A 144,179-nucleotide genomic window follows, 5' to 3' on the forward strand; every position below is an offset into this window, starting at 1 on the left:
CACACAGTACTCACTACACACACACTACTGCATATACACACACAGTACACCAACACACACCACCACATATACACACATACAGTACACACACACACTACTGCTGCTGCTTATATACACACACACCACCACATATATATACACACACACAGTAGAGTACACACTACACACATACAGTACACACACCACTGCAGAATATACACTCAGTACAACACACACACACACAGTACACACTACTTATACCTTCAGTACCAGGCTTCCTGCAGCAGCTGCAGCAGCTGCAGCTCCTCGTGTGGTCTGGGGGCGGAGCTTGTGACAGGCTCAGTCAGGACCCCGGAGAAGGAGAGACTGGAGGGGAGAGGTGGCCCCCACACTGCCTGCACGGCTCTCTGTGGCTGATCTCAGAGAGTGCTGGAGCTGAAGGAGGCAAGGTAGGGGAGAGAGGACAGCCGCTGGCAGTGTGTGACAGGAAAAAGGTTTTTTTTCCAGTCAACGCTGTTAGTGAGTCTCCTGTGGGCCTATTTTTAATGGGAGGCCTGGAGCTGCAGCTCCATCCACCCCATTGTTAATCCGGCCCTGGATACAGGAACGACACTACACCATCACAGAGGGCTGACATTACAATGATTCAAAGCCTACAGTATTTAAGGCATAGTTACCTACATTTTCTTTCTCCTCTCTGGAGAAATACTGCTAATGCCTTGTTGCTTCTGAAACACTACTGTGCTGCTTTGATTATTTGATAATGTGCCAGAGTGTTTCTTTAAACCTGTGTGACACCAGGACTGCCTGCATCAGCCTGCTGTTGATTCACAGACTGGTGCAGCTCTACAGGTAGTGGCCCTCATTCCGAGTTGTTCACTCGCTAGCTGCTTTTAGCAGCATTGCAAACGCTAGGCCGCCGCCCTCTGGGAGTGTATCTTAGCTTAGCAGAATAGCGAACGAAAGATTAGCAGAACTGCTACTAAATAATTCTTTGCAGTTTCTGAGTAGCTCCAGACCTACTCACAGATTGCGATCAGCTCAGTCCGTCTAGTTCCTGGTTTGACGTCACAAACACGCCCTGTGTTCGGCCAGCCACTCCCCCGTTTCTCCCGACACTCCCGCGTTTTTCCCTGACACGCCTGCGTTTTTTAGCACACTCCCGGAAAACGCTCAGTTACCACCCAGAAACGCCCCTGTTCTGTCAATCACTCACCAATCAGCAGTGCGACTGAAAAGCGCCGCACGAGCAACAGCAAAACTGCTACGTATTTAGTTAAATAACTAAGCGCATGCGCACTGCGTACCATGCGCATTTAGCAACAAATCGCAGCATAGCGAAAATCGGCAACGAGCGAACAACTCGGAATGACCACCATTAGCGGTTGTGAGGAAATGAGATCTCTGACAATTAATATAGCTATGCCTCATTTTCCATGTCAAATATGTACTGTTTATACCCATATCTATATACATTCAATTCGCCTGTTTGTTCATTCTCCATAACATGTCCATTGCTGCTCACCCAATACTGTGTCTAAATCAAACTTAACATTGTTAATATATGCAATTGTGTTATGTTATCTGTTACCCTTTAGATAATGTATTCATGTTAAGGGGGGTACACACAGAGATCCGTGCTTAAAACTAAGGGAGATGTGTGCTGAGCGGTCTGTGATAGATCGCTGTATTATCCCCTTTCAACCTAGTTTCCTATTGTTTACTCACACCACAGTGGACACTCAAAGGATGAGTCATATAAGGTACCATTGTCCCTTTTTGTTTACTCCCTATTGTCCAAAAGTGAGTTGACCAGACAGGGTGGCTCACTGAGTGATGTAATCACCTTGATTAGAATATGTCTTGTATTCCAATGCTGTAAGATCCTAAGACAAAGAAGTCAAACACACCCCTTCAATATGAAGCTTCTGGGGGTATAAGTAGAGCTACCCAGAGAGCTGAGGGGAGATTCTCTGCTCCTTGACTAAGAAGTGTGCTAAACTGTTTTTCTCTAACGTCCTAGTGGATGCTGGGAACTCCGTAAGGACCATGCTGGGAACTCCGTAAGGACCATGGGGAATAGCGGGCTCCGAAGGAGGCTGGGCACTCTAGAAAGATCTTAGACTACCTGGTGTGCACTGGCTCCTCCCACTATGGCCCTCCTCCAAGCCTCAGTTAGATTTCGTGCCCGGCCAAGGTTGGATGCACACTAGGGGCTCTCCTGAGCTCTTAGAAAGTAATAGTCTTAGATTTTTTTATTTTCAGTGAGACCTGCTGGCAACAGGCTCACTGCAGCGAGGGACTAAGGGGAGAAGAAGCGAACTCGCCTGCTTGCAGCCGGATTGGGCTTCTTAGGCTACTGGACACCATTAGCTCCAGAGGGATCGACCGCAGGCCCAGCCTTGATGTTCGGTCCCGAAGCCGCGCCGCCGTCCCCCTTACAGAGCCAGAAGCAAGAAGATGGTCCGGAAAATCGGCGGCATGAAGACTCTGTCTTCACCAAGGTAGCGCACAGCACTGCAGCTGTGCGCCATTGCTCCTCTCACACACTTCACACTTCGGTCACTGAGGGTGCAGGGCGCTGGGGGGGGCGCCCTGAGGCAGCAATAAAAACACCTTGGCTGGCTAAAATACCTCAATATATGGCCCCAGGGGCTATATATGAGGTAAATACCCCTGCCAGAATTCCATAAAAAACGGGAGAATAGGCCGCGAAAAAGGGGCGGAGCCTATCTCCTCAGCACACTGGCGCCATTTTCCCTCACAGCTCCGCTGGAAGGAAGCTCCCTAGCTCTCCCCTGCAGTCTACAAAGGGTTAATAAAGAGAGGGGGGGCACTAAATTTAGGCGCAGTATACATTATATATAAAAACAGCAGCTATAGGGGACATAACTCAGTTAGTCCCTGCATTATATAGCGCTCTGGTGTGTGCTGGCATACTCTCACTCTGTCCCCCCAAAGGGCTTTTGTGGGTCCTGTCCTCGTTTAGAGCATTCCCTGTGTGTCTGCGGTGTGTCGGTACGGCTGTGTCGACATGTTGAATGAGGAGGCTTATATGGTGACGGAACAGAGGCCGATATATGTGATGTCGCCCCCTGTGGGGCCGACACCAGAGTGGATAGATAGGTAAAAGGTATTAACCGACAGTGTCAACTCCTTACATAAAAGGGTGGATGACGTAACAGCTGTGGGACAGCCGGCTTCGCAGCCCGCGCCTGCCCAGGCGTCTCAAAGGCCATCAGGGGCTCAAAAACGCCCGCTCTCTCAGATGGCAGACACAGATGTCGACACGGAGTCTGACTCCAGTGTCGACAAGGTGGAGACATATACACAATCCACTAGGAACATCCGTGACTTGATCCCGGCAATAAAAAATGTGTTATACATTTCTGACTTTAACCCAAGCACCTCTATAAATGGGTTTTAGGTTTGGGGAGAAAAAACAGGCAGTGTTTTGTTCCCCCATCAGATGAATAAATGAAGTGTGTGAAAAGCGTGGGTTCCCCCGTTAAGAAACTTGTAATTTATAAAAAGTTACTGATGGCGTACCCTTTCCCGCCAGGAGGATAAGTTACGCTGGGAGATATCCCCTAGGGTGGATAAGGCGCTCACACGTTTGTCAAAAAAAGGTGGCACTGCCGTCTTAGGATACGGCCACTTTAATAGGTACCTGTTGATAAAAAACAGGAGGCTATCCTGAAGTCTGTATTTACACACTCAGGTACTAGACTGAGACCTGCAGATAGTGCTGCTGCAGCGTGGTCGGTGACCCTGTCAAACAGGGATACTAGTTGGCAAACATAAAAACATATTAAAGATGTTGTCTTATATATGGGGGATGCACAGAGGGATATTTTGCCGGCTGGCATCCAAAATAAATGTAATGTCCATTCTGTCAGGAGGGTATTAGAGACCTGTCACTGGACAGGTGATGCTGACTTAAAAAGCGCATAGAGAGCCTTATAAGGGTGAGGAATTATTTGGGGATGGTCTCTGGGACCTCGTATCCACAGCAACTGCTGGGAAGAAATAATTTTACCTCAGGTTTCCTCACAGACAAAGGTACAGTCCTTTCGGCTTCAGAAAAGCAAGCGGGTCAAATGGCGCTTCCTTTCTGTACAGAGACAAGGGTAGAGGGAAAAAGCTGCACCAGTCAGCCTGTTCCCAGAATCAAGATTCTTCCCCCGCCTCCTGTGAGTACACACCATGACGCGGGTGCTCCACAGGTGTAGCCAGGTACGGTGGGGGGCCGTCTCAAAAATTTCAGCAATTAGTGGGCTCGCTCACAGGTGGATCCCTGTTTCTTTCAAGTAGTATTTCAGGGGTACAAGCTGGAATTCGAGATGTCTCCCCCCAGCCGTTTCCTAAAATATGCCTTGCTGACAACTCCCTCAGGCAGGGAGGCTGTGCTAGAGGCAATTAATAAGCGGTATTCCCAGCAGGTAATACTCAAGGTGCCCCTACTTCAACAAGGACGGGGTTACTATTCCACACGGGTTGGGGTACCGAAACCGCATGGTTCGGTGTGACCCATTTTATATTTAAAATCCTTGAACATAAAAAAATTCAAGTTCAAGATTGAATCGCTCAGGGCGGTTATTGCAAGCCTGGACGAGGGGGATTACATGGTATCCCGGGACATCAAGGATGCTTACCTGCATGTCCCCATTTACCATCCTCGCCAGGAGTACCTCAGATTTGTGGTACAGGATTACCATTACCAAGTCCAGACACTGCCGTTTGGACTGTACATGGCACCGAGGGTGTTTTATCAAGGTAATGGCCGAAATGATGATACTCCTTCGAAAAAAGGGAGTTGTAATTATCCCGTACTTGGACAATCTCGTTATAAGGGCGAGGTCCAAGGAGCAGTTGGTAGTCGGGGTAGCACTATTTTGTAAAGTGCTACAACAGCATAGTTGGATTCTAAACAGTCCAAAGTCACAGCTGGTTCCTATGACACGTCTACTGTTCCTGGGGATGGTTCTGGACATAAACCAGAAATAGTGTTTCTCCCGGAGGAGAAAGCCAAGGAGTTGTCATCTCTAGTCAGAGACCTCCTGAAACCAAAATAGGTAGCGGTGCATCATTGCACGCGAGTCCTGGGAAAAATGGTAGCTTCCTACGAAGCAATCCCATTAGGCAGGTTCCATACAAGAACTTTTCAGAGGGACCTGTTGGACAAGTGGTCCGGATCGCATCTTCCGATGCATAGGCTGATAACCCTGTCTCCAAGGACCAGGGTATCTCTACTGTGGTGGCTGCAGAGTGCCCATCTTCAAGAGGGCCGCAGGTTCGGCATACAGGACTAGGTCCTAGTGACCATGGATTCCAGCCTTTGAGGCTGGGGGGCAGTCACACAGGGAAGAAACTTCCAGGGACTTTGGTCAAGTCAGGTTATTTCCCTACACATAAATATTCTGGATCTGAGGGCCATTTACAATGCCCTGAGGCCAGCAAGGCCTCTGCTTCAAAACCAGCCGGTACTGATCCAATCAGACAACATCACGGCAGTCGCCCATGTAAACCAACAGGGCGGCACAAGAAGCAGGATGGCGATGGCAGAAGCCACAAGGATTCTCCGATAGGCGGAAAATCATGTGTTAGCACTGTCAGCAGTGTTCATTCCCGGAGTGGACAACTGGGAAGCAGATCTTCTCAACAGACACGACCTCCACCCGGGAGAATGGGGACTTCCTCCAGAAGTCTTCCAATAGGATTGTACACCATTGGGAAAGGCCACAGGTGGACATGATGGCGTCCCGCCTCAACAAAAAGCTATAAAAGATATTGCACCAGGTCAAGGGACCCTCAGGCGATAGCTATGGACGCTCTGGTAACACCGTGGGTGTACCAGTCGGTTTATGTGTTCTCCCCTCTGCCTCTCATACCAAAGGTACTGAGAATAATAAGAAGGCGAGGAGTAAGAACGATACTCGTGGATGGCCAAGAAGAGCTTGGTACCCAGAACTTCAAGAATTTATATCAGAGGACCCATGGCCTCTGCCACTCAGACAGGACCTGCGGCAGCAGGGGCCCTGTCTGTTCCAAGACTTACCGCGGCTGCGTTTGACGGCATGGCGGTTGAACGCCGGATCCTGAAGGAAAAGGGCATTCCGGAGGAAGTCATTCCTACGCTTACTAAAGCCAGGAAAGAGGTTACAGCAACTCATTATCACCGCATATGGCGAAAATATGTTGCATGGTGTGAGGCCGAAAGGGCCCCAACAGAGGAATTTCAACTAGGTCGATTTCTGCATTTCCTGCAAGCAGGAGTTAATATGGGCCTAAAACTAGGCTCCATTAAAGTACAGATCTCGGCTCTGTCGATTTTCTTTCAAAAAGAACTAGCTTCAGTACCTGAAGTTCAGATATTTATAAAAGGAGTGCTGCATAGTCAGCCCCCGTTTGTGCCTCCTGTGGCACCTTGGGATCTCAACGTGGTGTTGAGTTTCTTAAAATCACATTGGTTTGAACCACTAAAAACCGTGGATCTGAAATATCTCACGTGGAAGGTGGTTATGTTATTGGCCTTGGCTTCTGCCAGGCGAGTATCAGAATTGGCGGCTTTGTCTTGTAAAAGCCCTTATTTGATTTTCCATATGGATAGGGCAGAATTGAGGACTCGTCCCCAGTTTCTCCCAAAGGTGGTGTCAGCGTTTCACCTGAACCAGCCTATTGTGGTGCCTGCGGCTACTAGGGACTTGGAGGACTCCAAGTTGCTAGACGTTGTCAGGGCACTGAAAATATGTTTCCAGAACGGCTAGAGTCAGAAAATCTGACTCGCTGTTTATCCTATATGCACCTAACAAGCTGGGTGCTCCTGCTTCTAAGCAGACTATTGCTCGTTGGATTTGTAGTACAATTCAGCTTGCACATACTGTGGCAGGCCTGCCACAGCCAAAATCTGTCAATGCCCATTCCACAAGGGAGGTGGGCTCATCTTGGGCGGCTGCCCGAGGGGTCTCGGCTTTACAACTTTGCCGAGCAGCTACTTGGTCAGGGGCAAACACGTTTGCAAAATTCTACAAATTTGATACCCTGGCTGAGGAGGACCTGGAGTTCTCTCATTCGGTGCTGCAGAGTCATCCGCACTCTCCCGCCCGTTTGGGAGCTTTGGTATAATCCCCATGGTCCTTACGGAGTTCCCAGCATCCACTAGGACGTTAGAGAAAATAAGAATTTACTCACCGGTAATTCTATTTCTCTATCGTCCTAGTGGATGCTGGGGTTCCTGAAAGGACCATGGGAATAGCGGCTCCGCAGGAGACAGGGCACAAAAAGTAAAGCTTTTCCAGATCAGGTGGTGTGCACTGGCTCCTCCCCCTATGACCCTCCTCCAGACTCCAGTTAGATTTTTGTGCCCGGCCGAGAAGGGTGCAATCTAGGTGGCTCTCCTAAAGAGCTGCTTAGAAAAAGTTTAGCTAGGTTTTTTATTTTACAGTGATTCCTGCTGGCAACAGGATCACTGCAGCGAGGGACTGAGGGGAGAAGGAGTCAACTCACCTGCGTGCAGGATGGATTGGCTTCTTGGCTACTGGACATCAAGCTCCAGAGGGACGATCACAGGTACAGCCTGGATGGTCACCGGAGCCGCGCCGCCGGCCCCCTTGCAGATGCTGAAGTCAGAAGAGGTCCAGAATCGGCGGCTGAAGACTCCTGCAGTCTTCTAAAGGTAGCGCACAGCACTGCAGCTGTGCGCCATTTTCCTCTCAGCACACTTCACACGCGGTCACTGAGGGTGCAGGGCGCTGGGGGGGGGCGCCCTGGGAGGCAAATGTAACCTATATAAAGGCTAAAAATACCTCACATATAGCCCCCAGAGGCTATATGGAGATATTTAACCCCTGCCTGATTTCTCTAAATAGCGGGAGACGAGCCCGCCAGAAAAGGGGCGGGGCCTATCTCCTCAGCACACGGCGCCATTTCCTCTCACAGCTCCGCTGGTCAGGACGGCTCCCAGGTCTCTCCCCTGCACTGCACTACAGAAACAGGGTAAAACAGAGAGGGGGGGCAAATTTATGGCGATATTTTGATATAACAAAGCAGCTATAAGGGAGCACTTATTATAAGGCTATCCCTGATATATATATATAGCGCTTTTGGTGTGTGCTGGCAAACTCTCCCTCTGTCTCCCCAAAGGGCTAGTGGGTCCTGTCTTCGTTAGGAGCATTCCCTGTGTGTCTGCTGTGTGTCGGTACGTGTGTGTCGACATGTATGAGGACGATATTGGCGTGGAGGCGGAGCAATTGCCAAATATGAGGATGTCACCCCCTAGGGAGTCGACACCAGAATGGATGCCTTTATTTATGGAACTACGGGATAGTGTCAACACGCTAAAGCAGTCGTTTGACGACATGAGACGGCCGGACAATCAATTAGTGCCTGTCCAGGCGACTCAAACACCGTCAGGAGCTGTGAAACGCCCTTTGCCTCAGTCGGTCGACACAGACCCAGACACAGGCGATGACTCCAGTGGTGACGGTGACGAATCAACCGTATTTTCCAGTAGGGCCACACGTTATATGATTTTGGCAATGAAGGAGGCGTTACATTTAGCTGATACTACAGGTACCACTAAACAGGGTATTATGTGGGGTGTGAAAAAACTACCTATAGTTTTTCCTGAATCAGAAGAATTAAATGACGTGTGTAATGAAGCGTGGGTTGCCCCTGATAAAAAGCTGATAATTTCAAAGAAATTATTGGCATTATACCCTTTCCCGCCAGAGGTTAGGGCGCGCTGGGAAACACCTCCTAGGGTGGACAAGGCGCTAACACGCTTATCTAAACAAGTGGCGTTACCCTCTCCTGAGACGGCCGCACTTAAAGATCCATCAGATAGGAGGATGGAAAATATCCAAAAAAGTATATACACACATGCAGGTGTTATACTACGACCAGCTATAGCGACTGCCTGGATGTGCAGTGCTGGGGTAGTTTGGTCAGAGTCCCTGATTGAAAATATTGATACCCTGGACAGGGACAATATTTTACTGTCGTTAGAACAAATAAAGGATGCATTTCTTTATATGCGTGATGCACAGAGGGATATCTGCACACTGGCATCACGGGTAAGTGCTATGTCCATTTCGGCCAGAAGAACTTTATGGACGCGACAGTGGACAGGCGATGCGGATTCAAAACGGCATATGGAAGTTTTGCAGTATAAAGGGGAGGAGTTATTTGGAGTCGGTCTATCAGATTTGGTGGCCACGGCTACAGCCGGGAAATCCACCTTTCTACCTCAAGTCACTCCCCAACAGAAAAAGGCACCGACCTTTCAACCGCAGCCCTTTCGTTACTTTAAAAATAAGAGAGCAAAGGGCTATTCATATCTGCCACGAGGCAGAGGTCGAGGGAAGAGACAGCAACAGGCAGCTCCTTCCCAGGAACAGAAGCCCTCCCCGGCTTCTACAAAAGCCTCAGCATGACGCTGGGGCTTCTCAAGCGGACTCGGGGACGGTGGGGGGTCGTCTCAAAAATTACAGCGCGCAGTGGGCTCACTCGCAAGTAGATCCCTGGATCCTGCAGATAATATCTCAGGGGTACAGGTTGGAATTAGAGACAGATCCACCTCGCCGTTTCCTGAAGTCTGCTTTACCAACGTCCCCCTCCGAAAGGGAGACGGTTTTGGAAGCCATTCACAAGCTGTACTCTCAGCAGGTGATAGTCAAGGTACCTCTTCTACAACAAGGGAAGGGGTATTATTCCACTCTTTTTGTGGTACCGAAGCCGGATGGCTCGGTAAGGCCTATTCTAAATCTGAAGTCCTTGAACCTGTACATAAAGAAGTTCAAGTTCAAGATGGAGTCACTCAGAGCAGTGATAGCGAACCTGGAAGAGGGGGACTTTATGGTATCCTTGGACATCAAGGATGCGTATCTCCACGTTCCAATTTACCCCTCACACCAGGGGTACCTCAGGTTCGTTGTACAAAACTGTCACTATCAGTTTCAGACGCTGCCGTTCGGATTGTCCACGGCACCTCGGGTCTTTACAAAGGTAATGGCCGAGATGATGATTCTTCTTCGAAGAAAAGGCGTATTAATTATCCCATACTTGGACGATCTCCTAATAAGGGCAAGGTCCAGAGAACAGCTAGAGATGGGATTAGCACTGTCTCAAGAAGTGCTAAAACAGCACGGGTGGATTCTGAATATTCCAAAATCCCAGTTAATGCCGACAACTCGTCTGCTGTTCCTAGGGATGATTCTGGACACGGTTCAGAAAAAGGTTTTTCTCCCGGAGGAAAAAGCCAAGGAGTTATCCGAGCTTGTCAGGAACCTCCTAAAACCAGGAAAGGTGTCTGTACATCAATGCACAAGAGTCCTGGGAAAAATGGTGGCTTCTTACGAAGCAATTCCATTCGGCAGATTCCACGCAAGAATTTTCCAAAGGGATCTGTTGGACAAATGGTCAGGGTCGCATCTTCAGATGCACCTACGGATAACCCTGTCTCCAAGGACAAGGGTGTCTCTTCTGTGGTGGTTGCAGAGTCCTCATCTATTGGAGGGCCGCAGATTCGGCATACAGGATTGGATCCTGGTGACCACGGACGCCAGCCTGAGAGGCTGGGGAGCAGTCACACAAGGAAGAAACTTCCAGGGAGTATGGACGAGCCTGGAAACGTCTCTTCACATAAACATTCTGGAACTAAGAGCAATATACAATGCTCTAAGCCAGGCAGAACCTCTGCTTCAAGGAAAACCGGTGTTGATCCAGTCGGACAACATCACGGCAGTCGCCCATGTGAACAGACAGGGCGGCACAAGAAGCAGGAGTGCAATGGCAGAAGCTGCAAGGATTCTTCGCTGGGCAGAGAATCATGTGATAGCACTGTCAGCAGTGTTCATCCCGGGAGTGGACAACTGGGAAGCAGACTTCCTCAGCAGACACGATCTTCACCCGGGAGAGTGGGGACTTCATCCAGAAGTCTTCCACATGCTGGTAACCCGTTGGGAAAGACCAATGGTGGACATGATGGCGTCTCGCCTCAACAAAAAACTGGACAGGTATTGCGCCAGGTCAAGAGATCCGCAGGCAATAGCTGTGGACGCGCTGGTAACGCCTTGGGTGTACCAGTCGGTGTATGTGTTTCCTCCTCTGCCTCTCATACCAAAAGTATTGAGAATTATACGGCAAAGAGGCGTGAGAACGATACTAGTGGTTCCGGATTGGCCAAGAAGGACTTGGTACCCGGAACTTCAAGAGATGATCACGGAAGATCCGTGGCCTCTACCTCTAAGGAGGGACTTGCTTCAGCAGGGTCCCTGTCTGTTTCAAGACTTACCGCGGCTGCGTTTGACGGCATGGCGGTTGAACGCCGGATCCTAAAGGAAAAAGGCATGCCGGAAGAAGTCATTCCTACTTTGATTAAAGCAAGGAAGGAAGTAACCGTGCAACATTATCACCGAATTTGGCGAAAATATGTTGCGTGGTGCGAAGATCGGAGTGCTCCGACGGAGGAATTTCAACTGGGTCGATTCCTACATTTCCTGCAATCAGGATTGTCTATGGGTCTCAAATTGGGATCTATTAAGGTTCAAATTTCGGCCCTGTCGATTTTCTTTCAAAAAGAATTGGCTTCAGTCCCTGAAGTCCAGACCTTTGTTAAGGGAGTGCTGCATATACAGCCTCCTGTGGTGCCTCCAGAGGCACCGTGGGATCTCAATGTGGTTTTGGACTTTCTAAAATCTCATTGGTTTGAACCACTAAAAAAGGTGGATTTGAAATATCTCACATGGAAAGTGACCATGCTTCTAGCCCTGGCTTCGGCCAGGAGAGTGTCAGAACTGGCAGCTTTATCTTACAAAAGCCCATATCTGATTTTCCATTCGGACAGGGCAGAACTGCGGACTCGTCCGCATTTTCTCCCTAAGGTGGTGTCAGCATTTCATCTGAACCAGCCTATTGTAGTGCCTGCGGCTACAAGTGACTTGGAGGACTCCAAGTTACTGGACGTTGTCAGAGCATTAAAAATATATATTGCAAGGACAGCTGGAGTCAGAAAATCTGACTCGTTGTTTATATTGTATGCACCCAACAAGATGGGTGCTCCTGCGTCTAAGCAGACGATTGCTCGTTGGATCTGTAGCACAATCCAACTTGCACATTCTGTGGCAGGCCTGCCACAGCCTAAATCTGTAAAGGCCCACTCCACAAGGAAGGTGGGCTCATCTTGGGCGGCTGCCCGAGGGGTCTCGGCATTACAACTCTGCCGAGCAGCTACGTGGTCAGGGGAGAACACGTTTGTAAAATTTTACAAATTTGATACTCTGGCTAAGGAGGACCTGGAGTTCTCTCATTCGGTGCTGCAGAGTCATCCGCACTCTCCCGCCCGTTTGGGAGCTTTGGTATAATCCCCATGGTCCTTTCAGGAACCCCAGCATCCACTAGGACGATAGAGAAAATAAGATTTTACTTACCGATAAATCTATTTCTCGGAGTCCGTAGTGGATGCTGGGCGCCCATCCCAAGTGCGGATTATCTGCAATAATTGTACATAGTTATTGTTAACTAATTCGGGTTATTGTTGAAGGAAGCCATCTTTCAGAGGCTCCGCTGTTATCATACTGTTAACTGGGTTTAGATCACAAGTTGTACGGTGTGATTGGTGTGGCTGGTATGAGTCTTACCCGGGATTCAAAATCCTCCCTTATTGTGTACGCTCGTCCGGGCACAGTACCTAACTGGAGTCTGGAGGAGGGTCATAGGGGGAGGAGCCAGTGCACACCACCTGATCTGGAAAAGCTTTACTTTTTGTGCCCTGTCTCCTGCGGAGCCGCTATTCCCATGGTCCTTTCAGGAACCCCAGCATCCACTACGGACTCCGAGAAATAGATTTATCGGTAAGTAAAATCTTATTTTCTCGTAGTCCGTAGTGGATGCTGGGCGCCCATCCCAAGTGCGGTTTATCTGCATTACTTGTACATAGTTATTGTTAACTAAATCGGGTTATTGTTGAGCCATCTGTTGAGAGGCTCTATTGTTTCATACTGTTAACTGTGTTTCATATCACGAGTTGTACGGTGTGATTGGTGTGGCTGGTATGAGTCTTACCCGGGATTCAAAATCCTTCCTTATTGTGTACGCTCGTCTGGGCACAGTACCTAACTGAGGCTTGGAGGAGGGTCATAGTGGGAGGAGCCAGTGCACACCAGGTAGTCTAAGATCTTTCTAGAGTGCCCAGCCTCCTTCGGAGCCCGCTATTCCCCATGGTCCTTACGGAGTTCCCAGCATGGTCCTTACGGAGTTCCCAGCATCCACTACGGACTACGAGAAATAGAATTACCGGTGAGTAAATTCTTATTATAACCCATTTTGTTCAATAAACCACTGTTGGTTTTTCATCTACCACCGTGCCTGAGTGATTTGGAGCCGGTATCTTCACATATGGTGGCAAGCAGAGGGATCACTCGGGTTACAAGGATGGATGTAAGATATTACAGCAGAATGGAAGCAGCAGCACAATCCTACAAACACAACAAGAAGGGAATCCTGCAAGAACTGTGTCATACAAGAAAAATTGTAATCAATGCAGTGGATACCAAGGAGTCCCTAATTGGAAAATTGGCACAATGGGACTTGGAGCACCCTTGTGATGAGGAAGAAGAGGAGCATATGGACCAGGACCCAGTAGAGGGGACCAGTAATGGAACTAGGGCAGTGGAGCTTGTAGATGGATGTTCGTCAGCGTATCAGCAGGCTGGGAAGAAAAGACTTACTGGATTGTCCCAACAGCCTCGCTTGGACATTAAGAACTGTACCTACAACTTGCCAGGACATTGGGTCTAAAAAGTGGGAGAGGAATGTGAGGAAATTAGGTCTTTGACAATTAATATAGCTATGCCGTATTTCCCATGTCATATATGTACTTTTTATACCCATATCTATATACATTCAATTCGCCTGTTTGTTCATTCTCATGTTCATTGCTGCTCACCCAATACTGTGTTTAAATCAATCTTAATATTGTTAATATATGCAATTGTGTTATGTTATCTGTTGCCCTTTAGATAATGTATTCATGTTAGACCTAGTTTCCTATTGTTTACTAACACCACAGTGGACATGCAAAGGGTGAGTCTTATAAGGTACCATTGTCCCTTTTTGTTTACTACCTATTGTCCAACAGTGAGTTGACCAGACAGGGTGGCTCACTGACTGATGTAATCACCTTGATTATAATATGTATTGTATTCCAATGCTGTAAGAGCCTAAGACAAAGAAATCACACCCCCCCCTGCAATATGAAGCTTCTGGGGGTATAAGTAGAGCTACCCAGAGAGCTGAGGGGAGATTCTCTGCTCCTTGACTAAGTAGTAATGTTCTGTCAGTAGTTTGTGGTGGGAATTGACGTGTGGAATTGGATTACAGAAGTGTGCTGAGCTGTTTATAACCCATTTTGTTCAATAAACCACTGTTGGTTTTTCATCTACCACCGTGCCTGAGTGATTTGGAACCCGGTATCTTCACAGCGGTAGAAGCCACGGGTGGGCCCCTCTCTCTGTAAGGGCCTGGGACACCAATCCCCACAGTCCCCCCTTGATGGTTGCCCTGTGTGACACTATCAATATTCTATTTGAAACTACCCCTCTATAAGCATCATGCACACATGGGTTAAATATTGTTTGTTACTGAATGTTTCACCAAAATGAATACACTGTAATGATGATGCAGCAATTATGGGTATGGGTTGATGGGTCGACCCAACTTAGGTTGACACTCATTAGGGTGACCACTGAAGGTTGACATTGCCATTAGGTCGACATGCATTAGGTCGACATGGGCGTTAGGTCGACAGGTCCAAAGGACGACCTGAGGTCTTTGACTGTTTTTGGTGTCATTTTCTCCGTAAGTGACGTGGGAACCCAAATTAGTGCACCGAGGGGGTCATTCCGAGTTGTTCGCTCGTTGTCGATTTTCGCAACGGAGCGATTAAGGCAAAAATGCGCATGGTACACAGTGTGCATGCGCTAAGTATTTAAGCACAAAACTTAGTAGATTTACTCACGTCCGAACAACGAATTTTCATCGTTAAAGTGATCGGAGTGTGATTGACAGAAAGTGGGTGTTTCTGGGCGGAAACTGACCGTTGTCTGGGAGTGTGTGGAAAAACGCAGGCGTGCCAGAGTGTCTGGAGAAACGGGGGAGTGGCTGGCCGAACGTAGGGCGTGTTTGTGACGTCAAACCAGGAACAAAACGGGCTGTGCTGATCGCAGTGTAGGAGTAAGTCTGGAGCTACTCAGAAACTGCTAAGAATTTTCTATTTGCAATTCTGCTAATCTTTCGTTCGCTATTCTGCTATGCTAAGATACACTCCCAGAGGGCGGCGGCCTAGCGTGTGCACTGCTGCTAAATTCTGCTAGCGAGCAAACAACTCGGAATGGTCCCCCATGTCTGCTACCACTTCGCTCCAATCGTAGTTCACGTGGATCGTTAAGTATGAAAAAATCCAAAAAATTGAAAAAAAAATGTGAAAAACTCATGTCAACCTTTTGACCTGTCGATCTAGTACATGTTGACCTAACGGCCATGTCAACCTAATGCATGTCGACCGAATGGCATTGTCGACCTTTAGTGACGACCTAATGAGTGTCGACCTAAATTGTGTCGACCTAACGACCGTAACCCGCAATTATGTAGCTGATATTAAGGGGTCTATTTATAAAAGAATACATGAAATGCATCTCAGATTTCTGAGAAATCCAACTGTTTTCAATCACAATACCAGCCCCAATAGGTTTTTATGGGAGTTGTTTAAATACTGAATTTACCAAGTTTTACAGAGCTTGACACTAGTAGATAATGCCATTTTCAGATGGCTTCAGCTGCAGTAGCACATGGGCTGTGGATCACAATAGTTAGCAGGGGAGCGATCCATAACTTACGTATTATTGCTGTTATAAAAAATTGTAATTATCAGGTGACTAGGAGAGAATACTGTGGCCGGTGTAATCACAAATGTTCAGTGTTTATTTCACGGGAAGCGGTTAAAATATAGCCAGTCTTGATCCTGGCGGTCACAATACCGCCGCCAGAATCCCGACAGTGGGTGAAATACCGCCACCAAAATACCGGCGACACAGGCTATTCTACCTCTGTGGGTGTCCACGACACCCATAGAAGGAGAATATAATCTGTAGCAAATGAAGTGAGCCACCGTGCCCGCAGCATGGCGAGAGCAGCGAGCCCGCAAGGGGCTTTCTAGCACCCACACCGCCGCTGGCCTTCTGGCGGACGGGATCCCGCTGCCGGGATCATGACAGCTAGGATCCCGTCCGCCTGCAAATAGTACATATCCCTATTTCACTACTCTTCCCTTAGTTGTCAGTGCAGATATAGAAGTGGAGGAGACTCCCACATTCCTATGAAATACTGAGATCTCACGTGGGGAGCAAAGCTTGTGGCACAGGTTGCAGACCCCGTTTCATATAAATGTATATGTGAGTGACGGCAGATAACAGATTAAGGGGGATATTTACTAAGCAGTGATAAGAGCGGAGAAGTGAGTCAGTGGAGAAGTTGCCCGAGCAACCAATCAGCACTGAAGTAACATCTATAATTTGCATACTATAAAATTATACAGAGCTGCTGATTGCTTGATGGGGATATATCTCCACTGGCTCACTTCTCCGCTCTTATCACTGCTTAGTAAATGTCCCCCTATATTCAATCAAAAGCAGCTGCCTGAATCGACTGATATCATGATCAGGAAGGATTATACATTTTTATCTACATTTGCTGAAGTTCTTTGTATTGTATGTCCTGCACTGAGTCAGGATATTCTGGGAGGATCTTGTCTCCACAGGAAAACCTCCTTAATGAGTAATTTTTTAGTTTCACTTCTGTTACAGATAAAGGATTTGTGCCGTGTGAACAGGAAACATTCCAGATCAGAAGGCGGCTGAGCAGTAATGGATGTGGATGAGCTAAAGGAATACATTCAGGCCTACAACCTCAACAACTGCGCTCTGGGCAGCCAGGGTTACAACAGAATCCTCCTGCAGCTGTTTGGGTTTCTGGGACATGGCAAGTCCTCCTTGATCAATTCCTGTAAATATGCCCTGTATGATAAGCCGTTCACCATACACGCTGAGTCTGCCCCGGCGGATGGTGGCCTCACCATGGAGAGGAAATCATACCCCCTGACCAACTGCATCACGATGGTGGACAACCGAGGATGTTCCACTATGAACAGCTTTGAGACCGGGGAGATTTACGCCCAGCTGTGTGAGTAAGCTTCTGAGCTTAGAAATAATGATTTACAAATGTATTTTTTTGCAAGTCAGGGCCCCTGGATACACGCATGCATTTTGTGCATTTTGCTTAATGTTAAGACTCACATGTAGATAACTTTTCTTTTACAGATATAAGACATGGAGCACATGATATAGGAGAGCCAGGGCCGGTGCTAGGGTGTTCGGCGCCCCCCTGCAAACTATAAATTTGCGCCCTCCCATATTCAACAAAGGGTCAGCGCGCGCCTTTGGTGCATGCTGGGAAAAGGGATGTGGTCTCACAAGTAAGGGGAATGGCCACACAATAGTACCTCCATTTAAAATTACGCCACACAGTAGCACAATCTTATTCATCTTAAGGCCCGTACACACTGGTCGATATATCGGCCGTTCTCTTGAACGGCCGATATATCGTGGGACCGTCGGCCAGTGTGTACGGCCGATACGTCTGTGAACTCCGTCGCTCACAGACGTATCGCGTCGGCCGCGCAGCACAGCCGACGGCCAATATATCTACCGATATATTGGCGCGTCGCTGTGTGTGTACGGGGCGGTCAGCCGACCGCCCGTACACATGCTGCGGCGGCCGGCGGTGATTGACAGCTGAACTGGGCGGGCGTGTGTACACGCCCGCCCAGTTCATGACGTCAGTCCCCGACGGATCGGGCAGTGTGTATGCTGAACACACTGCTCGATCCGTCCATAGATATATCTGCAGATCAATTGATCTGCAGATATATCTATTAGTGTGTACCCACCTTTATACGTAATGTCCCACCCGTAATAGTAGCGTCCTTATATGTAATGCACCCCAGTAGTAGTAGTAGTAGCATCTTATACATAATGCACCCACAGTAGTAGTAGCGTCCTTAAACGTAGTGCACCCCCGTAGTAGTTGTGTCCTTATACGTAATCCCCCCCAGTAGTAGTAGCTTCTTATACGTAATGCCCCCCCAGTAATAGTAGCCTCCTTATACATAATGCTCCCCCAGTAGAAGTAGCGTCCTTATACGTAATGCCCTCCAGTAGTAGTAGTAGCGTCCTTATACATAATGCACCCACAGTAGTAGTAGCGTCCTTATACGTAATCCCCCCCAGTAGTAGTAGCTTCCTTATATGTAATGCCCACCAGTAGTAGCGTCCTTATACATAATGCCCCCCCAGTAGTAGTAGCTTCCTTATATGTAATGCCCACCAGTAGTAGCGTCCTTATACATAGTGCACCCCCAATAGCAGAAGCGTCCTTATAAGTAATTCCCCCCTAGTATAGTAGCGTCCTTATACGTAATGCCCCCCCAGTAATAGTAGCGTCCTTATACGTAATGCCCCCCAGTAATAGTAGCTTCCTTATACGTAATGCCCCCCCAGTAACAGTAGCGTCCTCATACGTAATGCCCACCAGTAGTAGTAGCTTCTTTATACGTAATGCCCCCTCCCAGTAGTAGTAGCATCGTTATATGTAATGCCCCCCCGAGCAGTAGTAGCGTACTTATACGTAATGCCCCCCCAGTAGTAGTAGCGTACTTACATGTAATGGCCCCCCCAGTAGTAGCGTCATTATACGTAATGCCCCCCCAGTAGTAGTAGCGTACTTACATGTAATGCCCCCCCCAGTAGTAGCGTCATTATACGTAATGCTCCCTTCCTGTAGTAGTAGCGTCCTTACATGAAATGCCCCCCCCAAGTAGTAGTAGCGTCCTTATATGTAATGGCCACCCCTGTAGTAGCATCCATAATGCGTGCGCACACAGACATACCTCACACACACAATTTACACATATATACACACATACACCCCCACCATATACACACATACATTTCTCTCTCACCCTCCACTTACCTAAGTCTGGCTGTCCCTCTCTCTACAGCAAATAAGGTCTGTGTAGCTCCGCCCCCTTCTGGCCCATGTAGCTCCGCCCCCTTCCATACCATGTAGCTCCGCCCCCCTCCTCTGATCCTACACAGCCGCTGTCACAGGTGATTGGGAGGGGGGGAGGAGGCTTTTCATGCTGCCAGCGCTGCTACCTGTCATACAGTGATGGGCACAGCAGCTGGCAGCAGGGGGGACAGGACGGCGCAGCAGCAGGGAAGGGATGCAGAGCAGGGAGAGCGCCTCTCTGTCCCAGCGCCTCCCTGCACTGCATCCCTTCGCTGAGCGGGTAGCTCCGGGCCTGAGGAGAGCGGCTCTCTTGAAGAATGTAGTAAGCTGAGAAACTTTTTAGATATTAACCCTAAACACATTGGTAATGTGTGGGTTAAATACATGGGGATGCAGTGAATGTGCCGCCTAAATACCAATGCCAGAATCCCGACACCCATTGGAATCCCAGCGTCAGGACTCCAAAAGGGGCAAGAGACCAACGCTGGGATCCCGACAGCTGGCATTCTGACCATTACAACAGCTAGCGGGTTAGGTTTAGGGTGCACCCTGGGGGTTAGGGTTAGGCTGTGGGGGAGGGGGGTTAGGATGCGGGTAGGGAGGCTTAGGCGCCCCTGGTGGAGGTTGGGGTCAGGCTGCGGGGGAGGGAGGGTTAGGTTTAGGCAGTGGGGACGGGGGGTTAGGTTTAGGCAGCTTCGGGGGGTGGTTAGGGTCAGGCACTAAGGGGGAGATTAGGTTTAGGCTACAGGACCAGAGGATTAGGGGTTATAGGAGAGAGGGAAATCTCCTGTATAATAGCCCAGATCTGTCACTCTGTGACTGTGTGGCTAACGCTGGGCGTGGCTAGGAGCTCTCAATGGGTTAGCAGCAGGTCTATCACACCCAGTGCACAGCTGATTGGGCGAGAAACGCTCTCCCACACAGGTTGCATCCAATGGGAGGCTCTGCCTTTTGGCTGCTGTGTGTTCCCAGAGCAGGATTAACAATGGGGCTGATGGAGCTGCAGCTCCAGGTCCACACCCCAAAATAGGCCCACTGCATCTGCAGCAACATACCCTCCATCAATTTACACATTAAAATCGGCACACACGCGAAAAGGGGGCGTGGCCACGGGTAAAGTGGTGTGGCCACGCCCCTTTTCCTATACTTTCAATGGAAGTTTGGAGAGCCAAAAATCGGTACAGACCATAAAAAAAAGGTGCCAGCGTCTTCTGCGCATGCGCGGACTCCAAAACATGGCGCCCGCTATGTTCTGGAGTCTAAATCTCAACTATGCATGCACGGTGGCCATATTGGTGGCCATTTTTTGCACCGCTGTTGCAGCTCCAACGCGGGACTCTGGAAAGGTAAGTAATAAAAACATGGGTGCAATGTGTGTGGTGTGGGCCCCTCCTGGACCCAGGGGCCCATGTGCACCGCACACATTGCACCCGTTATAGAAGTGCCAATGGCTCTTCCCTTGTGTGCATCCATGCGTATGAATGTGCTATGAGATGCCCAGTTTGAGCAATACCTGCCTGGTGTGATTATTGAAATAGGCTTCTTGCTGGTATTCCCCGAAATGATCTTTAACACCTACAATCACTTTGTGTGCAGCGTCTAGACTGAAAAATGTTCTTCTACTGCTGCTCAGTCCTTACAGTCGCTGCCTGTGTTATACAGAATTCAATATGAAATACTTCTATTAACATCTCTCTCTCTGGTATTTTTCCATCATTATTCCAGCATGCACTAATTACCTTTATTCTGATAAAAATTAATTCTGATCCTATCCTTACAGTATCTCATATTACCATCCCATCTCTCAGAACCCATGCTGCTCCAAGCTATTTGAGAGACTTGCTCACACTCGCCTCCAGTGCCGTAACTAGGTGTGTGCCGATGGTGCCTTGCCCACAGCGCACATGCACTGAAGGCGCACCATCGGCAGCACACCCCCACACTCCTCCCCCCCCCCCCCCCCGCTCAGCCAGCTCCAGGGATCGTGCATCTGACAGCGAAAGGGGAAGTGCTTGCTGCCACAGGCGGTCAGCTGGAGGCGGGGTCTCCTCTTCTAACCGGCCTCTACATGCACCTGCTCCGGATCCCAGAGACACTGCTGTCGCTCCACCCTAGCGAGACCCGCCGGCCCCAGCCCGTCTGTCAGCAATGAGGGGAGAGCAGGAACGGGCGCAGCGGGAGGAGAGGGAGCGGAAGAACTGGCTGCAGCTCTACGTCTTCAAGCAGCCCACCGACATGACACGGAGGCAGCAAAAGGTGAGCGGGCACCGGCGGCGGGATGCTCTATGCACGGGCGGCAACTTCTCACCACTTGCACATCCAGCGGCTCGAACGTGTCCCTGCCTGGTGTGCTGTGGCAGTGAGGGCATCATATCGGTACAGTAGCTGTGGGCATGTAATATATAAGCTGTGCTGTGGGCATGTAATATATAAGGTGTGCTGTGGGCATGTTATATATAAGGTGTGCTGTGGGCATGTAATACTGTATATAAGGTGTGCTGTGGACCTGTAATATATAAGATGTGCTGTGGGCATGTTATATATAAGGTGTGCTGTGGGCATGTGATATATAAGGTGTGCTGTGGGCATGTAATACTGTATATAAGGTGTGCTGTGGGCCTGTAATATATAAGATGTGCTGTGGGCATGTTATATATAAGGTGTGCTGTGGGCATGTTATATATAAGGTGTGCTGTGTGCATGTTATAAGGTGTGCTGTGGGCATGTAATATATAAGGTGTGCTGTGGGCATGTAATACTGTATATAAGGTGTGCTGTGGCCCTGTAATATATAAGATGTGCTGTGGGCATGTTATATATAAGGTGTGCTGTGGGCATGTAATATATAAGGTGTGCTGTGGGCATGTAATACTGTATATAAGGTGTGCTGTGGGCCTGTAATATATAAGATGTGCTGTGGGCATGTTATATATAAGGTGTGCTGTGGGCATGTAATATATAAGTTGTGCTGTGGGCATGTAATACTGTATATAAGGTGTGCTGTGGGCCTGTAATATATAAGATGTGCTGTGGGCATGTTCTATATAAGGTGTGCTGTGGGCATGTTATATATAAGGTGTGCTGTGGGCATGTTATAAGGTGTGCTGTGGGCATGTAATATATAAGGTGTGCTGTGGGCATGTAATACTGTATATAAGGTGTGCTGTGGGCCTGTAATATATAAGATGTGCTGTGGGCATGTTATATATAAGGTGTGCTGTGGGCATGTTATATATAAGGTGTGCTGTGGGCATGTTATATATAAGGTGTGCTGTGTGCATGTTATAAGGTGTGCTGTGGGCATGTAATATATAAGGTGTGCTGTGGGCATGTAATACTGTATATAAGGTGTGCTGTGGGCATGTTATATATAAGGTGTGCTGTGGGCATGTAATATATAAGGGTGCTGTGGGCATGTAATACTGTATATAAGATGTGCTGTGGGCCTGTAATATATAAGATGTGCTGTGGGCATGTTATATATAAGGTGTGCTGTGGGCATGTAATATATAAGTTGTGCTGTGGGCATGTAATACTGTATATAAGGTGTGCTGTGGGCCTGTAATATATAAGATGTGCTGTGGGCATGTTATATATAAGGTGTGCTGTGGGCATGTAATATATAAGTTGTGCTGTGGGCATGTAATACTGTATATAAGGTGTGCTGTGGGCCTGTAATATATAAGATGTGCTGTGGGCATGTTCTATATAAGGTGTGCTGTGGGCATGTTATATATAAGGTGTGCTGTGTGCATGTTATAAGGTGTGCTGTGGGCATGTAATATATAAGGTGTGCTACTGTGCATGGTGCTGTGGCAGTGAGGGCAGCCCCGTCTGGGTTGTGTCATTATACAGGTAGCTGTGGGCATGTAATATGTAACGCAGGTGAATAGGTCCCAGAAGGAAGCAGCTCATGTGCTGTAGGACGCAACGTGTAAAAAGAGGGACTGGCTGCCGTAATGTGTAAAAAGGGGACGCTGTCTGCCGTAATGTGTAAAAAGGGGGACGCTGTCTGCCGTAATGTGTAAAAAGGGGGATGCTGTCTGCCGTAATGTGTAAAAGGGGCTCTACCTGGTGTAGTGGCGCTACTGTGCACCGTAGTATGAATTGGTATTATTTTGTGGCCACACCCTTCCCCATGAAGCCACACCCCTATATATTTTTCGCGCGCCTGCGGCGCGCACTGCCCCTGCGGCGCGCACTGCCCCTGTCTTGCATAGGGGGGGGGGGGGCGCCAATGCCATTTCTTGCACACAGCGCTAAAATGCCTAGTTACGGCACTGCTCGCCTCACACACTTTCTTCACCCACACAACTTTGTTTTTTTCCCAACACTCCACAGAGACAGCACTGACTACAGTAGTGAATGATCTGGTCACTGTGGAGCCTAAAGGCCATTACTTTCTTCTTATTCTTCTAGATATCTCTGCTACATGTAACACTGTGACCGCTCTCTCCTCATACAAATACTATGGGGTGTGTTTCAGGGTCTAAATCACACACTTACTAACATGATTTTCTCTGACGTCCTAGTGGATGCTGGGAACTCCGTAAGGACCATGGGGAATAGCGGCTCCGCAGGAGACTGGACACATCTAAAGAAAGCTTTAGGACTATCTGGTGTGCACTGGCTCCTCCCCCTATGACCCTCCTCCAAGCCTCAGTTAGATTTTTGTGCCCGACCGAGCAGGGTGCAATCTAGGAGCTCTCCTGAGCTTCTTAGAAAAAGTTAGTTTTAGGTTTTTTATTTTCAGTGAGACCTGCTGGCAACAGGCTCACTGCATCGAGGGACTAAGGGGAGAAGAAGCGAACCTGCCTGCTTGCAGCCAGCTTGGGCTTCTTAGGCTACTGGACACCATTAGCTCCAGAGGGACCGAACACAGGCCCAGCCTCGGAGTCCGGTCCCAGAGCCGCGCCGCCGGCCCCCTTACGGAGCCAGAAGCAAGAAGAGGTCCGGAAAATCGGCGGCAGAAGACATCAGTCTTCACCAAGGTAGCGCACAGCACTGCAGCTGTGCGCCATTGCTCCTCATGCACACCACACACTCCGGTCACTGAGGGTGCAGGGCGCTGGGGGGGGCGCCCTGAGCAGCAATATAAACACCTAGGCTGGCAAAAATACATCACATATAACCCCCCAGGGCTATATGGATGTATATTAACCCCTGCCAGATTCCATAAAAATGCAGGAGAAAAGTCTGCGAAAAAGGGGCGGAGCCTATCTCCTCAGCACACTGGCGCCATTTTTCCCTCACAGCTCCGTTGGAGGGAAGCTCCATGGCTCTCCCCTGCAGTTAATACACTACAGAAAGGGTTAAAAAGAGAGGGGGGGGGCACAATTTAGGCGCAGTATACAACATATAGGCAGCTATAAGGGAAAACACTTTTTTATAGGTGCTATCCCTGTGATATATAGCGCCCTGGTGTGTGCTGGCATACTCTCCCTCTGTCTCCCCAAAGGGCTTTGTGGGGTCCTGTCCTCTATCAGAGCATTCCCTGTGTGTGTGCTGTGTGTCGGTACGGCTGTGTCGACAGGTATGTGGAGGATAATGAGGTGGAGGCGGAGCGAATGCCTGTAAATATGTTGTCACCCCCTGCGGGGTCGACACCGGTGTGGTTGAACTTATGGAAGGATTACGTGAAAGTGTCAACTCCTTACATAAAAGGCCGACGACATGGAACAGCCGGCTACTCAGCTTGTGCCTGTTCCAGCGTCTCAAATGTCATGGGGGGCTCTAAAATCGCCCGCTACCTCAGATAACAGACACAGATGTCGACACGGATACTGACTCCAGTGTCGACATCGATGAGACTGGTGTACCCTCCAAATAGGTCCACCCGTTACAGGATTGAGACAATGAAAAATGTATTACACATTTATGATTATACCCCAGGTACCACATAAAAGGGTATTGTGTTTGGTGAGAGAAAACTATTAGTAGTTTTTCCTGCATCTGAGAAATTAAATGAGGTGTGTGAGGAAGAGTGGTCTTCCCCCGGTAAGAAATTGATAATTTCTACAACAGTTATTGGCAGCGTACCCTTTCCCGCCAGAGGATAGGTCACGCGGGGAAACACCCCATAGGGTAGATACAGCGCTTACACGCTTATCAGAAAAGGTGGCACTACCGTCTTCGGGTACGGCCGCCCTGAAGGAACCTGCTGATAGAAAGCAGGAGGTTACCCTATAAGATATGGTCACACACTAGGGCATTATATTGCGACCAGCCGTTGCTTCGGCATGGATGGGCAGTGCTCCCGCTGCGTGGTCAGATTCCCTGTCGGAAAATAACTATGGATAGGGGCAATATTTTGCTGAAAATAGAGCATATAAAAGACGTGGTCTTATACATGCGTGATGCACAGAGGGATATTTGCCGGCTGGCATCAAAAATAAGCGCTAGGTCCATTGCCGCCAGACGGGGGTTATGGACTTGGCAATGGTCAGGCGATGCCGACTCGAATCGGCACATGGAAGTTGCCCTATAAGGGGGTAAAACTGTTTGGGGATAGTTTTTCAGACCTCGTTTCCACAGCTACTGCTGGGAAATTATTATTTTTTTGCCACAGGCTACCCCACAACAAAAGAAAGCACCGTATCATCAAGTACAGTCCTTTCGGCCCCAGAAAAACAAGTGGGCTAGAGGCTCATCCTTTCTGCCGAGAGGCAAAGGTAGAGGAAAAAAGCTGCAACACACAGCTAGTTCCCAAGAGCAGAAGTCCTCCCTGCGTCCGGTAGGTCCACAGCATGGTGCTGGGGCTGCTCAGGCGGACCCGGGTACGGTGGGGGCCCGTCTCAGATATTTCAGCGGACAGTGGGCTCTCTCACATAGATCCCTGGGTCCTTCAAGTAGTATCTCAGGGGTACAGGCTGGAGTTCGAGACGTTCTTCCCCCCGCCGTTTCCTAAAATCTGCCTTACCGGCACCTCCCTCTGCCAGGGAGACGGTGTTGGTGGATATTCAACACTATAATCACAACAAGTGATTGTCAAGGTGCCCCTCCTTCAGCAAGGAAGGGGTTACTATTCCACAGTGGTTGTGGTACCACAACGGTTCGGTGAGACCCATCTTGAAATTAAAATACTTGAACTTTTATATCAGAAGATTCAAGTTCAAGATGGAATCGCTCAGGGCGCTTATTACGAGCCTGGACGAGGGGGATTACCGGGTACGCATCCTTGATGTCCCTGGACATCAAGGATGCGTACCTGCATGTCCCCATTCCCCCCCCCCTCACCAGGAGTACCTCAGATATGTGGTACAGGACTGTCACTATCAGTTCCAGACGCGGCCGTTGGAGTTGTCCACGGCACCGAAGGTCTTTACCTAGGTAATGGCCGAAGTGATGATACTCCTTCACAAGAAGGAAGTTTTTATTATCCCGTACTTGGACGATCTCCTGATAAAGGCGAGGTCCAAAGAACAGTTGGTAGTGGGGGTAGCACTCTCTCGGGAAGTGCTACAACAGCACGACTGGATTCTCAATATTCCAAAGTCACAGCTGGTCCCGACGACACGTCTTCTGTTCCTGGGAATGTTTCTGAATGCAGACCAGAAAAGAGTGTTTCTTCCAGTGGAAAAAGCCGAGGAGTTGTCATCTCTAGTCAGAGACATCCTAAAACCAGGACAGGTGTCGGTACATCAATGCACACGAGTCCTGGGAAAAATGGTAGCTTCGTACGAAGCATAATTCCATTCGGAAGACTCCACGCAAGGACGTTCCAGTGGGACCTGTGGGACTAATGGTCCGGGTCCCATGTACAGATACAACAGCGGATAACCCTGTCAGCAAGAAACAGGGTGTCGCTGCTGTGGTGGATGCAGAGGGCTCATCTACTAGTGGGCCGCAGATTCGGAATACAGGACTGGGTCCTGGTGACCACGGATGCCAGCCTTCGGGGCTGGGGTGCAGTCACACAGGGAAGAAATTTCCAAGGAGATTTCGCTTCACATAAATATTCTGCAGCTAAGGGCCATTTACAATGCCCTAAGACAAGCAAGGCCCCTGCTTCAGAACCAGCCGGTACTGATCCAATCAGACGACATCACGGCGGTCGCCCATGTACACAGACAGGGCGGCACAAGAAGCAGGATGGCGATGGCAGAAGCCACAAGGATTCTCCGATGGGCGACCTACACCCAGGAGAATGGGGACTTCATCCAGAAGTTTTCCAAATGCGGGTAAACCGTTGGGAATGACCACGGGTGGACATGATGGCGTCCCGCCTCAACAAGAAGTTGAAAAGATATTGCGCCAGGTCAAGGGACCCTCAAGCGATCGCTGGGGACGCTCTAGTGACACCGTGGGTGTACCTGTCGGTTTATGTGTCTCCTCCTCTACCTCTCATACCCAAGGTACTGAGAATAATAAGAAGGCGAGGAGTGAAAACCATACTCGGGGTTCCGGATTGGCCATGAAGAGCTTGGTACCCGGAACTTCAAAAGATGCTGGCAGAGGACCCTTGGCCTCTGCCGCTCAGACAAGACCTGCTGCAGCAGGGACCCTGTCTGTTCCAAGACTTACCGCGGCTGCGTTTGACGGCATGGCGGTAGAACACCGGATCCTAAAGGAAAAGGGTATTCCGAAGGAAGTCATCCCTACCCTGATCATAGCCAGGAAGGATGTCACCGCAAGACATTATCGCCGCGCTTGGCGAAAATTTGTTGCTTGGTGGGAGGCCATGAAGGCCCCGACGGAGGAATTTCAACTATGTCGATTCCTGCACTTCCTGCAAGCAGGGGTGACGTTTGGGCCTCAAATTGGGGTCCATCAAGGTCCAGATTTCGGCTCTGTCGATTTTCTTCCAGAAAAAACTGGCTTCACTGCCTGAAGTTCAGACTTTGGTTAAAGGAGTACTACATATTCAGCCTCCTTTTGTGCCTCCTGTGGCACTTTTTGGATCTCAACGTGGTGTTGGATTTCCTAATGTCGCATTGGTTGAGCCACTTAAAACCATGGAGCTAAAGTATCTCGCGTGGAAAGTGGTCATGCTGTTGGCCTTGGCCTTGGCCAGGCGTGTGTCAGAATTGGCGGCTTTGTCATGTAAAAGGCCTTATCTGATTTTCTGTATGGATAGGGCAGAGTTGAGGACTCGTCCTCAGTTTCTCCCGAAGGTGGTCTCAGGTTTTCACTTGAACCAACCTATTGTGGTACCTGCGGCTACTGGGGACTTGGAGGATTCCAAGTTGCTGGACGTAGTCAGAGCCCTGTAAATTTTATTTTTCCAGGACGGCTGGAGTCAGGAAAACTGACTCGCTGTTTATCCTGATGGCACCCAACAAGCTGGGTGCTCCTGCTTCTAGGCAGTCTATTGCGCGCTGGTTTTGTAGCACTATTCAGCTGGCGCATTCTGCGGTAGGATTACCGCAGCCTAAATCAATAAAAGCCCATTCCACAAGGACGGTGGGCTCATCTTGGGCGGCTGCCCGAGGGGTCTCGGCTTTACAACTTTGCCGAGCAGCTACTTGGTCAGGGGCAAACACGTTTGCAAAATTCTACGAATTGATACCCTGGCTGAGGAGGACCTGGAGTTCTCTCATTCGGTGCTGCAGAGTCATCCGCACTCTCCCGCCCGTTTGGGAGCTTTGGTATAATCCCCATGGTCCTTACGGAGTTCCCAGCATCCACTAGGACGTCAGAGAAAATAAGAATTTACTTACCGATAATTCTATTTCTCGTAGTCCGTAGTGGATGCTGGGCGCCCATCCCAAGTGCGGATTGTCTGCAATACTTGTACATAGTTATTGTTAACTAATCGGGTTCTTGTTGTGAGCCATCTATTCAGAGGCTCCTCTGTTATCATGCTGTTAACTGGGTTTCATATCACAAGTTGTACGGTGTGATTGGTGTGGCTGGTATGAGTCTTACCCGGGATTCAAAATCCTTCCTTATTGTGTACGCTCGTCCGGGCACAGTATCCTAACTGAGGCTTGGAGGAGGGTCATAGGGGGAGGAGCCAGTGCACACCAGATAGTCCTAAAGCTTTCTTTAGATGTGCCCAGTCTCCTGCGGAGCCGCTATTCCCCATGGTCCTTACGGAGTTTCCAGCATCCACTACGGACTACGAGAAATAGAATTATCGGTAAGTAAATTCTTATTTTTTCCATCTTTTAAAAAAAAAATGTAGACGAGCATCTGTTAGTAAATGTGTGATGTAGATCCTGAAACACAAAATTGATTAAAAATCGACCAAACATCGATCAAAATTGACCCAAATCGTCTTTTAGCAAATATACCTCCAGATCCATAGGTCCTCAGGGCACTGACCTATCCTTGGTCTCATCCTACTTATCTAATTGCTCTCTCTGTGTTCCCCCCTCTGGGTCTCTGCTGCATGTGACACTGTGACCTCTCCTCATACAGACACTACATCCCTAGGTCCTCAGGACACTGACCTATCCTGGGTCTCATCCTACTTATCTAATTGCTCTCTCAGTGTTCCGCTCTCTGGGTCTCTGCTGCATGTGACACTGTGACCTCTCCTCATACAGACACTACATCCCTAGGTCCTCAGGACACTGACCTATCCTGGGTCTCATCCTACTTATCTAATTGCTCTCTCAGTGTTCCGCTCTCTGGGTCTCTGCTGCATGTGACACTGTGACCTCTCCTCATACAGACACTACATCCCTAGGTCCTCAGGACACTGACCTATCCTGGGTCTCATCCTACTTATCTAATTGCTCTCTCAGTGTTCCGCTCTCTGGGTCTCTACTGCATGTGACACTGTGACCTCTCCTCATACAGACACTACATCCCTAGGTCCTCAGGACACTGACCTATCCTGGGTCTCATCCTACTTATCTAATTGCTCTCTCAGTGTTCCGCTCTCTGGGTCTCTGCTGCATGTGACACTGTGACCTCTCCTCATACAGACACTACATCCCTAGGTCCTCAGGGCACTGTCCTATCCTGGGTCTCATCTTACTTATCTAATCACTGTCTCAGTGTTCCCCTCTCTGGGTCTCTGCTGCATATGACACTGTGACCACTCTCTCCTCTGACAGACACTACATCCCTAGGTCCTCAGGGCACTGACCTATACTGGGTCTCATCCCACTTACCTAATCGCTCTCTCAGTGTTCCCCTCTCTGGGTCTCTGCTGCATATGACACTGTGATCTCTCCTCATACAGACACTACATCCCTAGGTTCTCAGGGCACTGACATATCCTGGGTCTCATCTTACTTATCTAATCGATCTCTCTGTGTTCCCCTCTCTGGGTCTCTGCTGCATATGACACAGTGACTTCTCTCCTCATATATACACTACATCCCTAGGTCCTCAGGACACTGACCTATCCTGGGTCTCATCTTACTTATCTAATCGATCTCTCAGTGTTCCGCTCTCTGGGTCTCTGCTGTATGTGACACTGTGACCTCTCTCCTCATACAGACACTAGATCCCTAGGTCCTCAGGACACTGACCTATCCTGGGTCTCATCCTACTTATCTAATTGCTCTCTCAGTATTTCCCTCTCTGGGTCTCTGCTGCATGTGACACTATGACCTCTCCTCATACAGACACTAGATCCCTAGGTTCTCAGGGCACTGACCTATCCTGGGTCTCATCCTACTAATCTAATCGCTCTCTCAGTGTTCCCCTCTCTGGGTCTCTGCTGTATGTGACACTGTGACCGCTCTCTTCTCATTCAAACACCACCATCACTAGGTCTGCAGGACTTAGCCATTTCTTGGTTCTCATCCCACCTATCTTTTCACTTTTTCAGTGTTCCCATCTCTACATGCAAAATATCACCAGAGAATCATGGCAGTATAGCACGAGAGGACTGGGCACTGACTGTGGTCAGTCAGGGGGGTTTCTAGGTACTCAGATACCCCACATACTTGCACCACTAAGGGGGTTATTTCAAATAGAGATCTACTGTACACTAAAATACAATTACTTTTTTTTTAGGTAATTTTTTCCCTTTGGACCAAAGAGTTGAATGGACCAAAGAGTATGAGGAGATGCTTGGTCGCCTGGAGGATGGAGATGTGGAGCCAAACTTCACTAATATCATTGTGCCGATATTTGTTTACAGGTGAGAGGGAGACTGGAGAAGTGGGTGACAAATACTAACCCACCAGCCACATAGGGCCTGATTAATAGTTGTATGCTTTGCTGATGTTTTCTCAGGTGAGCAATTATCAGCCGACTGTGCATGCATGTTAGTGCAAGTGCCCAAGCCTCACAGGCCATTACCATAATTGCTCCCAGTGGGGATTCATTTCCAAAGTTATTGACAGGAAGGAACCATTTGGCGGCGGTAAAGGGAAGTGGCGGCAAAACCGCAGTTTCTCTTACGTCCTAGAGGATGCTGGGGTCCACATTAGTACCATGGGGTATAGACGGGTCCACTAGGAGCCATTGGCACTTTAAGAGTTTGAGAGTGTGGGCTGGCTCCTCCCTCTATGCCTCTCCTACCAGACTCAGTTTAGAAAATGTGCCCGGAGGAGCCGGTGACAGCTAGGGGAGCTCTCCAGAGTTTCTCTAGTAAAAGTTATTTTTAGAGTTTATTATTTTACAGGGAGGCTGCTAGCAACAGCCTCCCTGCTTCGAGGGACTAAGGGGGGAGTAGTGTCCGCCCTGCAGGGTCTGAGTCACTATCTCCGCTGACAGGACACTGAGCTCCTGAGGGGATCGAACGTTCGCCGCCACAGAGGATCGCTCACCCCAGCTGCATGCCACCATCCCCTTACAGAGCCAGAAGACTTCAATGGCGAGTTAATCACCGGCCGCCCTGGCAAGCAGGGAGCCAGTGTGAAGACTGTGGCAACAGGGTAGGGAGCGCAGTACTAACTGCGCTCCAGGGCTCAGCGATACATGGTATGGTACGGTGAGGGGCGCCCCGAGCCAGCGCCTACACCCTACACTGTCCAACAAGCCTGTCAGGGTCCCAGGATCGCTGCCAGCACAATTCCTCAGGCCAGTATAAACTACAGAAGAGCGGGAAGCAGCGCCATGAAAGGGGGCGGTGCTTCTCCTCAGAGCAGACCCAGCAGCTTTCAGCGCCATCTTCCTGCTTGACAGGGAGAGCTGTCCCTCCAAGTCAACTCCAGCTATCTTGTACGGTACCAGGGGGTTGTAGAAGGGAGGGGGAGGCTGTGTAAAGTCTGTGTAGCCTATTAAGGTACACAGACAGCGCTGGTAGTGTCATTAGTTCTACCTTAAAAAGCGCTGGGTGTGGGTTGGCTCCAATCTCTGTGTCTCTCTGTGGCATGCTTGGGGGGGAAACTGTGTCTGACATGTGTGTGTGTGTATGTGTGTGTGTGTGTGTGTGTGTGTGTGTGTGTGTGTGTGTGTGTGTGTGTGTGTGTGACTATCTCACATAGCCATGTCTAGGGACTCTGTGTCATATGCTGCAGAAGATGTTTCCTCTCAGAAGCGCTTCATTCCATGTACACAGGATTGTAATGTTTTGTCTCAGATCTCCAACTCAGGTGTTGAAGAAGTCTTTGGCATTTTGGTCAGGCTCTGTCCCTATTCCTGCAAAATCCCCTAGCATGTTCCCACAGAAACGTGCACTTGTCCAAATTATGCAAGATTTCACGGATACCGATTCTGATACTGCAGACGGTGATGGGGATGTGCTGAGGGGGGCGGCATCCCTTGCTAAGGGGGTGCAGCTCATGATTGAGGCCATTAGAGTTGTGTTAAATAATAATGACACTACACCTGAGCAGGTTGAGGAGGCTTACTTCACTGACAATAAGAAAGCCTCGCTAACCTTCCCTGTGTCTAAAGAATTAAACGCTATATTTGAAAAATCCTGGGAAAACACTGAGAAAAAATTCCACATCCCAAAAGGGGTTCTGGTTGCTTTTCCCTTCCCTGAGGAAGACAGGAAAAATTGGGAAAACCCACCCATAGTGGACGCAACTGTCTCCAGACTGTCTAAAAAGGTGGTTTTACCTGTTCCTGGATCTACCGTGTTAAAAGAACCGGCTGATCGTAAAATTGACACTATGCTCAAATCCATTTACATTGCTTCAGGAGTGGCGTTAAGGCCCACTATTGCCTGTGCATGGATTTCTAAAGCTATAGTAAAGTGGTCACATTACTAGAGGATTTTTATACAATGGATAGAAGTGACATTGAATTGTTTTTACGTAACATACAGGATTCTGCGGGGTTCATGGTGGAATCCATGAAGGACCTGGAGACGCTGACTGCACGGATATCTTCCATGTCGGTCTCAGCCCGCAGAGGACTCTGGCTACGCCAATGGTCTGCAGACGCGGAATCCAGGAAAAGTGCGGAGAACCTACCCTACACAGGTCAGGCTCTATTTGGGGAAGCATTGGATGCGTTGATTTCCACGGCAACCGCGGGTAAGTCACCGTTCCTTCCCTCTGCTTCACCTTCTATGAAGAAAACATTTTCTTCAGCTGTGCCGCAGTCCTTTCGGACCGCTAAGGCAAAAAAGTCCAAGCCTCCTACCACTTTCTAGTTTCTTTAGAGGTGGTCGGGCAAAATCCAAAAAAGCCTGCTCCCACAGGCTCCCAGGACCAGAGACCTGCTTCTGGTTCCTCAAAATCCTCAGCATGACGGTGGACATTGAAGCCTGGAGGACGAGCTGGTGGGTGCGAGATTCAGACGTTTCAGACACGTCTGGGTGTCGTCTGGCCTGGATTCCTGAGAACAGGATATTGTGTCCCAGGGGTACAAACTGGAGTTTCGAGATCTCACCGATTATTCAAATCAGGCTTGCCAGCTTTGCTGACGATCAGGTGAACAAGCTCCTCCCAGCGAAACGCGCGTCACTTCCAATCCGGCGCCCCACTTCCGGGATCTCCGTTACGGGGCTACGTCAGGCTGACTCCTCTCCATAGCGCACTACAGGTATGACACACCGCTTCTCAGCTGCTCCATACAGCTTTTTACACAGGTCCCCTTCCCCAGCTCCCACCAACGATATACAGCGGCAGCGGGGATACCGCCCACCCCACTCTGTGGTATACACAGACAGGGTTCTTACAAGAGAACAGCCACCCGGGATATTGTATAAACACATTACACTCCACATAAAGGATAATACAAGAGAGTGTAACCCGCTGCTGATCCTTGTAACAATTGGGACATTTACAGAATTCTGATTACAGCAATGTGGCATACTTAAAACCACATCACTACACTTATTTCTCATACAAGGAGTGTGTGTCATCTGCATGCATATGCTTAATAAATGTGATGTACTTTAAGCCACATCATTACACCTATTCCTATATAAGGAGTGTGTGCTTATAGCTCAGGATAACCACTGAACCTTGATGCGATTTATGAGAAAACTGTACAGGAATGTATCTATATTAATGAGTACTTGTATGAGACAGATTCAGAACTCTGATTACAGCAAAGCGGTATATTCAAATTGTGTGCATTCATATGCTTAAAGATATAGCCCATGGTGGCCAACTTTGAGCACTTTTCTGTATTTGAGATAGATTCAGAACTCTGATTAAATGTGATGTACTCAAAGCCACCTATTCCTATATAAGGAGTGTTAGATACTTAACGATATGATAACCAATTTGTCCATGATAATCAATTTTAAAGTATCCTCCCACATTCTGTACTTTTTTGATTGCGATTTTGGAGAAAACTGTACAAAAATGTATTTACATTAATGAGCACTTGTATGGGACAGATTCAGAACTCTAATTATAGTAAAACAGTACATTCAAATTTTGTGCGTGTATATGCTTAAGGATATAGCTCATGGTAGGCAATTATGAGTACTTTTCTGTATTTTGCCCTTGTAGGAGTGCTTTTATGAGAAAACCTGTATAAGAATACATCTACATTGAATAATGGGCACCTATATGTGGATTTACACCTAATATCATCCACTATTATTACTATTTTTTGCCTTTATTCTGTTTCTTCTCCATTTTCCTTTTTTGAAATCTGTCTGTGGATTTGACCTGATTACCTTGAACAATCCAATATATAGGTCTAACAGATTCAGAGATATCAAATTCCCTTTGTCTCACTTCCTTCTTTTCATGCGCTCTCTCACCCATGAATAAAGGATTGTCCTTTGCAATGCATGTTATAGTAACAGAGACTCCCTAGTGGACAGCAGAAGCGCAGCACTTACCTCACTTTCCAATCCTGATTTACCCTTAAAAACGTCATACTTCATACTTACCTTGAATTTCTAAATTAATCTTCTCAAACACTCTCTCATCCAATTGGGTACCCCTGTATGCCAATAGATGTTCCCCTAACCATCTACAGTCCTACCACACTGGACATGCCGATCTCATCTGATCTTGGAAGCCAAGCAGCGTTGGGCCTGGTCAGTACCAGAAAGGGAGACCCTCTGGGAATACCGGGTACTGTAGTATCAAGGGACATTACAACCCATTGATGTACCCAGGAAAGCAGAAGTGTACTTTACTTCCTTCATAACCAGAATATCTAGGCGTCAACACTCTCTCATTGCCCATTCGATGGTCACAGATGGGCAAAAGCAGAAGTGACTGGTTCTGTAACACCTTTTATCTTTCTCTGAATAATAGTGGGGCAATACACAATTGCAACAATCCTCTACTGTCTTGAATACTGATATCATATCATGTGAAATGTCTACTCAATTGGCCACCCTGTAGGATTTTGGAGTCAGAAAGCCGGTTTTTCTGGTTCCTCTCTTGTGAGTATATATATATATATATATATATATATATATATATAAATCTCACAAGTTGATAGAGAGAACTAGAAAATAGAAACTTTCGCTTAGATAAACGTCATACATTGATATTCACCTAGAATACAGTGGGTGTGCATAGAGGCAATTTGCCACCTAACTGATCATGAGTGAGTAACATATTTTTCTGATTTGATTATTTTTTAACAAATTGTCGCCTATTAAAGTTTTTGTAATGTTATCGTCTGTTTAGAACATTAAAAGTTAATTGCAATATATTTACATTAATTGATTTAAAGTGTGTCCCAGAGAGACATAAAACAGTCTTTTTTGCTCCTTCGCAACCCCCCCCCCCCCCCCCCCTCTCCCCCATAGTTTGCTCTGAACTAATTTCTGGGAGCACCACCAACCTAGTTCTACTACAAATACTCTTCAGGTAGAGTCAGTAGCCATATGTTGGTTAATATAGATATCTCTTAAAATTTAAAATAAATTTGACCAACGCCAATTTACAATCCGATCCAGTGTAGATTCCAAAACCCCAACCTAGCTTTGCTGACAGACAGGGCTATCCTACAGGAAGCCATCCTACAATTGGAAAAGTCGCAGGTCATTGTCCCAGTTCCACCTCATAGGTAAAACATGGGTTATTATTCAGACCTTTTTGTGGTACCGAAACCGGATGGTTCGGTCAGACCAATTTGAACTTGAAATCATTGAAACCTTACCTGAGGGTGTTCAAATTCAAAATGGAGTCTCTCAGAGCAGTGACTGCAGGTCTGGAGGAGTGAGAGTTTCTGGTATCCCTGGATATCAAGGATGCGTACCTCCACATTCTGATTTGGCAGTTTTCAACAGGCTTATCTCAGATTTGTACTGTTAGACAGTCACTATCAATTCCAGGCACTGCCATGCGGCCTCTACACAGGACCGAGGGTGTTCACCTTGATGGCAGAGATGATGGTTCTCCTACGCAGGCAGGGGGTGAACATAATCCCATATCTGGACGATCTGATGCTAAAGGCATCTGCTTAGGGAACACGGTTGGATTCTAAATCTTCCAAAATCACATTTGGAGCTGACCAGGAGGTTGTCTTTTCTGGGAATGATCCTCGACACGGAATTGCAGAGGGTGTTTCTCCCAGAGGAGAAAGCGTTAGTGTTACAAACAATGATCCAGGATATCCTGAAGCCAGCCCGGGTTTCGGTTCATCAGTGCATTCGCCTTCTGAGGAAGATGGTGGCCTCTTACGAGGCTCTACAGTACGGAAGGTTTCATGCACGGCCCTTCCAACTGGATCTCAAGTGGTCGGGATCTCATCTACACATGCACCAGAGAATACGTCTGTCACAGAAAGCCAGAATTTCACTCCTCTGGTGGCTGCAACTACCTCACCTTCTGGAGGGCCGCAGGTTCAGGATTCAGGACTGGGTCCTTCTAACCATGGATACAAGTCTCCGGGGCTGGGGCGCAGTCACTCAGGGGGAAACTTCCAAGGACAGTGGTCAAGCCTGGAATCCAGACTGCCAATAAACATTCTGGAACTAAGTGCCGTATGCAACGGTCTTCTCCAAGCGGCCCATCTTCTGCGAGATCGAGCCATTCAAGTGCAGTCGGACAATGTAACGACAGTGGCTTACATGAACCGACAGGGCGGAATGAAGAGCAGAGCTGCAATGTCAGAGGTAACAAGAATCATCCTCTGGGCAGAAAAACACGTGTTGGCGCTGTCAGCAATCTTCATTGCAGGAGTAGACAACTGGGAAGCGGACTTCCTCAGCAGACACGATCTCCATCCAGGAGAGTGGGTACTCCATCCGGAGGTGTTCACGGAGGTAACAGATCTTTGGGGTGTACCTCAAATAGACATGATGGCCTCTCATCTCAACAAGAAGCTTCGGCGGTATTGTTCCAGGTTGAGGGACCCACAAGCCATGGCGGTGGATGCCCTAGTGACTCCGTAGGTGTTCCAGTCGGTGTACGTGTTTCCTCCACTTCCACTCATTCCAATAATTTTGAAACTCATAAGGAGAACAAAAGTTCAGGCAATCCTCATTGCTCTGGACTGGCCAAGAAGGGCTTGGTACGCGGTATTCTGGATCTACTGCTAGAAGAGCCGAGGCCTCTTCCTCTTCAGGAGGACCTGCTGCAGCAGGGTCCGTTCACTTATCAAGACTTACCGCGGCTACGTTTGATGGCATGGAGGTTGAACGCCAGTTATTAGCTCGGAAGGGCATTCCGAACAAGGTTATTCCTACCCTGATACTGTTATGCACACCAGTGCCTGCAGGAAAGTACTGGTGTCAGAACTGTTATGCACTCCAGTGCCTGCAGGAATGTACTGGTGTTTGAACTGTTATGCAAAACAAATGGATTCACAGACAGACTGGGGAATATGACATAACGTACACAGAAGGTGATAGGGTAACAAAATACACACAAAGTGAACAGAGAAGCCCAGAGGCTAAGGAACTGGGTATCTCCCTTGTATTAGAACTGCTCAGATGGGAAAAGCAAGATGTTGTGTTTTAATACGTAGAGAACCCGAAATGCTGTTGCTAAGGGCAACAGCAAAACCCTAAAGGGTTACCAACGGGTGTGGCAGTAAACTCCTTGGTCAGAGATGGAATGATAGACACAAGGAGAGTCTCCACAATCCTAATTCTCACTTGCAGTGCACAGGTTCAGCTTACTGCCACTAAACTGACCCCTGACACCTAGCACAGTGAGAAAGGATTAGACAGGCAAGTCTTAGAATACAGCCGCAAACTTGCTAAGTTCACAGAGTAGTAACAGAACCCCAGCAAGCTAAACGACTGACTCCAGTCTTACTGCTAGGTCTGGATTGGCAGAGTGTAATACCAAATCCCCAGGCCTATTTGCAGTAAGCAACAAACAAATACAAAGCTACACAGTACTGGCTAACTTTCATGAACTGACTAACCAACAAAGATTCAGCAGCATCTGCTTACCCTGAGAAGAGGCCTTATAAAGCAGGTGCTGTCCACGCCCCACTCAGACCTCACAGACTGTGAGCACAAAAACCAGCACCGGATCCCCTGCCGTGCACAGAGCCTATAACCACTGCACAGCAAAAGACCCGAACCGGAGTATCAGCTGCGCTCAGGTTACTCCGCTAGCACTTGTCTCCCGGTTGCCATGACGACGTGGCAGCACAGGGCAGGAGACCCTAACAGATACAGGCTAGGAAAGGAGTAATGTCTAAACATTACCATCGTATTTGGAAAAATATGTATCTTGGTGTGAGTCCAAGAAGTTTCCTACGGTGGAGTTTCAACTGGGATGGTTTCTCCTCTTCCTGCAAGCAGGTGTGAATATGGGCCTAAGGTTGGGATCCGTAAAGGTCCAGATTTCGGCCTTATCCATTTTCTTGCAGAAACAATTGGCTTCCCTCCCTGAGGTTCAGACTTTTCTGAAAGGGGTTCTGCACATCCAGCCTCCCTTTGTGCAGCCTACGGCGCCCTGGGATCTTAACATGGTGTTACAGTTCCTCCAATCGGATTGGTTCGAGCCTCTACCAGAGGTTGAGGTCAAGTTTCTCACGTGGAAGGCTGTCACTTTGTTGGCCTTAGCTTCTGCTAGACGTGTGTCGGAGTTGGGGGCTTTGTCTTGTAAGAGCCCCTACTTGATCTTCCATAAAGATAGAGCTGAGCTCCGGACACGTCAGCAGTTCCTTCTGAAGGTTGTGTCGGCATTTCATATCAACCAACCTATTGTGGTGCCAGTTGCTACTCACTCCTCAATTTCATCAAAGTCCTTGGATGTTGCAAGGGCTCTGAAAACCTATGTGAAGAGGACTGCTCGTCACAGAAAAACTGACTCTCTTTTTGTCCTGTATGATCCCAAGAAACTTGGGTGTCCTGCTTCTAAGCAGACGATCTCTCGCTGGAATAGGTTCACCATCCAGCATGCGTATTCTACGGCAGGATTGCCGTGTCCTACGTCTGTTAAGGCCCATTCTACTCGTAAGGTGGGTTCTTCCTGGGCGGCTGCCTGGGGTGTCTCGGCTTTACAGCTTTGCCGAGCGGCTACTTGGTCTGGGTCGAACACATTTGCAAAGTTCTACAAGTTCGATACTTTGGCCGCTGAGGACCTGAAGTTTGGTCAGTCAGTTCTGCAGGAGCCTCCACACTCTCCCTCCTGTTCTGGGAGCTTTGGTACATCCCCATGGTACTAATGTGGACCCCAGCATCCTCTAGGACGTAAGAGAAAATAGGATTTTAATTACTTACCAGTAAATCCTTTTCTCGTAGTCCGTAGAGGATGTTGGGCGCCCGCCCAGCGCTTCGTGATCCTGCAGTGGTTACTTAGTTCAGTACTGCTTAGTTCTTGGGTAAGTACTGTTTTGTTACTTGGTTAAGTAATATTGTTCAGCCGTTGCTGATTTTTCAAGCTGGTTAGCTTGGTTTGCCTTGTATGTGTGAGCTGGTGTGAATCTCGCCACTATCTGTGTAAAATCCTTCTCTCAAAGTTGTCTGTCTCCTCGGGCACAGTTTCTAGACTGAGTCTGGTAGGAGAGGCATAGAGGGAGGAGCCAGCCCACACTCTCAAACTCTTAAAGTGCCAGTGGCTCCTAGTGGACCCGTCTATACCACATGGTACTATTGTGGACCCCAGCATCTTCTACGGACTACGAGAAAAGGATTTACCGGTAGGTAATTAAAATCCTATTTTTAGTTCCCAATCTGCCCCTGGTCTCAGACACAACTGCAGCAAAAGACACAAATGTGACACCCAGGTAAGTATGGGCGCGGGATTGTAGTGGTTCTCTTCCGATGATAGGGATTACTCTGGTTATCTTCAAAGAAGTTCTGTTTATTAATATACTCCAAACAAATTTAAGTACATGTGATTATATCAGCAACGTTTTTCACAATAAGAATTAGTACTATTCATAACATTTCCAGATAATTGGCATACAGAACACACAAAGATATAATAATGTATTTCACAGAAATAGGGCGAGATCTATTGACTCCTCAGTACTTGGTAAGTATTCATACGTCAACGTTTTCACATTTTCCAATTTCAATATTATAACAATTATGATCCAAGCTAACATATTAATTCAAGTTTACAACATTAGCTATATTTGTCTCATGGACAATATTCTATTAAGTCCGTTAAATATAACTATGGGTTAAAATAGTTTTTATTTCAGCTTTCTTATATCAAGTCTGATAAATAAATTAGTACTTCAAAAGCGTAGCTGGCTGGCTAAATCTGTACAGGTGGTGCACATACAACTGAGTTAAAGTTTTCTTCTGATTTCATCAGCAAAACCAGAAGACAATAGCTTTCAGCCTTACAATTGAGCCAAGCAACTTGTGGAAATATTCCATTTAGTAAACGAACAGCTTGTTATTTGAATTCATTAGTATCTTAAGGGCCCTACACATATAAAGATCCGCCGCCGAGCTGCCGGATGGCGGATACGGCCGACGGGCGATCCGGCGGCGGGGGGGCAGTGATGGGGGGAGTGAAGTTTCTTCACTCCCCCCGTCACCCAGCTCCATTGAAGTGCAGGCAAATATGGACGAGATCGTCCATATTGGCCTGCATGTACAGCCGACGGGGCACCAGCGATGAACGAGCGCGGGGCCGCGCATCGTTCATCGCTGGAGCCTCCACACTGAAAGATATGAACGAGTTCTCGTTCAAAAATGAATGAGATCGTTCATATCTTTGAGGAATATCTGCCAGTGTGTAGGGCCTATTAGCCACAGTTGCACTTTCTGCAGTTTAATGGTCGTTTTAGCAACAATGTTTATTGGTTAGGTAACTTTTACAGTGTAGCGTCTCCTATAGCTGTTGTAAAGACCAGGAGTATTAGAGCATAAACTCAGAGTGTACTCCAGGACTTCTGGGTCAGGTCACGCAGACAGGAGACAGATAAAGATATAACAATATATTTATTAGGTGTTTACTTAGTACAAGCTCTCTAACTCAACTATAAGATAAACACAGTTGAAATTAACCCCAGAACAACAGGTCCCAATAAACAGCAATTTACCGTCAGACTTCCCAGCACTTTCCCACATGCTCTTGTCCGGATGTAGTATAATTGTGGAGGATCACAGGAGTTTCAAGCAGTGTTCATACAGCAGAGCCAACAAGTCTGCAAATCCAGAGAAAAGTGGGTAATCCAGTAGCCACAATGCTCCCAGGCCAAATCCTCAGCACACTAGCAGGAGCTGAGACTCCAGGACTAGTAGCTTTTAGAAGCCAAACTCACACACACCTGGTGATCTCTTGCCTTCCCTTTTTAAACAACATTCTAATTTCCACCACCAAAAGTCCCTCCTGATTGGAAGAGTTCCATGAAGGTCTGTAAAAGAGATGAGTCATGAGGAGATCCCCCCTGCTGTTCGCATACCCCAGTGACTGACTCAGTCCTAGGGGAGAACAATGGGATCTTGACACAATTAATCCCTTGGTGATGGGGGAAGATAGCCAGTCACTCCCTGTTTTATCCTTTTATAGTCATACCAGGGCCGAAACTAGGATTTTTGTCACCCGGGGCAAGGTAGTCATTTGACACCCCCCCCCCCCCCCCCCCCCCCCCGGCAAAAAAAAATAATTCTTTTACAATAAATAAATAAAAATAATGATAAAAAAAATTAAAATAAATAAATACATGAATAAAAATATTATATATATATATATATATATATCTCTTTCAGAACTTTTTTACCTGAAAATTGCCTTTTCTAACATGAATTCCATATCCAGGAAAAAGTGTCCCCATTTTACACATTGCTGCAGGAAAAAGTGTCCCCATTTTACACATTGCGGCAGACAGGTGGCCCCATTTTACACATTGCGGCAGACAGGTGTCCCCATTTTACACATTGCGGCAGGAAAAAGTGTCCCCATTTTACACATTGCGGCAGGCACGTGTCCCCATTTTACACAGTACGCTGGCAAGTGTCCCCATTTTACACATTGCGGCAGGAAAGTGTCCCCATTTTACACATTGCGGCAGGAAAAAGTGTCCCCATTTTACACATTGCGGCAGGCACAGGTCCCCATTTTACACATTGTGGCAGGAAAAAGTGTCCCCATTTTACACATTGCGGCAGGCACAGGTCCCCATTTCACACAGTACGCTGGCAAGTGTCCCCATTTTACACATTGCGGCAGGCACAGGTCCCCATTTTACACAGTACGCTGGCAAGTGTCCCCATTTTACACATTGCGGCAGGCACAGGTCCCCATTTCACACAGTACGCTGGCAAGTGTCCCCATTTTACACATTGCGGCAGGCACAGGTCCCCATTTTACACAGTACGCTGGCAAGTGTCCCCATTTTACACATTGTGGCAGGAAAAAGTGTCCCCATTTTACACATTGAGGCAGGCACAGGTCCCCATTTTACACATTGCGGCAGGCACAGGTCCCCATTTTACACATTGCGGCAGGACGGTGGTGGAGGGAGAGAGAGAGAGAGGAAGGGAGAGGGGCTGACTTACATTTGAAGCGGTTCTCGACGCTCTTCAGCCGCCTCTCCCTCCTCGTCCGGTCTGCGCGGCTCCCCCTTCTCCCTCCTCCGGCGGGGTTTCGTGGAATGACGCGTTTGCGCCGTGACGTCACGACGCAATCGCGTCATTCCGCGAAACCCCGCCCCCCGAGCTGGGCACTCGGGAGAAGGGGGTTTCAACGTTATAAAAGTGCCGCGGCGGGTGTTAGTGGGTCTCGGCGCCCCCTCCAATCCGGCGCCCAGGTCGCCTGCCCCCCTAGCCCCCCCCCTAGTTTTGGCCCTGGTCATACAGTATGTGACCTCAGAGGGCTCCAACTGCTCCCAGCTTTCTGCTATAGGTGTCTAGTGACTGGGCCAGCATAACACATCACACCTGGCCCTGTTTAAGAATAATAGCTACTACAACATAGTCAGAATGGACCTTGGACAGTATATTCTGTCACAGCTGTCATGTTTCATTTGAAGTGTCAAAGACGTTGATATGCTGAATGCATACAGTAGATTTTAGTCTCTGGAAGTTGATGCTCTTTACTTAAAATAAAGCTGGGTGGGCCTCGTGAATAGTTATAGGGCACTGTATCAGTTATTATTATAATTCACTGTAGACTGAGGTAATTCCTATGTACTAAATAAGGTCCACGACTAAATAGTCACTCACTGACAGCTGCACTTACTGTATCCTCACTAAGGGGCCTATTTATTGACATTATTTTTACTAAAATAATGTGAAAAAGGGTGTTTTCACACCCTTTTCACATTATTTTAGTTTCACCTAAATGTATTAAAGGGGAATATTGTTAGGAACTGGCCGATATCAGCCGCATCCTATGCAATATTCTATAGTGTGTACGCAGCCTAATAGAACAGAACTGGGTAAAAACAGACAGACATAGAGGTAGGAAGGCCCTGCTCGCAGGCTTACAATCTACAGGAATACAGTATATATGTATGTGTCTGTACACACTGTATACGTACAGATATAGACATATATAGACAGTTGGATGGCTCTGGTTTAGTAAATGAACAAAAGTAGGCTAGCATGGTTGGCGTGGTAGTTAGCATTAGTGCCTCACAGCACTAGGTCCTAGGTTTAATTCCCACCAAGGCCCTATAGGTATGAAGTTAGTCTGTACACCTTGGCCAGTATTTACTAAAAATCCGAGTTTGTCCGATTTGTGTTTTTTTTTCTAAGTCCCAATCCGGGAATTCACTAAGCACCAATCTCGGCAGTGTTTGGACTATTCGTAATGGTTTGAATGACAACGTTCAGAAATACGAATGAATAGACCATCGGTCAAACGCGGCTGTTATTTCATAGAATACGGGAATTCACTATTTTTTCGTATTTGGGTGTTAGTTTCTGAGTGCTCAACTGCGGGTCCGTTTTTTTCGATTCGTTAAAAATAGCAGCAAAAAAATAGACCTGCTTTTTCCAGTCGAGTTTGGATAACCATGCACGGATCAGTGAGATCTGTGCATGGTTGTCTATGGGAAAGGGTCTGTTTAGTGTAAAATCTGGAAAAAAAAATTGCGTGGGGTCCCCCCTCCTAAGCATAACCAGCCTCGGGCTCTTTGAGCCGGTCCTGGTTGAAAAAATATGGGGGGGGGAATGACAGGGGTTCCCCCATATTTAATTAACCAGCACCGGGCTCTGCGCCTGGTCCTGGTTCCAAAAATAAGGGGGACAAAAAGCGTAGGAGTCCCCCATATTTTTGAAACCAGCACCGGGCTCCACTAGCCAGGTACATAATGCCACAGCCGGGGGACACTTTTATACTGGTCCCTGCGGCCCTGGCATTACATTATTTTGCCAAGTACGTGTATTATACAAAGGTCTGATTCTACACTGGATTATGTGAGTATAATTTTTGTCACAGGTACCCCGAGGATTCTACATGGAGAAGAGGACCGAGCCTCGTGGGAACATACGTAAGTATGTGTGTATGGAGGTGTGCATGTATGTAATAAACTTATACTGTCACGGTGTGTGTGTCCTGTTTATTTTGGGGTATTTTTTTAGTAGTAGTACTACAGGTACCAGCGGGCCCGGTTTTCCACCGCATGCTGGTACTTGTGGTTCTCCAAGTACCAGCTTGCGGGGGAGGCTTGCTGGGACTTGTAGTACTGCTACTAAAAACAATATTCACATTTTTTCAAAAGGCCATCAGCCCCCCATCCGCCGCCCTTGGATGGGGGGGACAGCCTCGGGCTTCACCCCTGGCCCTTGGGTGGCTGGAGGGGGGGGACCCCTTGATTTAAGGGGTTCCCACTCCTCCAGGGTATCCCGGCCAGGGGTGACTAGTTGGGTATGTAATGCCAGGGCCGCAGGGACCAGTATAAAAGTGTCCCCCGGCTGTGGCATTATGTACCTGGCTAGTGGAGCCCGGTGCTGGTTTAAAAAATACGGGGGACCCCTACGCTTTTTGTCCCCCGTATTTTTGGAACCAGGACCAGGCGCAGAGCCCGGTGCTGGTTGATTAAATATGGGGGAACCCCTGTCATTTTTCCCTCCATATTTTTTCAACCAGGACCGGCTCAAAGAGCCAGAGGCTGGTTGTGCTTAGGAGGGGGGACCCCACGGAATTTTTTTCAGAATTTCTAAGACTTTAATCAACTTTTTAAGGTACACAATGAAGCCCTGCATGGATCTCACAGATCCGGCCGGGATTCCTTGTGTTTTGTCAGGCAGTGTTTTACTCATCACTCCCGTAAAACACTGCCTGATATTACGAATCACATCGACATCGGAAAAAACGATTGTGCAAAACTCGGCAGCTTAGTGAATGATCGTATCAGGATTCAAAAAGTTGCAGTAAAATGCACCCGATACCATTCGAGTTCAAACACCCTTCAAAACGGCCAAAACACGAATCTTTGTAAATATACCCCCTTGTGTTTGCTTGGTTTTCCTCCGGGTGACTGATACACTCTGTAGTGTGTGTGTGTGTGTGTGTGTGTGTGTGTGTGTACATGTGACAGGGAATATAGGGGGTCATTCCGACCTGTTCGCACGCAGCGGTTCATCGCTGTTGTGCGAATGGGTCGGAAATGCGCATGCGGGGTGCCTGCAATGCGCATGGGCAACGACCAGAAGAAAGAAGAAAGTGATCGCTAGCGCGATCGCAAAGAAGATTGAAAGCGGGGAGGCGTTCCAGGGCGGATACTCACCATTTTCTGGGCGTGGACATCCAAATGCAGGCGTGTCCAGGCATTTGGAGGGCAGTTGTCTGACGTCAATTCTGGGACCTTCATCGCTAGATCCATCGCGTAGGGCTAGTCTTGTTCTGCACAAAACTTTTTTAGCAAAGCAGTGCTGCACAAGTGATCACAGCCCTGCTATGCTAAAATACACTCCCCCATAGGCGGCGTTTAGTTGATCGCACGAGCAGCAAAAAGTTGCTACGTGCAATCAACTCGGAATGACCCCCAAAGGGCCTAATTCAGAGCTGATCGCAGCAGCAAATTTGTTAGCAGTTGGGCAAAACCATGGTGGTTATTCCGAGTTATTCGCTCGGTAATTTTCTTTGCATCGCAGCGATTTTACGCTAATTGCGCATGCGCAATGTTCGCACTGCGACTTACGCCATTACGAGGTTTTTTTCTTCGTTCTGGTGATCGTAATGTGATTGACAGGAAGTGGGTGTTTCTGGGCGGAAACTGGCCGTTTTATGGGAGTGTGTGAAAAAACGCTGCCGTTTCTGGGAAAAACGCGGGAGTGGCTGGAGAAACGGGGGAGTGTCTGGGCGAACGCTGGGTGTGTTTGTGACGTCAAACCAGGAACGAAACTGACTGAACTGATCGCAGTTGCCGAGTAAGTGTGGAGCTACTCAGAAACTGCTAAGAAGTGTCTATTCGCAATTCTGCTAATCTTTCGTTCGCAATTTTACTATGCTAAGATTCACTCCCATAGGCGGCGGCTTAGCGTGTGCAAAGCTGCTAAAAGCAGCTTGCGAGCGAACAACTCGGAATGAGGGCCCATGTGCACTGCAGGGGGGGCAGACATAACATGTGCAGAGAGAGTTAGATTTGGGTGGGGTGTGTTCAAACTGAAATGTAAATTGCAGTGTAAAAATAAAGCAGCCAGTATTTACCCTGCACAGAAACAATATAACACACCCAAATCTAACTCTCTCTGCAAATGTTATCTCTGCCACACCTGCAGTGAACATGATTTTGCCCAACTGCTAACAAATTTGCTGCTACGTTCAGGTCTGAATTACCCCGACAGAGTGTAAGCTCCACTAGGGCAGGAGCTGTTGTGACTGATACACTCTCTGTAATGTGTGTGTACATGTGACAGGGAATATAAGGGGTAATTCAGATCTGATCGCTGGGCTGCGTTTTTTGCTGTCCTGCGATCAGATAGTCGCCGCCTACAGGGGGAGTGTATTTTCGCTGTGCAAGTGTGTGTTCCTATGTGTAGCAGAGCTGCTAAAAATCAGTTTGTGCAGTCTCTGTGCACCAGGGCCAGATCTAGGTGTGGGCGGATGGTGCTTTGCACACAGCACAATTGTGCTGTGGGCGCACCATCTGCATCAACCCCGAGTAGCCTCCGGTGCTCCCAGCTGTAATGTATTATAGTAGTGTTGCGACCGGCTCATTCTCTGCCGGGCACACTGCTGCTAATATACATTACAGCCAGTAGTGACGGGCAGTCGAGTCTGTCTCTCCGCAGTCTAATCCACAGCCGCCGCCCACCCTCCCTGCAGTGTGTTTGTAAAGGTGGCAGTGACACAGCCAGGGGCATGACGAGGCTGTGTGTGTGTGACTGCTGCTGCTGAGCTGTATCGGCGGCCGTCACTTCCTCCATGGTGAGTGGTGCCATCACACTGTACACTGCAAGCGGAGGAGAGAAAGGAACTTAAGAGAGGGCGGCATCAGGGGATGCCCGGGTGAGAGGCAGCAGCAGTGCCGGGCACCTCAGCCCGAGTCACACAGGAGGGAGGGAGGAAGTGTGGCAGTAATACTGCGGCTGGGGAGTCCGGGGGGGGGGGCAGGACTAAATTGCCCAGTACGTGGACTTCTGCAAGTAGTCCTTTCAATTAGTTATTTTTTTTTAAACCGAGCAGTCAGCATACAGTACCTACCTATAACCATGTACCTGCGGCCATGCATTGATCATATTTTACCAGTGCCTATTTTATTTTATATACTGTAGCAGTGCTCGAAGTGGGCTGGTATACATCAGTATGGCATACCGGCACTTCGAGCACTGACAGTGAAGAGCCCTGCCGCCGCATCTTTGCCAATTCGGCGCTATTCAGTCTGGCAGTCAATCGCTCCTGATTGGCTGCCGGTCCGCGGCAGATTTGGAATAGTTGCGGTCATTGGAGCTGTACAGAAGGTCCTGCCCACAGCCTCCTCACCCACGCCGCCACCCACAGTCTTCTCTGCCCTGCTGTCCTCAGCCTTCTCTGCGCCGACGCCCACAGCCTTCTCTGCGCTGCAGACACCCACAGCTGCCTCCTCTGCACCGCTGTGGCCCAGGGCCTCCTCATCCACCGCACCGCAGACCAGAGCCTCCTCCGCACCACCGCAGATGCCCACAGCCTCCACATCCTCCGCACCACCGACCACAGCCTCCTCCGCACTGCCGCTGCTCATTAGGTAATCTCCTACCTTGCCGCCTTTCTCTCTCCCTAGCCCCTACTGTATGTCCTTTGTGTCCCTCTCTCTGTCATTCTCCCTGTCCCTGTTGTCACTCTACTTGTCCCTATGTACCTGTTGTCACTCTCCCTGTCCCTGTTGTCACTCTCCCTGTCCCTGCTGTCACTCTCCCTGTCTCTATGTCACTGCTCTCACTCTCCCTGTCCCTGCTGTCACTCTCCCTGCTGTCACTTTCCCTGTCTCTATGTCCCTGCTGTCACTCTTCCTGTCTCTGAATTTTGTCTCATTCAGTGTGGCATAATGTGAATTTTGTCTCATGCGGTGTGAATTGTGGCTCATACTGTGTGGCATAATGTGACTTGTGGCTCATACTGTGTGGCATAATGTGACTTGTGGCTCATACTGTGTGGCATAATGTGACTTGTGGCTCATACTGTGTGGCATAATGTGACTTGTGGCTCATACTGTGTGGCATAATGTGACTTGTGGCTCATACTGTGTGGCATAATGTGACTTGTGACTCATACTGTGTGGCATAATGTGACTTGTGGCTCATACTGTGTGTCATAATGTGACTTGTGGCTCATACTGTGTGGCATAATGTGACTTATGGCTCATACTGTGTGGCATAATGTGACTTGTGGCTCATACTGTGTGACTTAATGTGAATTTCTGCTCATTCCATGTGGCATAATGTGAAAGTTGCACCAGTACTAGATAGTATAAGGGGTTATACTATTGTGGTGTATATGGTGTATAAGGGATATATGGTGTGGAAACTACACTTAAGGACCCGCTCCCTTTTGAGTGGCTGCACCCCTTTTTTCCATAGTTGCAGCCTTCACTTTTCCATACCCCCACTTCCTAATTTCCACTTTGAATACTGTACTGTATTAATAATTTGCAGTTTAATTCTCTATCCTCTGTAGAGACCCTGTTCTAAATGAAAAGTTCTGATAACCACAAAGAAGTAGCAGATAGAAGAAATACATCAAAAAGGGGGGGGGGGGTGCAATGAACCCCCTTGCAGGCTCACTGCACTCGCCACAGGTCTATTCCCACTCTATGGACACCCACGAGTGGGGAGAATCCCTGTTAGTCAGCATGCCGACTGCAGGGATTGTGGGTGCGCGGGATGTAGGTGTAGGTATTGTGACCGGCGGTTTCCTGACCGCAGGTCACATAACTACATCCCCATCAAAACACCCTGTCCACAGACTTACATATTGTATGCCCTATGGGGATAATTCCAAGTTGATCGCAGCAGGACATTTTTTAGCAGTTGGGCAAAACCATGTGCACTGCAGGGGAGGCAGATATAACATGTGCAGAGAGAGTTAGATTTGGGTGGGGTGTGTTCAATCTGCAATCTAATTTGCAGTGTAAAAATAAAGCAGCCAGTATTTACCCTGCACAGAAACAAAATAACCCACCCAAATCTAACTCTCTCTGCAAATGTTATATCTGCCCCCCTGCAGTGCACATGGTTTTGCCCAGCTGCTAAAAAATTTCCTGCTGCGATCAACTTGGAATTACCACCCAAATCTGAAATGTTCTGCATTGCTATATTACTGTGAACTCCCATGTAATACCACACTGAGAATAGATTCACACTGAGAATAGATCCACAGCGTGGCAAGCACAGCGAGCCCGCAAGGGGCTTTCTAGTGCTTGCCCCGCTGCCGGCATACTGGTGGCCGGGATCCCGCTGTCGTATGTATTCCGTCACCAGCACAGTTACATCCCCCCCGCCGCTGCCATAGCTGCCTGCACTCCAGCTATCATCACATAAGTACCACTGTGTGTGTGTCTCTCCCCTCTCTCTCTCTCTCTCTCTCTCTCCTCACTCCCACTCCCACCACTCTCTGTCTCTCTTACTGCCACCTTTCTTTATTTCTCCCTCCCAGCCCTATCTTTCTCTTCCTCCCTCTCTCTCGTAACTCTGCCTGCCGTAATGTGTAAAAGGAGGACTCTACCTGTCATACTGTGTAAAAGCGGACTCTACCTGGCGTAATGTGTGATAGGGGCTCTACCTGGCGTAATGTGTAAAATGGGGCTCTACCTGGCGTAATGTGTAAAAGGGGGCTCTACCTGGAATTATGTGTGACAGGGGCTCTACCTGTCGTAATGTGTAAAATGGGGCTCTACCTGGCGTAATGTGTAAAATGGGGCTCTACCTGGCGTAATGTGTAAAAGGGGGCTCTACCTGGAATTATGTGTGACAGGGGCTCTACCTGTCGTAATGTGTAAAATGGGGCTCTACCTGGCGTAATGTGTAAAAGGGGGCTCTACCTGGAATTATGTGTGACAGGGGCTTTACCTGGTATAATGTGTAAAATGGGGCTCTACCTGGTGTAATGTGGAAAAGGGGCTCTACCTGGTGTAATGTGTGTAAGTGGCGCTACTGTGCGACGTAATTTGACTAATGGAGATAAAATAAATTGGTATTATTTTGTGGCCATACCCCTTCCCCATGAAGCCAAGACTCTATATTTTTGTCACGTGGCTACAGCGCACGCTGGCCCTGTTTTGAATATAGGGGTGGGGGGAGGGGGTGCCGATGCTGTTTCTTGCACACAGCGCTAAAATGTCTAGTTACGGCACTGCTGTGCACCCCAGGACTTACTCTTCCAGTGCGATTGAATCCTGCTGATCGGGGCTGGATCTGACGTCAGACACCCTCCCTCAAAACGTTTGGGCACACCTGCATTTTTCCTGACACTCCCTGTAAATGCTCAGTTGCCACCCACAAGCCGCTTCCTCCTGTCAATCACCTTACGAACGCCCGTGCAAATGGACCCTTTGCACCATCTTGTCGCTGACCGGCGATGCCCCGTCGTAGCTGTCCAACGCGCTGCGCATTACGTTGCATACACATGCGCAGTTTGGACTTGATCGCCTGCTGTGCGGAAACGCACAGCAGCGATCGGATCTGAATTTCCCCCATAGAGGGTAAGCTCCAGTGGTGCAGGGACTGATGTGACTGATACACTCTCTGTAATGTGTGTGTGTACATGTGACAGGAAATATAGAGTGCAAGCTCTACTGGTGCAGGGACTGATGTGAATGACTCACATATTCTCTGTAAAACATTACAGAATATGTGTGCACTATATAAATAACTGGTAATAAAATATCAGACTGGCTTTTATGGGCAATTACAAAATGTCCTTTCATGTAAGTTATGAAACATTTTACGATGTAGGAATCACAGACAATCACCAGTAACGCATCTGCCCATTACTTATGTTACAGTGCAAAAAAGGAAATTGCCGACAAAGAAGTGGATGAAATGAAGACCTTTTTGAAAAACTGCCGGGATCTGACAGGTACATGTATTTGTAGGAAAACCAACTGAGAAGGAAAGAACAACACAACAATGACGTTAGGATGATATTTTACATGTCTGTGTGTGAAAGGCTATAAAACAAGGGGGGTCATTCCGAGTTGTTCGCTCGTTGCCGATTTTCGCAACGGAGCAATTAAGGCAAAAATGCATGCGCTAAGTAATTTAGCACAAAACTTAGTAGATTTACTCACGTCCAAACGAAGAATTTTCATCGTTGAAGTGATCGGAGTGTGATTGCCAGGAAGTGGGTGTTTCTTGGCGGAAACTGACCGTTTTCTGGGAGTGTGCGGAAAAACGTAGGCGTGCCAGGATAAAACGCAGGAGTGTCTGGAGAAACGGGGGAGTGGCTGGCCAAACGCAGGGCGTGTTTGTGATGTCAAACCAGGAACGAAACGGGCTGAGCTGATCGCAGTGTAGGAGTAAGTCTGGAGCTACTCAGAAACTGCTAAGAATTATTTATTCGCAATTCTGCTAATCTTTCGTCCGCAATTCTGCTAAGCGAAGATACACTCCCAGAGCGCGGCGGCCTAAGCAGCTAGCGAGCAAACAATTCGGAATGACCCCAATGGCCCTCATTCCGAGTTGTTCGCTCGCTAGCAGATTTTAGCAGCATTGCACACGCTAAGCCGCCGCCCTCTGGGAGTGTATCTTAGCTTAGCAGAATTGCGAATAGAAAATTCTTAGCAGTTTCTGAGTTGCTCGAGACTTACTCCTACACTGCGATCAGCTCAGCCCGTTTCGTTCCTGGTTTGACGTCACACACACGTCCAGCGTTCGGACAGCCACTCCCCCGTTTCTCCAGACACTCCCGCGTTTTATCCTGGCACGCCTGCGTTTTTCCGCACACTCCCAGAAAACGGCCAGTTTCCGCCCAGAAACACCCACTTCCTGTCAATCACACTCCGATCACTTCAACGATGAAAATTCTTCATTCGGACGTGAGTAAATCTACTAAGTTTTGTGCTAAAATACTTAGCGCATGCACACTGCGTACCATGCGCATGCGCATTTTTGCCTTAATCGCTCCGTTGCGAAAATCGGCAACGAGCGGACAACTCGGAATGACCCCCAATGGTCCTAATTCAGACCTGATCGTAGATGTGCTAAATTTAGCACAGCTATGATCACTGACACAGACATGCGAGGGGACGCCCAGCAGTCCACCCCACATGTCAGGTCCAAACCCCCCGCACAAGTACAAAAGCATCGCACAGCGGCGATGCTTTTGTACTTGAAGAGTAGCTCCCTACCATCGCAGCTCCTGCGCGCTGGCAGGGAGCTACTCGTCACTGTGGTGGTCACAGTGGCTGCGCGTGACATCACACAGCTGCCGTGGCCTGCCCCCCGCAAGGCCCGGACACTCCTGCGTTGCCCGGACCGTGCCCCGAAAACGGCAGCCAAACGCCGCCAGCCCGCCCAGCGACCGCCTCAGCCTGTCAATCAGGCAGAGGTGATCGCAGGGCTGAGACGGCCGTTGGCGTCTGGCATACGCCAGCGCACTGCAGCACCGGCGCATGCGCACTTCAGACCTGATCGGCTGCTGTGCGAAAACGCACAACACCGATCTGGTCTGAATTAGGCCCAATAAGTGGAGGAAAGAGATGATATTTAATGGTGCAAAATAAAAATATAAAGCATGCAATGATAACCATGCCCTAATAGTTACTAAGCCCTGATGTCCTGTGTGCCTGTTAGAGGGTCCTTCTGTGTGGATGGGGGATGTGTTTATCGGTCCCCTCTAGTAATGTACAGATCTATGTGAGCTGAGCTTCAGGTAACAGGACTGTGGCATGTCCCTGCGATCTGAGCTAGGTGTGAGCAGGGGTGTAGCGAGGGTGGCTCTGGTGGAGCGTGAGCTTCAGGCGCCGGAAAAATTAGAGGGTGCGCCGCAGAGCAAGAGGAGAAGGAGCAGAGGAGGTGCACACTGACTCAGACTCTGAGACTAGAGCAGGCAGAGGCATCAGCAGGAGGCACTGACAGCCAGCATATGCCCCTCAAGATGCTGCGGAGCAGCTATTTCTGCCCCTCAGGCAATTCTGGGACATTATTTTCATTGAGAAATTGGGAGATTATCAGTTCTGGGGAGGTTGTCAGCTTGGGGCATTATTTTCACTAAGAGATTGGGGGGATTATCAGGTCTGTGTGAGGTCACATTTAGGGCATTATTTCAATTAAGGGATTGGGGAGTTGTGAGGTCAGGTCAGTCAAGGGGCATACATAGTGTTTTTAATTTATTTGAATTAAAAAAGTAAATAATTGAATACAGCTACTTCCATAGTGGCTCTACTGTTGTGTAACGTGTATGAGGGGCTTTACCATGGCACAACATGTATAAGGGGCTTTACCATGGTATAACATGTATAAGGGGCTCTACTATGGCATAATATGTATAAGGAGCTCTACTGTGGCATAATCTGTTTAAGCGGCTCTACTGTGTGGCGTAACGTGTATAAGCAGCTCTACTGTGTGGTGTAATGTGAATAACGGACACTACTGTGTGGTGTAATGTGAATAACGGACACTACTGTGCGGTGTAATGTGAATTGGTACTATTATGTGGCCACGCCCAATATTTTAGTTACTCGCCTTCAGCGTGCACTGTCCATATTTTATACATGGGGGCACCCAAAGGAAACTTTCGCTATGAGCTCTACAAGGTCTAGAACCGACAGTCACCAATTTAAATATTGTTTCACTTCAAATGTAACATGCTAGCACATGTTAGCCAGGCACCCAATTCAGTATAGGGGAGAGGGGCGCCAAAACATACCCTTGCTCCAGGCACCTTGGCATCTAGCTACACCTCTGGGTGTGAGGTCCAACATATAGAGCTGGTTCTCTACATAAGAAGCAGATTGTATAGTATCTGTTATATCAGTACAGTAGGCACAGATTGTAGGACATTTCACAGTAAAACCCCTTTCAGACTGCCAGCACTAACCCGAGTTATTGCACGTGAACCCAGGTTGCTGTGTGGTCTGAAAGGGTCCAGTTGAAATAATCTGGGTTAACCGGGTATTTCAATTCGGGTCGTGACCAGGGTTGAACACGTATTCAACCCTGGTCTCAGGGGCAGATGTATTAAGCCTGGAGAAGTGATAAAGCAGTGATAAGTGCAAGGTGATAACGCACCAGCCAATCAGTTCCAATATGTAAATTTACAGTTAGGAGCTGATTGGCTTGTGTGTAATCACCTTGCACTTATCACTGCTTTATCACTTCTCCAGGTTTAATAAATCTGCCCCTCAGTGCGGTGTGATTGGGTTGGTGGGTCGACGCGACCCTGTACCCGTTAACTGTATACAAGGACGGATTAAGGCAGGTGGGGGCCCCAGGCAACAAACATGTGGGGGCCCCCACTACTGAAATTGCTGGCAAACACCCCCCGCCCCATGGGTAAACACACATAATTTGCTGCCAAAGATACAACCCCCCCCCCCCCCCCCCAGCGCAAACACACATGCGCACACACACTCACTCACCCTGGACGCCCAGCACATGAAGACGACTCAGTCAGTGTCTCGTGGGATAGTGAAGGGAAATCCCGAGACACTGACTGAGCCGCTGGCGTGTGCTGTATACGGAGCTACTCTGCGCCGCGGGAGTCTTTCAATTTAAAAAGCAGGGGTCTGTGGGGGCCCCTAATGTGTGGGGGCCCCGGGACGGCTGCCCCTCCCATAATCTGGCTCTGACTATATAGGAACAGGCGGTGCTTGGAGATCCTCATCTCTAATCGCCGCCTCCTGGACACTTTGCCTGTCTAAAAGGGGTCTCAAGCGGGTCGCACCCAATATGGAGCCGTGTACAAGTCCTGGGTGCGAACCGCTTTATGTGTTCTGAAAGGGGTATTACTAACATTAATTCATGCTGTACAAGCATGCTCATGGGTGTATACACAAATGCAGGACATGCTTGGCCCTTTCCAAAGTAGTAGTAGTAGTAGTAGTAGTAGCAGCAGGGGTGTATCTAGGGGTCTGAGCTCCCCAGGCATAGTAAGGCACCCCCCTATATTTTAAATAGTAATGTTGCAGTGCCAAAAAAAGGGTTGTGACCTCAGGGGGGTTGGGTGTGGCCACACAGTACCAATTCAAATTACGGCACATAGTAGTGCAACCTTATTCATATTACACCACACAGTAGTCCACATTATTCACATTGCACCACACAGTGGCCGTTATTCACATTACACCACACAGTCCCCATTATTCATATTACACCACACAGTCCCCGTTATTCACATTATACCATACAGTCCCCGTTATTCACATTACACCACACAGTCCCGGTTATTCACTTTACACCACACAGTAGTCCCCATTATTCACATTACACCACACAGTCCCGGTTATTCACTTTACACCACACAGTAGTCCCCATTATTCACATTACACCACACAGTCCCCATTATTTACATTACACCACACAGTCCCCATTATTCACATTACACTGCACAGTAGTCCCTGTTATTCACATTACACCACACAGTCAATCCCCGTTATTCACATTATACCACACAGGCCCTGTTATTCACATTACACCACACAGTCCCCATTATTCACATTACGCTACACAGTTGTTCCAGTTATTTATATTACACCACACAATAGTTCCAGTTATTTACGTTACACCACACAGTAGTTCCCTTATTCACCTTACATGACACAGTAGTCCCTGTTATTCACATTACACTACAGAGTAGTCCCCTTATTTACATTACACTGAACACTAGTCCCATTATTCAAATTTTACCAAACAGTAGTCCCCATAATCACGTTATGACACACAGTAGCAGTGACGTGCTATGAGGTGAGGCAGAGCCTTCCCTTTCATACTCCAGTATGCACCAGAGTTTTGACTATGTAAAGCAGTGGTCTCCAACCTTAACTGGGGTGTGAGGTACTTGAGAAAAATTAAAACTCCTGAGGAGCTACTAAAGTTTTTTTGGGGAAAAAAGCCGTACTTGAATGGTTGCTGGCGCACTCTCAGTGTTAAGACTGGACTCATGGGCAGTGGCGTAGCTATACATTTTGCACCCTCCTGCCAAAAAAGTTTCTGGCACCCCTCCTATTACTATACTAAAAGTAAAGAATTAGCACGTGGGCGCACATGCTCCAAAAAGAGGGTGTGGCCTCACTGCAAGGGGCGTGGTATTGCAGGAAAAAACTACCTTATACCCCACTGCACGCTCAGACATTGCCCACCACAGGAAAAAAATCCTGATTCATGCCCTTTACATTATTAGTCATTTTTCCTCCTTATAGTAATGCCCCTTACACATTATGCCACACATTTAATGCCCGTGACACCATACACAGTAATGCCACTTACACAATATGCCACATACCGTAATGCCTGTTACACATTATACCACGCACCGCAATGCCCGTGATACATTATGCCCCACACCGTAATGCCTGACACATTATGCCACCTACTGCAGTGCCCATGATACATTATGCCACACACTATAATGCCCATTACACATTATACCCCACAGTAAGGCTTCTAATTAATTTTAAATGACATGCTCATTGCCAGGGGTTTCATGCTCGTTGCCAGGGGTTTTATCCTTTGGGTATCCTACTTGTTGCCAGGGGTGTAATGCTCTGCGTGTCATGCTCGCTGTCAGGGGTCTAGTTGCCAGGGCTGTAATGCTCGTTACAGTAACAGGTAGAGTAACAATATAGAGCTGCATTAAGGCTGGGGGGCGTGGAGTACTTAAGACAAAGGGACCCTGAGGTCTAAAATTAAAATTATATATATATATATATGAGACTTAACTTCAAATTGAATTGATAACATAAATATACACATACAGTACATACTCATATAAAGATATGTACATGCACATATATATATATATATATATATATATATATACACATATATTGTGTGTACATTATATATGTCCCATAGCCTGTCTTACTTTTCTTCTGTTTCTTCTGTTGCTGGCAAAGTCAGGCTGTGTCACACATTACTGAAGGAGGACAAGGAGGTCTGCTTTGCATGTCCCTGCTCTGAGCACGAAGCCACGAACCAGGCAGAGCTCCACATGTGGCAAGTCAGGATCCCGCCTCCTCTTCTCTGCAGCCTGCGCGCCAGCTAGTCGCTGAGCCACAGGCTGCAGCTGCACATACTATGGAGGTGCCCGGAGTGCCAGCGCTGAGCGCTCCCAGCACTTCCGGGTATGTATAGCGCTGTGCTGCATGACAGACACTAGAGGTCAAGTATGACCTCTAGCCTCTGTCTCCTCAGGCTCCGCAATGGAGGAGTGCTAGGGACCGGCCGTGGTAAGTCAATTGCGAACTCCCCCCCCCCCCCCCGAAGTTGGGCAGCAGCCAGCACGGGTCGAGCGACATAGATTGCAGCTGCGAGCTACCTGTCGCTCGCGAGCAATGGGTTGGCGACCGCTGATATAAAGTATATGAATAATACAAAGAATATAATATAAATTTCTTCTCTGTATTATTCTAATCGTTTTTATAGGCAAAACTCTGGAGTAAAAAGTCTATGGCAGGGGAGGCAGTGCCCCCCCCTCCCCCCTTCCTGCCTACCTTTTCCACACATCTCTGATCAAAACTCACCAAATTTCCAGCAGTAAATACTGGTGCACCTGTGTATAATGCCCACATGAACCCTTGGGCTCATATGTTGTGTGTAAATCTGGCCCTGATACTAGCCAGTTCCTCCTCAGCCATTTACCTCCCTGTGCGTCACTGCACAGTAGTCCCCTTAGTCACATTATGCCACACAGTAGTGCCCCTTATTCACAATAAGCCAGAGAGTAGTCCCTTTAATCACGTTACACCATACAGTAGTACCCCTTATTCACATCACGCCATACAGTAGTACCCCTTATTCACATTATGCCACCCAGTAGTACCCCTTATTCACATTACACCACACAGTAGTACCCCTTATTCACGTTACGCCACACAGTAGTACCCCTTATTCACATTACACCACACAGTAGTACCCCTTATTCACATTACGCCACACAGTAGTACCCCTTATTCACACTACGCCACACAGTAGTACCCCTTATTCACATTATGCCACACAGTAGTGTCCCTTATTCACATTACACTACACAGTAGTACCCCTTATTCACATTACACCACACAGTAATACCCTTTATTCAAATTATGCCACAGTAGTACCCCTTATTCACATTACGCCACACAGTAGTACCCCTTATTCACATTACACCATAGTAGTGCCTCTTATTCACGTTACACCACACAGTAGTACCCCTTATTCACATTACGCCACACAGTAGTACCCCTTATTCACATTACACCATAGTAGTGCCTCTTATTCACGTTACACCACACAGTAGTACCCCTTATTCATGTTATGCCACACAGTAGTACCTCCTAATTATGTATGAAACACATCAGTGCCCCTTATTCAGGTTACACCACACAGTAATACACTTTATAGAACCATTCACCTCCCAATGCATGGGAGCAGCTAGGAGTGGGTGGTTAGGTAGATATAACACAATACCTGGCTGCACCCCTGCTACAATGGCCAAAGATGTGTATTGGGGCAGCCTTTTTTAGTAGAATTATATCCACCTATATAGCTAAGTAGTTTATTGTGCTAGACTACAGATGCCACACAATACTAAACTACACATTAGTACAGCAGTATATACAGAACATGTGTCTGTGTGCATGGATAGCTCGCTGTATGTAAGGGGGGCCATTAGCAGATGATAGAACAAAAACATCTCACTGCTGAGTAATGTGCTGATGCTGCATGTGACGCCCAGGTGAGGGTGCGGAGATGCAGCTGTGACACCCATGCTGCTTTATACCACAGACACCACCCACTTACCTGTACACAGAGGCCAAAAGCAAGAATGTGCAGCAGGAGCCGGGAACAGACGCTCTCTTACTCTCTCATTGGCCATGCCCCCATAGATAATCAATCACACAGTAGCCAATCAGTGCCTGAGGCCATGTGCGTTACATGCCTCGCTTCTGCCGGGACATGCCCACCCTGCACTCTCCCAGTCTGATAGCGGAGATGTAGTCAGAGCAGAATGCTGGACGCTCATTCTGCTTGGCACTCACGGCAGCTGTCGTAGCAGCAGCTTGTTGACGGCACTCTCCTCACTGAAAGGGGTGCCGGCAGGTTCACTACCCCATGCCCACGGGTGTCACCACTGGGCAGCACCCCTCCCGCAGCTGGCACCCCTGGTGAGTGCCATCCTGGCCAATGGATAGATACACCCTTGAGTAGTGGTAGTAATAATAATAATACAGTAGTAAAATACATAATGACACACAAAAGCATAAGTACCAAACATCACTATAACACCACAGGCCATACTTACCTACCCTCCTGAAACCTCTGGGTGACTCACAAAGTTTCAGGGAGTGTGCCATTCTCCCAAAGATGTTGGTTGGTCCTACTGCATCCTGCACACTTCCTAGTGATATTCTCCACATATCCAGAGCCGGAATGCCCATCTAGCACTTCTGGCAAAAGCCAGAAGGGCCGATGGGTTGATGGGCTGGTCCGGCGCAGCCTCCCGGCACTCTGCTCAGTTCACAAGGACAGGGGCTGGCCAACCTGCTCCATCTTCCGGTGCTCTGCTCGGCCACCTGGCATAGAGACACTAGGTGTCCATGAGGCCACACCCCCACGAGCTGTGACCACACCGTTTTTATGCACGAGCGTGACTGTGATACATGCACACAATAAAATGCCAGGGCTGTATGGGATGTGGTTAATATACCAGCTGTCAGGATCCCGGCGTTTAGGACCCCGACCCCGGTAAAATGCCGGCGGTTGGAATTCTGACGCCTCCTCTGTATTCCCTCTAGGGTGGTCGGTCCATGCCACCACCCGAGGGAAAATGGTACCCGTGGCAAACGTAGCAAAGCTCGCCACCGGGCCCAAACTGTGGCGATTGCAGCAAGTTCGCGAGGGGACTCGCTGCCGGTATTCTGGCTGACGGGATGCAGCTATCGGGATCCTGACAGCCAGCAGCCGGAATATCATACTGAATGCGGCTGTGTAACAGCCCCAGTCCGTCCCTGCACACACCCGTTAGGTTAAACAGTGGATGTGATAGGAGCTAGGTATAGAAAGGCACCAATGTGAGGTCGGATCTATGAAGGCAACATGTTAATAATGCGATTTAAAGCATTTTCACAGTGTCGGCTTTACAACTTCAAACATGATGCTTTACCATCATGTTTGCAGTTAGAAAGCTGACACTACAAATGATTAAAGTCACGTTTTTAAAATGTTGCCATCCCGGGTTCAACTTCACACTGTTCCTGTTCTCATTGTTGTGAATAAGCTCCTTTTGATTACAGGTCATTGGGGGTCATTCCGAGTTGTTCGCTCGTTGCCGATTTTCGCAACGGAGCGATTAAGGCAAAAATGCGCATGTGCATGGTTCGCAGTGCGCATGCGGTAAGTATTTTAACACAAAACTTAGTAGATTTACTCACGCCCGAACGAAGATTTTTCATCGTTGAAGTTTTCGGAGTGTGATTGACAGGAAGTGGGTGTTTCTGGGCGGAAACTGGCTGTTTTCTGGGAGTGTGCGGAAAAACGCAGGCGTGTCAGGGAAAAACGCGGGAGTGTCTGGAGAAACGGGGGAGTGGCTGGCCGAACGCTGGGCGTGTGTGTGACGTCAAACCAGGAACGAAACGGCCTGAGCTGATCGCTACTTGTGAGTAAGTCTCGAGCTACTCAGAAACTGCTAAGAAATTTCTATTCGCAATTCTGCTAATCTTTCGTTCGCAATTCTGCTAAGCTAAGATACACTCCCAGAGGGCGGCGGCTTAGCGTGTGCAATGCTGCTAAAAGCAGCTAGCGAGCGAACAACTCGGAATCACCCCCATAGCCCAATCCTCCACTGTCTATGCACTAAGGTACCAGTGTGGCCTTGTACGTGCGCATAATCACATGGTGCGAGGCTACAGTGGTGCACAGTTCCTAATTAAATTCACCCCTACTGTACATGTATTTGTTTTTTAGAAATCATACATCCAATGTCCTCTAACCTCAATACGCCATGCAGCGCGAGATGTCTGCTGTGAGCGAGCTGTCAGGTCCCATGAAACTCTGCTAAAGTTTAGCGTCTTTTTTTGCTGAAAAGGCATCTTCATCATAACACAGTGTGACTGTGATGCACAAGGAGACTGTGGCCCTCATTCAGCATGGATCGCATTTGTAAAGCCGCTCATAGGCAGCTTTGCAATTGCGATCCATACTGATGCACATGCAGTAGGAGGTGTTAAACACCTCCTTGCTGCATTTGCGATCCCAGTTCTGCAACCGCGTCGCAGCCTGGGATCAACATTGCGACTCATGGTCCCGATGTTCCCCACAGACTGCCAGCTGAGTAAGCCTCAGCTTACTCAGGCTGGCCGTCGCAGGGAGCCTTGCGAGACCAAGAAATCTGCATCTGAGACGCAGACCTTGGCCTTGCCACTCCCGGAAAATGTGGGTGACACACCTCCATTTCCAGAAACGCTGGCCATCTCTGCCTCTGCCCCCCGAATGCCACTGCCTGTCAATTGAGAGTCACATGCAGGACCTGGTCTGCACATGTGCAGTACGAATCCTGCATAGTTTCAGCCATGCTGAATGAGGGCCTGTGCTCAGAAATTTGATATAGGGCCTAATTCAGTAAGGATAGCAAATTCTGCTAATTAGCAAAATTTGCTGTCCTTTGGATCGTATGTTGGGGGGCGCCCATCGCAGGGCAAGGCCGCCCAGCATGCTGCCAGCCGCCTCCCCGCTTCAACAAGCAGAATTGCTTGTTACCAGAAATAGAGGAAGCCTCCTGCCGGCGCAGCTTAGCTTCCCGATCATGGCAGCTGCGTGTGACGTCACGCAGCCGCCGCGATCAAGCACGCCGTTCACGCTGCACTGCCCCCCTCGTTCATCCGGCTCTGCCCCCGCAATGCTCCATATCCTCCCTTGAAACGAAGTGTTGCTCGCCCCGCGACCGCCTCTGCCTGATTAGCAGGCAGTGGCAATCGCATTTTCTGCGCCCCCCCCCCACGCAGGAAATGCGGGCGCTTGCACAGGATGGGCGCTGCATATGCACCCGCATCTTTTTCTCAATAATTCTGCGATCCCACACTGCGATCCAACCTGAATTAGGCCTATAATTATGACACTTGTATATTGTGTGTAACTGAGTCTGTATACACAGCAGAACAGAACTTTTATTGGAAAAATGCTGCGGCTGCTACATTGTAGCACTTTGGGGTCATTCCGACCTGATCGCACGCTAGCTATTTTTTGCAGCGCTGCGATCAGATAGTCGCCGCCTATGGGGGAGTGTATTTTCGCTTTGCAAGTGTGCGATCGCTTATGCAGCCGAGCGGTACAAAAAAGTTTTGTGCAGTTTCTGAGTAGGTCTGAACTTACTCAGCCGCTGCGATCACTTCAGCCTGTCAGATACCCACCCTGCAAACGCTTGGACACTCCTGCGTTTTTCCAAACACTCCCTGAAAACGGTCAGTTGCCACCCATAAACGCCTTCTTCCTGTCAATCTTCTTGCGATCGGCTGTGCGAATGGATTCTTCGTTAAATCCATCGGCCAGCACCGATCTGCTTTGTACCCGTATGACGCGCCTGCGCATTGCGGTGCATACGCATGCGCAGTTTTGACGAGTTTTGACCTGATCGCAGCGCTGCAAAAAATAGCTAGCGTGCGATCAGGTCGGAATGACCCCCTTTGTGTACAGATACAGAGACTCAGCTGAACACAGATGTACAAGTCTCATATATCACATTAATCAGCACAGTCTCCTTGTGCATCCTACTCTAGTTGTATTGAAATGTGACTAAGATGCAGTTTCAGAAAAAAAAGATGCCTGACGCTAGAAGATTCTCAAATGACCTGGTGTGCTAAGAGGGACTGTTTGGCGGGACTGCAGCAAAGATGTATGAAGACATATCTGTTTGTTGTAACCATGGCCCTCATTCCGAGTTGATCGGTCGCAAGGCGATTTTAGCAGAGTTGCTCACGCTAAGCCTACGCCTACTGGGAGTGTATCTTAGCTTCTTAAAATTGCGACCGATGTATTCGCATTATTGCGATTACAAACTACTTAGCAGTTTCTGAGTAGCTTCAGACTTACTCGGCATCTGCGATCAGTTCAGTGCTTGTCGTTCCTGTTTTGACGTCACAAACACACCCAGCGTTCGCCCAGACACTCCCCCGTTTCCCCGGCCACTCCTGCGTTTTTTCCGGAAACGGTAGCGTTTTTCCCCGCACGCCCATAAAACGGCCTGTTTCCGCCCAGTAACACCCATTTCCTGTCAATCACATTACGATCGCCGGAGCGATGAAAAAGCCGTGAGTAAAATTACTTTCTTCATAGCAAAGTTACTTGGCGCAGTCGCAGTGCGAACATTGCGCATGCGTACTAAGCGGATTTTCATTGCGATGCGATGAAAAATACCGAGCGAACAACTCGGAATGAGGGCCCATGTTTTTCCTTATCTTGGATGTTCACCACAAACACATTAATTTCTCCCACAGGAATCTTCCCCATCGTTGTCCTCACCCACAAGACGAGCGGCCCTTTCTCCAAATTGCGTGACATGTTCGAGGGGATGGGGGCAGAGGAGATATTTGCGCTGGAGAATTACACAGCCGAGGACAACCTGAAGACCCGTGGGAGACACTTACAGTTCCTACACCTGATCCACAATGTATTGCTCAATGTCAACTTTAAGCTGAAAGAGGAACGTAACCCAAGGAAAGAACGCACTGAACGCAAGAAATTTATATACCGTTTTTTTCATGAAAGAGAATTAAAGAAGTAGTAATTAATAATTACCCCATAAAAATAAGTTCAGTACAGAGGAGAAAAACCTTTATGTTACAGCTTTGCAATTTGCAGTCACCAAATCCCTTTATGAGGGTGACAAAAAAAGTGTTTATAAATTAAAAAAATTAAAAAAATTAAGTGAAACCAGTTATACTGCATATTTGTGATTTAGGGGTCTATTTACTAGGGTGGTATTCATGTGACCGGCGGTCTGCTGACCGACAGTCACATGACCTCCTCCACCATCCCGCCGGCTCAGTATCCTGATGGTCGGCATGCCGACCAACAGGGACTATTTCCACTCGTGGGAGTCCACGACACCCATAGAGTGGGAATAGAACCCGTGGCGACCGCAAGTCACCACCGAGCCCGCAAGGGGCTTGCTGCACTCGCCCCTCCCCGCCGGGATCCCGGCGTCGGTATGCTGCAGGGATCCCGGCGTCGGTAAGCTGACCGGCGGTCAGGAGACCGCCGGTCAGCCATACTACACCCATTTACTAAGCCTTGGATGGAAATAAAGTGGTTGGAGATAAAGTACCAGCCAATCAGCTCCTGTCATTTTTCAAACCCAGCCTGTGACATGGCAGTTAGGAGCTGATTGGCTGGTACTTTATCTTCAATGACTTTATCTCCATCCAAAGCTTAGTAAATAGACACCTTAATTTGATGAGAATCAGACTACGGACACGAAGAAAGTTGAAGCGTTACATACAAGACCATTTTGCAAATGGATCTTGCGGTATTCCGTTGCATTTGCTCTGCAGCCGAGGGCACGCATCTGGTATGTTCTTCTAGTATGTTTTATTCGGTATACTTTCCGATGGTCGACATCAATGACACCAAAAACAGTCCAAAAATCCATGTCGACCTTTCACGTGTCGACCATTTTCACGTGTCGACCATTTATCCATGTCAATGTCGACCATTAGTGGTCGACCTAATGAGTGTGGACTTTAACACTGTCGACCATTCATACCAGAACCGTTTTATTCACCTTGAGCGGTGGGTGCTGGGTTAGTAAAGGATTAATATAAGAATTAATATAGGTCTTTACTTGTTTACTGGTACACTACAGGTTCCAACTAGCCCTTTCATGAACAGTTTTAAGGGTTGCCAAGGAATGCTCGCACTTGAAGAAACACAAGTGCCAGCGTGCCTTGGGAACATTGCCAGCTGGTACCTGTACCCATGGCCGTAACTAGAGGGGGGGGGGGCTAGGGGGCATGTGACCCGGGCGCAGGATTTAGAGGGCACTGAGAAAGACCCAGGGACAGTCCCAGACAGCAGCTGCGATACAAGCGCCTGTCAGTGAAGCCGGAGAACACGGAGCTGTGAGAGATGGACCCAGGGTGGATCTGTGACAGAGAAGCCAGGCTCTCCTTGGAGCACTCATTGAAGCCGCACCTCCCGAATTTGCCTCTCACAGCTGCCACTCACCCTCACCTGCCTGCCAAAGCCGCCGGTCCACGCTGGTCTCTCCCTGCACGCTGTCCCAGCTCTAGGGCAGCGAGCCTGCAGTCCGGATGGAGGAGAGAAGTGAATCCTCCAATCTGCTGTGCCCTGCCTCCTCCCTCCACTGATCTGTATGTGTAGTGCAGAGGTTCTCAAACTCGGCCCTCAGGAGCCCACACAGTGCATGTTTTGCAGGTAACCCAGCAGGTGCACAGGTGTATTAATTACTCACTGACACATTTTAAAAGGTCCACAGGTGGACCTAATTATTTCACTTGCGATTCTGTGAGGAGACCTGCAAAACATGCACTGTGTGGGCCCCCGAGGACCGAGTTTGAGAACCTCTGGTGTAGTGCATTGTATAGAGGCATGTATTGCAGTGATGAAGTGTAGTGTATAGGGGGATATTGTGTAGTAATGTAGTACAACATATATGGGCATGTACGTTGTGTAATGATGTAGTGCATTGTATATGGGTATGTTGTTTAGTGGTGTAGTGCAGCGTAAAAGGGCACTTAGTGTAGTGATGTAGTACTGTATGTTGTGCAGTGATGTGGTGCAATGTGTGGGGGGACACACGGGGCATGTGGAGAATACGCTGTTGGGGGGCCATGTGACAGATGCTTTGCAGCACATGGCGTGCAATATTGTCCAATGATATCCCCTTTTTTTCTAAGTATTTGGTAATATGATACTTTTTGGTGTAAGATGGCGCGAAATTGCTTCCATGCCCCGGGTGATGAAAAGTGTAGTTTTGGCCTTGCCTGTACCACAGCTGTATAAAAAAAATATTTAAAACTAGGAGCCAGACACTGAATGGGGTAATGCTTTATTTAAAAAAAACAAAAAAACAAACCCACATCCCCAGACCCCTCCTTCACCATTTCATTACTTACACATGCCATAGGAAAGGTCCTCTTCAGACTATACTGGCATTCTGCTAGTTGCCAGAAAAAAAAAATCACTGAAGCCATAGCTGAAGTACTTTCATGCGAATCCTGTCCAGTGGTCGAAGTGGCAATTTAGAAGTGGGGGTACGGAAAATGTAATAGAATGGCCATGGATCTAGGGTACACCTACAACTTTAGAAGCTTTAGGGATTTTGATAATGTGAAATCAATTTAGATACTTTTTAACATTATGGGGAACAGGCCCGGCGCTACCCGCTCAGCAAAGGGATGCAGTGCAGGTAGGCGCCAGGCAGGAGAGGCGCCTTCACTGCTCTGCATCCCTGCTGAAGCGCCGTCCTGTCCCCCCTGCTGCTGCTGCTGCTGCTCCTGCCTTGTCACACTGACAGGCATCCGCAGCAGCGCCGGCAGCATGACTCCTTCTCCTCTGTCCCCTGTGACAGTGAGAGGAGTGTCAGTTTTCGTTCTGACGAAAGGGGGCGGAGCTACATGGACCAGGCTAGCAGACTGTGGAAGATCTGGACAGCAAGATTGTGGTAAGAGGATGCAAAAAGAGTGTGAGAGAGAAAGTGTGTGTGTGTGTGTGTGTGTGTGTGTGTGTGTGTGTGTGTGTGTGTGTGTGTGTGTGTGTATGTGTGTGTTTGTATGTATTTAAAAAGGGGGATGCTGTCCGCCGTAATGTGTAAAAAGGGGACGCTGTCCGCGGTATTGTGTAAAAAGGGGATGCTGTCCGCCGTAATGTGTAAAAAGGGGACGCTGTCCGCCGTAATGTGTAAAAAGGGGATGATGTCTGCCGTAATGTGTAAAAAGGGGATGCTGTCCGCCGTAATGTGTAAAAAGTGGATGATGTCTGCCGTAATGTGTAAAAAGGGGACGCTGTCTGCCGTAATGTGTAAAAAGGGGATGCTGTCCGCCGTAATGTGTAAAAAGGGGACGCTGTCTGCCGCAATGTGTATAAAGGGGATGATGTCTGCCGTAATGTGTAAAAAGGGGGACGCTGTCTGCCGTAATGTGTAAAAAGGGGACGCTGTCTGCCGTAATGTGTAAAAAGGGGATGCTGTCCGCCGTAATGTGTAAAAAGGGGACGCTGTCTGCCGCAATGTGTATAAAGGGGATGATGTCTGCCGTAATGTGTAAAAAGGGGGACGCTGTCTGCCGTAATGTGTAAAAAGGGGAATCTGTCAGCCGTAATGTGTAAAAGGGGACGCTGTCTGCAGTAATGTGTAAAAAGGGGAATCTGTCGGCCGTAATGTGTAAGAGGGGCTCTACCTGGTGTAGTGGCACTACTGTGCGGCGTAGTTTGAATAATGGAGACTACTATAATATGTAATATGAATTGGTATTATTTTGTGGTCACACCCCTTCCCCACGAAGCCACGCCCCTATATTTTTTGCACGCGCCTGCGGCGCGCACTACCCCTATTTTCCATACAGGGAGGCGGGGGCGATGCCCTCTTTTGCACACAGCGGTAAAATGTCTAGTTACGGCACTGTCTGTGTGCAGAGCCGCAACTAGCGCTGCACAGAGTGTGTGTGGGCAGAGAGTTCACATCCATAGGCTTACACGGATCTCCTGCAGCTCAGGGGCCCAAGAGGCCATGGTAACCCCCCGGCCCTGCATGTAAAGTATGGGAGGGCGCAAATTTATATTTTGCAGGAGGGCGCCGAACACCCTAGCACCGGCCCTGATGAGGTCTATTCAATGCCTATCGGATCCTCTCTGACGGGCATTTCCGACAGGTTTTGCCTGTTTTCGACAATGCTGATCAAACTTTTTTTGAAGTTGAATCAGCATTGTCGAAAATGGGCCAAAAACCTGTTGGAAATGCCCACAAATTCAACAAAATACGTGGATCCGCGGCTAATCCGTCGATCCATGTATTTTCCGACAAGTTGGAAAAATGGCAAGTCAGCTTAATAGGTCAAATCCTGATTCGACACTAAAAAAGTTGGAAACTGCCGTCTTTCCGACTTGACGGCAATTTAGACTGGAATTGAATACATCCCTTAATAGTAAAGAATAAACCATATTATCTATATATATAAATGCAAAAGCCCTCACTCACTCACTGACTGACTGACTCATCACTATGGGGTACATTTACTAAGCAGTGATAAGAGCGGAGAAGTGAGCCAGTGGAGAAGTTGCCCAACCAATCAGCACTGAAGTAACATCTATAATTTGCATACTATAAAATGATACAGAGCTGCTGATTGGTTAATGGGAAAATTTCTCCACTGGCTCACTTCTCCGCTCTTATCACTGCTTAGTAAATGTTCCCCTAAGTCTCTTACTTCCCGATATGTTAGTAAGCTGAAATGTAACATAGGTATTCTTCAGGTGGGAAATAGGAAAACGACGTAATTAGAATTTTAATAAATCTTCCCTAAGGAGATGAAAAGGGGGTTGACATAATGACATCATTACCGATCCGTGGCTTGCGTTGCAGGAACGATAACGCCCAGACGGACAATCAGATCAAAATTTGGATTGCCCCTCCTGTGGGTAGAATTTTAAAAACTACAAAAATGGTCCTGTCACTTTTTACCGTATCTGTTAAGGGTGCTCCTTAATGCCAAGAACCATGGATTACTATTTACTCACATTAAGATGTCTCAAATTTACAGCTCTATAGATTTACCAAATTTTTAACACTCATTTAAATTTACAGCCATGAAAATCTGAAACTCCTGTGTGAAGAACGGGTAGAACAGCTAGTATGATATAAAGTTATCCAACGTGTGTTCCCTACCTCTCATGTTCATCCACCTCTTCCACATGTCTGTTTTATTTCCTCTTTTCTTAAATGTCACCCCTGCTTCTCTTAATTCCTCCATCTCTTGCTTACCCCATGCTCTTCTCATACTCTCTATCCCTCTTTAAAACTGCAATTTTCAATCCCTCCTTCCATCTCTAACCCCCCCTTTCACATTGTCCTTACCTCTATCACACCTGCACCTCTCACTGCCTCCTTCCCTCTATCACCCTTGCACGTCTCACTCCCTCCTTTACTACACTTCTTCTTCCCTCTATTACCCCTGCACCTCTCACTCCCTCCTTCCCTATGCCTCTCCTTCCCTCTATCACTCCTGTACCTCTCCTTCCCTACACTTATCCTTCCCTCTATCACCTATGCACCTCTCGCTCTCTCCTTCCCTACACCTCTCCTTTCCTCTATCACCCCTGCACCCATGTGACCAGTCTGTGAAGTTTTCATCCAAATCCATCCAGTAGAAGGCTCAGAACAGTCTCCCTGTGTTAATGTTCTGTCTGACCAGGACCTCAACCCCATAGTATGTCTTCTGGGATCCAGTGGTACCACCTTGAAATTTTATCCAAATCTATCCAATAGAAGGCTCAGACCGGGCTCCATGGGTCAAAGTTCTGTCTTGCGAAAACCAACGGTCCGACCGAGACCTCAACCCTCTAGTATGTCTTATGGGATCCAATATTACCACTCTGTGAAGTTTTCATCCAAATACATCCAGTGGAAGGCTCAGGACAGGCTGACCGAGTCAAAGTTCTGCCCAGTGTACACCAACGGGAGGTCCAACTGGGACCCTAACCCCCCTAAAACCTGGCCAAGATCCAACTGGACCACCTCAAGTTGGTTTCATCTAGAGATGAGCGGCTCCAGTTCTCTGAGAACCGGACCCACCAAAACTATACAATCTGGGCCGGGATCAGAGTCTAGCTCGGGTTTTCCCAACTGACTCAGATCCCAAAATGAGGCAAAACATCATCTGCCCGCTGTTAAATTCTCTCGGATTTTGGATGATATAAAATGACTCCAGTGATCTGCGTTATTTCACTCTGGCTGTGGAGCTTGTAGTGAGTGAACGAGTCCATGCTGGGTCCATCCAGGAGTGCTGTGTTGTACATCCAGGGATCCTGCAGTGTTGTCCATCAAGGGGCTGGGGCTGCTTTGTCCATGCTGTGTCCGTCCAAGGGAGCTGTATTGTCCATACAGGGGTGCTCTGTCCATCAAGGGGCTGGGGCTGCTTTGTCCTTCAGGGGAGCTCTGTCCATGCTGTGTCCATCCAGGGGTGCTGCAGTGTTGTCCATCAAGGGCCTGGGGCTGCTTTGTCCTCCAAGGGTACTCTGTCCGTGCTGTGACCATCCAGGGGTGCTCTGTCAATCTAGGGGTGCTCTTCCCCGGGTAAAAAAAAATAAAAGCAAAAAATATAATGTCAAAAAATATATATCTATTTATTTTTGTGCAATACTCCAGTGTACTAAACTATTATTTTCTGTGGCACAGGCCGGTCACGCCACAGTGTATAATCATACACATACTGTGACACTGTAGGTGGTACCCCAACTGCATGTGGTCCGTCCCCAGGGGTGCTTTGTATATATATATATATATATATATATATAAACATAGAATTTGACGGCAGATAAGAACCACTTGGCCCATGTAGTCTGCCCCTTTTTTTTAATCCTTTAGGTAATCTCAACCCTTTTTGAACCTTAATTCTTTGTAAGGATATTCATATGCCTATACCAAGCATGTTTAAATTGCTCTACAGTCTTAGCCTCTACCACCTCTGATGGTAGTCTATTCCACTTATCCACGACCCTTTCTGTGAAGTAACTTTTCCTTAAATTTCCCCTGAACCTGCCTCCCTCCAGTTTCAGTGTATGTCCTCGAGTTCTAATACTTCTCTTCCTTTGAAGAATGTTTCCCTCCGGAACTTTAAGACCCTTGGTATATTTGAAAGTTTCTATCATGTCCCCCCTTTCCCTTCTCTCCTCCAAACTATACATGTTAAGATCTTTTAGCCTTTCCAGGTAAGTTTTGTGATGTAGGCCATGCACCATTTTAGTTGCCCTTCTTTGTACAGTCTCTAATGTATTTATATCCTTCTGGAGATATGGGCTCCAGAACTAGACACAGCATTCCAGATGGGGCCATACCAATGACCTGTACAGTGGCATTATCACTTCTTTTTTCCTGCTACTGATTCCTCTCCCTATGCAACCATGCATCTGACTTGCCTTTCTCATTGCTTTGTTGCATTGCTTTCCTGCCTTTAAGTCACTTGAAATAGTGACTCCTAAATCCCTTTCCTCCTCAATAGTTTCCATTATAGTACCGGTGCTAGGGTGTTCGGCGCCCCTCTGCAAACTATATATTTGCGCCCTTTGGCGTGCGCTGGGAAAAGGGGTGTGGTCTCACAAGTAAGGGGCATGGCCACACAATAGTACCCCCATTTAAAATTACGCCACAATGTGGCACAATCTTATTCATCTTATACGTAATGCCCCACCCGTAGTAGTAGCGTCCTTATATGTAATGCACCCCAGTAGTAATAGCATCCTTATACATAATGCACCCACAGTATAAGTAGCGTCCTTATACGTAGTGCACCCCCAGTAGTAGTAGAGTCCTTATACGTAGTGCACCCCCAGTAGTAGTAGTAGCGTCCTTATACATAATGCCCCCCAGTAGTAGCATCCTTATACGTAATGCCCTCACCCCAGTAGTAGTAGCATTGTTATATGTAATGCCCCCCCAGTAATAGTAGCGTCATTATACATAATGCCCCCAAGTAGTAGTATCGTCCTTATACGTAATGCCCCCCCAGTAGTAGTAGCATTGTTATATGTAATGCCCCCCCAGTAATAGTAGCGTCATTATACATAATGCCCCCCAGTAGTAGTAGCGTCCTTATACGTAGTGCACCCTCAGTAGTAGAAGCGTCCTTATACGTAATGCCCCCCCTGTAGTAGTATCGTCCTTATACGTAATGCGTCCCCAGTAGTAGTAGCGTCCTTATACATAATGCCCCCCCAGTAGTAGTATCGTCCTTATTTACGTAATGCGCCCCCAGTAGTAGTAGTAGCGTCCTTATACATAATGCCCCCCCAGTAGTAGCATCCTTATACGTAATGCCCTCCCCCAGTAGTAGTAGCATTGTTATACGTAATGCCCCCCCAGTAATAGTAGCATCCTTATACATAATGCCCCCCAGTAGTAGTAGCATCCTTATACGTAATGCCCCCCCCCCAGTAGTAGTAGCGTCCTTACATGTAATGACCCCCCAGTAGTAGCGTCGTTATACGTAATGCACCCACCATATACACACACACAACCACACACACTTCTCTCTCACCCTCCACTTACCTAAGCCAGTCTCCCTCAGTACAGCAACCTGGTCCGTGTAGCTCCGCCCCCTTCTGGGCCGTTTAGCCCCGACCCCTTCCATTCCGTGTAGCTCCGCCCCCTTCTGTCCCATACACAGTGCTGTCACACAGGTGAGGGGAGGGGTGGGAGGACACTTTTCATGCTGCAGGCGCCACTGCCAGTACCTGTCATCATAGGCGTGCGCACAGGGGGTGCCTGGTGTGCACAGGCACCCCCTAATGTCCGGCACCCCAGCACTGCACGCCTGCGATCCGAACATTGATGTCTGCTATAGTACCCGATGGTTGGCGCCGCGTGCGGCTCTTCACTCGCACATCTGAGCAGAGCCGCCTGCGGTAGCGCCGGTATGGGTGTAATGCAGGATGCGGCACCAGCACAGCTGATGGAGCAGTCAGTTTATGATGCTGGCATCAGATGCCCCTAACAAATATGGCGGCCGCTCCGGGAGGAGGGCTGCTGCGCCAGGGCCGAAACTAGGGTTTCTGTCACCCGGGGCAAGCTGTACCTATAGCCTGAGGACGGCGTAAAATCCGAAACTTCGCTATCAGACCTACTGTAGGTGTCTTGGCTCATTTACAAGTCCGTTAGGAGTGCCGCTGTTCGCTGCTTCTGTATCCAATTGTTAGCTGTGCACCACGGCAGTTATCTGGGAATACTGATTTGGAGTGCCTACTGATTTGGAGGATATATATATATATATATATATACATATATATATATTTATTATGTGTGTGCAGCCTTTGGTGGTGCGGCACTACTATTTCAAATCTGCCCCGGACCGGTAGCCAATCAGTATATATATATATATATATATATATATACAATATATATATATATATATATATATATTGGCTACCGGTCCATGGCAGATTTGAAATAGTAGTTGTGGGTCATAGGAGCCAATGCAGTGCCGCACCACCAAAGGCTGCCGACCACAGCCTCCTCCGTCCTCCTCCGTTGCACTGCCACCGCCCTCTGCCTCCTCCACCGCTGCACCACCGCCGCCCTCAGGATCCTCTGCCACCCTCAATCCTTCTCTGCACCATCTCCGAGGCCCAAAGCCTCCTCCACGCCAACCACAGCCTCCTCATGCACCGCAGAACACAGCATCCTCAGCACCACGCTGCTAAATAGGTAATCTTACCCTGCTGCCTTTCTCTCTCCCTAGTCCCTACTGTATGCCCTTGCTGTCCCTCTCTCTGTCACTATCCCTGTCTCTTTGTCCCTGCTGTCACTTTCCCTGAATTTTGTCTCATTCCATGAGGCATAATATGAATTTCGGCTCATTCTGTGTGCTATAATGTGAATTTCGGCTCATACCGTGTGCTATAATGTGAATTTAGGCTCATACTGTGTGGTATAATGTGAATTTCATCTCATTCCATGTGCTATAATGTGAATTTCGGCTCATACTGTGTGGTATAATGTGAATTTCGGCTCATACCGTGTGGTATAATGTGAATTTCGACTCATACCGTGTGCTATAATGTAAATTTCGGCTCATACTGTGTGGTATAATGTGAATTTCGGCTCATACCGTGTGGTATAATGTGAATTTCGTCTCATACCGTGTGCTGTAATGTGAATTTCGGCTCATACCGTGTGCTATAATGTGAATTTCAGCTCATACCGTGTGGTATAATGTGAAAGGTGCACCAGTACTAGATAGTATAAGGGGCCCTACTATTGTGGTGCATAATATGTGTAATGGGTATGTAGTGTGGTAAACTACATTAAAGGACACGCACCCTTTTGAGTGGTCACGCCTACACTTTTCCATACCCCCACTTTACAATTTCCACTTCGACCACTCTATGTATATATATATATATATATATATATATATATATATACTCTAGCCCAGTAGGCAGTGCTAGACACGCCCAGTAGGAAATGCTAGTCCAATCGTGCACCCCCTAATAAAATGTGCTGCGCACGCCTATGCCTGTCATACAGTGACAGGCACAGCAGCAGCTGGCAGCAGCAGGGGGACAGGACGGCGCAGCAGCAGGGAAGGGATGCAGAGCAGGGGAAGCGCCTATCCGTCCCAGTGCCTCCCTGCACTGCATCCCTTCGCTGAGCGGGTAGTGCCAGGCCTGCTTGATACTATATTTAGCCTTTGGGTTTTTGAGACCCAAGTGCATGATTTTGCATTTTTTAGCATTAAACTGTAGTTGCCACGTTCTTGACCATCTCAAGCCTAGCTGGGTCATCAATCATTTGTTTTACCCCTCCCGGTGTGTCTACCCTGTTGTACAGTATATACATACATACATACATACATACATACATACATACATACATATATACATACATACATACAGAAAACCACTGCACTCACCATTCCCAGGAATGGGGTGCAAACATGCACTCACCATCCCCAGTTAGGGTTGGGGTGCAGAGGCCTGTGACCACATTGCTTAAATAATATATATCGGGAACCCAGCGCTTACCATGGTATGTTCACTCACCTTAAAAATTAAAAATGTGCTTCCAGGTTTAAAGCTCACCTGCCAACTAACTTATGGCTTTTAAATGTGAGGCAGTTACCCACACAACTCCCAAATCACCACCAAGGAAGCAGCTGATTTAAAGTAAATGAGCTTAGATAAGGGGGCATGATAAAGCTACAATCACAGACAGATTAATTAAAAAATAACCAAATATATGCAAATATTTAAGCACTGTGGTCACAGGCCACTGCACCCCTGTGACACTGATGATGATGATGATGATGATGATGATGATGATGTTGATGATGAGGATGTTGATACTGAGGATGTTGTTTGTGTGAATCAGGCACCAGTGGAAACAGTTGTTGCCCATGATATGAAAAAGCCCATTGTCATGTCAGGGTAAAAGACAAAAAAAAGAACCCTCTTAAGTGTAGAGTTATTATTACCCAAATCTGGCCAACTGTGAAGCCATCTGTACCATTTGTAAAGCAATAGTAAGTAGAGGTAGGGACCTTAACCATCTAGGAACCTTCTCCCTGTTACATCACTTGCAGAGCATTCATCCAACGTTTTTGTCAAATTCAGAAACTTTGGCTAAAAATTTAACAATCAGTCCAGCGTCATCTAGCTCCCTTCTCTGTTAGATCCAAGTGCCTGCAATCTCCACCAGCAACACCTCCATCATCAACATCCTCAATCATGATCGGAAGTAGTCCTACATCCAATTTCATACGGATGACTGACTCCTCTCCTATCAGGGATTCCTCAGAAGGATCCTTGAGTGCTGCACCTGTTGTTGTTGTTGTTGTTGTTGTTGTTGTTGCTACTGCTGTGAGTGGATCTTCATCCCAGAAGGGGACCCGGAAGACTACTTGTAGTAGTTTAGAAAACAATTGACTGTTAAACAATCCTTTTCAAGGGGGAGCGAGTATGACAGCAGTCACCCAGTTGCACAGCGGATTACTGACACCATAACAGCTATGCTGGTACTAGATGTGCATCCAGTATCCGCCATTAATGCATGGGTTTTATTTTGTTAATTGAGGTCCTGTGTCTCCGCTACCAAATCTCATCTAGATTCCACTTCACTAGAAAAGTAATTCCCAGTGTGTACAAGAAAAGAGGAACCAAATATGAAGCGCTGTCGCTCCCCACAGAGTATTGAACACGCTCCCCACAGAGTATTGAACATTGAAAAGCATGGTGAGACATATCTAAACTTAACCCATATACTGGTGAGCCCTGCTATATCAGATTGAGCACCCTAAGAACCCTATTTCAGAACAAATTGTTACCACATAAGTGAACAACAACATAAAGTTCTTCACTCACTTCTGAGGAAGCAGCTGATAGGACTAAGCGCAGAAACAGGTAAAGATTACTGCACGGATCGGGCGTGGCCTAGCGGGACATGGAGTAGCAGCTCGGTGTGGGCGCTCTCCACTCTCATATATCCGTATACTCCATCCTGTGGTGTCCCCCCGAGCCCAATCTACTTCATCTGGTGGGGGAAGGAGCCGAGCTGCCATGGAGCTGTAGCGGGCTGCGGGACGGGTGCTTACTGACGAGGATCTGGGTGCTGCATCTCCTCTCCCCTGGCCTCCCAAGATGGCGCCGTGACTTCCAGTTCTGGCTCTCCAGCGCGCCCTCACAGTGTGTGCAGCGCGGGACCTGCTCTCACAGTGGACTGCTGAATTAGCCTGCCGGAGCCTGCACACCATCCTCCTGCATTAACCCAGTGCTGCTGTGGGCAGTGATACCCGTGACCCCCCCTCTCCTCCAGGGACGTGCAGTCAGGGGAGGCAGGGGAGGCAGTGCCTCCTCTGTCATTATTGATTAAAATAATGTAAAAGAAGATAAAGAAGATACTTATGACACATATTCTGTGTCATAAGTATCTGCTGTATCCTTTACATTATTTTAATCATTTCTACTTTATCAAAAAATGCTTCTGAATTTGTTTCAGAGGCACCGCTCTCGGTGCCTCCAGCTAACAATGTTAAAGAGACAGAAGTGGGGGGCGGAGCAGCGCATCAGGCAGTAAAAGCCCATTAACAAAATCCCAAGCCCGTCACTGATTTATATTTGATTGGCCAGTGGCAGTGCCCCTACCCCCGTCATCCCCCCTATCCCCGTCGCCCAGCAACTCACAGCAACAGTGAGTGCAACTGCTGCCGCAATAACAGGATCACCTCCACTCTTACCTGCAGCGATTACTAAATACTAACATCCCGCAACTGCAGCTCCCTAATGTGTCCTCCATGCGAGGAAAGTAGGGCAGCGCAGTGCCGGATTAAGGGGGAGAGGCGCAGTGCAGGGACGATTCTCTCATCTCCAGGATCCAGCAGAAGCTCTCCAAGCAGCGGTGGTGGAGAGGAGAGAGAGCTGCTGCTGCTGGAGGCGGAGTCTGCAGAGAAGAATCATCCCCGACTGCTGCAGGCTGAACTAGCGGTGGTGCGGCACTTCAAGCTCCTCTCCTCCGGTGGCGCCAGTGGCAGCGCTGTGTAGCAGACACTGGGGGATGAGACTTCATGACGTCTCATCCCCTGAGAAGGCGATGAGGAGTAAAACACTTCGGACTCTGGAGCTGGACTCTGCACTGAGGTTAGTCAGAGGGGAGGGAGGGGATTTTGGGGGAGGGGGAAAGTGGTGTCAAGATGGGGGGATTATTCCATATATTTTATAAGGTGGGAGTGAGAGGTTCATTAAATAAATAAAGGGTGGGAGGGAGAGGGGTTACTAAATATTTATTGGGTGGGAGGATCATTAAATATATAAGGGGTGAGGAGGAGGGGCGCCACTAAATACATAAGGGGTGAGGGTATATATAACAAGGACAGGACTCCACTCATATCTAATGGTGCTCATACACTTATACAGTATGGCATACAATCATGCAATTTTGATCGCATCTGTGCGATCAATCGCATGATTGTATGCACATATTGTGCACCATGTGACGCGATGCATAGGCACGCCAGTCGAATCTTGCGTCACATGGTTGTATGAGCTGCACTTAATATTTATCGCATCGCAGTGCTATCGCATGTGTTTTTTAAAATATATCGCACTGCGATGCGCGATGGGCACCCACCGGTAGCGGCCAGAGGCAGTGACGTGCCCATCACGTGATTACCATGCGATCTATCGCATGATCACATGGTAATCACTTTGGCAGTTCAGATGCGATTTCATCGCACCTGAACTGCCGGTGCAATGCCCCGCGATGTCGCGTTGCGGGGCATCTCACAAGTGTATGGGCTACATAACAGTACAGCGTCCTGGGTGCCCTTCAATGCAGGGGTTAAAGATAGAGTGATCTGGCGGGGTGGGTCACAGTATAAATTATTATAAGGCAGTTACATCTGTATACTTCTCAACATTTCAATTTTATGACAAAATTTTCAGCTGACGTCATGCTCACTGCGAATGGGCGCCATTCTAACGTCAGTGGGAGTCTGGGACAGCAGGAAGCATAGCTGCACATGGGGCTTGGTGAAGAGTATTTAAGGTAAGCCACAGTTATCTTATTTTACTCTTGATGAAAATTTTGTTATAAAATTGAAACATTGAGAAGTTTAGAGGTGTAATATCAATATTTATACACTGACCGCGAGTGCCAGCAGATCACACTTTGTTTTTATATATATACTAGGTGCTTCATCGCGCCCTACGGGCGCTCTTCACACCGTCGCAAGGGGCTACGCCCCCTTAACCCTTGCATGCCTTTCTGGGGTTTAATATTTGTATTATATGGAGTATTACCTGCATTCCTTTGTTAGTGGTTAAATATTGCACAATGAAAGGGCGTGCGATGGTGAAGGAGGCGCAGCCCCTTGCGACGGCGTGAACAGCACCTGCAGGGCACGATGTACAGAATGTAGCGGGTGCGGGGGGGACTGCGGATGGTGTCTGTAGATGCTGCGGGTGGAGGGGAGGCAGAAGTGGGGGTGGGGCCCGGATGGGGAAGGTTCGGGAGGTGCTGCGCGTGGGGGAGGGGCAGAGGAGTGGGGGATGCAGATGGGGGAGGGGTCCGGAGGCACTGCAGGTGGGGGAGGGGCAGGGGTGCCACGGGTGGGAGAGGGGCAGGTGTGGGGATGTTGTGGATGGGTGATGGGTTCCGGAGGTGCTGTGGGATGGGTGTGCCGGGGGTTGGGTAGGGGACCGCAGGCACCATGGGTAGGGTAGGGGCAGGTACGGGTGTTGCGGTGGATGGGAAAGGAGGTCCGGAGGTGCTGCAGGTGGTGGAGGGGCAGGTGCGGGGGTGCCATTGGTGGGGGAGGGGTGGGTGAGGGGGGGACCGCTGATGGAGGAGGGTGTCTGCAGATGCTGCGGGTGGAGGGGGGCAGGTGTGGGGGGAGACGTATAAGGGGGGTGAATGGTGGAAGGGGCCTGGAGGTGCTGTGGGTGGTGAAGGGGTGGAGGAGTGGGAGCCACGGGTGGTGTAGGGGGTCTGGAGGCACAGCATGTGGGGGAGGGGTGGAGTGCCGCATGTGGTGGAGGGGAAGGTGCGGAGGTGTAGTGCATTGGGGAGAGGTCTGGAGGCGCTGCGGGTACTGTACATGCCATAAAAGGTAGTTGGAGGGTATGCAGTAACAGGGCCAGGACAGGGGTGACAGGGTCAGTACAGGGTTGACGGGGCCAGGACAGGGGTGACGGTGCCAGGACAGGGGTGACGGTGCCAGGACAGGGGTGACGGGGCCAGGACAGGGGTGACGGGGCCAGGACAGGGGTGACGGGGCCAGGACAGGGGTGACAGGGCCAGGACAGAAATGATAGGGACAGAATAGGGGTGACAGGGCCAGGGTAGGGGCGGCAGGACCAGGACAGGGGTGACGGGGCCAGTATAGGGTTGACAGGGCAAGCACAGGGGTGACAGGGCCAGGATAGGGGTAACAGGGCCAGCATAAGGGTGACAGGGCCAGGATAAGGGTGAAAGGGCCAGGATAAGGGTGAAAGGGCCAGAATAAGGGTGGCAGGGCAAGGCCAGGGGTGACAGGGACATGACAGAACACAGGGCACGGGAGAGATTGGTATTAGGGACAAAACAGTGGTGACAGACAGATGTGTCTTACCGGAGTCACTGCTGCTGGCTGCTGCTGTTCCATTCCAACCTGTTGGGATCTGCTGCTGCTGGAGACTTGGCATGGCTGACTCTCTCAGGCTGGAGTCCTGCTTTCTCTGCCAGTCCGCATCCCTCCCCCCCTCCTCAGTCACACACCGCAGACCTCGCGCAGCTGCCGGGCACTGTGGTAAGGTGAGACTGGAAATGACTGGTTAGCCCCCAGGAGATGCTGCGGCTGGAGGGAGGAGGGGGTCATAGCATGCACGTGGCGCGGACCTCACGGCTTCCGGGCACTGTGGTAAGGGGAGACTGGGAGTGACTGGTTAGCTCCCAGGAGACGCTGCGGCTGGAGGGAGGAGTGGGTCAGAGCCTGCAAGCAGCTCGGATTTCTGCAGCGCTACCCGCCAGCTAAAGTGTGTGAATGAGCTGGGCGCACTCCACTGCGGGTGGCAGCGCTGCAGCTAGCGGTGGGGTTGCCGGGGCTGGAGATAACAGAGGCAGTATGGAACCTGCACAGCGGCAGGTGCCCCACTAAACTGCAGCTAAGAAGCGTGGAGTGTGTCAGAAAGTGACGCTCCTCCGCACCAGAGAGACCCTGCTGAGTATGCCAATGTGGGGGGTCAAGCACACAGTGAGCCGGTGCCCGTCTGTCTGTATGACATACCCCTCACACACCCCCATACCTCCCAAATGTCCAGATTTTCGCGGGACAGTCCCATTTTTTGGGGTCTGTCCCGCTGTCCCACCCGCGGGTCGCAGTGTCCGGCGGTGGGGGGGGGCAGTTGGAAAGCTCCTGTACTCGCTGTTCTGCTTAGCAGAGCAGCGGTGAATAGTGGAGACAGAGGGAGAGGGGGCATCAGGGGGTACGGATTACGGGGGGGGTTCCAGCAGCAGAGCCGGATTAAGGGGGGTGGGGGTGGCCAGGGGATACGTACCGTTGGCCCCACAGTTTTAGGGGGCCCCCCGGCTGGAGTAGCTCTGTCCCAGCTCAGAAGCTCCCCCCGTCCTGCCAGCAACAGCGGCAGCATTGTGCTACAGTCAGCACACGCTGCTGCATATTGGCAGGTCTGTGGTGTTGCAGGGAGGCAGCAGTCTCCCTGCTTTCTTCTCCCTGTGCGGGTGTGTAGGGGGAGCGACCACGTCCTCTGGATTTAGCCCTAGCTGAGGGGCCAAAATCCCATAAAAAAAATAAAAAATAAAAATCGGAATTTGCATAAGGGGGCGTGGCCGCGCCTGCCGCGATTAGGCCACGCCCCAAACCCCACAGCAGGCACAGCAATGAGATAGGGCTCCCCTGTCTCAAGTGCCCTGGGCCCCCCGGACTCATAATCAGCCCCTGGGAGCATGCCAGCAGCTCACAGAGCGCTGGGCAAGCCCCCTCACTGACGAAAATGGGGGCCCTACCGTGAAGCCACGCCCCCTTTTCGCCGAGTGTGTTTCCCTCCTTCTGCCTGGAGAAAGCTCCTGCAGAAAGCTGGGAGGTATGCACCCCTGCCTGTGACATGCCCAATGCCCATGCTATCTGCTTCTGCTCCTAGTCTCCTGTAGATTTGGCCAGATCTCTGTGACTCATTTGAATAACTCCGCCCACTGTTGTGACTCCGCCCAGCGTTAGCAAATCAATCACAAGGTCACAGAATAGGGCTATTATATAGGAGATAGGATATACACAGGGGGCGGAGGCATGGTGGGCACATCCAGAGACACGGTACTGACATGAGGTACAGACCCCCTGTCTGAAGTGCCCCTTGCAGGCTTAATCCAGCCCTGGGGCAGCGATCTCCTCCTCTCTCTTGCTCCAGCTCCAGCAGCCTACGGTGCACTCACCGGCCAGCGCAGGCCGCGCAGCACTGTAGAAGTGGAACTGCTGGAGGACGAGCAGCCCCGCCATAGGGAGCAGGTTTATTAATTTCCCTCTCTGTTATCGGCGTGGGCCACGGCTGGCTGTGATTTATGGGGGAGATTGGCGGGTACTTTATTTTGACATGGGCTAAGCTCACCCATGCTGTACTGGGGACCCAATGCTGTACTGCGTATGTTGTATGCTGTATGCATACTGCTGACAGAGTGGGACAGTAATGTACTCTCCCTAATGTCACCCTATCCCAGTCATCCTCTACTGTCAACCACAGCTGGCACTAACTGTTGTCACCCTCTACTGTCACTCACAGCTGGTACCGACTGCTGGCACCCTCTCCCTGTCAGCCACTGCTGTCACCCTCTTCCTGTCACCAGCTTCCTGGCATTACCCTCTCTCTGTCACCTACTGCTGTCACCCTCTCCCTGTCACCCACAGCTGGTACCGACTGCTGGCACCCTCTTCCTGTCACCGGCTTCCTGGCATCACCCTCTCCCTGTCACCTACTGCTGTCACCCTCTCCCTGGCACCCTCTCACTGTCACCCACTTCTGTCACCCTCTTACTGTCACCCTCTTCCTGTCACCAGCTCCCTGGCATCACCCTCTCCCTGGCATCACCCACTGCTGTCACCCTCTCCCTGTCACCCACTGCTGTCATACTCTCCCTGGCATCACCCTCTCCCTGTCACCCACTGCTGTCACCCTCTCCCTGTTACCCTCACCCTGGCATCACCCTCTCCCTGTCACCCACTGTATCTCCCCTGCATCACTGTCTCCCCATCATTATCTCTCTCCTGTCACCCTCTGCCGTTCCATCATCCTCTCCTTATCACACCCTCACTGCAAAACCACAACCACTTTTCTGGGAGCACGTGTCCCTTCGGTGCATGCAGGGATAGTGGCGGTAGCGGGCATCGGCAGGACTCGGCTGACATTATGGCTGCAGTGCCTCACCAACCACTGACCTCACCGCACGCCACTGCTCTCCTCCCCTGTGCTGCCTGTGTGCAACAGAGCCTGGGGCTGCCTGGGAGACCTGCATATAATAGGGTTCGTGCTCCTGCCCTCTTGGTCCCTGCTGTATAATTTCTTGGGACTGCTCTGGGCTGCTATACAGTTTTTCGTGGTGCTGTGATTGTGACCCCCTGCTTCAAGTGTGTGCACACATTAATATCATTCTATTGACAGCCGTGGACTCTACAAATTCTGTGCTGTTGCTGTGTCTTCTTTGAGCTGCCGATCCTGATCTACTCTAATATATCTAAAAATGGTGAGGAACCACCATAAATCTGCTGCAGCCCGGCTTGCACGGTACTCGCATACCCCTGGAAGGCATGCGGCGATGCCGGATGGGGGTGGGGATACCCCTCCACCAGTGTCCCCCAGTCAATCATCCTCCTCTGGTGAAGCTTCTGATGATGTGCTGCAAAAAGTGTTGGAAGCCCTGGTGGCTAGCGAATCCCATCTCTCTGACAAGATAGGCCAGGTACAGGCTGACCTGACCATAATCCATCACGAAATCCAGAAGGTTAGAGAACGGGTCGGGTAAGTCGATACCCGAACCTCTACGCTGGAGGATAAGTTCTCACCGCTTAGCTCCCGTGTTACTGCCATTGATGGTCAGCTGTCCGATATAAAAGCAAGATGCTAGATATGGAAGGCAGACTGAGGAGGAATAATGTCCGCTTTGTGAGGCTTCCGGAGAAAGAGGAGGGCACTAACCCGGAGCAGTTCGTTAAATCTTGGCTGAAAAATTCCTTTGGGGCTGACTCCTTTACACCTTTCTTCACAGTTGAACGGGCTCACAGAATCCCTTTCAAGCCGCTGCCGCCGGGTGTGCCACCGTGCACACATAGCGAAATTTCTCCACTACCGAGATCGGGACGCTGTTTTATCTCTGGTGCGCACTAAGGGTCCCCTGTTGTGGAACGGTTCCAAAGTTTCTGTGTTTCCTGACTTTGCGCTGGAGGTGCAAAAGGACCGTGCACAATTTGTTCCGATTAAAAGACGTCTCAGGGAACTTAATCTACAGTATGCAATGCTTTTTCTTTCTAGGCTAAGGGTGGTGGCAGACAGAGAAACAAAATTCTTTGCTACACCTCGAGACGCTGCCCTGTGGCTGGAATCGCTGGGCCCCAGCCAGGCGGGCGCTTGCAGCTGACCCTTAATGTCTGATATATCCTTATATATATATGCTAGTGTTTCTTGCTGATATCCATGTCGCAGTATGTCACCCGGATACATGCTACGTTGCCTCTGCTAATGTTTATCTTTTCACTCAGTTCACTGATGTTTATATTTAGGGCTCGGGGTGGTGTCTCCACACTTTTCTTATGTGAGTGTGGGAGACCTACGCCTTTGTCTTTGGGTAATTTCATTCATTGCCCTTTTATGTTGGTATAGTTTGCTTTTTCTTTGTTAAGGGGAACAGTTTATTAGGATAAGGTATGCCTCAGTTTGGGTGAGTATACAGGGAGGGGGGGGGGGGCAGGATGGGAGGGATTGTATTTTGTTATTTGTTTTCTTTTTTTCTTTTCTTGTCTGTGTTGCAAACGCTGTGGGTTCTTCGATTTTTTCGATTTTATCTAGTGCTGGTGTTGGTGGCCTGTCGGGGATACGTGGGACCGATCATATATTTTGTTTTGTCTTGACTTATGGCCTCTAATCAACTTAAACTTCTATCCTGGAATGTCCGGGGAGTGAACGACAAAGTCAAACGTTCATTAGTGCTTCGTCACTTTAAACAATATGGTGCGGATATTATTTGCCTCATGGAGACCCATCTGGTGGGGGCAAAAGTCCTGGCTCTTAAGAAACCATGGGTGGGGTGGGCATACCACTCCACCCACACGTCGCATTCGCGGGGTGTGTCAATTCTAGTTCGAAGGTCGGTCCCGTTTGTCCTTGATCAGGTCCAATTGGACTAGTGGGGCAGATATCTTTTTCTAAAATGTCAAGTTTATTCTATGTCTTTGCTTATCCTGGCTATTTATATACCGCCCCCTTACTCCCCGGAGGTTCTCAAAAAGGCAGCCGAGTTTATTACGCTATATCCGAATGTTGCTATTGTTTGTCTTGGTGACTTTGATAACGTTATCGACCATGCTTTAGATAGAACTAGACTATCCCCTGATGCTCCTGTGGTGCGCAGGAGGGACTTTGCGCTGTTGGTGGACAGTCTGGGTTTGGACGATGCGTGGAGAGTCCGCCATCCTGGTATGCGACAGTATTCTTGCTTTTTTTCCTACCTACTTATCCTTCTCCAGGATAGATTTGGCCCTCACCTCCAAAGGCTTGCTGCCAAGGTTGGTTGATGTTCAGGATGCTACCAGGGGCATCTCCGATCATTCCTCGGTAATTCTCTGTTAGGGCATGAGAGACGCTAGGGGGGCACGCTTTTGGAGGTTTAATTCCTTTTGGCTGACTCAGATGGGCACCGGTGCGGAGTTGGTGGATATGTGGGAGGCCTTTTTGCTGGAAAATCAGGGCTCGATATCTGACACAGTTTTATGGGATGCCTTTAAGGCATATGTCCGTGGCACCCTGATCAAAAGAGTGGCTGTCTTAAAATCTGGTTATGCCCAGGGTGAGCATGACCTTGAGGCAAGATGTAGGAGGTTGGAGCTTCAGTATATCACTGATGGTCTTGATACTACGAGGGAGAAGTGGTTGCTTGCGCAGGCTGAATGGCGTGATTGCTTGTCTGATAAGGCTAAGTACTGTCTACTTTATGCTCAACACACGTACTATGCAACGGGCGACAGGCCTGGTAGCTTTATGGCAACATTGGCGGGTGCGGACAGGGCATCTAATACGGTGCCTGCAGTCTGTACTAGTGATAATGTGACTCATTTTAACACTCCCGATATTGTAGGGGACTTTGTAGATTACTATAGACGGCTGTATAGTTCTAGGCTTATTCACACTGAGATGGAAATAGAGATGTATTTAGCTGATATTCCGCTACCCACGCTGTCCCAGGACGCTATAACATTTTTGGACTCCCCCTTAACGCTGACTGAGTTGGAATCTGCTGTTAATTCTTTTCCTGGAGGGAAGACCCCGGGTCTTGATGGGATACCCCTGGAACTTTATAAAAAGCACTTACCTTTTTATGGCCCTAAACTCCTTGATATATATAATAATTTATTTGCGCAGGGTAGGCTGCCTGACTCTATGGCAGAGGCCCTAATTATAGTGCTCCTGAAGCCGGATAAGGACCCAACACGAGTCGAATCTTATCGCCCAATTTCCTTATTAACAACTGACGTTAAGATTTTAGCTAAAATACTGGCGACAAGGCTCAGCGCTGTGATTCTACAATTGATTCATGAGGACCAATCAGGGTTCATGCCGGGCCGGTCCACTTTACCTAATCTACGTAGACTCTATACACACCTCCAGGCCCCTCACGAGGGGTCCCGCTCCTCAGCTATAGTTTCCCTGGATGCTGCTAAGGCATTTGATTCAGTGGAGTGGGGCTTCTTGTGGGGGACATTGGACCGTTTTGGTATTGGACCTAATTTTAAAAAGTGGGTCCAGCTGCTTTATTCTGCTCCCAAGGCTAGGGTTTCTGTTAACGGCCACATATCCTCCACTTTCTCTCTACAGAGAGGGACAAGACAGGGATGTCCGTTGTCCCCGATCCTATTTGCTTTGGCCATAGAGCCTTTGGCCTGTATTGTTAGATCCTCCTCGCGGATGGCGGGCTTCCGGTTGGGTGGCAGGACAGACAAAATTGCTCTTTATGCAGATGATATTCTGTTGTTTTATCTGATTATTTTACCACTATGCCTCATATCTTGGAAGTAATTGACACTTTTGGCGGATTCTCTAGTTTGTCCATTAACTGGGACAAATCCTGTGTCCTTCCGCTTAGAGGCCCCTGTCCTGTTTGCCCCCCCGGGGACCTGCCGCTTCGCTGGGTGGACTCTTTTAAATACCTGGGTGTATGGATTACCAACTGGTCCTTGCAATTTATTTATCTGAATATACGTCCACAAATGGACTATCTACGGTCTTGTGTTAGGGTGTGGAGTAAACTGCCACTTACTGTTACGGGTAGGATAAACCTCATTAAAATGGTTGTATTACCTAAAATGCTGTATGTCCTCCAACATTCCCCTGTTTATCTCCCCCAGAAATTATTTGGTATCATAGATGGTCTCTTGTCATCACTGGTTTGGTCCAACCGTAGAGCCAGGGCCGGCGCTACCACTAGGCAGCTTTAGGCAGCTGCCTAGAGCGCCGGCCACTGGAGGGCGGCACTTAGCAGCACAACTAGGAGTGAGCGGCCTCCACTTTCCCCCCACAACCCACGGCACCGTTTGTTTGTTTTTTTAAATATAATTCTGTGGGTTCCGGAGGGTATTGAGGACAAGTGCGGCATCAGGCAGGAGCAGGCGCCCGCGGGGGAGGCAGAAGCAGGCGCCCACCTCGCGCTATCTGCAGCGCACTGTGAACTCGGAGCCGGCGGCAGCACCAGGAACAGTGCCTCCCCGCCAGCAGCAGCCGCCCGCCCGGCCGCCCGTCCATCCCTCACCTGCTGCTCTGCACTATGGAGCCGCCGGCAGCAACAGCAGCAGTGAGCCGGAAGATGGTGGCAGCAGCGGGGAACAGTACAGCTTCCTGGCCAGCGGTAAGATGTCGCCTCCTTGGTGCGATGGTGGGGCACCCGGAGTAGTGGCTGCCTGGAGTCACACCCCGGGGGAACTGGTAGTTGCAAAAGTGTGCACTGAAGGGGGGAGGGGGGTTGGATTTATGTACAGTATGTATGAAGACATTATGTGTATATAGATGTATGGAGACAGTGTATGTATGTGTGTATGTATGGAGGCTATGTATGTATTTATATATGTATGTACATATGGAGGCAGTGTATGGATGTATGTATGGAGGCAGTGGATGGATATATGTATGTATGGAGGCAGTGTATGTATATATGTATATACATATGGAGGCAGTGTATGGAGGTATGTATGGAGGCTGTGTACGTACGGAGGCAGTGTATGAATGTATATATGTACGTATGGAGGCAGTGTACCGATGTATTGTATATATGTGTGTATATATGTACGTACGTATGTATGGATGTACTGTATATATGTATGGAGGTAGTGTATGGATGTATATATGTGTGTATGTATGGAGGCAGTGTATGGATGTATATACGTACGTACGGTGCAGTGTGTGTGTGTATGAATGTATTTATGTATGTATGTATGGAGGCAGTGTATCGCTGTATTGTATATATGTGTGTATGTATGGAGGTAGTGTATGGATGTATGTATGAAGGTAGTGTATGGCTGTATATATGTGTGTATGTATGAATGTATATGTGTATGGAGGCAGTGTATGGATGTATTGTATATATGTATGGAGGCAGTGTATGGATGGTATATATGTGTGTGTATGTATGGAGGCAGTGTATGGATGTACTGTATATATGTATGGAGGCAGTGTATGGATGTATATATGTGTGTATGTATGGAGGTAGTGTATGTATGAATGTATATATGAGAAAGGCAGTGTATGTATGTATGTATGTATGTATGAGGGAGGCAGTGTATGTATGTATGTATGTATGAGAGAGGCAGTGTAATGTATCAGAGAGTCAGTGAATATTTATGCATGTATACTATATGTATAAGAGACAGACTAAAATAGAAAGAGAGATGTGTGTGTGTGGCAGAAATAAAGGGATATAATATATATGTAAAAGAGAGCGAGAATGAGAAAGACAGAGAAAAAGTAGAGAGTTGTGAAGGAATGAGAGAGTGTGAATGTATATATGAGAGAGGCAGTGTATGGATGTCTTTATGTACAGTATGTATGAGAGATGAATGAAATAGAAAGAGATAGGCAGCTGGGTAGGATGCCAGGATCTGGGAAGGTGGTGCCACTGAGTGTAGCTTTAAAATAATTAATGATATCTTTGAGAGATAATGCAATCAGACGGCTGGGAAATGTATAAGATGCCACCTATGAACTTTCACCTTAGTGACTAGGAAAGTGAGTAACTGATGACGTTGGGGGGCAGTAGGCTGACATCTTGCCTAGGGTGCCAAGAAAACTTGCACCGGCCCTGCGTAGAGCTCGGATTAAATTAGATACTCTAACTAGACCCCGGGACTCGGGTGGTCTGGCCCTTCCTAAAATTAGACTCTATTACTTAGCGGCTCAGTTATTCCATCTAATTCCTTGGGTCTCCGAGTCTTCTGGGGATTTATTAATATCTACTGTATTACTAGCATCTAAAATTAATCTGTCACCTCTGCAGCTCCTACTTAGTGATAATGTTGCACTCCTTAAGATGCCGTTGGTTAAACAAGCGATTATGGTATGGGGGCAGGTACATTCTATGTTGAGGGGGAGGGATGGGATCCTGACACCCCATTTATATACACTTGTGCTCTTACTCATTTCACTTCCTTACAAATGGGATCGGTGTGGGGACGCTGGGGTGTTTGTTCCCTCAATCATTTGTACTCCTCGGGCACATTTATATCTTTTGGACAACAGCAGATTGAGTTTAATAATATACCCACGTCCTACTATTATAGATATATTCAGCTTCGCCACACATGCGCGTCTCAGTTTAGTGCTGCTCCACCTCTCCTTCGGAAGTCACCGGTTTACCTGCTCCTGGCTGATGCTAGGCTCCGGGACTGTTTCTGCTCTCTACTCCGCTCTGCTCGGTGCCCATCATTCTGACAGTCTCTCACACCTTAAATATAAATGGGAAGTTGATTTGGGACCGGTTTTCCTAGATATATGGGAGGAGGCCTTGGGGACCTCACGTACCGCTACCACCTCGGCTCGTTTCCAACAGATACATTTGTTTATATTTCACCGAGTCTGTATCACTCCCATCCGTCTCGCCAGTATAGGGGGACGGAGTGACTCTAGGTGTCCGAAGTGTGCCTCTCCGGATGGTACCTTCTGGCATCTATTGTGGGCTTGCCCGGTGGTACAGGCCTTCTGGCAGGCTGTGAAACGGATAATAGCCTCTACGGGAATCCCCTTTGACGTGTTTACCCCCCTTGTGTGTATCCTTGGGGTCATAGATGAGGAGATATTGGATGCACATTCTAGAAGATATATTCTTAATTTATGCGCTTTGGCCAAAGTATTGTTAGCACGCTCATGGATGGCGACTACGGGCCCTGATATTAATAAATGGATCCCGTTAGTGAATTCGGTTGTGTCCCATGAAAAATTTGTTTATATTTCTAGGAAAGCCCCGGATAAATTTTACAAGATATGGGATAGGTGGTTATCGTCTCCACTCAACCAGTGTACTCGTGTTTCTGCCTCGCATTGATATCTGGTCACCTAATGTAACACTATTGTATGGACAAATGAAAAGAAATCATGCCACTCCTTGTGTATAACTTGTAGCTGTTTGCAACTTTATTTACGTCTGTCTGTTAATGCATACAACATTCGATGCTTCTTTTGTGTACACATAGGCCCTCATTCCGAGTTGATCGCTCGCAAGGCGATTTTAGCAGAGTTACACACGCTAAGCCGCCGCCTACTGGGAGTGAATCTTAGATTCTTAAAATTGCGAACGATGTAATCGCAATATTGCGATTACAAACTACTTAGCAGTTTCAGAGTAGCTTCAGACTTACTCGGCATCTGCGATCAGTTCAGTGCTTGTCGTTCCTGGTTTGACGTCACAAACACACCCAGCGTTCGCCCAGACACTCCCCCGTTTCTCCGGCCACTCCTGCGTTTTTTCCGGAAACGGTAGCGTTTTTATCCACACGCCCATAAAACGCCGTGTTTCCGCCCAGTAACACCCATTTCCTGTCAATCACACTACGATCGCCGGAGCGAAGAAAAAGCCGTGAGTAAAAATACTATCTTCATTGTTAAATTACTTGGCGCAGTCGCAGTGCGAATATTGCGCATGCGTACTAAGCGGAATTTCACTGCGATGCGATGAAAATTACCGAGCAAACGGCTCGGAATGAGGGCCATAGTGCATACGTTGTTATTAAATGTTATGGTTTGTCTGTTTGTCTGGAAAAAAAACAATAAAAACATATTGAATTTAAAAAAAAAAGATTACTGCACGGATCAAAGTATACATGGGCCCTCATTCCGAGTTGTTCGCTCGGTATTTTTCATCGCATTGCAGTGAAAATCCGCTTAGTACGCATGCGCAATATTCGCACTGCGACTGCGCCAAGTAACTTTACTATGAAGAAAGTAAGTTTACTCACGGCATTTTCATCGCTCCGTCGTTCGCATTGTGATTGACAGGAAATGGGTGTTACTGGGCGGATGCACGGCGTTTTAGGGGCGTGTGGCTGGAAACGCTACCGTTTCCGGAAAAAACGCAGGAGTGGCCGGAGAAACGGTAGGAGTGCCTGGGCGAACGCTGGGTGTGTTTATGACGTCAGCCAGGAACGAAAAGCACTGAACTGATCGCACAGGCAGAGTAAGTCTGAAGCTACTCAGAAACTGCTAACTCGTTTGTAATCGCAATATTGCGCATACGTCGGTCGCAATTTTAAGAAGCTAAGATTCACTCCCAGTAGGCGGCGGCTTAGCGTGTGTAACTCTGCTACATTCGCCTTGCGAGCGAACAACTCGGAATGAGGGCCATGGGGAAGTTCTCTGAGGGAGAAAATGCTTCATTGGGAATGTTAATCACCACTACAACTGAGTGAACATTGAAAGCATGGGGGTTATTCCAAGTTGATCGCAGCAGGATTTTTGATAGCAATTGGGCAAAACCATGTGCACTGCAGGGGAGGCAGATATAAAATGTGCAGAGAGAGTTAGATTTGGGTGGGTTATTTTATTTCTGTGCAGGGTAAATACTGGCTGCTTTATTTTTACACTGCAATTTAGATTGCAGATTGAACACACCCCACCCAAATCTAACTCTCTCTGCACATGTTATATCTGCCCCCCCTGCAGTGCACATGGTTTTGCCCAACTGCTAAAAAATTTCCTGCTGCGATCAACTTGGAATTACCCCCATGGTGAGACACATCTCATAGACCCTACACACTGGCCGATTACACTGAAAGATATGAACGATCTCGTTCATTAATGAACGAGATATCGGGGGTAATTCCAAGTTGATCGCAGCAGGAAATTTTTTAGCATTTGGGCAAAACCATGTGCACTGCAGGGGAGGCAGATATAACATTTGCAGAGAGAGTTAGATTTGGGTGGGTTATTTTGTTTCTGTGCAGGGTAAATACTGGCTGCTTTATTTTTACACTGCAATTTAGATTGCAGATTGAACTCACCACACCCAAATCTATCTCTGCTGCACATGCTATATCTGCCCCACCTGCAGTGCACATGGTTTTGCCCAACTGCTAAAAAATTTCCTGCTGCGATAAACTTGGAATTACCCCCATCGTTCATATCTTTTCAGTGTGTATGCGCGGCCCGCACTCGTTCATCATTGGTGCCGGTTCGTTTAAGCCTGCAAGCCAATATGGACAATATCGTCCATATTAGCATGCAGGGCTATGGGGCCGGGTGACGGGGGGAGAGAAACTTCAATCCCCCGTCAAACCCCCACCTCGTCGGCCGTCGGAGCACCTCATCAGCCAGTGTGTAGGGCCCTTAAATCTGACCCATATATTGGTGAGCCCTGCAATATCAGATTGAGCACCCTAAGAACCCTATATGCTAACAACATCTGTAGATGGAATTACACCCTTGGGAGTTGTCTTAGTACATGTGACTGTATCAATCTATTTAATGGGAAATAGTGATTGAAATATCTTATTATATCTCTGCACCGGATATTTAATCATTCCACTGGATCAGTGGCGGATTTAGCGGGGGGCGATTAGGGCGAAGGCCCCCCCTACACATACCGGCACCGGGATGGAGGCCGGGTCCCGCCGCGGTGTTGGGAACGAGGTGGAGAGCGGTGCAGCGCGGCGGGGGAAGGGGAGAGAGAGAGAGCGTCCTACAGCGGCTGAGCGGCCTCTGTTCTGACCACGCCCCCTCCTTCCTGTATGCGCGTCAGGACGCTCTCTCTCTCTCCCCGTCCCCCACCGCGCTGCCCGCTCTCCACCTCGTACCCAATGCCGTGGCGGCACCCGGCCTCCATCCGACTCCTCATGCTGCTGGCTGCAGCAGGTGTCACTGTCTGCCAGCCATGTCTCCTACCCTCCAAACTTTAAGTAAGTGTGTGTGTGTGCCCCCTCTGTGTTCCATGTCTCCCCCCTCCGCTCCTAGCTAAAGTGCCTGTGTTCCATGTCTCCCCCCTCTTCTCCTAACTAAAGTGTATGTGTCCCTGCATTATTTTGGCTCATTCAGTGTACTGTAATGTGAATTTCGGCTCATACATTGTGCTATAATGTGAATTTTGCCTCATTCTGCGTGCTATAATGTGAATTTCGGCTCATTCAGTGTGCTATAACGTGAATTTTGGCTCATTCTGCGTGCTATAATGTGAATTTCGGCTCATTCAGTGTGCTATAACGTGAATTTTGGCTCATTCTGCGTGCTATAATGTGAATTTCGGCTCATTCAGTGTGCTATAACGTGAATTTTGGCTCATTCTGCGTGCTATAACGTTAATTTTGGCTCATTCAGTGTGCTATAATGTGCATTTCGGCTCATTCTGCGTGCTATGATGTGCATTTCGGCTCATTCTGCGTACTATGATATGCATTTCGGCTCATTCAGTGTGCTATGATGTGCATTTCGGCTCATTCAGTGTGCTATGATGTGAATTTCGGCTCATTCCGCGTGCTATAACGTGAATTTTGGCTCATTCTGCGTGCTATAATGTGAATTTTGGCTCATTCTGCGTGCTATAATGTGAATTTTGGCTCATTCTGCGTGCTATAATGTGAATTTTGGCTCATTCTGTGTGCTATAACGTGAATTTTGGCTCATTCTGCGTGCTATAATGTGAATTTCGGCTCATACAGTGTGCTATAATGTGAATTTTGGATCATACTGTGTGCTACAATGTGAATTTCGGCTCATTCAGTGTGCTATAATGTGAATTTTGGATCATACAGTGTGCTACAATGTGAATTTCAGCTCATACAGTGTGCTATAATGTGAATTTTGGCTCATTCTGTGTGCTGTAGAAACAGAATTTGTCGGCAGATAAGAACCACTTGGCCCATCTAGTCTGCCCCTTTTTTTTTTTTTTACATTATTTTTTATCTCTAACCTTATCTGATCCTTATTTCTTTGTAAGGAGATCCTTATATCTATCCCATGCATGTTTAAATTGCCCTACTGTCTTAGCCTCTACCACCCCTGATGGAAGGAATGGCGATTCTTCGCCAGTCTGTATCACCAGTGCGCAGGGTTCTCTCCACTAACTGGCAACATTTTATTAGTAATGGCAACAATAGGAAATTTAGAAGCGAACGGGAAGGGCATTACTAAGTGGGAGGGGCTATGATTATGGGGAGGAGTCATCATTCTTAAACCGCCCCCCCCCCCCCTAAAAGTTAAGTCTAGATCCGCCACTGCACTGGATGTAGTTCCTGTTTGATTGAATGCTTAAACTGGATGCAAGCTAAAAGAAAGCCAAAAAAAAACAACAACCTGCAATGCAATTTGAGAGGAAAACAGTGGATATGTAATAAATTAAATTACTACAGGTTGAGTATCCCTTATCCAAAATGCTTGGGACCAGAGGTATTTTGGATATGGGATTTTTCTGTATTTGGGAATAATTGCATACCATAATGAGATATCATGGTGATGGGACCTAAGTCTAAGCAAAGAATGTCTTTATGTTACATATACACCTTATACACACAGCCTGAAGGCAATTTTAGCCAATATTTATTATAACTTTGTGCATTAAACAAAGTGTGTCTGCATTCACACAATTCATTTATGTTTCATATACACCTTATACACACAGCCTGAAGGTCATTTAATACAATATTTTTAATAACTTTGTGTATTAAACAAAGTTTGTATACAATGAGCGATCAAAAAACAAAGGTTTCACTATCTCAGGCTCACTCAAAAAAGTCCGTATTTCGGAATATTCCGTATTTCGGAATATTTGGATATGGGATACTCAACCTGTATTAGAACAGGCTCTGTGAAACAACTTGATACAAATTGCCTGTCACTAGTAAGTGAAGAACTTCATGTTGCTCTAAGGTGGTAACAATGGGGGTAATTCTGAGTTGATCGCAGCAGCAAGTTTGTTAGCAAATGGGCAAAATCATGTGCACTGGAGGGGGGGCAGATATAACTAGAGATGAGCGCCTGAAATTTTTCGGGTTTTGTGTTTTGGTTTTGGGTTCGGTTCCGCGGCCGTGTTTTGGGTTCGAACGCGTTTTGGCAAAACCTCACCGAATTTTTTTTGTCGGATTCGGGTGTGTTTTGGATTCGGGTGTTTTTTTCAAAAAACACTAAAAAACAGCTTAAATCATAGAATTTGGGGGTCATTTTGATCCCAAAGTATTATTAACCTCAAAAACCATAATTTACACTCATTTTCAGTCTATTCTGAATACCTCACACCTCACAATATTATTTTTAGTCCTAAAATTTGCACCGAGGTCGCTGTGTGAGTAAGATAAGCGACCCTAGTGGCCGTCACAAACACCGGGCCCATCTAGGAGTGGCACTGCAGTGTCACGCAGGATGTCCCTTCCAAAAAACCCTCCCCAAACAGCACATGACGCAAAGAAAAAAAGAGGCGCAATGAGGTAGCTGTGTGAGTAAGATTAGCGACCCTAGTGGCCGACACAAACACCGGGCCCATCTAGGAGTGGCACTGCAGTGTCACGCAGGATGGCCCTTCCAAAAAACCCTCCCCAAACAGCACATGACGCAAAGAAAAAAAGAGGCGCAATGAGGTAGCTGTGTGAGTAAGATTAGCGACCCTAGTGGCCGACACAAACACCGGGCCCATCTAGGAGTGGCACTGCAGTGTCACGCAGGATGTCCCTTCCAAAAAACCCTCCCCAAACAGCACATGACGCAAAGAAAAAAAGAGGCGCAATGAGGTAGCTGTGTGAGTAAGATTAGCGACCCTAGTGGCCGACACAAACACCGGGCCCATCTAGGAGTGGCACTGCAGTGTCACGCAGGATGTCCCTTCCAAAAAACCCTCCCCAAACAGCACATGACGCAAAGAAAAAAAGAGGCGCAATGAGGTAGCTGACTGTGTGAGTAAGATTAGCGACCCTAGTGGCCGACACAAACACCGGGCCCATTTAGGAGTGGCACTGCAGTGTCACGCAGGATGTCCCTTCCAAAAAACCCTCCCCAATCAGCACATGATGCAAAGAAAAAGAAAAGAAAAAAGAGGTGCAAGATGGAATTGTCCTTGGGCCCTCCCACCCACCCTTATGTTGTATAAACAAAACAGGACATGCACACTTTAACCAACCCATCATTTCAGTGACAGGGTCTGCCACACGACTGTGACTGATATGACGGGTTGGTTTGGACCCCCCCAAAAAAGAAGCAATTAATCTCTCCTTGCACAAACTGGCTCTACAGAGGCAAGATGTCCACCTCATCATCACCCTCCGATATATCACCGTGTACATCCCCCTCCTCACAGATTATCAATTCGTCCCCACTGGAATCCACCATCTCAGCTCCCTGTGTACTTTGTGGAGGCAATTGCTGCTGGTCAATGTCTCCGCGGAGGAATTGATTATAATTCATTTTAATGAACATCATCTTCTCCACATTTTCTGGATGTAACCTCGTACGCCGATTGCTGACAAGGTGAGCGGCGGCACTAAACACTCTTTCGGAGTACACACTTGTGGGAGGGCAACTTAGGTAGAATAAAGCCAGTTTGTGCAAGGGCCTCCAAATTGCCTCTTTTTCCTGCCAGTATAAGTACGGACTGTGTGACGTGCCTACTTGGATGCGGTCACTCATATAATCCTCCACCATTCTATCAATGTTGAGAGAATCATATGCAGTGACAGTAGACGACATGTCCGTAATCGTTGTCAGGTCCTTCAGTCCGGACCAGATGTCAGCATCAGCAGTCGCTCCAGACTGCCCTGCATCACCGCCAGCGGGTGGGCTCGGAATTCTGAGCCTTTTCCTCGCACCCCCAGTTGCGGGAGAATGTGAAGGAGGAGATGTTGACAGGTCGCGTTCCGCTTGACTTGACAATTTTGTCACCAGCAGGTCTTTCAACCCCAGCAGACTTGTGTCTGCCGGAAAGAGAGATCCAAGGTAGGCTTTAAATCTAGGATCGAGCACGGTGGCCAAAATGTAGTGCTCTGATTTCAACAGATTGACCACCCGTGAATCCTTGTTAAGCGAATTAAGGGCTCCATCCACAAGTCCCACATGCCTAGCGGAATCGCTCCGTGTTAGCTCCTCCTTCAATGTCTCCAGCTTCTTCTGCAAAAGCCTGATGAGGGGAATGACCTGACTCAGGCTGGCAGTGTCTGAACTGACTTCACGTGTGGCAAGTTCAAAGGGCATCAGAACCTTGCACAACGTTGAAATCATTCTCCACTGCGCTTGAGACAGGTGCATTCCACCTACTATATCGTGCTCAATTGTATAGGCTTGAATGGCCTTTTGCTGCTCCTCCAACCTCTGAAGCATATAGAGGGTTGAATTCCACCTCGTTACCACTTCTTGCTTCAGATGATGGCAGGGCAGGTTCAGTAGTTTTTGGTGGTGCTCCAGTCTTCTGTACGTGGTGCCTGTACGCCGAAAGTGTCCCGCAATTCTTCTGGCCACCGACAGCATCTCTTGCACGCCCCTGTCGTTTTTTAAAAAATTCTGCACCACCAAATTCAAGGTATGTGCAAAACATGGGACGTGCTGGAATTTGCCCATATTTAATGCACACACAATATTGCTGGCGTTGTCCGATGCCACAAATCCACAGGAGAGTCCAATTGGGGTAAGCCATTCCGCGATGATCTTCCTCAGTTGCCGTAAGAGGTTTTCAGCTGTGTGCGTATTCTGGAAAGCGGTGATACAAAGCGTAGCCTGCCTAGGAAAGAGTTGGCGTTTGCGAGATGCTGCTACTGGTGCCGCCGCTGCTGTTCTTGCGGCGGGAGTCCATACATCTACCCAGTGGGCTGTCACAGTCATATAGTCCTGACCCTGCCCTGCTCCACTTGTCCACATGTCCGTGGTTAAGTGGACATTGGGTACAACTGCATTTTTTAGGACACTGGTGAGTCTTTTTCTGACGTCCGTGTACATTCTCGGTATCGCCTGCCTAGAGAAGTGGAACCTAGATGGTATTTGGTAACGGGGGCACACTGCCTCAATAAATTGTCTAGTTCCCTGTGAACTAACGGCGGATACCGGACGCACGTCTAACACCAACATAGTTGTCAAGGCCTCAGTTATCCGCTTTGCAGTAGGATGACTGCTGTGATATTTCATCTTCCTCGCAAAGGACTGTTGAACAGTCAATTGCTTACTGGAAGTAGTACAAGTGGGCTTACGACTTCCCCTCTGGGATGACCATCGACTCCCAGCGGCAACAACAGCAGCACCAGCAGCAGTAGGCGTTACACGCAAGGATGCATCGGAGGAATCCCAGGCAGGAGAGGACTCGTCAGAATTGCCAGTGACATGGCCTGCAGGACTATTGGCATTCCTGGGGAAGGAGGAAATTGACACTGAGGGAGTTGGTGGGGTGGTTTGCGTGAGCTTGGTTACAAGAGGAAGGGATTTACTGGTCAGTGGACTGCTTCCGCTGTCACCCAAAGTTTTTGAACTTGTCACTGACTTATTATGAATGCGCTGCAGGTGACGTATAAGGGAGGATGTTCCGAGGTGGTTAACGTCCTTACCCCTACTTATTACAGCTTGACAAAGGGAACACACGGCTTGACACCTGTTGTCCGCATTTCTGGTGAAATACCTCCACACCGAAGAGCTGATTTTTTTGGTATTTTCACCTGGCATGTCAACGGCCATATTCCTCCCACGGACAACAGGTGTCTCCCCGGGTGCCTGACTTAAACAAACCACCTCACCATCAGAATCCTCCTGGTCAATTTCCTCCCCAGCGCCAGCAACACCCATATCCTCCTCATCCTGGTGTACTTCAACACTGACATCTTCAATCTGACTATCAGGAACTGGACTGCGGGTGCTCCTTCCAGCACTTGCAGGGGGCGTGCAAATGGTGGAAGGCGCATGCTCTTCACGTCCAGTGTTGGGAAGGTCAGGCATCGCAACCGACACAATTGGACTCTCCTTGTGGATTTGGGATTTCGAAGAATGCACAGTTCTTTGCTGTGCTGCTTTTGCCAGCTTGAGTCTTTTCATTTTTCTAGCGAGAGGCTGAGTGCTTCCATCCTCATGTGAAGCTGAACCACTAGCCATGAACATAGGCCAGGGCCTCAGCCGTTCCTTGCCACTCCGTGTCGTAAATGGCATATTGGCAAGTTTACGCTTCTCCTCCGACAATTTTATTTTAGGTTTTGGAGTCCTTTTTTTTCTGATATTTGGTGTTTTGGATTTGACATGCTCTGTACTATGACATTGGGCATCGGCCTTGGCAGACGACGTTGCTGGCATTTCATCGTCTCGGCCATGACTAGTGGCAGCAGCTTCAGCACGAGGTGGAAGTGGATCTTGATCTTTCCCTAATTTTGGAACCTCAACATTTTTGTTCTCCATATTTTAATTAGTGATGAGCGGATTCGGTTTTACTCGGTTTTACTCGGTTTTACTCGGTTCTCAAAACGGCATATTATTGGCTCACGGATGTCACGTGTTTTGGATAGCCAATAAGATGCCGTTTTGAGAACCGAGTAAAACCGAGTAAAACCGAGTAAAACCGAACCTCGCTCATCACTAATTTTAATAGGCACAACTAAAAGGCACCTCAGGTAAACAATGGAGATGGATACTAGTATACAATTATGGACTGCCTGCCGAGTGCAGACACAGAGGTAGCCACAGCCGTGAACTACCGCACTGTACTGTGTCTGCTGCTAATATATAGACTGGTTGATAAAGAGATAGTATACTCGTAACTAGTATGTATGTATAAAGAAAGAAAAAAAAACCACGGTTAGGTGGTATATACAATTATGGACGGGCTGCCGAGTGCCGACACAGAGGTAGCCACAGCCGTGAACTACCGCACTGTACTGTGTCTGCTGCTAATATATAGACTGGTTGATAAAGAGATAGTATACTCGTAACTAGTATGTATGTATAAAGAAAGAAAAAAAAAACACGGTTAGGTGGTATATACAATTATGGACGGGCTGCCGAGTGCCGACACAGAGGTAGCCACAGCCGTGAACTACCGCACTGTACTGTGTCTGCTGCTAATATATAGACTGGTTGATAAAGAGATAGTATACTCGTAACTAGTATGTATGTATAAAGAAAGAAAAAAAAACCACGGTTAGGTGGTATATACAATTATGGACGGGCTGCCGAGTGCCGACACAGAGGTAGCCACAGCCGTGAACTACCGCACTGTACTGTGTCTGCTGCTAATATATAGACTGGTTGATAAAGAGATAGTATACTCGTAACTAGTATGTATGTATAAAGAAAGAAAAAAAAACCACGGTTAGGTGGTATATACAATTATGGACGGGCTGCCGAGTGCCGACACAGAGGTAGCCACAGCCGTGAACTACCGCACTGTACTGTGTCTGCTGCTAATATATAGACTGGTTGATAAAGAGATAGTATACTCGTAACTAGTATGTATGTATAAAGAAAGAAAAAAAAACCACGGTTAGGTGGTATATACAATTATGGACGGGCTGCCGAGTGCCGACACAGAGGTAGCCACAGCCGTGAACTACCGCACTGTACTGTGTCTGCTGCTAATATAGACTGGTTGATAAAGAGATAGTATACTCGTAACTAGTATGACTATAAAGAAAGAAAAAAAAACCACGGTTAGGTGGTATATACAATTATGGACGGGCTGCCGAGTGCCGACACAGAGGTAGCCACAGCCGTGAACTACCGCACTGTACTGTGTCTGCTGCTAATATATAGACTGGTTGATAAAGAGATAGTATACTCGTAACTAGTATGTATGTATAAAGAAAGAAAAAAAAACCACGGTTAGGTGGTATATACAATTATGGACGGGCTGCCGAGTGCCGACACAGAGGTAGCCACAGCCGTGAACTACCGCACTGTACTGTGTCTGCTGCTAATATAGACTGGTTGATAAAGAGATAGTATACTCGTAACTAGTATGTATGTATAAAGAAAGAAAAAAAAACCACGGTTAGGTGGTATATACAATTATGGACGGGCTGCCGAGTGCCGACACAGAGGTAGCCACAGCCGTGAACTACCGCACTGTACTGTGTCTGCTGCTAATATATAGACTGGTTGATAAAGAGATAGTATACTCGTAACTAGTATGTATGTATAAAGAAAGAAAAAAAAACCACGGTTGGGTGGTATATACAATTATGGACGGGCTGCCGAGTGCCGACACAGAGGTAGCCACAGCCGTGAACTACCGCACTGTACTGTGTCTGCTGCTAATATATAGACTGGTTGATAAAGAGATAGTATACTCGTAACTAGTATGTATGTATAAAGAAAGAAAGAAAAACCACGGTTAGGTGGTATATACAATTATGGACGGGCTGCCGAGTGCCGACACAGAGGTAGCCACAGCCGTGAACTACCGCACTGTACTGTGTCTGCTGCTAATATAGACTGGTTGATAAAGAGATAGTATACTACTAATATTATATATACTGGTGGTCAGGTCACTGGTCACTAGTCACACTGGCAGTGGCACTCCTGCAGCAAAAGTGTGCACTGTTTAATTTTAATATAATATTATGTACTCCTGGCTCCTGCTATAACCTATAACTGGCACTGCAGTGCTCCCCAGTCTCCCCCAAAATTATAAGCTGTGTGAGCTGAGCACAGTCAGATATATATATACATTGATGCAGCACACTGGGCTGAGCAGTGCACACAGATATGGTATGTGACTGAGTCACTGTGTGTATCGTTTTTTTCAGGCAGAGAACGGATATATTAAATAAAACAAACAACTGCACTGTCTGGTGGTCACTGTGGTCGTCAGTCACTAAACTCTGCACTCTCTTCTACAGTATCACAGCCTCAGGTCAATCTCTCTCTCTCTCTCTCTCTCTCAACCCTAATCTAAATGGAGAGGACGCCAGCCACGTCCTCTCCCTATCAATCTCAATGCACGTGTGAAAATGGCGGCGACGCGCGGCTCCTTATATAGAATCCGAGTCTCGCGAGAATCCGACAGCGTCATGATGACGTTCGGGCGCGCTCGGGTTAACCGAGCAAGGCGGGAGGATCCGAGTCTGCTCGGACCCGTGAAAAAAACATGAAGTTCGTGCGGGTTCGGATTCAGAGAAACCGAACCCGCTCATCTCTAGATATAACATTTGCAGAGAGAGTTAGATTTGGGTGGGTTATTTTGTTTCTGTGCAGGGTAAATAATGGCTGCTTTATTTTTACACTGCAATTTAGATTGCAGATTGAACACATCACACCCAAATCTAACTCTCTCTGCACATGTTATATCTGCCCCCCCTGCAGTGCAAATGGTTTTGCCCAATTGCTAACAAAATTGCTGCTGCAATCAACTCAGAATTAGGCCCTATGGCCCTCATTCCGAGTTGTTCGCTCGCTAGCTGCTTTTAGCAGCATTGCAATCGCTAGGCCGCCGCCCCCTGGGAGTGTATCTTAGCTTAGCAGAATTGCTAACGAAAGGTTAGCAGTTCTGCTATTAAATATTTCCCTGCAGTTTCTGAGTAGCTCCAGACCTACTCCTAGATTGCGATCACTGCAGACTGTTTGGTTCTTGGTTTGACGTCACATACACGCCTTGCGTTCGGCCAGCCACTCCCCCGTTTCCCCAGCCACTCCTGCGGTTTTGCCTGGCACACCTGCGGTTTTTTAGCACACTCCCGGAAAACGCTCAGTTACCACCCGGAAACACCCACTTCCTGTCAATCACTCACCAATCAGCAGAGCGACTGAAAAGCGTCGCTCGGCTCTGTGTAAAATTGCATAGTTTTGTGTGAAAGTACTTATCGCATGCACCCTGTGCAGGGCTGTTTCTAGCCAATTTGGCTCCCAGTGCGAGATTTAAAAATGCGCCCCCCCATGACATAAAAAAATGTGCCCCCACACACACGCACACACCTAGATTAAAAAAAACACCTTTTGCGCGCACCCGGCAAGGGGGCGTGGACTCGTCTAAATGGATGTGGCCTCATTTAAATGGGCATGGCCTCGTCTGAAAAGACTACCTCACAATCCAGTTTTTGACCCTGCCCCAACAGATCACGACCACCACAGGAAAAAAAAATTCTACCATATTAAGCCCCACACAGTAATGCCCCCTGCACCATATTATGCCACACAGCGCAATGCCCTTGATACATTAAATCCCCACACTACGGCAGGCAAGAGTCCCCATTTCACACATTACGGCAGGTGTCCCCATTTTACACATTGAGAGAAAGAGAGAATACTTACAGAGGCGATTACCACTCTTCGGCCCGTTTCACCAGTCGCTCCTCGCGCTGGCCTTTCCCTCTTCCTAACTTGGATCCCCCTCTGTACTCTACTCGGGGGGGGGGGGGGGGGGGGGTTCGCGGAGTGACGGGGTTGCGTTGTGACGTAACGACGCAAATGCTTCATTCCGTGAAACTTCGCCCCCCGAGCGGGTTACTCGGGGAGAAATAGGAGAGGGAAGCAGGGAGCCACAGTTAGTGCCGCGGCGGGCGCCCAGTGCGGTTGCACTGCTCGCCTGCCCCAAGAAATGGCCCTGACCCTGTGGCACATAGGCATGCGCAGAACTGCCGATTTTTAGCCTGATCGCAATTCTGCAAAAAACGGCAGCGAGCGAACAACTCGGAATGAGGGCCAATGTGTTCTGAAATTTGAGACTGCAACTAATAACATCTGTAGCCATTTAGACAGAATCCACATCAATAATTTTAACTATAAGGAATAGCCTTGCTAGCAGATACAGTTTAAGGGAAGCTATAAAATAGCGTATAGCTCTAATTAATTATATTGGCATAAACAGCAGAAGCTAGGTTAAAATACACACAAGATTACCATCATTGTTTTTAATGTCATTTTTTAATGTTTGTATTTATTTTTGTAAAAAGTGTAATACTGGGCGTGTTCATTTATATATTTTTATGAGTGTTTATTATTAAATATTTTACAATGATTATTTGAATTTGTGGTATGATATCATTGGTAAATTCATAGCGCTTCATAAAATTAGTGATGTGCACCGGAAATTTTTCGGGTTTTGTGTTTTGGTTTTGGGTTCGGTTCTGCGGCCGTGTTTTGGGTTCTGACGCGTTTTGGCAAAACCTCACCGGAAATTTTTTGTCGGATTCGGGTGTGTTTTGGATTCGGGTGTTTTTTTCAAAAAACACTAAAAAACAGCTTAAATCATAGAATTTGGGGGTAATTTTGATCCCATAGTATTATTAACCTCAATAACCATAATTTCCACTCATTTTCAGTCTATTCTGAACACCTCACACCTCACAATATTATTTTTAGTCCTAAAATTTGCACCGAGGTCGCTGGATGGCTAAGCTAAGCGACACAAGTGGCCGACACAAACACCTGGCCCATCTAGGAGTGGCACTGCAGTGTCAGGCAGGAGAGCACTTAAAAAAAATAGTCCCCAAACAGCACATGATGCAAAGAAAAAAAGAGGCGCAATGAGGTAGCTGTGTGACTAAGCTAAGCGACCCTAGTGGCCGACACAAACACCTGGCCCATCTAGCAGTGGCACTGCAGTGTCAGACAGGATGGCACTTGAAAAAAATAGTCCCCAAACAGCACATGATGCAAAGAAAAAAAGAGGCGCAATGAGGTAGCTGTGTGACTAAGCTAAGCGACCCTAGTGGCCGACACAAACACCTGGCCCATCTAGGAGTGGCACTGCAGTGTCAGACAGGATGGCACTTGAAAAAAATAGTCCCCAAACAGCACATGATGCAAAGAAAAAAAGAGGCGCAATGAGGTAGCTGTGTGACTAAGCTAAGCGACCCTAGTGGCCGACACAAACACCTGGCCCATCTAGGAGTGGCACTGCAGTGTCAGACAGGATGGCACTTGAAAAAAATGATCCCCAAACAGCACATGATGCAAAGAAAAAAAGAGGCGCAATGAGGTAGCTGTGTGACTAAGCTAAGCGACCCTAGTGGCCGACACAAACACCTGGCCCATCTAGGAGTGGCACTGCAGTGTCAGACAGGATGGCACCTGAAAAAAATAGTCCCCAAACAGCACATGATGCAAAGAAAAAAAGAGGCGCAATGAGGTAGCTGTGTGACTAAGCTCAGCGACCCAAGTGGCCGACACAAACACCTGGCCCATCTAGGAGTGGCACTGCAGTGTCAGACAGGATGGCACTTGAAAAAAATAGTCCCCAAACAGCACATGATGCAAAGGAAAAAAGAGGCGCAATGAGGTAGCTGTGTGACTAAGCTAAGCGACCCTAGTGGCCGACACAAACACCTGGCCCATCTAGGAGTGGCACTGCAGTGTCAGACAGGATGGCACTTGAAAAAAATAGTCCCCAAACAGCACATGATGCAAAGAAAAAAAGAGGCGCAATGAGGTAGCTGTGTGACTAAGCTCAGCGACCCAAGTGGCCGACACAAACACCTGGCCCATCTAGGAGTGGCACTGCAGTGTCAGACAGGATGGCACTTGAAAAAAATAGTCCCCAAACAGCACATGATGCAAAGAAAAAAAGAGGCGCAATGAGGTAGCTGTGTGACTAAGCTAAGCGACCCTAGTGGCCGACACAAACACCTGGCCCATCTAGGAGTGGCACTGCAGTGTCAGACAGGATGGCACTTGAAAAAAATAGTCCCCAAACAGCACATGATGCAAAGAAAAAAAGAGGCGCAATGAGGTAGCTGTGTGACTAAGCTAAGCGACCCTAGTGGCCGACACAAACACCTGGCCCATCTAGCAGTGGCACTGCAGTGTCAGACAGGATGGCACTTGAAAAAAATAGTCCCCAAACAGCACATGATGCAAAGAAAAAAAGAGGCGCAATGAGGTAGCTGTGTGACTAAGCTAAGCGACCCTAGTGGCCGACACAAACACCTGGCCCATCTAGGAGTGGCACTGCAGTGTCAGACAGGATGGCACTTGAAAAAAATAGTCCCCAAACAGCACATGATGCAAAGAAAAAAAGAGGCGCAATGAGGTAGCTGTGTGACTAAGCTAAGCGACCCTAGTGGCCGACACAAACACCTGGCCCATCTAGGAGTGGCACTGCAGTGTCAGACAGGATGGCACTTGAAAAAAATGATCCCCAAACAGCACATGATGCAAAGAAAAAAAGAGGCGCAATGAGGTAGCTGTGTGACTAAGCTAAGCGACCCTAGTGGCCGACACAAACACCTGGCCCATCTAGGAGTGGCACTGCAGTGTCAGACAGGATGGCACCTGAAAAAAATAGTCCCCAAACAGCACATGATGCAAAGAAAAAAAGAGGCGCAATGAGGTAGCTGTGTGACTAAGCTCAGCGACCCAAGTGGCCGACACAAACACCTGGCCCATCTAGGAGTGGCACTGCAGTGTCAGACAGGATGGCACTTGAAAAAAATAGTCCCCAAACAGCACATGATGCAAAGGAAAAAAGAGGCGCAATGAGGTAGCTGTGTGACTAAGCTAAGCGACCCTAGTGGCCGACACAAACACCTGGCCCATCTAGGAGTGGCACTGCAGTGTCAGACAGGATGGCACTTGAAAAAAATAGTCCCCAAACAGCACATGATGCAAAGAAAAAAAGAGGCGCAATGAGGTAGCTGTGTGACTAAGCTCAGCGACCCAAGTGGCCGACACAAACACCTGGCCCATCTAGGAGTGGCACTGCAGTGTCAGACAGGATGGCACTTGAAAAAAATAGTCCCCAAACAGCACATGATGCAAAGAAAAAAAGAGGCGCAATGAGGTAGCTGTGTGACTAAGCTAAGCGACCCTAGTGGCCGACACAAACACCTGGCCCATCTAGGAGTGGCACTGCAGTGTCAGACAGGATGGCACTTGAAAAAAATAGTCCCCAAACAGCACATGATGCAAAGAAAAAAAGAGGCGCAATGAGGTAGCTGTGTGACTAAGCTAAGCGACCCTAGTGGCCGACACAAACACCTGGCCCATCTAGGAGTGGCACTGCAGTGTCAGACAGGATGGCACTTGAAAAAAATACTCCCCAAACAGCACATGATGCAAAGAAAAATGAAAGAAAAAAGAGGTGCAAGATGGAATTGTCCTTGGGCCCTCCCACCCACCCTTATGTTGTATAAACAGGACATGCACACTTTAACGAACCCATCATTTCAGCGACAGGGTCTGCCACACGACTGTGACTGAAATGACTGGTTGGTTTGGGCCCCCACCAAAAAAGAAGCAATCAATCTCTCCTTGCACAAACTGGCTCTACAGAGGCAAGATGTCCACCTCATCATCATCGTCCGATTCATCACCCCTTTCACTGTGTACATCCCCCTCCTCACAGATTATTAATTCGTCCCCAATGGAATCCACCATCTCAGGTCCCCGTGTACTTTCTGGAGGCAATTGCTGCTGGTGAATGTCTCCATGGAGGAATTGATTATAATTCATTTTAATGAACATCATCTTCTCCACATTTTCTGGAAGTAACCTCGTACGCCGATTGCTGACAAGGTGAGCGGCTGCACTAAACACTCTTTCGTAGTACAAACTGGAGGGAGGGCAACTTAGGTAGAATAAAGCCAGTTTCTGCAAGGGCCTCCAAATTGCCTCTTTTTCCTGCCAGTATACGTACGGACTGTCTGACGTGCCTACTTGGATGCGGTCACTCATATAATCCTCCACCATTCTTTCAATGGTGAGAGAATCATATGCAGTGACAGTAGACGACATGTCAGTAATCGTTGGCAGGTCCTTCAGTCCGGACCAGATGTCAGCACTCGCTCCAGACTGCCCTGCATCACCGCCAGCGGGTGGGCTCGGAATTCTTAGCCATTTCCTCGCACCCCCAGTTGCGGGAGAATGTGAAGGAGGAGCTGTTGACGGGTCACGTTCCGCTTGACTTGACAATTTTCTCACCAGCAGGTCTTTGAACCCCTGCAGACTTGTGTCTGCCGGAAAGAGAGATACAACGTAGGTTTTAAATCTAGGATCGAGCACGGTGGCCAAAATGTAGTGCTCTGATTTCAACAGATTGACCACCCGTGAATCCTGGTTAAGCGAATGAAGGGCTCCATCCACAAGTCCCACATTCCTAGCGGAATCGCTCTGTTTTAGCTCCTCCTTCAATGTCTCCAGCTTCTTCTGCAAAAGCCTGATGAGGGGAATGACCTGACTCAGGCTGGCAGTGTCTGAACTGACTTCACGTGTGGCAAGTTCAAAGGGTTGCAGAACCTTGCACAACGTTGAAATCATTCTCCACTGCGCTTGAGACAGGTGCATTCCACCTCCTTTGCCTATATCGTGGCCAGATGTATAGGCTTGAATGGCCTTTTGCTGCTCCTCCATCCTCTGAAGCATATAGAGCAGGGCTGGCCAAACCGGTCCTCGAGATCTACCAACAGTTCACATTTTCCAGACTACCTAGCTGGTGCACAGGTGTAGTCATTACTAATTAAGATGTGCTGCATTCATTCCTAACTGACAATTCTACAGATCTCCAGGAGGCATGGAAAACATGAACTGTTGGTAGATCTTGAGGACCGGTTTGGCCAGCCCTGATATAGAGGGTTGAATTCCACCTCGTTACCACCTCTTGCTTCAGATGATGGCAGGGCAGGTTCAGGTATTTTTGGTGGTGCTCCAGTCTTCTGTACGCGGTGCCTGAACGCCGAAAGTGGCCCGCAATTCTTCGGGCCACCGACAGCATCTCTTGCACGCCCCTGTCATTTTTTAAATAATTCTGCACCACCAAATTCAAGGTATGTGCAAAACATGGGACGTGCTGGAATTTGCCCAGATGTAATGCACGCACAATATTGCTGGCGTTGTCCGATGTCACAAATCCCCAGGAGAGTCCAATTGGGGTAAGCCATTCTGCGATGATCTTCCTCAGTTGCCGTAAGAGGTTTTCAGCTGTGTGCGTATTCTGGAAACCGGTGATACAAAGCGTAGCCTGCCTAGGAACGAGTTGGCGTTTGCGAGATGATGCTACTGGTGCCGCCGCTGCTGTTCTTGCTGCGGGAGGCAATACATCTACCCAGTGGGCTGTCACAGTCATATAGTCCTGAGTCTGCCCTGCTCCACTTGTCCACATGTCCGTGGTTAAGTGGACATTGGGTACAACTGCATTTTTTAGGACACTGGTGAGTCTTTTTCTGAGGTCTGTGTACATTTTCGGTATCGCCTGCCTAGAGAAATGGAACCTAGATGGTATTTGGTACCGGGGACACAGTACCTCAATCAAGTCTCTAGTTGGCTCTGAATTAACGATGGATACCGGAACCACGTTTCTCACCGCCCAGGCTGCCAAGGCCTCAGTTATCCGCTTTGCAGCAGGATGACTGCTGTGATATTTCATCTTCCTCACAAAGGACTGTTGGACAGTCAATTGCTTACTGGAAGTAGTACAAGTGGTCTTCCGACTTCCCCTCTGGGATGACGATCGACTCCAAGCAGCAACAACAGCAGCGCCAGCAGCAGTAGGCGTTACACTCAAGGATGCATCGGAGGAATCCCAGGCAGGAGAGGACTCGTCAGACTTGCCAGTGACATGGCCTGCAGGACTATTGGCTTTCCTGGGTAAGAAGGAAATTGACACTGAGGGAGTTGGTGGTGTGGTTTGCAGGAGCTTGGTTACAAGAGGAAGGGATTTAGTGGTCAGTGGACTGCTTCCGCTGTCACCCAAAGTTTTTGAACTTGTCACTGACTTATGATGAATGCGCTGCAGGTGACGTATAAGGGAGGATGTTCCGAGGTGGTTAACATCCTTACCCCTACTTATTACAGTTTGACAAAGGCAACACACGGCTTGACACCTGTTGTCCGCATTTGTGTTGAAATAATTCCACACCGAAGAGCTGATTTTTTTTGTATTTTGAACAGGCATGTCAAGGGCCATATTCCTCCCACGGACAACAGGTGTCTCCCCAGGTGCCTGACTTAAACAAACCACCTCACCATCAGAATCCTCCTTGTCAATTTCCTCCCCAGCGCCAGCAACACCCATATCCTCATCCTGGTGTACTTCAACAGTGACATCTTCAATTTGACTATCAGGAACTGGACTGCGGGTGCTCCTTCCAGCACTTGCAGGGGGCGTGCAAATGGTGGAAGGCGCAAGCTCTTCCCGTCCAGTGTTGGGAAGGTCAGGCATCGCAACCGACACAATTGGACTATCCTTGGGGATTTGTGATTTCGAAGAACGCACAGTTCTTTGCTGTGCTTTTGCCAGCTTAAGTCTTTTCTTTTTTCTAGCGAGAGGATGAGTGCTTCCATCCTCATGTGAAGCTGAACCACTAGCCATGAACATAGGCCAGGGCCTCAGCCGTTCCTTGCCACTCCGTGTCGTAAATGGCATATTGGCAAGTTTACGCTTCTCCTCAGACGCTTTTAATTTTGATTTTTGAGGCATTTTACTGATCTTTTGTGTTTTGGATTTTACATGCTCTGTACTATGACATTGGGCATCGGCCTTGGCAGACGACGTTGATGGCATTTTATCGTCTCGGCCATGACTAGTGGCAGCAGCTTCAGCACGAGGTGGAAGTGGATCTTGATCTTTCCCTATTTTTTTAACCTCCACATTTTTGTTCTCCATATTTTAATGCGCACAACTAAAAGGCACCACAGGTATACAATGTAGATGGATGGATAGTATACTTTATGGATGACGAGTGACGACACAGAGGTAGGTACAGCAGTGGCCTACCGTACTGCTATATACAGTATAATGGACCTGGTGGACACTGTCAGCAGACTGCTAAACTACTAGTATAAAACAAAAAGCCACCACAGGTATACAATGTAGATGGATAGTATACTTTATGGATGACGAGTGACGACACAGAGGTAGGTACAGCAGTGGCCTACCGTACTGCTATATACAGTATAATGGACCTGGTGGACACTGTCAGCAGACTGCTAAACTACTAGTATAAAAAAAAAGCCACCACAGGTATACAATGTAGATGGATGGATAGTATACTTTATGGATGACGAGTGACGACACAGAGGTAGGTACAGCAGTGGCCTACCGTACTGCTATATACAGTATAATGGACCTGGTGGACACTGTCAGCAGACTGCTAAACTACTAGTATAAAAAAAAAGCCACCACAGGTATACAATGTAGATGGATGGATAGTATACTTTATGGATGACGAGTGACGACACAGAGGTAGGTACAGCAGTGGCCTACCGTACTGCTATATACAGTATAATGGACCTGGTGGACACTGTCAGCAGACTGCTAAACTACTAGTATAAAAAAAAAAGCCACCACAGGTATACAATGTAGATGGATGGATAGTATACTTTATGGATGATGAGTGACGACACAGAGGTAGGTACAGCAGTGGCCTACCGTACTGCTATATACAGTATAATGGACCTGGTGGACACTGTCAGCAGACTGCTAAACTTTTAGTATAAAAAAAAAAGCCACCACAGGTATACAATGTAGATGGATGGATAGTATACTTTATGGATGACGAGTGACGACACAGAGGTAGGTACAGCAGTGGCCTACCGTACTGCTATATACAGTATAATGGACCTGGTGGACACTGTCAGCAGACTGCTAAACTACTAGTATAAAAAAAAAGCCACCACAGGTATACAATGTAGATGGATGGATAGTATACTTTATGGATGACGAGTGACGACACAGAGGTAGGTACAGCAGTGGCCTACTGTACTGCTATATACAGTATAATGGACCTTGTGGACACTGTCAGCACACTGCTAAACTACTAGTATAAAAAAAAGCCACCACAGGTATACAATGTAGATGGATGGATAGTATACTTTATGGATGACGAGTGACGATACAGAGGTAGGTACAGCAGTGGCCTACCGTATTGCTATATACAGTATAATGGACCTTGTGGACACTGTCAGCAGACTGCTAAACTACTAGTATAAAAAAAAAAGCCACCACAGGTATACAATGTAGATGGATGGATAGTATACTTTATGGATGACGAGTGACGACACAGAGGTAGGTACAGCAGTGGCCTACCGTACTGCTATATACAGTATAATGGACCTGGTGGACACTGTCAGCAGACTGCTAAACTACTAGTATAAAAAAAAGCCACCACAGGTAAACAATGTAGATGGATGGATAGTATACTTTATGGATGACGAGTGACGACACAGAGGTAGGTTCAGCAGTGGCCTACCGTACTGCTATATACAGTATAATGGACCTGGTGGACACTGTCAGCAGACTGCTAAACTACTAGTATAAAAAAAAAAAGCCACCACGGGTATACAATGTAGATGGATGGATAGTATACTTTATGGATGACGAGTGATGACACAGAGGTAGGTACAGCAGTGGCCTACCATACTGCTATATACAGTATAATGGACCTGGTGGACACTGTCAGCAGACTGCTAAACTACTAGTATAAATAAAAAGCCACCACAGGTATACAATGTTGATGGATGGATAGTATACTTTGTGGATGACGAGTGACGACACAGAGGTAGGTACAGCAGTGGCCTACCGTACTGCTATATACAGTATAATGGACCTGGTGGACACTGTCAGCAAACTGCTAAACTACTAGTATAAAAAAAAGCCACAGGAGTGTTTTTCAGGCAGACAAACGTATACTGGTGGTCACTGTCAGCAAAACTCTGCACTGTACTCCTGCTATAGCTGCTCCCCAGTCCCCACAATTAAGCAGTGTGAGCACTCAGCACAGATATATCATGCAGCACACTGCGCACAGATATGGTATGGAGCGGTTTTTTCAGGCAGAGAAGAGAACGGATAAAAAACTGGTGGTCACTATCAGCAAAACTCTGCACTGTACTCCTCCTAACAGCTGCTCCCCAATCCTCCCCACAATAGTAAAATAAACAAGCAAAGCAAAGCAATCAGATCAACTGTAGTGTCTCGTATAAACGGAGAGGACGCCAGCCACGTCCTCTCCCTATTAATCTCAATGCATGTGTGAAAATGGCGGCGACGCGCGGCTGCTTATAGAATCCGAATCTCGCGAGAATCCGACAGCGGGATGATGACGTTCGGGCGCGCTCAGGTTAGCCGAGCAAGGCGGGAGGATCCGAGTCTGCTCGGACCCGTGTAAAAAAAGGTAAAGCTCGGGTGGGTTCGGTTTCTCGGAAACCGAACCCACTCATCACTACTTCATAATTCATATATGGTTTATCTTTTCTGTTTTTGTTTTTATTTTTGTAGGAGAACCCAGTTTTCCCCAGTGGAAAAGCAGTCGCCACAGGGAGAATTTATATTAATGAGTAGCCCACTTTGAAACTTTACCAGCACTCATTTTCTCTATACAGCATGTACTTTTTGTTCCAGTCTGTACAAGGACATTTAAAAAAAAAAAAACCTTATTAGTGTCATCCTATTCCACACAATATATGAGCTCAAGGGTACATGTGGGCATTATACACAGGTACAGCAGTATATACATGTGGGCATTATCAGTGCTGCAAGTATGGCAGTACGGGGCGGTACGCAGTAAGAACTTGCCAGCTGGTCCGCAGTAACACCGGCCTGACCGCCATTCTTGCAGCCGCTGCTCTGCTGTGTGTGAAGGGAGGAGAGCGCAGCGTGCACCTCTCCTGCCCCTCAGTGTTCAGTCCGGTCTCCGGCACCAGTTCGTTAGCCAATCAGAACTTGCGGACCGGGAGCTACAGCTCCTGATTGGCTGCCAGACCACAAGCTTTGATTGGCTCAAGAACTGGTGCTGCATAAGAGATACATGCCACCACTGCTGCCGGAAACCGTACTGAGCACTGAAGGGCAGGAGAAGCACACTGCGCTCTCCTCCACTCACACACAGGCAGCAACGCGGTGAGCAGCATTGGGGGGGAAGGGGTACCTGGCACTGTGGGGCAGTGGGAGCATATGTGTACCTGGAACTGTGGGGCAGTGTGGGCATATGTATACCTGGCACTGTGGTGCAGTGGGGGCATATGTGTAACTGGCACTGTGGGGGACAGTGAAGGCATATGTGTAACTGGCACTGCGGGGTAGTGGGGACATATGTGTACCTGACATTGTGGGGCAGTGGGGGCATATGTGAGCCTGGCACTGTGGGGCCTTGAGGGCATATGTGTAACTGGTACTGTGGGGCACTGGGGGCATATGTGTAACTGGCACTGTGGGGAAGTGGGGGCATTTGTGTAACTGGCACTGTAGGGGCATAGCTGGCATTGTGGGGCCATATGTGTGTCTGGCACTGGGGGCATATGTGTATCTGGCACTGTGGGACATATGTGTACAGTGGGGCAAAAAAGTATTTGGACAGCCACCGACTGTGCAAGTTGACCCACTTAAAAAGATGAGAGAGGTCTGTAATTTCCACCATAGGTACACTTCAACTGTGAGAGACAGAATCTGAAAAAAAACTAGGAAATCACATTGTATGATTTTTAAACAATTTACTTGTATATTCTTGTGGAAAGAAAAAATAAGAATTTACTCACCGGTAATTCTATTTCTCGTAGTCCGTAGTGGATGCTGGGTACTCCGTAAGGACCATGGGGTATAGACGGGCTCCGCAGGAGACTGGGCACTCTTAAAAGAAAAATTAGGTACTATATCTGGTGTGCACTGGCTCCTCCCTCTATGCCCCTCCTCCAGACCTCAGTTAGGGAAACTGTGCCCGGAAGAGCTGACATTACTAGGAAAGGATTTGGAATCCAGGGTAAGACTCATACCAGCCACACCAATCACACCGTACAACTCGTGATAACTATACCCAGTTAACAGTATGAACAATAACTGAGCCTCTCTCAACAGATGGCTCATACAATAACCCTTTAGTTAAGCAATAACTATATACATGTATTGCAGAGAGTCCGCACTTGGGACGGGCTCCCAGCATCCACTACGGACTACGAGAAATAGAATTACCGGTGAGTAAATTCTTATTTTTTCTGACGTCCTAGTGGATGCTGGTATACCAATGCTCCCAAACGGGCGGGAGAGTGCGGATGACTCTGCAGCACCGAATGAGCAAACTCAAGGTCCTTCTCAGCCAGGGTATCAAACTTGTAGAATTTTGCAAAAGTGTTTGAACCCGACCAAGTAGCAGCTCGGCAAAGTTGTAAAGCCGAGACCCCTCGGGCAGCCGCCCAAGAAGAGCCCACCTTCCTCGTGGAATGGACTTTTACTAATTTAGGATGCGGCAGTCCAGCCGCAGAATGTGCAAGCTGAATCGTGCTACAGATCCAGCGAGCAATAGTCTGCTTTGAAGCAGGAGCACCCAGCTTGTTGGGTGCATGCAGGATAAATAGCGAGTCAGTTTTTCTGACTCTAGCCGTCCTGGAAACATAAAGTTTCAGGGCCTGGACTACGTCCAGCAACTTGGAATCCTCCAAGTCCCTAGTAGCCGCAGGCACCACAATATGTTGGTTTAAATGAAACGATGATACCACCTTAGGGAGAAATTGGGGACGAGTCCTCCATTCTGCCCTTTCCATATGGAAGATCAGATATGGGCTTTTACATGACAAAGCCGCCAATTCTGACACACGCCTAGTCCAAGCTAAGGCCAAAAGCATGACCACTTTCCACGTGAGATATTTTAGCTCCACGGTCTTAAGTGGCTCAAACCAGTGGGATTTTAGGAATCCAACACACGTTAAGATCCCAAGGAGCCACTGGAGGCACAAAAGGGGCTGAATATGTAGCACCCCTGTAACAACGTCCGAACTTCAGGCAGTGAAGCCAGTTCTTTTTGAGAGAAAAAAGGATAGGGCCGAAATCTTGGCCTTTATGGATCCTAATTTTAGGCCCATAGTCACTCCTGACTGTAGGAAGTGCAGGAATCGACCCCCCTGGAATTCCTCTGTAGGGCCTTCCCGGCCACACACCAAGCAACCTATTTTCGCCATATACAGTGAAAAAGTCTTGCTGTCACGTCTTTCCTAGCCTTTATCAGCATAGGAATAACTGCATCCGGAATGCCCTCTTCCGCTAGGATCCGGCGTTCAACCGCCATGCCGTCCAACGCAGCCGCGGTAAGTCTAGGATCAGACAGGGTCCCTGTTGCAACATGTCCTGACTGAGAAGCAGAGGCCATGGGTCCTCTGAGAGCATTTCTTGCAGTTCCGGGTACCGAGTCCTTCTTGGCCAATCCGGAGCAAAGAATATTGTTCACACTCCTCCGTTTATTACAATTCTCAGCCCTTGGGTCTGAGAGGAAGAGGAGGGAATATATAGACCGACTGGAACACCCACGGTGTTACTAGTGCGACCACAGCTATCGCCTGAGAGTCCCTTGACCCAGCGTAAAACCTTTTTTATCTTTTTATTGAGGTGGGACGCCATGTAGTCCACCTGAGGCAGTTTCCATCAATTTGCAAAACTGCGTGAAGACTTCCTGATGAAGTCACCACTTTCCCGGGTGGAGGTCGTGTCCACTCCCGGAATGAACACTGCTGACAGTGCGCTTACTTGATTCTCCGCCCAGCGAAGAATTCTGGTGGCTTCTACCCTCGCCACCCTGCTCCTTGTGCCGCCCTGGCGGTTTACATGAGCCCCTGCGGTCTGACTGGATCAGAACCGGTTGATCGCGAAGCAGGAACTCCGCTTGACTTAGGGCGTTGTATATGGCCCTTAGTTCCAGGATATTGATGTGAAGGCAAGTCTGTTGGCTTGACCACAAACCTTGGAATTTTCTTCCCTGTGTAACTGCCCCCCACCCTCGGAGGCTTGCATCCGTGGTCACCAGGACCCAGTCCTGAATGCCGAATCTGCGGCCCTCGAGAAGGTGAGCACTCCGCAGCCACCACAGGAGAGACACCCTGGCCCTGGGGGATAGGGTGATTAACCGATGCATCTGAAGATGTGATCCGGACCACTTGTCCAGTAAGTTCCATTGTCCTTGCATGGAACCAGCCGAAGGGGATGGCCTCGTATGATGCCATCATCCTTCCCAGGACTCGAGTGCAGTGATGCACTGACACCTGTTTTGGTTTTCAATGGATTCCTGACCAGTGTCATGAGCTCCTGAGCTCTCTCTATCGGGAGATAAACCCTCTTCTGGTCTGTGTCTAGGATCATGCCTAGGCGAGGCAGATGAGCTGTAGGAACCAACTGCGACTTCGGAATATATAGAATCCAGTCGTGTTGCCGTTTCACTTCCAGAGAAGGTGATACGCTGTCCAGCAACTGCTCTCTTGATTTCGCTTTTATTTGGAGATCATCCAAGTATGTGATAATAGTGACACCTTGCTTCCGCAGGAGCACCATCATATCCGGCATTACCTTGGTGAAATTGGTAATGACAATCCCGTACCGCAATTCTGAGGTACGCCTGATGAGGTGGATAAATGGGGACACGAAGGTATGCATCCCTTATGTCCCGATTCATTTCAGGCTTGCAATGACCGCTCTTAGCGATTCCATCTTGAACCTGAACCTTTTCAGGTATATGTTCAGGGATTTTAATACAATATGGGTCTAACCGAACCGTCTGGTTTCGGGATTATAACATGGGCGAATAATAACACCCTCTTTTTGAAGGAGGGGACCCTTGACCACCACCTGTTGAAGATACAATTTACGAATTGCAGTTAACACTGGCTCCCTCTCTTGGGGGGAAGCCCGCCGGGTCCTCGGTGAGGGGGCATCTTCTCACAGTCCAGCCTGTATCCCTGCGATACAATTTCTATTGCCCAGGGATCTAACAGGGAGTGAACCCACTTGTGGCTGAACTTACGAAGGCGTGTCCCCACCGGGCCTGGCTCCGCCTGTGGAGCCCCAGCGACATGCGGTGGATTTTTGTAGAGGCCGGGGAAGACTTCTGTTCCTGGGGACTAGCTGTGTTGTACAGCTTCTTTCCTCTGCCCCCGGCTCTGACAAGAAAGGACGCACCTCAGACTTTCTTGTTTCTTTATTCGAAAAGCTGCATTTAATAATGTCGTGCTTTCCTAGGCTGTGCAGGAATATAAGGCAAAATATCAGAATTACCAGCTATAGCTGTGGAGACCAGGCCCGAGAACCTTTCTCCACACAATCCTCAGCCTTCCATATGCCTCTTAAGTCGGCATCATCTGTCCAATGTATATTCTACAGGACACGTCAAGCAGAAATCGACATAGCTTTTGTCTCTAGGACCCAGTATACTCATTTCCCTTTGGGCATGCTTTATAATTATATATCTATCACTTAAGACAGCATCTTAAAATATTTATATGCATACTAGGGTCTCAATCTCTGCTGATAAGGTACCTGTCCACGCTGCCACAGCGCTATAAACCCATGCCGACACAATCGCCGGTCTGGGTAGTATACTAGAATGTGCACACTATCTGCAGGATCCCTGAGAATAGCTAGTGCAAACAGGACACCCAAGGGGAAGATTCTCAACATATCCTGGCCCTAGTGGGGACAGAATACTGCCTGAGAATTCTCTTGTGGGAAGCTGCCGTCTCTTGTCTGGAGATTCCCGCTCTTTTTCCTCATGAGAGGAGGGAAATTTACCTCAGCATTCTTCCCCTTAACATGTGTACTCTCGTGTCAGGGACAGATGAGTCATCAGTGATATGCAAATCATCTTTTATTCCAATAATCATATATTGAATATCTTTTAGCCCTCTTGGCTATAACTTTGCATTATCGTAGTCGACAGTGGAGTTAAACTCCGTGTCGATACTTTGTTATTTTGGATAGTGAACATAGAGAGACTGAAGGACTCTGTGACATAGGGACAGACCAGGGTAGATTTAATTTCTGTTCCCTAACCTTTTGTGCAATAATTTTACATCAGCACTTACACATATCCAAACAGGTGTCGGCGTTGTCGACGGAGACACCCTCCCACACACATATCCGCTCTATCACCTCCTTAGAGGAGCCTTTTACCTCAGACATGTCGACACACGCGTACCGACACACCACACACACAGGGGATGCTCTATTTGAGGACAGTTCCCCCACCAGGCCCTTTGGAGAGACAGAGAGAGAGTATGCCAGCACACACCACAGCGCTATATAATACAGGGATGTACACTATACTGAGTGATTTTTCCCATATAGCAGCTTATATACACAGTTTTACGCCTAAATTTATGTGCCCCCCCTCTCTTTTTTACCCTTTGTGTACCAGGATACTGCAGGGGAGAGCCTGGGGAGCTTCCTTCCAGCTGAGCTGTGAAGAGAAAATGGCGCCGGTGTGCTGAGGAAGAAGGCCCGGCCCCCTCAGCGGCGGGCTTCTGTCCTTTTATGTACTTTAATGGCGGGGGTTAATGCACATATACAGTTTATCAGACTGTATTATGTGCTTTTCGCCAAGTAAGGTAATCTAATTGCTGCCCAGGGCGCCCCCCCCAGCGCCCTGCACTCATCAGTGACCGGAGTGTGTGGTGTGCTAAGGGAGCTGCAGTGCTGTGCGCTACCTTAATGAAGACCGGAGTCTTCAGCCGCCGATTTTCAACTTCTCTTCTTTCTTCTGGCTCTGCAAGGGGGGACGGCGGCGCGGCTCCGGGACCGGACGACAGAGGACTGGGCCTGTGTTCGATCCCTCTGGTGCTAATGGTGTCCAGTAGCCTTAGAAGCCCAAGCTAGCTGCAAGCAGGTAGGTTCGCTTCTCTCCCCTCAGTCCCACGTAGCAGTGAGTCTGTTGCCAGCAGATCTCACTGAAAATAAAAAACCTAACAAATACTTTCTTTTCTAGGAAGCTCAGGAGAGCCCCTAGGGTGCATCCAGCTCTGGCCGGGCATAGATACTAACTGAGGTCTGGAGGAGGGGCATAGAGGGAGGAGCCAGTGCACACCAGATATAGTACCTAATCTTTCTTTTAAGAGTGCCCAGTCTCCTGCAGAGCCCGTCTATACCCCATGGTCCTTACGGAGTACCCAGCATCCACTAGGACGTCAGAGAAATATTTGGACACCTACCAAGCAGCAAGATTTCTGGCTCTCACAGACCTGTTACTTCTTCTTTAAGAAGTTCTTCTATCCTCCACTCGTTACCTGTATTAATGGCACCTGTTTGAACTTTTTATCTGTATAAAAGACACCTGTCTACACCCTCAAACAGTCAGACTGCTACCTCTCCACCATGGCCAAGACCAGGCAGCTGTCTAAGGACACCAGCGACAAAATTGTAGAGCTGCACAAGGCTGGGATGAGCTACTCGACTATAGGCAAGCAGCTTGGTGAGAAGAGATCAACTGTTGGCGCAATTATTAAAAAAAATGCAAGAAATACAAGATCACTGACAATCTCCCTCGACCTGGGGCTCCATGCAAGATCTCACCTCGTGGGGTATCAATGATCTTGAGAACGGTGAGGAATCAGCCCAGACCTACCCGGGGGGACCTGTTCAATTACCTCAAGAGAGCTGGGACCACAGTCACAAAGGTTACCATTAGTAACACACTAGGTCGTCATGGATTGAAATTCTGCAGCGCCCGAAGGGTCCCCCTGCTTAAGCCAGCACATGTCCAGGCCCGTCTAAAGTTTGCCAGTGACCATCTGGATGATCCAGAGGAGGATTGGGAGAATGTAATGTGATCAGATGAGAGCAAAATCAAACTTTTTGGTATAAACTCCACTCTCCGTGTTTGGAGGGAGAAGAATGATGAATGGCATCCCAAGAACACCAAACCCGCTGTGAAGCATGGGGGTGGAAACATCATGCTTTGGGGCTGCTTTTCTGCAAAGGGGACAAGACGCCTGATGCTTATTAAGGAGAGGATGAATGGAGCCATGTGTTGTGAGATTTTGGGCAAAAAACATCCTTCCCTCAGTAAGAGCATTGAAGATGGAACGTGGCTGGGTCTTCCAGCATGACAATGACCCCATACACACCACCCAGGAAACTAAGGAGTGGCTCCGTAAGAAGCATTTCAAGGTCCTGGAGTGGCCTAGCCAGTCTCCAGACATCAAACCAATCGAAAATCTGTGGAGGGAGTTGAAAGTCCGTGTTGCCCGGCGACTGCCCAAAAACATGACAGATCTAGAGAAGATCTGCATGGAAGAGTGGGCCAAAATACCTGCTACAGTGTGTGCAAAGTGCAAACCTGGTCAAGAACTACAGGAAACGTTTGACCTCTGTAATTGCCAACCGAAGTTATATTACAAAGTATTGAGTTCAACTTTTTGATTGTCCAAATATTTATTTTCCGCAAGAATATACAAATAAATTGTTTAACAATCATACAATGTGATTTCCTAGGTTTTTTTTTCTGATTCTGTCTCTCACAGTTGAAGTGTACCTATGATGGAAATGACAGACCTCTCTCATCTTTTTAAGTGGGTCAACTTGCACAATCGGTGGCTGTCCAAATACTTTTTGCCCCACTGTATCTGGCACTGTAGGGGCATATGTGTATCTGGCACTGTGCAGGCATATGTGTTTCTGGCACTGTGGGGGCGTATGTGTATCTAGCACTGTGGGGGCATATGTGTACCTGGCTCTGTGGGGGCATATGTGTATCTGGCACTGCACTACTGGGGTCATATGTTTATCTGGCACTATTGGGGGCATATGTGTATCACGCCCTCATTTTCATTGGCCACGCCTCATGTGGCCACACCCATTTTTGCCTGCGGCCATCGGCGTGCGCACACAGTATCACCAAGAACTTTTTTTAACTTGTACCACTGGGCATTATACACAGGTGCAGCAGTATTTACATGTGAGCATTATACACAGGTACAGCAGTATATACATGTAGGCCCCCAATCTGGCACTATTGGGGGCATATGTGTATCACGCCCTCATTTTCATTGGCCACGCCTCATGTGGCATGTGGCCACACCCATTTTTGCCTGCGGCCATCGGCGTGCGCACACAGTATCACCAAGAACTTTTTTTAACTTGTACCACTGGGCATTATACACAGGTGCAGCAGTATTTACATGTGAGCATTATACACAGGTACAGCAGTATATACATGTAGGCATTATACACAGGTACAGCAGTATATACATGTACGCATTATACACAGGTACAGCAGTATATACATGTAGGCATTATACACAGGTACAGCAGTATATACATGTACGCATTATACACAGGTTCAGCAGTATATACTGCTGGAAATTTGGTGAGTTTTGATCAGAAATGTGTGGAAACGATAGGTAGGGGAGACACTGCCTCACCTGCCATAGACTTATTACTCCAGAGTTTTGATTATAAAATTGATTAGAATAATACAAAGAGGATATTTTAACATATTATTTGTTTTCTTCATATACTTTATACAGTGTCGGGCTGGGGCATGAAGGGCCCACTGGGGGAATGCAGTGGTAGGGGCCCATGTTTAGGGGTGTGGCTGGTCTCCAGAGGGGGTGTGTCCAGCTACTATATTGGTTAGCCTAACCAGTAGAGAGTGCATGGGCTGAGCCCCTCAATGAATACAGTATATTCATTAAATACTGCTAGTGTATGCATGATACTGTACCAGAAATGCACTGTAGAAAATACACCATTACGCTGTGCAGTATAAGGTAACGTGTATAGGGGGCCATTCCGTGTTGTTCGCTAGCTGCTTTTGGTCGCAGCGCGGCGATTAGGTCAAAAAGCAGCATTTCTGCGCATGCGTATGGTGCGCACTGCGCACACGCGACGTACTTTTACATAAAACTATGCAGTTTCACACAAGGTCTTTTCAGTCGCACTGCTGCCCGCAGAGTGATTGACAGGAAGTGGGTGTTTCTGGGTGGTAACTGACCATTTTCGGGGAGTGTGTGTAGAAACGCAGGCGTGCCCGATAAAAACGCAGGAGTGGCTGGGGAGACGGGGGAGTGGTTGGCCGAACGCAGGGCGTGTTTGTGATGTCAAAACAGGTACTAAACAGTCTGAAGTGATCGCTAGCTAGGAGTAAGTATCGAGCTACTCTGAAACTGCACAATCTTTTTTTGTAGCAGCGCTGCGATCCTTTCATTCGCACTTCTGCTAAGCTAAGATACACTCCCAGGGGGCGGTGGCTTAGCGTTTGCACTGCTGCTAAAAACAGCTAGCGAGCGAACAACTCGGAATGAGGGCCATAATGTATAGTTCAAGTGCACAGCCTTGAACCTGATCCCTAGATGAGAAGGAGGGCCCACAGGCAGTAGGGCCCACCGGGGGTTTCCCCAGTACCCCTATGGGCCAGTCCAACCCTGACTTTATATAGTCAAAAGTCTAACATAAGCATTAATATGACAGGAAAAGCTCTGCCTCACCCATCGCACATCACTGGTAGGAGGGACAATGCCATCTTGCACCGCTTTCCTTTTAATTATGGGCTGTTTGTTGGTAGATTTTGGAATATTTGCAGCTCTGTTGTGCAGCTATTTAATTTCTTGGCTTTGTATGCCTTGCCAGGAATCCTTGCCTATTAAAATTGCATTATTTTTTGGGGGGTTATTAAAAATGTGTTGCAAATTAGTAATAGTCAGATTAGTGCAATAACCAATAAAAATTTCTGTCTGTGCAATAAAGACCGTCACCAATTCCCCACGACGATTAATGAAGAATAAAAAAATTAAATAAAATGACTAATCAATCCTTTCTTCCACTACATACACCTTCCTTGGGCCCCTGATGTAGTTATTGATAAATACGTGCGCCAAATCATTTTTGCTGATTTTGGGTTCGTATTATAAAAATTACAAAAAATTACAAAAAAAAACCTAAAGTCACATGATTTGGGCATTTATTTGTTGCTAGAGTATCATTAACCCCAATAACATTAGTTTCCAGGCAATTCTGACCACAGTACAAACAATAAAAAATATATCTATACAATATATATTTTTAGACGCTGTAATCCAAAATAATTTTCAACCTCAATGTTGGATCAGTTCCTGAAAGACATCTTTCACCTGGAAAGCAGCCTGTGGCTCTCCAGCTGAACTACAACAACGGGTGGAGTCAGGGCTGGCGCTACCATTAGGCAGCTTCAGGCAGCTGCCTATGGGCGGCAGCCACTAGAGGGCGGCATGCTCCTGCTGAATCGATTCGCAGCCCGCAGTCTTATCCTCCCTCCCTCCTCCTTCCTGATTGCAACAGGGGGTGTAAAAGGGGAGTACGGCCAGCCTTCCTACCTGGTTGTACAGCCACTGGGGAGAAAGTCAGTGTGGGAAACATCCGGGGACTCCTGAGGCGAGGGGTTAAAATGCAGTGTGCCTGGAGGAAGGGGAGTCTCTGGGGCGTGCTGTGACCGGAGGATCTGTGAGGAGCGCTGATCAGCTCCGTTCAACTGAGGCAGACAGCAGAGGCTGAAGTCCTGTGTGTCAGCCCCAGAGTGCTCTGGCAGCCTTTGTATCAGTAAAATTTGAAAACAACTGCGCTGTATGTATCTAAGCGGCTCTGTTTAAATGAACACTATTAAAATATTTGTAACGAGCGCTAAAAGTTATATAGGGATTTATAAGAAAGTGGCACCTGTAAAGAGAAAAACTGTTAATATAAACCGTGTTTACAGCTCCTTCTGGAGAATTTGAGCTCAGTCCGTCCCGATTCACAAAATGTGAAAGTTCTACCTCTCCCTGACTACTAACCGGTACCATGCAGGGCTCCAAGATGTAATATGGTAAGTCCTCCTCTCCCGTACCGCTGCGTCCAGCGGTATGAGATCGCGGTTAGTTGTTAGGTCGCGGCCCGATGACGTCACACTGCGGCTCGGCGTCAGGGAATTCGGGCCGGTCAGATGGTAAACTGTAGCTCTGTGCCTCCAACGCGTTTCGTGCGTCACCGCGCACTTAGTCATGGATGGCAATTGTGTTTCCTGTCACTGCTGGTACATGTTACTCACACACCACTTAGTGACCTGTATTAGAGGGTACAATTCTTGTTGATGTGACACAGTGCGACCCATTGCCAGCACTTCACCTAGATTACCCCCTTCCTTATGTCACCACCCTGACTGTTAGCAGCAGCAGAGTCTTGTGTCAGCGTGTCCACCAAGTAGTTTCCGACTCCCACAAGCCAGTAACAACTTACCTCAGCCCAACAGTGCCAGGCAGGCACAAGTGCAGAGGAGGCTGGAGAGGAGAGTATAGAGAAAGAAACTGAAATTGACAGGAAGAGGGGAGGTGGTACAAACCAGAGCCGTAACTACGTGTGTGCCAGGTGTGCCTGGCACACAACGCAGTCGCCCTGAGGGCGCACGGCCAGCAACTATGTCAGCGGCTTGTAATGAGTCAAATTGACTAATTACAAGCCGCCTGTGCTGTGTGCACCGCCGGAGGAGAAGTGGAGCAGCGTCAGGGGAGGATCCAGAGGAGGAGAAGGAGGGAGGGGGACTGTAGCCGCAGCAGCACAGTGTAATTGGTAGCGGCACCGCTGCAGCAGTTCTTCTGCTTCCGCATTGGCAGGCCGGCGCTGCTATGAATGCTGGGATGCGCTTCCCTCATCCCAGCATTCACAGCGGCGGCGGGCAGCCAATGCGGAAGCAGAGGGACTGCTGCAGCGGCGCCACCATCAATTACACTGTGCTGCTGCGGCTACAGTCCCCCTCCCTCCTCCTCCTTCTCCCCTGCCCAGGATCTGCCAGCACCGAGGAGCCGGACTGCCTGAGCCAGCGGGGAGAGATGGTAAGTATCTGTCTATCTGTCTGTGTGTGTCTCTATCTCTCTATCAACACTGTTTGCCGTAATGTGTAAAAAGGGAGATGCCGTCTGCCGTAATGTGTTAAAAGGGGGACGCTGTCTGCCATAATGTGTAAAAAGGGGGACGCTGTCTGCCATAATATGTAAAAAGGGGGATGCTGTCTGCCGTAATGTGTAAAAAGGGGACGCTGTCTGCCGTAATGTGTAAAAAGGGGACGCTGTCTGCCATAATATGTAAAAAGGGGGACGCTGTCTGCTGTAATGTGTAAAAAGGGGATGGTTTCTGCCGTAATGTGTAAAAAGGGGGACGCTGTCTGCCGTAATGTGTAAAAAGGGGACGCTGTTTGCCGTAATGTGTAAAAAGGGGACGCTGTCGGCCGTAATGTATAAAAAGGGGGACTGTCTGCCGTAATGTGTAAAAGGAGCTCTACCAGGTGTAGTGGTGCTACTGTGCGCCGTAATTGGAATAATGGAGACTACTGTGCACCATAGTATGAATTGGTATTATTTTGTGGCCACACCCCTTCCCCATGAAACCACACCCCTAATTTTTTTTGCATGCCTACGGCGTGCACTGCCCATATTTTTCTTTATATTTATTTATATACAGGAAAGGGGATATGGGGCAAAGAATCAATAAATATATATACACGAAGGGGAGTGACTAGCATTTGCAACTATAATTAAAGAAGGAAACATAATAGGCACTCACTAGGTTTCATGAAAAGAATATATTATATTATAAAAAGATTGGATTCATATATATATGTTTATATAATACATATATAATGTCGTTTCATTGTTATGTATAATGTGTACCCTGGGAGCCATCAAAGCACACTGCAGGCAGTACTACTGTGTGGCATAACATGGATGTGTTCTACTGTGTGGTTTAATGTAAATGGGCTCTACTGTAGTGTAACGTGAACATGGGACACTACTGTGTGATGAAACATCAATAAGAGGCACTACTGTGATGTAATGTAAATATGGGGGGCGGGTTAGGTTTCAGTTTTGCCTAGGGTGCCGGAAAACCTTACACCGGCCCTGGGTGGAGTGCCTCAGGTTGTCTTAGCCAGCTTTACGCAAGGTATGTACCATGTAAATATGTATGTTTTTGGCCAATATACACAACTAATTTTTGTATTCGTTAAACAGGGATCAGTATGGCAAGCCAGTGACCGGGATCCTGATGTTCGAAATACCGATGTCGGGATCCCAATTGCGAAGAAGCCGATAGGGGTGTGTAAGGGGTGCTATACCCTGTCCCCTACCACCATAACCCTAAACCTCCCTAACCGCTGCGTAAGACTAATCTCTCCCTTAGTGCCTAACCCTCACCTTCCCCCCATAAGTGCCTAAACCTGACCTCCTATCCCCGCTGCCTAAACCTAACCCTCTGTCAAAGTCGAAAAATATCATGATGCATATCCTTTTGTACTAACCCCTCGTGCACATGCACGCTGCTCGTGCACCTGGTCCCCCGTGTGTACACATACCCGCAAGTTGCATAAGAGACGCTCCAGCGTCTCGTGCGCATAAGATGTATATTTACGGCGGAGTTTGTGAGCGTGTAGCGTGCGATTCGATCGTAGCATATTTAACCCAAATAGTGCATTTTGTAGTTAATATTCCCCTAGACCATGTCAGCGAGTATGATTAGTTTAAACTGTTCCTGGACAGAGAGATTCCTCTTTGCACGATAGGAAGGGTCAGATAAAGGTTGAAAGGTCGTGTCTAGTATCCAGCTGTAGAGTATTTTAAGAGTAACATTCCGATGTTAGTTAGGAAAGGATCGCTCGCTCCTGCGTATAGTTATGTACAGAAGTAGATTATGAACATTGACTGTGTTTACTGTGTATTGTGTATGCGGGGGGAAATCCAGAGGATACCACCCACTAGAGCAGTTGGGGAAAGACACAGCCCACCTTTTCAAATCCACCTATGACCTTTGCTGTAATGTAGAGACATATCCCTGTGTCCAATATACAAAGGGATTACAGTGACCATTGTATTGTTTTGGATGAAGTGAATAAATAGAGCTTGCAGCAGGCTTGGTCACACAAGACTCTGAAGGCTTTCTCCCTGATAGCTGAGGACTGAATTCAGGTTGCGCCTGCGAAACATTCTCATGTATGTATATTCTCTGTAGCCATTATTCTCCATTATTCTGTTTAGATTTACTTGTTAGTTTGTAGTGTATGACTTGTATTGTTTTACCTTTTATTAGAATCAATCCACGGCGGTGTTAGAGCTGCTGTGGTTGTAACCAAAACAAACGGTGTTGTGTTTCCTCTTTCCTGCCTGGGCTTTTAAAGTAGTTTAACCTGTTTAAAGTGTATAAGCATTGTTAAGGTGTATGCACTGCGGATACTTTGTATCACCAGCGCTAATTAAGGTTTTTAAGCGTTACATCATTACAGTATTTGACTACTAAGGTTTAGAGTATAAGCATATTCTTACTGTATTTTATTAACAAGGTTTAAAGGTTATCAACTGTGTGTGCGCCCGCTGTGTGTATTCTGTACACTCAGCGCAGCGTGTGTACGCCAAGTGCTTACCACGTGCGGGACTCTGTACGCAAATAGCGTACAAAGTGCGTAGCACGTGGTCTAGCGGCCATAGCGGCTCCACGGAAATAGTGTATAGCTTTATGTTTGAAGATAATAATTGACATTATCAATTGGGGGCCACGTCCTGGTTTTCCTCATACCCACAGCCTAACAGGTTAAAGCAGACTCTATCTATCAGCAAAAGGGCGGACAGGTATCCTACGTAAGTTTTTTGGCTGTAGAATACACTGGTAAACCCTATTTCATTGCTGATAAGATGGTGTCTGCTCTGCAAGGTTTGTTGGGATGCTGGTGGGATCCGGAAGATAAGAACGCAAAGTTATTTTAAATCTGTCAATTTCTGTTTTGCGCCAAATGCGCACACAATACAAGCATACACCTGTACTCTGCATATCTGATCATATTGTTGCAAAACAAGGTAAAATAACTTCAGGGGCTCGCATGATGTGTGATTTCTTAGTGACAAAGGAAGCCGCATGGTTTGTCCTCCATTTTGGACTAACCACATGGCCTGTCCACCATTTTGTGTAACCCTTATGGATGTGGAAGGGGTTGGAGCAGCGGCCATTTTGGGAAGGTCATTTTTTTCTAAATGGCTGATTTTCACTGGCCGAATAATCAGCCGTCCTTGGTCAAAAAGAAATCACCATTTATGAGTAACCAATGCATTTATTTAACCCATGCCATAGTCAATTACAAATAGATTCAGATGGGGCTTAATAAAAGTTAATAGTAAGATGAATACGTGATGTAACCACATACAGATATAAACAAAGTTTTTTTTCTTTACCTCTAGGATTCAGTTAAACTCTGCTTGTTGTAAGATAGCCATTAAAATGCAAATTAACCTGTGTGGCTGCTTTTTCCTGGCAGTGAAAAACCACCTTCACAGACAGTCAAAAGCACATTCATATGCAAATTAGAAACACTTAATGAGTAAATGAGTCTCAGGAGACCAGTGAATGGTACATAGATATAATATTATAATTATGTGTGTGTGTTTATATCAATGTATGTTCTGCAAGACAGCTATCCAATATGAATCATACTATTGGAAGCATTGATTACTAGATTCATTTAGACCTGTATTTTGTGTATTTTGCATATCTACCCGCTTGTTTGCCATTAGCATTGATTACGTGCTGAGAAATTTGTTGCTATTTAGTTAAAAGTAAAAAGTTATATTTAAGGGCGTAAGTGTAAAACACACACGTAGCCTGGCCCAGTTATCAAGGTTTATACAGGAGATACTGTGTGGTGTTTGGTTAGCGATTATAGTTGAATATCGTTTACATTTATAGAAGCGTGTTATTTGTATGGCGGCGGACGTATCCGGCCTTTGTACACGTGTCTCGGACAGCGTGCGAGACTGCGTATGCAACGCAAGGGCCTACACACGTGGCGTATTTTACGCAACGTGCGTACAGGTACGCCCACTTAATACAAATCACACGATAGCATTGTTTTAGTTTAGGCGATACGGTAGCCACGCAATAATAGCACAAATTTGTTCAGTTTCCAAAATTTTAGTTTAAAAGATCCTTCTCTTATTGTGACACCTCTGGGATTAGCCTGTTTCACCTGAATGAAAGTAATTTTCTGTACAGAAAAAAAAAATCGAAGTGTATATGAGTGAACGAGAGTGAGTGTGCAAACAATAAAGGTTTTGTGAACCCAGAATTCGGGATCCCGTAGGAGACCACATCAGGTGAGTGGACACTTGGTGGCGTGGGAGTGGCTTTCTCACGTTAACATTGTATAAGGTATAAAGGAGCAATTAGTATTACAGCAGACCAAAGGTCAGCGAAGTCAGAAATCCGCTGACTAGGTCAAGCGAAGCTCTGAAAACCCTGGCCTGAGAAAGGTCAGAGGTAGAGAGCGCAGTCCCGGGGGTTTGCGTAGTACCCATATAGGCCCGTTTTGAGAATACGCTCCGGCTGAGGTTTCGCAGCCTAAACAACCGATTCCGTTGGTCGTTTGGCGGATAAGTAATAATTACTTATACGCAGTGCGACTGTACCGCACGTTACTGTGTGCATTAGTTAGTTCACCTTGATACCCACTCAATTTGCGGGGTCATAGACGCTAATTGTACACGTAACGTGATTTGTGTAACAGTTTTTTTTTATTTTAAGGGAGTTACGCTGGTCACTCAGGAAATCTCCAACAACTGATATTTACTGGGAGGGGTAGCATACTCCCACACGCTCTCAGTAAATAGAGGTTACACAGGAGCCCGAGGTTGGGTACGACCAGCATTGGGCACAGTGTTCGGTGTATTGGCCAACAGGGGCGTGAGAGGGTGAGAGCGCTCGGAGAACTTTCACCGTCGCCTTATCACTGAGTAATTTGGTTTTTGTAAGGATTAGCTGAGAAGGCAATACCTGCAAAGAATGGGGGCCAGTTGCTCAAATAAGGGACGATCAACAAGGGTTCACGTTGATATTTGTCGGCCCAAAGGGTCGGCGAGGTACATAATGTGTGAGAAATATGGATCACACGCAGAGGTCTTATGCAATGAGTGGGAACGTATGACTGTGAACGATAGGAAACCGTTCCCTAGGGTAGGCAGTTTTAATCCTGAGGTGTTGCAAAATTTAAGGAGAAGGATATGTCTGATAAAATCCAAGAAACAAAGGATTAGACATTATGATTAATTACAGTTATGGCAACAGGAGGGTGAGATACAACAGGGATTAGCTCAAGCAGCTGGTTCTAACCCTAGCAGGAAACTGATAGCAACTGCACAACCACCGTACATTACAGGAGAGAAAATGGCTACAGAGAATGACATTCTGATATATGATAAGAGTGCACTTAATAAATGTATTAATGACAATAAGAGTAAACGTAATAAATGTATTAATGACGATAAGAGTAAAACTGATAAATGTATAAATTCTAACCCGTGCAAGTTGCACCCCATTTTAAACTTCCCTCAGGATTACAAGCGAGAAAGTGAGCCCAGCACGATGTCGGCACTTTCTCTAGCAGCCACCATACAGGACACCAAGGTGGGCACGGCCCAACCAGTAAGAGCAGTAGCGAAGGCCCCTAGTGGAGGGACAGGTGAGGTCGTGTCCACAGGTAAGTACGGTACTGTACATTATGCAAAGACAATTGCACCTCACATTGTAGAGTAAGGATAATGTGCATCATAGAGAGGTAGCGGTGTGCGTATTAATGGAAGGTTTAAAAGAAACGTTGAGAACCAGAGTACAAACCACTCAACCTAACTGGAGAGGTATCTCGGTGGCTGCATTAAAAGAGTCCGCTGTTAAGCACGATCGGAACATCAGTAAACACAGGGAGTCACAGGGGGGTAAGCTGATGACAATAAGTATAAAAGTCCTGACAACGAAGCCACATCAGCCTAAACCCCAGACCCCTGTTGGTAAGTCGTATGTGGTAAAATGTTATAACTGCCAGAGGGAAGGACATTATGCACGGAGTTGCAGATTTAGAGACCCACATAAGGTATATCGACCCCCTAGACCTGAACATGACACACTGTATGACGCACATAATTGTAATCAGGGATCATATAGGAAAAATTTTGGTCCGCACCTGTAATTTGCAGCCAGTGAAGTTGATTATTAGCCTAGGTAGTAAACCTGAGGTCACAGTTGATGTAATTGGTAGGTCATTCCTTGTAGACACAGGGGCGGCCAGGTAAACTCTGTGATTTATCTTCAAATGTTTCCTCTTCATCTCTGACGTTCGCCAGCAGAACTACAGCTCAAACGTCACATGTCTACTTGGTCTTTTCAGAGGTCTGCCCAACCCCAGTATATCTTACCAGCATCATTGTGCCTGGCCATGCACAGAGGGTGGAGAGTGGAAATAGTGGTGGGGGAGACTGTGCAGAGATACCGATAGACATGTTGGTGTGACAGCCTGATGGTGAACGGAAATCAGACAATTTTTCTCTTTTTCTATTATTCTCTCTCTTTTTGTTTTTTCATGTTCTACGGATGGTATGTCACACAACAGTTAAACAAATGGTAATGCAAGATTTATGCTCCCTACAGAAAGGTCGCTGACTTGGAGAGAACATCGTGTCACTGGAGTGTCTGTTCCGGGAGGACTGGGAGACAGCACTGTTGAGACGGCATCTGAGCACAGAGAACAAAAAGACTAGAGGCGGTTGTCGCACCAGTTTTTCTTTCCCTTCTATTATTTTCTTTACCTCCCATTACCACTCTTTCTTTCTCCTCCTGCAAGATGGACTTACCCCAAGAGACTGTGTTCCGGGTTTTCCTGTTGACCCTGTTGTTGACCAGAGCAGTCTATTTCGGTGAGAGTACCAGAGAGGTCGAGAAAGGATCTGGAATGGGTTCTGATGACAAGGACGGATTCGTAGAATTCCAAGAGCAACACAATCACCGAGCAAAGGCGAGTATCAGAAAACGATCTGGTAGTCATGACACTAGGAGACATTGTGAAGGATTGTTAGCTGAAGAGAATTGTATCTGTAGGAATTGTGAAAACATAGTTGAGGACGGGTGCATCCAGAGATGTCAGTCCAGCCTTAATATCAACATGGACCGTCATCCATTGAGTGACTATCACTCATTAGTGGGTAAGGTTTTAAACCAAACGGAATGCTGGGTGTGCTCACAAGTACCTCAAGGTCATAGCAAGTCAGGACTAGTGCCATACTCTTTAACAATAGGTGAGGTACTTGAATTAAGGGGTGGGAGACCGGTGGACAAGAAATTTAATATTTCTAGGCCTCCTAGTTTGAAGCTCCACCAATATCATGTGGATAGGTCCTTAATATGTTTCAACATTTCCAATCCCCGAAAGCCGGGAAATTGGGAAATGACATGGAACAACCAAACCATGGCATTTTCACACAGAGCCGATAGAATGCCCGTAGACTCAGAACTTATACGCCAAATAGCCAACGGTGGGAGATATTTTCAGTATAGGTACACTCTAGGAAGTAGGACCACGCGGGTTGGAGAAGTATCTCCAGGATACTGTGCGCATATCATATAGCCTGGTACGTGTACTGAACAGATGAGAAAGTTAGGGATAGGATTTTTCACCTGGAAGGTTTGCAATATGGTGATGTCATATTCTATCCCATATGTCCTCCCCGATGATGCATATTTCATGCGGGAGGAAGGCGTATAAGTGGCTTGCCCCAAACTCAGAGGGATTGTGTTACATTGGCAGAGTGTTGCCAGAAGTAATGACCATTACCCATGATAAGATGAAAGACGTTCACCGCAATGCTCAAGCTCCTTACCATCACACTCACTACGAACACATTGTTAAGAGACACCTTATAGATAGGACAGAGCACGCAGCCTCTGATTTGATCCACGAATCCACGGGGATTCAATTCCTACTCGCGTTAGATATCACCCATACCGCCAGAGGAATTATAAATTTTAGGTATATTCATGCGCTAGCGAACCTGATAGACAATATCACCGAGATGTATGTTGACATCTTCAGGTATACTGGGAGGGAGTTGCAAGCTTACAAAACGGAACTGATCCAGCACAGGATGGTTCTCAATTACATCACATCGGTGACAGGCGGGTATTATGTCACCCTAGCAACTCAGTATGGTGTGAAGTGCTGTACGTATATCACAAACAGCACTGATGACCCAACCGAGGTCATAGATCAAAAGATGGACGATATCTTGCAATTGAAGTGGGAGTTCCGAAGGAGACACAACCTTACCCTTACTGCTGTGAGTAATGAACTGACCGGCTGGGTTTCATGGTTGAACCCACGCAATTGGTTCTCAGGTTTAGGAGAATGGGCTCAAAATGTTATCGTGAATGTAGGGAAATTTCTCTTGTGTATCCTGGGAGTTGTCATAATGATTGGTTTGATATTTAGATGTGTTCGGATTTTAATGCATTGCAAGCGCAGTACCAAATTGATGAGTTTGAGGAGCGAGGGCATTGTTACAACAACTGGTTTAATTTATGACCCATCAATCGAGACAATGTTGTGATAAGACGTGATTCCACGGTCCGTTTCTTTCACCCGTTTCTCCTTTGTTTTTCTCCAAGGTAAAAAGACATCCACTCGGAAGAAGATTTTGATGCACACTTCTACAGACCTTTTGATTAACAGTTCTACAGACATTTGATGAACTTTTCCACAGACTTTGCGAGACACTTTAGAGACTTTAAAAGACTTCGTATGGACACTTGAAAAACTTTGCTTATCACCCACAGCAAAGATACACCTATCCGGACAAGACTTCAAGACATCCAAGGACAATTACACACATTATCATATGAATGTATTCGTAACATATGCTTCTTATCTTCAGGTAGTGACACACATAGTCGACAGGTGATATTATATATCACCTGTCGACTATGTGTGGTGACATATATTAGCACTCACATATTTTCCCCCTCCATGTATCATCAACTAATGTGCACCCCATTTGTTGGAACAAAAAGCCGAAGAGACCTCGGTAGTGTTTGTTATCCCACTTACAGACCCTTAATACGGGATAAGAAGTATTTAATGTATACTTCGCAATACCTCGAAGCTTATCTAGAACATGTACGGCACGATGATACATGACCCCTCAGACATAAATTTCATACACACATGCATTTACTATCCCACTAGATCATACATTTCCCACCTTCTCCTCTCCTCCCTCCACCCAATCATCTATAAGTATTTCATTGTATTATATATTTTTCTGCTTAATTGTTTAGATAGTGGCAGTTATTGTTGACTGCCAAAGGGTGGACTGTCAAAGTCGAAAAATATCATGATGCATATCCTTTTGTACTAACCCCTCGTGCACATGTACGCTGCTCGTGCACCTGGTCCCCCGTGCGTACACATACCCGCAAGTTGCGTAAGAGACGCTCCAGCGTCTCGTGCGCATAAGATGTGTATTTACGGCGGAGTTTGTGAGCGTGTAGCGTGCGATTCGATCGTAGCATATTTAACCCAAATAGTGCATTTTGTAGTTAATATTCCCCTAGACCATGTCAGCGAGTATGATTAGTTTAAACTGTTCCTGGACAGAGAGATTCCTCTTTGCATGATAGGAAGGGTCAGATAAAGGTTGAAAGGTGGTGTCTAGTATCCAGCTGTAGAGTATTTTAAGAGTAACATTCCGATGTTAGTTAGGAAAGGATTGCTCGCTCCTGCGTATAGTTATGTACAGAAGTAGATTATGAACATTGACTGTGTTTACTGTGTATTGTGTATGCGGGGGGGAATCCAGAGGATACCACCCACTAGAGCAGTTGGGGAAAGACACAGCCCACCTTTTCAAATCCACCTATGACCTTTGCTGTAATGTAGAGACATATCCCTGTGTCCAATGAACAAAGGGATTACAGTGACCATTGTATTGTTTTGGATGAAGTGAATAAATAGAGCTTGCAGCAGGCTTGGTCACACAAGACTCTGAAGGCTTTCTCCCTGATAGCTGAGGACTGAATTCAGGTTGCGCCTGCGAAACATTCTCATGTATGTATATTCTCTGTAGCCATTATTCTTCATTATTCTGTTTAGATTTACTTGTTAGTTTGTAGTGTATGACTTGTATTGTTTTACCTTTTATTAGAATCAATCCACGGCGGTGTTAGAGCTGCTGTGGTTGTAACCAATACAAACGGTGTTGTGTTTCCTCTTTCCTGCCTGGGCTTTTAAAGTAGTTTAACCTGTTTAAAGTGTATAAGCATTGTTAAGGTGTATGCACTGCGGATACTTTGTATCACCAGCGCTAATTAAGGTTTTTAAGCGTTACATCATTACAGTATTTGACTACTAAGGTTTAGAGTATAGGCATATTCTTACTGTATTTTATTAACAAGGTTTAAAGGTTATCAACTGTGTGTGCACCCGCTGTGTTTATTCCGTACACTCAGCGCAGCGTGTGTACGCCAAGTGCGTACCACGTGCGGGACTCTGTACGCAAATAGCGTACAAAGTGCGTAGCACGTGCACGTGGTCTAGCGGCCATAGCGGCTCCACGGAAATAGTGTATAGCTTTATGTTTGAAGATAATAATTGACATTATCACCTCCCAGCCTGCAGCCTAACCCTCGGAGGGGGGTGCCTAACCTTAACCCTCCCCCCACAGCCTAAACCTAACCTACCCCCTTGCGGCTTACCTCTTCAGCGGTGCGGTGTCAGGACGTTCGGCATCCCAGCTGTCATAAATCTGACGACTGGATGTCTACCTATTTGGGATGCCGGTGTTGGCATTCCGAATAGTGTCGGAATTCCGGTGTCGGTAATCTGACTGCCAGGATCCCGACTGCATATTTCCACTTTATTGCAGACATTCTGGCAGGAAGGAAGTGAAATTCTGCCAAGTCCCGGCTGCGGCTTCCTTATATGGAATCCAAAACCTGCAAGAGATGACGCTTGGAGTATGCTGTTTTGGCTCGATTTGGAATCCGAGTCTGGTGGGAAAACCCAAGCCAATCACGCACATTTATAGCCCTTCCTCCCTCATAAACTGGATGAACACAATAGTGTGAGCTGTGTGGTGGTCAGAATTAACTGGAAATGAGTGGAAATTAATGTTGTTGATGTTAATAACACTGTAGGAACAAAAAGAGACAAATATTCTGAAATTTTAGCTGTTTTTATGATTTTTGCAAAAAAATACAGATCCAAAACCAAAACCCACAAGGGCTGTCTTGGCAAAACCAAATATCGATCCAAAACACGAAGGACATACAGATCCAAAACCCATGACTGGGGCCGACGCACATCTCTATTATTACACATGATGGGGGTCATTCCGAGTTGTTCGCTCGCAAGCTGCTTTTAGCAGCTTTGCACACGCTAAGCCGCCGCCTACTGGGAGTGAATCTTAGCATAGTAAAATTGCGAACAAAAGATTCGCAATATTGCGAAAAGATTCTCTGTGCAGTTTCTGAGTAGCTCGAGACTTACTCTGCCAGTGCGATCAGTTCAGTGCTTGTCATTCCTGGTTTGACGTCACAAACAGACCCAGCGTTCGCCCAGACACTCCTCCGTTTCTCCGGCCACTCCCGCGTTTTCCCCAGAAACGGTAGCGTTTTTTCACACACTCCCAGAAAACGGCCAATTTCCGCCCAGAAACACCCACTTGCTGTCAATCACATTACGATCACCAGAACGAAGAAAAAACCTCGTAATGCCGTGAGTAAAATACCTAACTGCATAGCAAATTTACTTGGCGCAGTCGCACTGCGGACATTGGGGGTCATTCCGAGTTGTTCCCTCTGTATTTTTTTCTCGCAACGGAGCGATTAGTCGCTAATGCGCATGCGCAATGTCTGCAGTGCGACTGCGCCAAGTAAATTTGCTATGCAGTTAGGTATTTTACTCACGGCATTACGAGGTTTTTTCTTCATTCTGGTGATCGTAATGTGATTGACAGGAAGTGGGTGTTTCTGGGCGGAAACTGGCCGTTTTATGGGTGTGTGCGAAAAAACGCTACCGTTTAAAACGCGGGAGTGGCTGGAAAAACGGAGGAGTGTCTGGGCGAACGCTGGGTGTGTTTGTGACGTCAAACCAGGAACGAAACTGACTGAACTGATCGCAGATGCCAAGTAAGTCTGGAGCTACTCAGAAATTGCTAAGAAGTGTCTATTCGCAATTCTGCTAATCTTTCGTTCGCAATTTTGATAAGCTAAGATTCACTCCCAGTAGGCGGCGGCTTAGCGTGTGCAAAGCTGCTAAAAGCAGCTTGCGAGCGAACAACTCGGAATGACCCCCATTGCGCATGCGCATTAGCGACTAATCGCTCCGTTGCGAGAAAAAAATAACGAGCGAACAACTCGGAATGACCCCCGATATGCTTTACAGTGGGAGTCACTATTATCTTAACTTTATATATATATATATATATATATATATATATATATATCTCGGGGCAATTTCACAGCTCTCACCGAGGCTGGCTGAGAAAATTGGAAAACCTTAGAATCGATTTGAAGGAGCTGATTTCTATTTTATTTTACACACTCTTCATCAGGGCTCTTATCTTGTACGGAGCAGTGCTATCATGAACAAAACACTGAAGCACTGTCAATAATTGCTAGAAGGGGCTGAAGCGCACGCTTTAATGAGCCAGTGGGTCACATGACCTATCAGATGTTGTACAGAGGCGCTGTCTCAAAAATTCAATTACAAGACCATCACTTTGTCATTGGTATTTTGCAACTTATACCACTGCTGATGGTAGGTAGTGATCGATTCATAAACCAACATTTAAGAATGCCTGTATAGTGACAGACAAGACAGTGTACATCATAATTTCCCACTAAGACATTTAACTATTGCTAGACATTTTAGCACCACTGGAGACCATGCTTTTTAAAGGTGCGATCACTGTATATAAGAGATGAATTTCCTTTGCATAAATCATGTAGGAAGTTGGAACCAATGCAGACTTGAACGTAACTCTGCCGTAATTGCATGCATGGAACTAAGGGTCTAATTCATGTATGTACGCAATGAGATGTTCGCGCAACTGAGTTACTATCGGTAGCTTGCGCTGCGCTCTCACTGCGCAAGCACCAAGGTACCTTAGTGATACCATTTGTAGTGAGGTTTTTAATGCAGTCATTGACAGGAAAGGACCGTTTGTGGGAGCTAATGGGGAAAGGCGGGGGGAAAAAGGCGTGTCACGGCCGATTTGGGGCGTGTATCTGCCTTCAGCAGCAATCATGTACGCAGAGAAATATGGCGCCAGTGTTGCTACTGCCGCAGCCAGTCTGCGTGATCATAGACTCACTTGAGGAGTCAATGGGGGTCATTCCGAGTTGATCGTAGCCCTGCAAAATTTTGCAGGGCTACGATCATGTCCACAGACATGCGGGTTGGACGCCCAGCACAGGGCTATCCCGTCCCACATGTCAGTTCCGCCCCCCCCCCCCCGCAGAAGTGCAAAAGCATTGCACAGCGGCGATGCTTTTGCACTTTAGGAGTGGCTCCCGGCCAGCGCAGCATTTGCGTGCAGGCCGGGAGCTACTCGTGGCTCCCCGGTCCGCAGCGGCTGCGTGTGTCGTCATGCAGCCGCTGTGGCCCGCCCCCCGCACGGTCCAGCCACGCCTGCATTGGCCGGACCACGCCCACGAAACGGCGGCCAAACGCCGCCGTTCCGCCCCCCTTCAGCCATCAGCGCATGAGCAGTTCTGACCCGATCACGCCGCTGCGATAAACTGCAGCGTGCGATCGGGTCAGAATGACCCCGAATAGTCTTTGTTATTGCATCAGTGCTGAGTATGTGTACGCAGTGGCGTCAGAAGGTGGGTGCGGGGGGTGCGTCCCGCACCCGGGTGTCACCCGCCGTGGGGTGACACCAAAGTGCCGGCTCCTGCTCAGTGACAGGAGCCGGGTGCTGCACTGTAATATTACGTGCAGCAACCCGACTCCTGTCACCATATTGAAGCCGGCACTGAAGAAATTCCAGTTTCTGGGGCCAGGCCGCATCTCCCGGACCCCCCATCTGTCAAAAACGGGGGTAGGGACGTGAAGCCACGCCCCTGACCCGAGAAGCAACGCCCCCAACCCATGAAGCCACGCCCCCATCCCGCGAAGCCATGCACATTTTCCGGCCAGCCGCCCCGGGTGTTTGAGAGGTGAGTGACGCCTCTGCATGTACGCAGTTGGTAAGGACTGTGTGATGGCTCCGGTGGGCATCTGTATTCTTTCTGCAAAGCCGTAGGCTGAAAAATGGCAGCTGCATAGGCACTGGCATACAAACATGAATCAGGAGCTAAATGCGTATACACATTCACTTGGTTCATAGCCATCATCAATATCAGTGCACTCGTGCACCAGCCCTACTCTTGTGCAAATTATCCATGAAAACAGGCATCTGAAAACAGGCATATGTTCACTAGAGATGAGCGGGTTCGGTTTCTCTGAAACCGAACCCGCACGAACTTCATGTTTTTTTCACGGGTCCGAGCAGACTCGGATCCTCCCGCCTTGCTCGGTTAACCCGAGCGCGCCCGAACGTCATCATGACGCTGTCGGATTCTCGCGAGACTCGGATTCTATATAAGGAGCCGCGCGTCGCCGCCATTTTCACACGTGCATTGAGATTGATAGGGAGAGGACGTGGCTGGCGTCCTCTCCATTAGAAATTAGATTAGAAGAGAGAGAGAGATTGTGCAGAGTCAGACAGAGTTTACCACAGTGACCAGTGCAGTTGTTGTTAGTTAACTTTTATTTATTTTAATATAATATATCCGTTCTCTGCTATATCCGTTCTCTGCCTGAAAAAAAACGATACACAGCAGCAGCCAGTCACACAGTGTGACTCAGTCTGTGTGCACTCAGCTCAGCCCAGTGTGCTGCACATCAATGTATAAAAGGCAAAGCTTATAATAATTGTGGGGGAGACTGGGGAGCACTGCAGGTTGTTATAGCAGGAGCCCCCAGGAGTACATAATATTATATTAATTTAAAATTAAACAGTGCACACTTTTGCTGCAGGAGTGCCACTGCCAGTGTGACTAGTGGTGACCAGTGCCTGACCACCAGTATAGTAGTATATTGTTGTATGTATTGTATACTATCTCTTTATCAACCAGTCTATATTAGCAGCAGACACAGTACAGTGCGGTAGTTCACGGCTGTGGCTACCTCTGTGTCGGCAGTCGGAACTCGGCAGGCAGTCCGTCCATCCATAATTGTATTACAATATATACCACCTAACCGTGGTATTTTTTTTTTCTTTCTTTATACCGTCGTCATAGTGTCATACTAGTTGTTACGAGTATACTACTATCTCTTTATCAACCAGTGTACAGTGCGGTAGTTCACGGCTGTGGCTACCTCTGTGTCGGCAGTCGGCAGGCAGTCCGTCCATCCATAATTGTATTATTATTATAATATATACCACCTAACCGTGGTTTTTTTTTCATTCTTTATACCGTCATAGTGTCATACTAGTTGTTACGAGTATACTACTATCTCTTTATCAACCAGTGTACAGTGCGGTAGTTCACGGCTGTGGCTACCTCTGTGTCGGCAGTCGGCAGGCAGTCCGTCCATCCATAATTGTATTATTATTATAATATATACCACCTAACCGTGGTTTTTTTTTCATTCTTTATACCGTCGTCATAGTGTCATACTAGTTGTTACGAGTATACTACTATCTCTTTATCAACCAGTGTACAGTGCGGTAGTTCACGGCTGTGGCTACCTCTGTGTCGGCACTCGGCAGGCAGTCCGTCCATCCATAATTGTATTATTATTATAATATATACCACCTAACTGTGGTATTTTTTTTTCTTTCTTTATACCGTCGTCATAGTGTCATACTAGTTGTTACGAGTATACTACTATCTCTTTATCAACCAGTGTACAGTGCGGTAGTTCACGGCTGTGGCTACCTCTGTGTCGGCAGTCGGCAGGCAGTCCGTCCATCCATAATTGTATTATTATTATAATATATACCACCTAACCGTGGTTTTTTTATACCACCTAACCGTGGCAGTCCGTCCATAATTGTATACTAGTATCCAATCCATCCATCTCCATTGTTTACCTGAGGTGCCTTTTAGTTCTGCCTATAAAATATGGAGAACAAAAAAGTTGAGGTTCCAAAATTAGGGAAAGATCAAGATCCACTTCCACCTCGTGCTGAAGCTGCTGCCACTAGTCATGGCCGAGACGATGAAATGCCAGCAACGTCGTCTGCCAAGGCCGATGCCCAATGTCATAGTACAGAGCATGTCAAATCCAAAACACCAAATATCAGAAAAAAAAGGACTCCAAAACCTAAAATAAAATTGTCGGAGGAGAAGCGTAAACTTGCCAATATGCCATTTACCACACGGAGTGGCAAGGAACGGCTGAGGCCCTGGCCTATGTTCATGGCTAGTGGTTCAGCTTCACATGAGGATGGAAGCACTCAGCCTCTCGCTAGAAAACTGAAAAGACTCAAGCTGGCAAAAGCACCGCAAAGAACTGTGCGTTCTTTGAAATCCCAAATCCACAAGGAGAGTCCAATTGTGTCGTTTGCGATGCCTGACCTTCCCAACACTGGACGTGAAGAGCATGCGCCTTCCACTATTTGCATGCCCCCTGCAAGTGCTGGAAGGAGCACCCGCAGTCCAGTTCCTGATAGTCAGATTGAAGATGTCAGTGTTGAAGTACACCAGGATGAGGAGGATATGGGTGTTGCTGGCGCTGGGGAGGAAATTGACCAGGAGGATTCTGATGGTGAGGTGGTTTGTTTAAGTCAGGCACCCGGGGAGACACCTGTTGTCCGTGGGAGGAATATGGCCGTTGACATGCCAGGTGAAAATACCAAAAAAATCAGCTCTTCGGTGTGGAGGTATTTCACCAGAAATGCGGACAACAGGTGTCAAGCCGTGTGTTCCCTTTGTCAAGCTGTAATAAGTAGGGGTAAGGACGTTAACCACCTTGGAACATCCTCCCTTATACGTCACCTGCAGCGCATTCATAATAAGTCAGTGACAAGTTCAAAAACTTTGGGTGACAGCGGAAGCAGTCCACTGACCAGTAAATCCCTTCCTCTTGTAACCAAGCTCACGCAAACCACCCCACCAACTCCCTCAGTGTCAATTTCCTCCTTCCCCAGGAATGCCAATAGTCCTGCAGGCCATGTCACTGGCAAGTCTGACGAGTCCTCTCCTGCCTGGGATTCCTCCGATGCATCCTTGCGTGTAACGCCTACTGCTGCTGGCGCTGCTGTTGTTGCCGCTGGGAGTCGATGGTCATCCCAGAGGGGAAGTCGTAAGCCCACTTGTACTACTTCCAGTAAGCAATTGACTGTTCAACAGTCCTTTGCGAGGAAGATGAAATATCACAGCAGTCATCCTACTGCAAAGCGGATAACTGAGGCCTTGGCATCCTGGGTGGTGAGAAACGTGGTTCCGGTATCCATCATTACTGCAGAGCCAACTAGAGACTTGTTGGAGGTACTGTGTCCCCGGTACCAAATACCATCTAGGTTCCATTTCTCTAGGCAGGCGATACCGAAAATGTACACAGACCTCAGAAAA

At 47.8% G+C, this 144,179-nt stretch overlaps 1 protein-coding gene and 1 pseudogene across 1 annotated transcript; both read left to right on the forward strand.

The window, feature by feature from the left end:
- The first annotated feature begins 322 nt into the window (after window positions 1-322).
- Window positions 323-65,179, forward strand: LOC134957099 (uncharacterized). Its single transcript, XM_063938837.1, has 5 exons — window positions 323-428; window positions 16,839-17,214; window positions 31,018-31,144; window positions 52,120-52,193; window positions 64,744-65,179. The coding sequence occupies exons 2-5, from the start codon at window positions 16,899-16,901 to the stop codon at window positions 65,028-65,030; spliced, it is 804 nt and encodes a 267-aa protein (XP_063794907.1). The 5' UTR covers window positions 323-428; window positions 16,839-16,898; the 3' UTR covers window positions 65,031-65,179.
- LOC134964227 (5S ribosomal RNA) lies at window positions 35,336-35,453 on the forward strand (annotated as a pseudogene).
- Window positions 65,180-144,179: the final 79,000 nt, after the last annotated feature.

This window comes from Pseudophryne corroboree, chromosome 9 (assembly GCF_028390025.1).
Source record: "Pseudophryne corroboree isolate aPseCor3 chromosome 9, aPseCor3.hap2, whole genome shotgun sequence".
In the NCBI taxonomy this organism is placed as follows: Eukaryota; Metazoa; Chordata; class Amphibia; order Anura; family Myobatrachidae; genus Pseudophryne; species Pseudophryne corroboree.

Bases quoted from the DNA above. Each gene is read 5' to 3' on its own strand.
- LOC134957099 (XM_063938837.1), top strand. From the start codon at position 16,899: ATGGATGTGGATGAGCTAAAGGAATACATTCAGGCCTACAACCTCAAC. The intron at 31,145-52,119 runs GTGAGAGGGAGA...CTTATGTTACAG, and splicing joins GTGCCGATATTTGTTTACAG to TGCAAAAAAGGAAATTGCCG. The intron at 52,194-64,743 runs GTACATGTATTT...TTTCTCCCACAG, and splicing joins AAACTGCCGGGATCTGACAG to GAATCTTCCCCATCGTTGTC.